This window comes from Leptidea sinapis, chromosome 32 (genome assembly GCF_905404315.1).
Source record: "Leptidea sinapis chromosome 32, ilLepSina1.1, whole genome shotgun sequence".
NCBI lineage: Eukaryota > Metazoa > Arthropoda > Insecta > Lepidoptera > Pieridae > Leptidea > Leptidea sinapis.
Genome location: NC_066296.1, coordinates 5340686 through 5471390, shown reverse-complemented (window position 1 = coordinate 5471390; position 130705 = coordinate 5340686). Strand labels below are relative to the sequence as shown.

The 130705-nt window shown below is 37.4% G+C and overlaps 5 protein-coding genes and 1 long non-coding RNA gene across 7 annotated transcripts; 2 read left to right on the top strand and 4 right to left on the bottom strand.

The window, feature by feature from the left end:
• Nucleotides 1-6853: 6853 nt before the first annotated feature.
• On the bottom strand, nt 6854-17500 carry LOC126974511 (uncharacterized). The gene is made up of 2 exons (XR_007731531.1): nt 11957-17500; nt 6854-11912 (listed from the first exon to the last, which is right to left on the bottom strand). It is a non-coding gene; the product is annotated as an uncharacterized LOC126974511 (long non-coding RNA).
• A 25-nt stretch (nt 17501-17525) lies between these two features.
• LOC126974485 (ubiquitin domain-containing protein 2) lies at nt 17526-28186 on the bottom strand. The gene is made up of 5 exons (XM_050821999.1): nt 28016-28186; nt 27668-27948; nt 23072-23269; nt 21866-22024; nt 17526-19006 (listed from the first exon to the last, which is right to left on the bottom strand). The coding sequence occupies exons 1-4, from the start codon at nt 28095-28097 to the stop codon at nt 21878-21880; spliced, it is 708 nt and encodes a 235-aa protein (XP_050677956.1). The 5' UTR covers nt 28098-28186; the 3' UTR covers nt 17526-19006; nt 21866-21877.
• Nucleotides 28187-35743: 7557 nt separating this feature from the next.
• Nucleotides 35744-36617, bottom strand: LOC126974505 (3-oxoacyl-[acyl-carrier-protein] reductase FabG-like). Its single transcript, XM_050822021.1, has one exon. The coding sequence runs from the start codon at nt 36609-36611 to the stop codon at nt 35850-35852; it is 762 nt and encodes a 253-aa protein (XP_050677978.1). The 5' UTR covers nt 36612-36617; the 3' UTR covers nt 35744-35849.
• Nucleotides 36618-39744: 3127 nt separating this feature from the next.
• Nucleotides 39745-42416, top strand: LOC126974488 (alpha-ketoglutarate-dependent dioxygenase alkB homolog 6). Its single transcript, XM_050822003.1, has 2 exons — nt 39745-39872; nt 40298-42416. The coding sequence occupies exons 1-2, from the start codon at nt 39831-39833 to the stop codon at nt 40931-40933; spliced, it is 678 nt and encodes a 225-aa protein (XP_050677960.1). The 5' UTR covers nt 39745-39830; the 3' UTR covers nt 40934-42416.
• Nucleotides 42417-42562: 146 nt separating this feature from the next.
• On the top strand, nt 42563-64088 carry LOC126974435 (cytosol aminopeptidase-like). Its single transcript, XM_050821926.1, has 13 exons — nt 42563-43312; nt 45540-45649; nt 46820-46952; nt 48086-48213; nt 49323-49497; nt 50307-50506; nt 51750-51855; nt 53731-53838; nt 54712-54817; nt 60182-60331; nt 61815-61888; nt 62437-62536; nt 63938-64088. Exons 1-13 carry the CDS (start codon nt 43166-43168, stop codon nt 64012-64014), a joined length of 1614 nt encoding a protein of 537 aa, XP_050677883.1. The 5' UTR covers nt 42563-43165; the 3' UTR covers nt 64015-64088.
• A 14415-nt stretch (nt 64089-78503) lies between these two features.
• LOC126974498 (calmodulin) lies at nt 78504-113812 on the bottom strand. Of its 2 annotated transcripts, none has more exons than XM_050822015.1 (4): nt 113523-113812; nt 107334-107508; nt 82792-83034; nt 78504-79248 (listed from the first exon to the last, which is right to left on the bottom strand). In XM_050822015.1, exons 1-4 carry the CDS (start codon nt 113523-113525, stop codon nt 79220-79222), a joined length of 450 nt encoding a protein of 149 aa, XP_050677972.1. In that variant the 5' UTR covers nt 113526-113812; the 3' UTR covers nt 78504-79219. The 2 variants fall into 2 exon arrangements, with proteins under 2 accessions (XP_050677972.1, XP_050677971.1); XM_050822014.1 differs by lacking the exon at nt 113523-113812 and adding an exon at nt 107895-107973.
• Between the last annotated feature and the right edge of the window lie 16893 nt (nt 113813-130705).

The following is a 130705-nucleotide window of genomic DNA, read 5'->3' as shown; positions in this document are numbered from 1 at the left end:
ATCTTTTTCTTTATCCTTTTCTTTATTAACATTAGTTGTTATGACACCAATACATTTCTTATGTGATAATTTATATATAGCATTATAACTCAACATCAATCTATTAATTGGAGAATAGCGTCTTTGACGTGAGCGTGTGCTTTTTTATACGAATGGCATAAAAGATGACGGCCTTATTGTCTTCAGTGAGGCACGAATATTTAATTGAGCTAATAAATAGGTACTATCAATGACGCCATTCACCAACTTATATAAGAAAGTAAGATCGAGGAGCTGTCTTCGATTCGAAAGTGACTGAAGCTTGAAGTACTTTAATTTATCCTCGTGACTCCTAAGAGTTTTAACTAGATTATGATCGTAAGATAGATGCAAAAGAAATCTCTTTTGTATCCTTTCGATTCTTTGTGAGTAAATATTAAAGTGTGGATTCCATACAACGCTGCAGTATTCCAAAATACTACGTACCAAAGCTGAGTAAATAATTGTTTTAGTGCGAGCATCCTTAAATTGCTTACAGTTACGAAAGAGGAAGCCAAGAGTCCTAAAACCCTTGCTAACAATATTATCTATGTGGATATTATAGCGGAGCTTCTTGTCTAGCGTAACTCCTAAATCGCGTATGTGAGGAACTTCAGACAAAAGACTACCATCAATGTAATATGTTGATGCAAGAGATGTTTTCATTCTAGAAAATTTCATAACATGACACTTGTTAGTATTTAAAATCATGCCATTGTTACGACACCACAATAACAAATTGTTTAAGTCTTCCTGTAAAAGCTCTGCATCTGCATTTGAAGAGACAGGTCTAAAGATCTTAAGATCGTCAGCGAATAAGTAAAACTTAGAATTCGTAAGGCAATCACTGATGTCGTTAATGAATATGTTAAACAATAAAGGCCCTAGATGAGACCCTTGAGGTACACCAGAATAGGCAAAAAATGGCTCAGAAGCATAACCATTAACAACAACAGTTGATGACCGATTGGCAAGATACGATTTAAACCAGTTCAGCAATGGGTCTGCTATACCTATGCCTTTGAGTTTCATTAGTAAAATGGAGCGATCAACCTTGTCGAAGGCCTTACTTGAAGTCTGTGTAGATTGCATCAACGAATTTGCCAGTATCAAGAGCCTCAGTAATGTCTTCCACAAAGGAAACAAGGTTGGTAACTGTTGATCGAGCTTTCACGAACCCATGCTGCTCAGATGTAACAAAGCTTTTAAAGTGCCATGAAACGATAGGACATATAAGTAGCTTAAACACTTTTGCAAAAACAGAAATTATGGAAATAGGCCTATAATTTTTTACCTCCTCTTTGTCATCGGCTTTAAATAAAGGCAACACCAGGGCTTTTTTCCATAAGGTTGGATATGTACTAGTCCTAAGAGATTTGTTGATAATCAGTGCACTTGCACTGGTAAAGCTAATGCACTAGCGCAATTATGTACAAATATCGATGGAATACCGTCTGCTCCAGCTCCTTTCCTAATATCAAGTCTTTTTAAAACATTATAAACTTGGTTCTCTGTATAAGATATATAATCAAGGTACACATTACAACAAGGGTTGATAAGATTTGAAATACTATTGAGTTTTGATTATTACTATTACTATTATTCGAACTGTACACTGACGAGAAATAATCAGCGAAAACATTACAAATGTCTGTCCCATTGGAAACAGAGTTATTATCGTTTTTAATTTTTGAAGGATACGAACTTTTGCCTCTCTTTTGTTTTAAGAATGACCAAATTAATTTAGGGTTTGATTGTAATGATAGTTCAAGTCGTTCAATATATTTAGCGTAGGAGCTTGCTAGCAATACCTCACATCTATTTTTCAATAAATCAAAGGATAGTTTATCGCGAGGATTGTTATATTTTCGAACTTATATTAATCATCCTATATTTATATTTTTCTTTAATGCACTTGATCAGACACGGAGTGAACCAAACTGGGTATTTATGACTGCGTGATTTTGCTTTAGGTACATATTTCAAAATTAATTTACGAATTTCACCATAAAATTGTACAACCATATCGTCAACACAAGAACATTCACTCAAAATTTCCCCCCAGTCTATTTCATTGAGACCTTTCCTTATGTTTTCATAATCAGCCTTATGAAAACAAAATTTTGTAACGGTATTATTAGGGTCTAGTGATGCCGGGTTTGTTAAATGAATTGTGAAAACCAATGGTGGATGAAGGGAATCAACACGTGTCAAAGGATCAGGACATGGTAGAATATCATCAATGTTAATATTGGACAATACGAGATCGAGTACCTTATTTTTAGAATTTGAGATATGATTAAATTGGTTCAATTCATGGCACGAGAGGAAGTCCGTTAAAAGATTCTGTAGATAACTATTGGAGTGATTTGCACAAAGATGCCCGTGTGGCTCCAGAGACCATGTTATACTACTTAGGTTGAAATCACCAGCAAAAATTATATTGTCACCGACTGACTCCAATACTCGACTTGCATTATTGATAAAATGCTCAAGAATGTGTTTTTGGACGGGTGGGGGGATATACACAGCACATATATAAAGTTTTTGAGGCTTACCTTGGTAATTTTCTACTTCTACGCAAACCCAAAGATCCTCGCACTCAGACTCGAAATTAAAGAGCCGCTCAGAATTTAATTGCTTAGAAATTGCTATAAGTACACCGCCGCCATTCTTTGAAGCGTGATAACCACTACTCTCCCGATCACGTCTATATACATGATAACGATCATCAAAAATTTCTGAATCGAAAACACTCACATTTAACCATGTTTCCGTCATAATAACAATATCATATCCATTACAAACTATGTTATTAAATACATCAATTGTTTTGGATCTTAGACCCCGAACATTTTGGTAATAAATAGAAATGTTATTCTGAAAAGTGCCCTTTTGTAAAAAATAAGAAAATAATACAAATTTAGCGCCACTCTATGACAAATTATTCACAGTATCATGATTACGTATATGGATGTAGTTAGATCCTTCCGATTTTCTGACAAATATTTTTCCATCACGAACCCAAAAAAACGGAAACCGAACTCTTTCGCCTTAAGGCGAGCTGCAGCATGTAGATTTTTTCCTTCTGGCGTGAGATTTTCCGCAACGTATATTGGAGTATTCTTGACGCTTGTGATTCCCAAATGGCTAGTGTTCAGCTTAGCGGTGCTATTTTTCTTATTAAATTTAATAGTAGCTGCTAAAAACTCATCGCGAAGTCTAGGACTACTGAACTTTACTAAAATCGATCTTGGTCGGGGACTTTTAGAATTCATCTTCGCTAGTCTTGCACAAAAATGTATATTTTCTGGGGTTATTGGGCATTTAATGATTTTGCCTAAATGTTGTACGGTGTTGACCAAATTTTCCTATCTGTTTTCTGGAACACATTGGGTTTCAATGTTGGAAGCTCGTGTCTGCTGTTCAAGCTGCGTAAGACGCGTTGTAATAGTCTGGTTTGCTGCTCGCAGAGTTTCGTTCTCTTTAATAACGTGTAGCATTTGTGTGGATTGATTTGCATGTTCAGATTTTATTTTATCTATGTCTTGATTTAATGACGACAAGGAAGTTTCAAATGAGGCAAGTGTATTTTTTATTTCTTGAATTTTGGGGTGTAAATCATTACTGAAAATGTTGCGTAATTCGTCTCTGATTATTTCTCGTACATTATTAGCCGATAAACAGGAGCAAGTGGAACGACTTTTTACGCGCTGAGTTACGAACTCCATATCTACCGGTGAGTTTCGAACTGGAGTCTTTGAATTATCTCCTCTTGGTTGTTTACATCTGCATACATCACATATCCATGAACTTTTCATTTCAGGGCTCATCACACTAAAATCTTGGATAGAAAATCGTGTGCACGCAACATGATAATTATCATTGCATTGGCGACATTGCAATGACATGGTGTTATCTAGTGCATTGGGGCACCCAGCACATTCAAAATTTGCCATGATTGAACGTTAAAAATTGTGCACAAAAAATTACTCAGCGCTCGGACGTCACTTCTCCAACAATAGTGTTTTTACAGCCTTGATGTGATTTTTCGGCAAATATATGGAATTGTAATATTGCCTTTAATTTTTCTGTAGGGGCAGAAGGGGAAGAAGATGAGGGTACGAGCAAAAAATTTAATGAAGCAGGGTTTCTTTATTTTGTGTGAAATTAAGAATCTTTTGTTCCAGTAATGTCGCGAAAGTGTTTATTTGAACTGCCTAGTGTGATGAATATTATGCAGGATGATCTAAACAATAATTATCTTTTTACTTTAATGTTGAGAGTTTTTACGATAGGGTCAAAATATGAAGATGTGAATTTTAATGAAGCAGAGTTTATTTGTATATGTGACGTTCAGAGTTATTTTAAGCATAAAATGGTGAAAATGTTAATTTAAACTGACTCGTGTGATGAATACTATGCGTGGTGATGTAAACAATAATTATCTTTTCACTTGCAAGTTGAAAGTTTCCACCACGGGGTCAAGATATGACGATGTGAGTATAATTTTAAAGTCACTCGGTTTCTTTACTTTTGTTTAGTACTTACACACATTTCCTTTCACATTTACACACAGATAACGTTTACACTTAAAATTATTAACTGTTGTAACAAATTGAATGAATTATTATTCCACAAAATTAACGAATTTAATTAAAAAATTATAAAATATACGGAGCTAGTTTGCACGACTTCAATGTTCAGTTATTTTATAACAAATGCGGTACATCTCAATCTAAATTCATGGTTAAATGTTGATGTGATTTCTTGCTCCACCGCATGCTTAATAGGTGTAGAAATTTTACCAACTCCAGTGACTTGTCCTTCCACTTCTCTCTTTCTCAATTGTAATCGTTGGGCTGTTGACTCTGATATAAACGATTCTTGAGAACATGGATCTATAAGAGCTCTGATTGTTTGTTCTCCTCTGCTTGTATGAATGTTAACTAAGGCTGTAGCTAACAATGTTACATTGCTCTGTGTAGATACATGGGATAAAATGTTCGGAGTACTAGTTGTGTTCTCTTTCGTTTCTCTTTTTTCAGTATCGGTTTGGTCTGTATTCTTTGGCTTTTTTGTGTGTAGCAATGTGTGGTGTTTCCTTCGACACTTATGGCAGGTAGTATTTCTTCTGCAGTAGCTAACGCTATGTCCTGGCCATAAGCAATTAAAGCATAATCTCTCTTTCCCCACAAACTCCGATCTCGTAGTTGGGTCTAATCGTATAAACTCATCGCATTTGTAAATAATATGATTCCCCTAGCAGTAAGCGCAAGAAGTTTCTGAAGAACTTGTTTCTGGTGCAGAGGTGTGAAAAGTTTTTGTTCTTATATTAGGCCTTTCCTTAGTCTGTGTTGGTTGTATCATCTCTAATACTCTGAATTTTCCTCCAAGGAAGTCTTGAAACTTCTTCCATGTTGGAAGTTTTTGTACGGGTAGGTTTTTCAACTCTTCTTCCCATTCCTTGTGTGATTCTGGATCTAATTTATTCACAATAATATGTATCATTATTGGATCCCAATTATCTATATTAACATCATTGTTTTTTAGGTTGTTGAGACATTGAGTTGTAGTATCCAACAAATCTTTAATTCCTTTGGCGCTTGCATTGATAAGTTTTCTTTATGATAGTAATCTATTGAATATGGTATTGACAATAACTCTTCTATTGTTGTATCTTTCCTTCAGAATGTCCCATGCGACTTCATAATTTTTATCTGTTATGGATATGTGCTTTAGAAGTTGTTCAGCTTCCCCGGATAAGCTCGTTTTTAAATAATGCATTTTCTGTATGTCACTAAGTGATGTGTTGGAATGTATAAGCGACATATACAAATCTTGGAATGTATTCCATTCATTATAATTTCCATTAAATTGTGGAATGCTTATCTTGGGCAACTTCACTTCTTGAGTTCTCTTTCCACTGTTTGGATTTTGGGACTTTAGTATAGCATGCTGTGGTTGCATTTTGTCTAATACGTCAGTTAACTCACATTTACACACCATAATATACTCTTCTTCGCCTTTAGAAAAAAAATCATCATCGAAATATTCATGCCTTCTCCGTTGTTCTAACGTTGCAACCTTTAGAATTTCATTATGTGTTCCTCGAAACGTTTCCCAATATTTTTCCAAGCTCTCAAGTCTAATTTTCACATAGTTGGCATACAATCTTGATTTTAGTGTCTTCTTAAAATTGATTAATGTTTTCGAAATAGTCGACAAGTTGTTCCCTTGCAGGACACGCAAAGTTTCCATTGTTATTTATAATATCAACACTTTAACCCTAAAATATATAAAGTCCAAAAGAAAGTTAAATTTTTATGAAATTGTACCCAGCACCAGGGAACCTTTACTTTCACGGAGACACTTCACTACTACAGTGTTAAAATAAAACCGAACTGATATTCACTGTATATTTATTTTTGAACTGACTACTACAAATGATTGACAAATAATACGATTATCTAAATAAACATTAATAGCGCAAGGTAAAATAATTGCTTCTATATTTATAGCGCCATCTATTGGAATCCAATCAAAACCACATATCAAATCAACTTGAACATATAGTGACTATTCAAATGCGCTTAGTTTAAGCCTAATCGAATAAATTTGACTTTGAAAGTAAATCTGTACCATTTTAAAGTTAGGTGAGTATTTAAATAGTAGACAGTCTCCTCAATTATCAAATCAAAATGAGCCAATTCGATTTATTCACAAGAAGTTAAACTAACATTTAAATGCAGTTAGTTAAACATTGTTGAAATGAGATTCCAGTGCTGGCTGATCACTGGCAAACTGGGGACATCAATCAAATAAAATATCAATATAGTTATTCACAGTGATTTAATTTTTAAATGGTAAGCGTTAATATAGCTTACATGCGCTCTGTACAAAGTCCTTATTTACAAACGTAAACGATACCCAATCCATTCTGAGTTACATCAATTCACATTACCAATACTTATTATAGATTTAGAATAGTTTGTGGTGTGTGTTGCTCACACAAAATATACAATTGTAAATAAAGAAATATATTATTAAACAACTGTGTTATTTTAGAAGATCTATATAAAATATAAAACCTATAGTTTATTAGCAGGCGAGTAAAATTCCGCATACTGTAACCGATTAACATAATATCAGGTAAGCTTGAGCAAAAACTATTAATACTTCATACCGATATTACTAAATAAATATATTGTTGCACAATTTGGTAACAGGTACGGTTAAAAGGTACCTATTATATGCATTATGTTATGGTATCTATAAATAATATTGTTAATTTTTAGTACATTTAATACAGTTAACGGAAGTTCGCTTTGGTCACAACCGGCATGCGTACAACAATATTTTTATCTTTAAAAAAGTGTATTAACATTAACGTAATTGATATAACATATTATATTGCAATAGTTTACTATTTAACCAATATATAGCACATACCGACATTTATTAGGTACAAGTGGTGTTAAAACATTGTCATATGTTATAAGTCTTTACATATCGTATCAATGTGTGCGGTACATTTGACTTGTATTTTATACGATTTTAGGGTGATTGGTATTTTTGTTATTGGTGTCATAGAATCGAACGCAATGCGAAAGTAGGTACTTATAATGGAACGTAATTTCAGAAAAACGTTCCAAACCACAAGCATGTCGAAATTGAGGAACACAAAACAGGTCACGTGATACATATTAACGGACTGACCAAAAATGGCAGCCCTACTGTCACTCTTTAAATGACATCATGACTTAGTAGCCCAACGCACATGTATGGAACTCACTAATATTAATTAAACTTTAAACACGAATCCCTTAAAATGTGATGTTTGTGGCTTGGAACGTTTTTCAGGAACTACGAGTTACTTCACAATAACAATGAATGCGAGGTAGTCATTTTATTAAATAAAAATAAGGGACGGCACGTACAGGGCGTTCAGCTGATGGTAATTGAAACACCCTGCCAATTACAATGCAGTGCCGCTCATGATTCTTGAAAAACGTAAAAAATTCGGCGCTACAATTGCGCTCGTCACCTTGAGACATAACGTAATAAGTCTCATTTGCCCAGTAATTTCACTAGCTACGGCGACCTTCAGACCGAAAACCAGTAATGCTTACACATAACTGCTTCATGACAGAAGCCGATGTGGTATCCATAATCCATCCTGTGCAAAGAAGCCTCCCACTTGTAAAATTATCTTATTTTATTGATCAATTAGGATTGTATAATCTGGGCACTCTTGCGCCTCGATTAGACGAATTGCCAGTATTGGTACTTAAGACTTCATTATTCCAACCTTTTTAAATTACATCATTTGCAAGTGCGCGTATTATTATTAATTAGTATAAGAACAGTTAATGGACATAATTTTGGAACTGTTAAATCTATTTAGCTTGATATTAAATGATATGAAAGTATAAGACAGTCTGCTCTTCATAAACACATCACGGGCGTTTCAAAACTCGAGATCCAAAACTCAAAACTTAGCTCATTAACATCACCCACGGACGAGTAAAAAAAGAAGGACTCCGCGCCGTGATATTAGCAAGTGAAGCACCGTTATGCTAGTGTGTGTGCGTTTACGGGGGATACTAGTTACACAATTTTTTCTCCCTTAAATAATCATATATGGCCACAAATACTTATATAGTATTGTTTTTACACTATTTCACAACGCACGACGGCATTTTTAAAATATTTTACCGAGACGCAAACTGATCTGTCACAGACGATGACAATTCTCATAATGGCCGCCCATCGGCCTGTAGTAGTGTGTGTGCGTGGGGCTATGTATTTACACGTTAATCGGCTTGTTTTGGTGCTACACTGTTATGAAAGGTGACATCACCATTCGATGTTCCTGTCTCAAACCTCTATTCTCTGGTATGATTGATACATACTGTAACTAATCCATCATTGACAATTCTTCCGATTCTGTGTTTATTTAGTTGTACGGTATAGCGCCAATAATTTCGGAAATACCATACAAAACAATACAACTTATACAATAGGAAGCAGTAGGTAAATATTTTTATTTTGTTATCTTTAGGTAAATTAAATACAAAATGCTGAATAAGTTCTTAAAATGTATGTCCGATCACAAATACAGTATGTAAAATACGTGTAAATAAATTTGCAAGAAGTGTAAAAAAAAGGTAAAATACTTTAATTTAATTATAATATATACAGTTACTTTATAATCACCAAAAAACTGGTTTATCAGTTACCCCACCAAAATAGAAAATAATTGACAAACATAACCTAATACCATTCGCAATTTTAAACATCGCTTGCAAAAATTATTAAAAAAAAGTCACGTATTTTTTTTTATTGTTAATGAGTATTATGTCTATATTTTTAGGCCGCCTTAAAAGTTACTGAAATAGTATTGACGATCTCTTAATTATTCTACATAGCCCGACCTTTTTAGGTAAAACTGGTGATGTATTAACGACAAACCTAAAACAAATAAAGAATAAGCAGAACAATTGACATGTTCACCACATATTTCATATCTATACCGTGAGATCCAAGTGGAAAAACCATTTTATTTCAGGGCACAGTAAAATCAAACTACCCTCAAAATAAATATGCTTCAAATAAGCGAAAAACGTATTAGACCATTTAAGGCTTCGATCGGTCGCGCACGCAGTTGTCAGACTATAACAACATTAATCAAATAGTTTGAGTTTGATTATTTTTCATTTAAATAACAAATAGAACAATTGTTGGTATGAAAACATTTTCAACAAAAATATAGCATGTGTTTTATAAATACTAATAATGGGCGAACTCCTTTGTGCTACTAAATACCGACAACGTTGTCTTGACCTTTACTCACTAAAAATATGCGATTGTGCCTTGCTTGAACATTTTAACGCACAGCCATTTATAGCACAATATAATAAAAATAATCACTTAGTAGCGAAAGTCTGTTTTCGCCTGTGAACACCAAACACGTGCAACTGATTTCATGTACGTTACAAGCTTACATGCGGCACGCAACTGACGTGCGGGCGGCAGAGGGACGACGCTCCCCTTCCTTCCGCACCCCCTCGCTGCTCCGTTTAGTGACAGAGTTGACGCGTTGTATTTGACACATATGGCTTTGTTAAGTTGCACAACACAAGCATCGTTAGGATATTATTATTAACAAATAAACGATTTATTAAGCTATTGCATAGCTTCTATCGCGGGCCTTGAGCGTGGAGACCGAATCCAGAAATTCCGTAACGAAAATAACTTAACACTTACTAGATCTATATAGATATTTCGCCACGGTCATTACAGTTGCCGTGAAACAGCGATTATCACGTATGCTTTTAGCGCAGAAGGTCCCAGGTTCGAGCCTGGGGTAAGTCGTGATTTTTTTTAATTTCTTTTTTTTATTACGTTTTTTTAATTTTTATTATTATGACAAGCATTTTTATTTAGTTTCACCTGTCAAATAAATAAATAATTATAATTGCATAAGTTGATAAAAAATGCTATGAAATAGCTTCACCGCGGCGGTCCTCGAGTGCCACACGTAGTATTATAAATAACTACCTGGACGACCGAGCTTTGCTCGGCTTTTTAAGAAAGTACAAAATTTTAACAAAAAACAAACTAATAGAATATCTTGATTCTCGAACCGGGGTCTTCTACTTTCCGGTTCGCCCATCTATTATAGTCTGGTATATAGTGGCGAAATTTACCATTGTATTCTAATATTATTGTAGCAGTTTCTCATTAAAACATTTTTTTTTAAATTGAAACCTTGCTAGATCGATTTCTCGCCCCCGAAACTTCCGGTATACTAAATTTCATTAAAATCGTTGGAGCCGTTTCCGAGATTCAAATTATATATATATGTATACAAGAATTGCTCGTTTAAAGATATAAGATTGATGTAAAGGTGTTGTTCTGATGCTGATTATTCATTATTATTATCATGAAAAAACAATGAACGAATCTGGGTTAAGTAAAAAAAGTATTTATTTTTCTGGCAGCCGAGCACGAGGGGGTGAAAGGGGAACAGGAGGGGGGTTAACGTTCCAGCGAGGTCTAGAGATAATGCGGCCATTAGTAATAGGTATGTATTATTTTGTTTGTATGTACTACATGTCTGCAGCGGATCATGACATACTTTGGCCACATTGCACGACGCGGTGCTATCTGATAACCTTGAACGTCTGATGGTCACCGGGAAAATTGAGGGGAAGAGACCAAGAGGCCGGAGCCCACGACGCTGGTCTGACCAAATATCCGAGCAGACTAACCAACCCATCAGCATCGCACTCCACCATGCGACAGACCGAAACGGAGGAAAGCTGTAGACGAACTTAAGCGGAGTCACGATCCTCAGCAATGAGGGAACAACTGTGAAGAAGATGTATTATTTTATCATAAATTGTACCCAGTGTGAACAATATCAAGCAATCAGTTATAATTATATAAGCGACGACATTTTGTTATATGATCACTTGAGTCAGTTCTATTAGTGTACATAACTATATTAATAGTGATACGTTTGAGACAAGATATTGGACAATTTGCTATTTACCAAAATTTATCAACGATGCGGAACTCAACCCGCGGCCTCTCGGGTTCCGTCTGAACTGAGCCACTCGTTCGCGTGACGCATAGTTCGTAAATCTTGGTATGTGTTTTTCAAGTCTCAGCTTGTTATAAAATGCATTCAAAAAGCGTATTACTTATACAATATTGGATACATACATTACCTCTGTGTGCTGAGATTATATTATTTCACTCATATAAGTGTGATCAAGCTCAAAACCTGCAAATATTATCAATCATCTTGGGATGTGTATTGCCGTACTTGAAACTGACATAATTTTATTTTACATTCATGTAACAATACTCATGCAGCAATGTACCTTGCAGCATGTAACAAGGTACATTGCAGCATGCAGCAAGGCACATTGCAGCATGCAGCAAGGCACATTGCAGCATGCAGCAAGGTACATTCTTATGTTACACTTGCGTTTGAAATATTTTAAACCAAATAATTCGAAATACTTAAATATATATATATATATGTCCTTGTTATATTTATAATACATATCTAACCTTTTTGAACAAATTTTTGGAGAGACCATCACTTTCATTATTTTTTGTCATCACTAAATTTATGTCTATATTTTTTGTCAGAGATTTTTGTTTCAGATTTTTTCTCTGTATGACATATAAGAGATATTACAATAGAGATGCAAATAATAAATATTTATGAAATAATTTTATTTAATCATAATTAAGGCCAGTAATATAAATCAATTTTATAAGATTATAGGTATAGTAGGATATTTTTCAGAATTGTAAATACATGCCTACTAAAAATATATATAGCATAAACAAAATATAGCGTCATTGAAAGAGGAAATTTTACAAAATAATGGTATTAAACAAATTATAAATATCTTTTATGAGCTGTCGTGTGAAAACAATAATACAATGGCACATACAATGAATAATAAGTTACATCACTAACCAGGGCGCCATTAGTGAAATGTTACTATGAAAAAAAATAGTTAAATTTATTGAAGTAGGCGTTACTTTGCGGAAATCCATAATTATACAAATGATTTAAGTTTTCTTTAGTGTTAATTCCGCCAATATTTGTCTTTAAACAATTCGACACGTGTTTCGCCTCTGCACGAGGCAGTGTTGTCTCTCCAAAATCTGGCACTTGACTGACGACTTTTGACTTTTGACGACGAAAATAAATAGGTAGACACATATACAAATATAATATAACCATTGTATAAAAATAAATTGCTTACTAAATATAAAGCATAATATATATATATATATATATATGCTAAACATGAGGCAAAGTATATAAGTATTGTATATTTTATTAAAAAGAGCGCAAAAAAAAATGCTGGGAGAGTTTCTTGCGCCGATTCTTCTCTCTCAGAGCGCCATTTGTTTCCAAAGCAAGTAGTATTAGAAATGACATCAAAAATAATGCTAAAAGAATCAATTTTGAGAAAATAAATGCCTTTTATGACTTTTTTATAAGCGTTTGTTAAAGATGGTAATTATAACTTTCTATTTCCTTTCATTGCCTGTAACCTTTGTTGCTGTATAAAAAAAAATGTAAAAAAAAATCGGCAGTGTTTGCGTAAAGTATACAACCCTTAGAATTTAATTAGAATATTATATACTTCATACAATAAGCGTAAATATTTGCACATTATGTACATTCAAGTATCATGGTAACGGAAATTTGTACAATATACTATCGTTTATACTGAATCACACCAAATATTCAAAAATCTTATAAACATACATTCATATAAGAACTCTACCTACTTACATACAGGTTTTCAAAATGCCGGCAAATTATTTCAACATGACAATCATAATAACATCAAAATAATACAGATTTCCCTTGATAATTTGGTTATCTCTGATTAAGGATTGGTCTCCGCTGCGCTCCAACTAGATACCGCACTACCTAAGAACAATAGCTTTTTTATTGCGACAACTATTAGATGCTTGTGTGCGTGGCATCTTGACACTAAATGGCATCTTTCGAATTTGTAGCATACGCTTCGTGTTATTTTACATTGAAATTAATAAAATACAAAATACTTACTGATGATATGTGATCCCAGGGTCTTTCTTATTTCTTTTACTACACATTATCATCAAAAGTTTAACAGAACATATTGTGGCGCGTCGACGTGACAAATTGATCGAGACTGGCTCGAGTACGCCCAATTGGGCGTAGTATTAGTTGCTGCACATTGCGACTACGCCTGCGGTGTCTAGTTGGAGCGCAGCGGAGACCAATCCTTAATCTAAGTTGGTTATTTATTACTCTGGGAACACGTTTACATAGATATTACCACCGTGTAGGTGGTAATATCTATGTATATTATGAAAGACATATTTTATATACAATCATTTTACAACAACACACAAACTTCTGCGGTTATTATTTCAATGTCAATTAATTGGTTTTCATTTTTATTTATTAACCTTGATCGTATTCTTATAACTTTACATTTAAATGAAATGCTGGGGATCCTAAAAAAATATCGTACAGATAATTAAGATTTTAAAGAAACCGTTAAAATTAGACTTCGCCCGTATGGGGAGATGACGAGAGGGATAGGAGAGGACTGATGCGGGCCGTAGCTTTTTTATGTAAATAAGGGAGGAGACGAGCAGGGCGTTCAGCTGATGTAAATTGATACGCCCTACCCATTACAATGCAGTGCCGCTCAGGATTCTTGAAAAGCCCAAAAATTCTGAGCGGCACTACAATTGCGCTCGTCACCTTGAGACATAAAATGATAAGTCTCATTTGCCCAGTAATTTTACTACGGCGCCCTTCATAGCGAAACAGTAATGCTTACAATCCTGCTTCACGGCAGAAATAGGCGCCGTTGTGGTACCCATAATCTAGCCGGCATCCTGTGCTAAGAAGCCACTCACTAGTAAATGCCCAAAATAGATAAAAAATTATCTGTGAAGATTTAATTGAAGATTTAATTCGTCCATATTAGCGGTAGTATAAACAAGGCAACGGTACGCAGACGTGGTCGCTAACTATGGGCCTTTTGAGAAAGCTCATGGTAGCTCGGTCGGCTCGGAGTTTCCTTGCGAGATCGAATCATGAAGGAGGAGATCCGTAGGAGAACCAAAGTAACCGACATAGGCCAAACGATTGCGAAACTGAAGTGCCAGTGGGCAGGACACATAGTTCGACGGACAGATGACTGTTGGGGCAGTAAAAGTCCTCGAATGGCGACCACGTACCGGAAGACGCAGTGTTGGTAGGACCCCCACAAGATGGACCGACGATCTGGTCAAGATCGCCGGAATACGTTGGACGAGGGCTTTCATTGGGGGAGGCCTTTGTCCAGTAGTGGACGTCTTCCGGCTGATGATGAAACAAAACAAACGGATTCAAAGTGTACTCGTATCGAATTGATACCAAGATACTCTTTTGAACGAAACAGTAGCAGTAGGTGTCTTAGGAATGGTCTGCGCCTCAAAATGTACAAGGGAAGTTATTAAAAGCCAACAAAAGATATCTTACATTAAATAAAATACCAGATTTTATTTTTTTAATACTGATTTCGTTGCTAATAACGCTTCTTATTACAGTTTCAAATGTGTGATACTTATATATATTTACCAGTGGAAGGCTCCTTTGCACAGGAAGCCGGCTACATTATGGATACCACATCGGCGCCTATTTCTGCCGTGATGCAGTAATGTGTAAGCATTACTGTTTCGGTCTGATGAGCTACGTAGCTAGTGAGATTACTGGGCAAATGAGACTTCACATCTTATGCCTCAAGGTGACAGAACTTTTGGGTTTTTATTTCCAATAATCCTGAGCGTCACTGCATTGTAACGGGCAGGGCGTATCAATTAACATCAGCTGAACGTCCTGCTCGTCTCGTCCCTTACTGTCACAAAAAAAAGGTATGTGTCGTGTTTTAGATAACTTGTTCCCATAAACAAGTGACAAAACACCCCGTTGTATAAGACCAGCACCTGTCCACATCACTCACATAATTAGTTTTTTTTAAATCATTGGTATCATTTATTTAGAGAATACAGATTAAAATAGAGAGATACTTGTAAATGTGATAATATTTAATTTATGTCGTCGCTTTTAGATCAATAATTTATTTTGTTTTCAATTCGTATAACATTGTTCAAATACTTTTTTATGACAATAAGGGACGAGACGAGCAGGACGTTCAGCTGATGGTAATTGATACGCCCTGCCCATTACAACACAGTGCCGCTCAGGATTCTTGAAAAACACAAAAATGGGGCACTTTTCCAACTTGAGACATAAGATGTTAAGTCTTATTATTTGCCCAGCAATTTCACTAGTTACGGCACCCTTCAGAGCGAAACACAATAATGTATACACATTGCTGCCTCACGGCAGAAATAGACGCCGTTGTGGTGCCCAAAATCCAGCCGGCATCCTGTGCAAAGGAGCCTCCCACTGGTTGTATTTAAAAAATATGTTTTTTATTTAAATATTAATTCAAATAGCTATTACTGCGTCTCGTTGTTAAACTGAATTGTCCTGGTTATTCCAACATCAAATCCTAGTTTATTTTAATTTCATGGTGGCAACTATATCTTAAGATAAATATGTCCGGTGAGTATTTCTCCTCTTGTGTACAGTAGACGAGGGAGCGAAGACTCATTCAAACGATTCAAATCTATTATGTTCAGTTATATTGTATTTCCTTAGATTAAGGATCTAGAAGGGTCTACGCTGCGCTCCAACTAGATACCGCGCTACCTAATAACAATAGCTTTTTTATTATAAGAACTATTAGATGCATGTGTGCGTGGGGCATCTTGACACTCGATGGCATCTTTTAAATTTTGTAACATACGCTTCGTGTTATTTTACATTGCAATTAATAAAATACAAAATGCTTACTGATGATATGTGATTATTTTTACAAAGTTTAACAGAACATGTTGCACGTCAACATCGCACATTTTTTTTTATGGAATAGGAGGACAAACGAGCGTACGAGTCACCTGGTGTTAAGTGATCACCGCCGCCCACATTATCTTGCAACACCAGAGGAATCACAAGAGCATTGCCGGCCTTTAAGGTGTACGCGCTTTTTTTGAAGGTACCCATGTCGTAGCGTCCCGGAAAGACCGCACAAGGAAGCTCATTCTACAGTTTTGTAGTACGTGGAAGAAAGTTCCTTGGAAACCCTACTGTGGAGGACCGCCACACATCCAGATGGTGGGGATGATACCCTAACTTGTGGCGTGTCGTGCGACAAACATTGTTCGAGATTGGCTCGAGTACGCCCACATTGCGACTACGCCTGCGGTATCTAGTTGGAGCGCATCGGAGACCAATCCTTAATCTAAGTCTGCATTATTACTAAGTTGTTTTGCTACGGCAATTTTGATAGTAGATCGTTTGAAAGTTTCGTCAACCCAATACATATATTTAGAAATAATATTATAAAATATAATTTATTTACTCAGATAAACTATATTTTTACAAATATAACTTAACAATTCAGATCTCTGAAACTAAAGTAATTTAAAAACCTAAATGTTATATTTTTAATTTAAGCTCAGAATGGTTATCCAAGATCTAGTACATAAATAATAAAAAAAAATAAGATATATATAGAATTTAAAAATAATTAGTATATATCTGTATACTTTACATAGTACATTTTAGTAACAGTCTTATACAGCGCGGCGATAAAATGGCGACATTAAATAAACAAACTGGTAGAACTACTTCACCGTAATCATAAAAAAAAAAAACAATTTTCCATAATATAATTTCGGAACATCCTGTAAGAAATCTAGTAGCCGGGCGCGGCAGCCATTTTGCGCGACTTCATAGGGTGATTAAACTTTTCTTTCCCAAGTATATAATTTGTTTGTTTGAAAATTTCAATTATTTCCTTTTAATTTTTGAAAAATTTTTCTCTTCCGAAATCGGCAAGTGCCCATTTCGGAAGCGTATTATTTTACGTGTATAGCTATAATTGCTTATAATTATGATGATTTGAGTGAATGTATAAGAAGATATTATATATGGTATATTGCTGTGGGGCAGCGCTGGCGATATTAATACAATATTTGTGCTGCAGAAGAGGGCTATTCGCGCTATTTATAACCTAGGTCCTAAAGAATCATTGAGAGCAAAATGCAAAGAAATTAACATCTTGACTGTTGCTTCTCAATATATTCTTGATAATGTACATTCATAGGCACATAAGTGTATTTGCCAGAAACTGTCATAACCATAATGTTAACACCAGGAACTGACATAAGCTTATAATGCCTACTACTCGACTAAGTCGAGTTAACAAATCTTTTGTGGGGCGATGTATATGCTTTTACAACAGGATCCCAGAGAATGTTCAAAACAAAAGTATTACGTTATTCAAAAGAATTGTTAAAAAACATTTGTGTGGTAAAGGTTACTATAACATAAATGACTTTCTTAATGGTACCACAGATTGGGAATGGAGCGACCGCCCTCAGGCTATTAAATAATAAGTTTAATTGGACAATGTTACTTTGTTACTTTGTAAATGTTACTTTAATTGTAAAATATATTTTTGATGATGAAAAAAGCCCGCTGAGTTTGTTGCGCCCATTCTTCTCAGGCCTGAGGCATTCATTTTGGAATGGGTGGTAGCTTTTTGACTTTCAATAAGTGATTTCACAACCTATTTTGAATAAAAATATTTGAATTTGAATTGAAACAAGCTGTAAGACCATGCAAATTAAACCATCTTATAAACAAAATGATAGTTCAGAACTTGGCCGAGGCGTAGTGTGCCGTACGGCACTTCCGATTTTGGTGAATCTAAAAAATCTAGTGACATGTGGCACTTCCCGATTTCGGAAGGTGGTTAGATAAACGTTTGTGGTAAAGGTTACTATTACATAAATGACTTTCTTAATTGGAACACAGATACTTTTGGAATGGGTGGTAGTTTTTGACTTTTAATAAGTGATGTCACATCCTATTTTCAATAAAAATATTTGAATTTGAGATAGCTCTACCCGCGTATTCATTTAATGTCACCATTAAAACGCTGTATACTTAAAATATTAACATGAGAAATTTTCACATAATATGAATAAATGAAATAAATACATCTTTAATTTCAATATTTCATAATATGCCTTTGTAACTATATTTGTTTCAATTGAGCATACATGAAATAGAACAACCGACACAGTGAGATTTACTTGTAAGCACCAAGATAACACGTGCCCAAAGATAACAATATTGACAAACAATTTGCAGCCTTATTTATATTTACAGAAGATTCAAATAGAATGAACCTAGTATGATAGTTACATCTAGAAATAAACAATGTTTTAGTACAATATATTAAAAGGTTTATGGTACATACAATGATTTATGATTAGTCCCATGTTGTGCAGAGCAGTGCCTTTCGTTTATTCCATCTAATCTCTGCAAACATAAATAACTCAACTGTAATGTTATAATTTTAAACACTTTTAGTTCTAAAACAAGATCAAATACAGATTTTTTTATGGAAGAGGTCAACTGTTGATAAGTGATCACCGCCTCCCACACGCTCTTGCAATTCCAGAGTTACTGGAGGAAGGTGTACGCGATTTTTTTGAAGGTACCCATGTCGTATCGTCCCGAAAACACCGCACAAGGAAGTTCATTCCACAGCTTTGTGGTACGTGGAAGAAAGCTCCTCGAAAACCGCACTGTGGAGGACCGCCACACATCCAGATGGTGGCTATGATATTGTAATTTATACTAAAACTGTTGGTCTGGTATTCTGTACGAAGTCTAGCCAAATGAGTTACGTCGCAGTAGTTATCAGAATACAAATATCTCGATACTATTTCAATGGCAGCTTCAATGATAATGATGTAAGTAATACCATATTATGATAATTATCTGTTCTCTCTGACATATTAAAATATTATGTAACAAATATGCCCATGTCGTGTCGTGTCGGAAACACTGCACAAGGAAGCCCATTCCACAGCTTGGTTGAACGTGGAAGAAAGCTCTTTGAAAACCGTACTGTGGCGAAACGAAACAGATCGAGATGGTGGGGATGATATTCTAGTTTGTGGTTAAGGTGGAATTCGGCGACAGGATTCAGGTCAAACAGGTTTTCGGAACACTCCCCGTGATAAATGCGGTAGAAGACACACAATGAAGCGACGTCTCTATGCAACGTCAGGTGATCGAGCCGTTCACAGGGTACTGGATCCCCGACATGCCATACACGATCAAAGGCCTTCGCTATATCCAGGCTAACTGCCAGGATATAGCGAATTCCCCCTTGCTTTCGATAGCCGCCGCCCATCTATGTGTTAGGTATATCAGAAGATCACCTGCCGACCGACCATGTCGAAAGCCGTACTGTCGGTCGTTAATCAACTGGTGACCCTCTAGGTATACCAAGATCTGGCGGTTAATTATGCTCTCCATGATTTTGGATAGCAGGGAGGTAATAGCTATAGGCCTGCAGTTAGCTGGATTGTTGTTATATCATTTAAAAGATGGGCTGGGAATAATCAGTTCTTCTCCCCATGTCAAAGGACCCTTTACGAACTGATGTAGTTCCAAGACGTGTTGTTACAATATGATATGTTATTATCACTCCCTACAGTAAATAAATATATTTCTATTTCTATCCGAACTGTCTCTTTTTTTGGATATAGATAATATAAATCTAAACAATATTAATTTAATCATAAGAATATGTCTGTTATTTTGGTGTGGCACACTTGTCAAAGACCAACTTCAACAAATTTCACTCTTGTCAGTGTCAGCGGTTTTGGAGCGGGAACAAGCAGACAGACAAAAGTATATATGTATATATAAATTTTTTTATTTCCATGTTTCCATATTTCAAAAACATTCGCGTAACAAGCTGTTAATTTCACATTACAAACAGACACTTCATTCTTCATTTTCATTACCAGTGGGATCCTTTGCACAGGAAGCCGGCTAGATTATGGGTACCACAACGGCGCCTATTTCTGCCGTGAAGCAGTAATGTGTAAGCATTACTGTGTTTCGGTCTGAAGGGCGCCGTAGCTAGTGAAATTACTGGGCAAATGAGGCTTAACATCTTATGTGTCAAGGTGACGAGCGCAATTGTAGTGCCGCTCAGAATTTTTAGGTTTTTTGAGAATCCTGAGCGGCACTGCATTGTAATGGGCATGGCGTATCAATTACCATCAGCTGAACGTCCTACTCGTCTCGTCCCTTATTATCATAAAAAGAAATCTATAAGTATAGTATAATTTAAAGGACACCACTACTATAGTTTGGGTATTATGTGCTGTTTTGGGAGCTTATTAGTGGTGACTGCCCCACTGTTCTAAGGAATAACAAGAGTGTTGAAAACCTTTCAGTTGATTCATACTTTATTGTTGTTAAAGAAATAGGGACTCTTACAGCCATACAATAAGACGCAATTCAGATCGAACAGCGCTATTAACCTTCATTTTTATTCAACTAGAGGTTGCCTCTCTTTCTATCGCGTGACTCTTGCCTCTTCTCACGACATTAGGGTTGTCTTCGTTATTTTAAACTGTACCTACCTAATATAAGATTCTATTGTATTTTGTATTGTATTCTTTCATTGTCAAACCTACATTATTTGCAGTAATGTATACGTTGGAAGACCCAGACATAGTTATTTGGATCGCAATGACCTTAAATATGCTTTGCTTTTTTATGTTTCTCCATTTATAAAACATCGGTGGGTTTGTGGGGTGGGTGGGTTGGTTTTTTAAGTAGTTGACAAACAACAACAAGTCCCTACCAGATAGCCACGCTGGCGTGGCCGCCGTGCATACTTGTGATTTCAATTCCTACACGGGGATTGAGACAGGCCAGTTGCTATTAAGCAATAACAGAATACCTTTATTTATTTATGGTGTATGTGGATGATGCAGCTACTGTACTCAATAACTTATGTATTAATTTACATTTCCTTTTTGACTTACTCGTGTAAAACATTGACTATTTGACGTTTGAGTGTGTTTGTACGCAACAAACACACTCAAACGTCATATTACATATTAATATATTGTAATTGAAATGATTTGTAAATCGATGTAAATGTAAATCTTGATATAAAAGAGTGGCAATGAGTTTCTTGCCCCTTCTACTCATTAGCTCAACCCTTTACGAAGTAGCGGTAGATTCCATAAGGAAAATATTTTTTTTTAACATTCATAAGTGTCATTTCCGTGACCTACTTGAATAAACTGATTTTGATTTGATTTGAATGAGTTGAAATTCAATAGTATAACACAATATCCTCACCTGAGATATAAACTAGCTTGGAGGATTGTCCTCTGTGGAGACAATGACTTGCACAACATAGCCTGGAGTTATCTTAGCATCTTCAACAACCAGCTTGTCTCCAAGTAACTTGCCACCATAGAACCAGCGTTGTCTCCAAGTCTCTACTCCTTCTTGTGCCTGCAAAAAAAAAACAAATAAAACGTATGTCACTTAAAGTCTATCCCCCTTATTCATAATGGTCTGCTAACTTTAAACAGCCGCTAAGGAGTGTTTTTTTTCATTCTGACTTAGGTCAATAGAAGAAGACAGAGTGAGAACTAGTAATGCTTTATGTTAGCAGACTAATATGAATAAGGGGGTATCTATTTACACTTGATTTGTAATTTAGTCTCATCATCATGTCCACTGCTGGACAAATGCCTCCCCCAAAGATCTCCACAATGATCGGTCGATCGATAACACTGCGTCTTCCTATATGTGGTCGCCATTCCAGGACTTTACTGATATTTAGTCTAAGTAGAAGGAATCACTAAGGAATATATTAATTTATTTAATTTTTAATGGATAATTATTTTCAACGTCCATCATATGCTGAGCATATGAAGCGCAATCTCAGGCACTCGGTTTTAGTTTACATTGTCGGTGGCAGGTCACCGACAGGCAAACCCTTGCCTCGACGAGGAGGATGGAATGAAGAGTTTCATACCATGCCGTACCACATCAGCAACAGTGTCAACAGCGGCATCTGGATTCCCCAGCGAAAAACCACTCTGAGGGTAGGATGAAAAAAGTACTGCATCTCCTCCCACTTCGTTGAACTATAGTGCCACGCGGCAACATAAAAAGCGGGCCGTTTTAGGCTTATGATCGGAGGAGGAGGATCTAGAGAATTCTGCCTCAACACTAAATTTGAGCCGTTTGGAGGTGCTTAAAGAGCCGGTCATTCTCTGCGTTCATTCGCGGATGGTTCGTCGCAGTCTACACGCAACCACATTATGGATCAGTGTCGAGAACAGACATTCTCCCTGACGTAAGTGCACTCATAAGAATTTGGTCAAAAAAAATATTTAAGGGCAGGTCACTCTTATCATTTGAGGGTACGAAAAATAGATGTTCGCCAATTCTCAGACCTACCCAATATGCACACAAGCCGTTTTGGAGGAGTTTGGCAACAAACATAGTAACATGAGAATTTTATATTTTAAGATGACATTTCATACTTACATGTAACTTAGCTTTACAATGTGCAATTGTGTGTTTAGAGCCAACTGGCAACATAAGATCTCTACATGTTGTAGAGAGCCGTAATCTCAATCCCATCTCTGAGCCTGCTTCCACCGGTTCTGAGCAGTCTGCGGGTGAATCGCGGCCACTTGCCTCTTTCACCATATTTATTGGTGCTGACAAACAATATATAGGCACCTGAAATAATAATATTATGTTTAGACACACCAAAATAAATTATGATAATCTTGGGTCACATTAAATTCAAATCAAGGCTATTGGAATGGATAAACTTTGAATAATTTGAAAGTTGAATAGCTTCATCAACATTGGTTTATAACTGCATGAAATTTATTCAATTTGGCTTAAACTAAGCTCTTTTGAATAGTCACTATAAATATATTTTCTAAATTACTGAATTTGCCATAATCTGTTTGGAAAAAGTTGAGAAGAACATACAAGTTGCGACCGCTAGATTAGTGTACTTCAGTTATTTTCAAAGCATCATGATTTACGGTATTTTACTATGGGGTCATGCTGCTGACATTTATATAGTGTTTGCTCTGCAAAAGAGAGCTGTTCGTGCTATATATCAGCTTGGTTATAGACAGTCTCTAAAAGAAAAATTAAAAGAAATAAATATTATGACTGTTCATTCTCAGTACATTTATGAAAATTTAATATATGTTCACAAAAATCGTCACCTTTTTGCTCTTAATAGTGATTTTCATTATTATAACACTAGAAATAAGGGATTGCTTGTAACTAATTCTAGTAGGCTTCATAAGATACATAATAGATTTCAGGGTAAATGTATACACTTCTATAATAAAGTCCCAGCCACTGTTCAGGCATTATCTATAAATAAATTTAAATGTTTTATAAAAAAATGGCTCTGTCTTCAATCCTATTACTCCACTGCTGAATATCTAAATTATCGGACAGCCTGGGACTAGATTGTTTTTATTTTATAGCAATAGAAATGATTGTACAATATTGTATATTTTTAATTGAAAAGAGCGCAAAAAAAGAATGCTGGGAGAGTTTCTTGCGCCGCTTCTTCTCTCTCAGAGCGCCATTTGTTTCCGAAGCGATAGTAGTATCTAGTAGTTATTAGAAATGACTTCAAAAAGAATTCTAAAGGAATAAAGTTTGAGAAAATAAATGCCTTTTATGCCAAGAACCTCAACAGCCACTCTTTTCAATCAAATAGAGTATTCTGCAATGGCTCTAATATACATATCAAATTATTTCTATGTGTGCTGCATCCAATATTTGAGTCATATTTAAATAATAAAAATTATTTCATGAAAGGTACTAAAGTATTAAATGTATAAATATAAATTATCATCGATCAACTCATTGTTTGTGTAAGGATGCTTCGTGAACATGATTGTCGCGATTACTGTCATAATTAGTAATTGCATCCAACAAATAAAATGATTCATTAACTATAACAGGTCCACCTAGCGCCACAAGCAGCACCTATTCACCAGGTGATGCATGGACCAGCCATAGTTACCTTCACACATATTTGAGGGAAGTAGACCACCCGGTACACATCGCTGTCGCAAGCAAGAACAGAATTACCAATACCTATTTTATATATTTATATTTCACTCTTACAGTTGTGTTCCAATTTTAAGTGTGTGGGTGTTGAAGTTACTACAGACACAAGAACTGTCCCATCATAAATTGCAATGTAACAGGTACAGAGTGATGTGTATCTGTACCATCAATAATATTATTATTATCTTGTGTCTGTAATAACTGTATCTTATGAAGCCTATTAAGAGCAAAAAGGTGACGATTTTTGTGAAAATATATTAAATTTTCATAAATGTACTGAGAATGAACAGTCATAATATTTATTTCTTTAAATTTTTCTTTTAGAGACTGTCTATAACCAAGCTGATATATAGCACGAACAGCTCTCTTTTGCAGAGCAAACACTATATCAATGTCAGCAGCATGACCCCATAGTAAAATACCGTAAATCATGATGCTGTGAAAATAACTGAAGTACACTAATCTAGCGGTCGCAACTTGTATGTTCTTCTCAACTTTTTCCAAACAGATTATGGCAAATTCAGTAATTTAGAAGATATATTTATAGTGACTATTCAAAAGAGCTTAGTTTAAGCCAAATTGAATAAATTTCATGCAGTTATAAACCAATGTTGATGAAGCTATTCAACTTTCAAATTATTATATATATATGCATATCATAGGCACATTAGCAATTTTTTTGAACCTGTGACAATTTCAATGTTAGCACTAGAAACAAACATAATCTTGCTACGCCTACTACTCAGTTAAGTAGATTTAGTGGTAGTTTTTGGCTTTCAATTCAAAAGTGATATCAGATTACAAAAAAAAAAATTTATAACGGAAGCACTTTCTTACTCTCCGACATAAGTTTTGGAAGTTTTGCTTGATTTGAACCATTTCACATAATATTATAATACCACATGATTTAGGTCCAATTCACATATTGTAATACCATAATGTAGACTTGGAAAGCAAATACTCAGAGGTAATAAATAAATAAATAACTCCTGTACCACAAAGGTAGGCCTACAGTTGTGGTACCTCCAATTTCTACACAAATCCATGAACACTGAGCATGGGCTAGTTCAAGCTGTTGTCTTTGCAAGACAATGCACAATCCTGTCATACAGCCAGTCTGCCTTAAAATTCCGAAATCAGCAGTTCCCCAGGGCACTAGATTTTTCAGATACACCAAAACCGAGAGTGCCATATAGCACACTTATCCCTCAAAAAGCTCTGATCCTTTTTTTATCAGATGTTTTATTTTGCATGGTCTTATAGCTTGTTTCAATACCTTTCAAATACATTCACTCAAATCATCCTAATTATGAGCATTCTATTTATACACGTAAAATAATACACATTGACAGAACACTGCACGCGCGCCATAATCAGAGGCATAGCCCGTGCGATCAGGGTTTCCTGGAATGGAAAGGTTAAATACAGAAATAATTCCTGTACAACGAAGGTAGGCCTGCAGCTGTGGTTCCCCCAATTTCTACACAAAATCATGAACAGTGTGCAATAGGCTAGTTCAAGTTGTAGTCTTTGCAAGACAATTCACAATCCTGCTATACAGTCAATCTGCCTTAAATACCATAATATTAAACATAAGTAATGTAATGCTGACTCACTACTGATGACAGCTAGGAAAGGTGCAGAGTGAGAACAAACAGCACAGCAACAAACTAAAGACCAAAGATAATCAAAGATGATTCTCAAGGATCATGACAATATTTAAGGCCTGGTATCCACCAAAGAGGAGAGGAGATGTTTTTTCATAACCAATCCGATTTTGTTATTTTCACATCTCCTCTCCGTTTAGCTTCAGTGAAAATAGATCAAGCGGAGAGGAGTCTCATTTATCTATTGCGGCCCTTTTACCCGATCATCAAACACCCGAAAGCATTGTTATGAGCACTGCTCACATCTCCACTCTGGTTTGGTGGAAATAACCTGACAGCTTCATGGTTTATCTCCTCTACGCGTTGGTGGATACCGGACTAACTGACAAGGAGATCTCTTCAAACAGAAATCAGACACTAAGCAGGATAATGGCTAACCTCTGCTGACTAAACAAATATCTTAGATACCATAGGGCTGAATGAGATTCACAGATCTAGTCAAGTGCTAAATGGAGTGCATCAGAGATCATCTGGGGTGAAATGTATTCATTTTTCCTCTCCTAAGGAGAATATTAGTTACATAGAAGCAGTTAGACTTAGGATGATGTGGGTAATCTTAATATATATAAATTACATGACACATTGTTTGTCCGCAATGGCAGATAAACTAATGAACGGATTTAAATGGGGATTACTTCATCGAGTGTAGTTTAGTTCAACTTGAGAGATAGGATAGATTTTATATCGATTTGAGACCCATAATTAATTTTAATTCCAATATTTGTTTTGTATGGACATATTTTCTATGAGAGAATTTATTGACACACGGTTTGACAGTTCTGCTGTGATTCAATTTCATTATAACAACAGGAAGTATATTTTACGATATAATTCTTGATATTATGAAATATTATTGACAAATTCATAAAAATCACTATTTTATTTATTATGACGTACAGAACAACGTCTGTCGGGTCAGCTAGTTATAGTATGATTTATAACATTTATATTTTTTTAATAAGTTAAAATTTAAATTTTAACATTTATTTTATGTTACTGCTTCTGGGTAACTTATATTAACTGTTAAAGCAGACTTTATCATAATACAAGTATTTCCATAAAGTAATGATATGGAGAGTGAATAGTATGATATAGTAAATATGACACCTTAGGTTATGTTTTAAAATTGGGAAAAAATAAACATATTTCAACTATTCTTTTTTTATTCATATTAGGGGTGGTCATGTACATTATGTAAAAAGGGTTATCATGTGGAAACCAGTTTAACTCCCAATAGCAGATTTGAAGAATTTTCAAACAGTAAATTATTGGTTAAAGATGATATCAGATCCCAAGCTTACCCACAACATAATCTACACATTTGAATGTCTTGTATTAAAATAAATAATATGGAGTTTACCTGATATCTAGTACCCCATTCATCATAGCATTCAGTGAGGTAGCCATTGGGTACAGAAACACTAGCTCCATCCAGTATTGCCTGAGCCAAGGGAAAGTCCATTGCCTCGGCGGCTACCGCTGCCGCGCGCAGAGCGTCCCAAATCTCTTTCCGACCATCAAAAGCCGGCGCTGTATCCCAAAATTCATCCCTTTTGCTTCTTAGTTGACCTTCAGTCAATGGTACATCGGACTTCCACCTAATCGTCTCATGGCACAAAGACTGATTCTTTCGTAGGCCACCTAGAACATACCAGATTTTCAGACACCATCTCGTATTCATTCCACGGATACAAATTTGGTCACATACCGGAATTGGGTCTAGATACTGTTCCAGATGACTCTTCCATCGGTCCACTTCTGCTTCTAGTTATTCCAATGCATCCACCCATTTTAATTACATTATTTTGGTACACATTAGGTAAACTAATATTTAACAACACTTTAATTCATTTTTTTGCCTGTGGTGTCTCGGCCCTCAATTTCCATCTGTCAAAACTAATATCTAAAAGGATCAATGTCAAACAAATTCTATGTTTCCACAGGCTCGTTAGGAAAATATATTCTTTGTCCACAGGTTACTTAAGATATTATTACAATAATTCCGCCAACCCCACACTCGCTATTCGGCACTTCAGCAGGCCAATTCTGGTAACTGCAATTGCCAATTTGTCATAAATGAGTCGTGCAAGTGCAGAATAGGGCTAGTTGACGTATTCCACTAATCTTCACTGCATTTGCATTTTGCGCTGCTAGTGTACTGCTAGTGCAATAAAACTGCTAAAAGTCAAAATAAATTTCTACCAATCTATGAATGCTCGAAAAGAGATATGATTAACATTAATTGGTTACTAAATGCTGAAAATACTTGAAGAGGGTTAATTAAAGTAAATGCGGATATACAAAAGTAATGTTTTTAAATATTCAAGTCTGGAAATATCTTTTGGATTTAGCTGATGGCCTCACCGCCAATGAAAAAATAAAAAAAATTGACATGTAAAGCTAAACAAAGAGAATTTAAACACTACGTTTAATGCTAACCATTAAAATATATTATACAATATGAAACATGGTTTATGCTAATGGTCTTGAATCTTGAGTATATAAGCTTACTATATTAACACACTCCAATATGCAGATGATTTACTCCTCTATGTGTCTGGTGATTCTGTAGACAACATGTCTGATACTATGACACATTCCCTTAAGTTATTAAAAGTCTGGCTTGACAATAACACTTTAAGCCTTTCGGTTCCTAAAAGTATTATAGTCTTATTCTCACGTATGAGACTTCCTCCAGCAGTATCTGTATTTTATAATAACATTAGAATTCCCACTAAAAGTGAAGCAACATTTCTTGGGGTAATTTTAGACTCAAGACTTACAGGAAGCCCTCATTGCTACTATATAAGTGCCAAATGTGAGAAGATTATAAACATACTGCGTTGTCTCTCTGGAGTTTGGTGGGGAGCCCATCCTTTCTCTCTAAAGCTTCTATATAATGCTCTAATAAGAAGCATTTTAGACTATGGAACATTTATACTTGAACCCTGTAATGCAGTAGCTCTCCATAAGTTAGACATTATCCAGTCTAAGGCTCTGAGAATAATTGCGGGAGCTATGCGGTCGAGCCCTATTAACGCTTTGCAGGTGGAATGTTCTGAAGCCCCCCTGCACCTCAGACGTCAATTTCTTTGTGACAGGTTCCTGTTTAGAGCATTTCAAGTTTATACTCATCCTCTTTACTATAAGTTACGGTCTCTGTTGGAATGTATGGATTATTCGTACTGGGCTCATAAATCGCCGCCATGCCTTATTGTTAGTCTCCAAAAATACTTAGCTCTTCAAGCTCCAACACATAGATCACAATTTCTTCCGATATTTTGTGTTAACTATGATGCATTAATTTTAAATCCATCTATTTTGTTTGACTTTGGTGTTTGTAAACAAGATCCTTCTGCCAATGCCAAATTTATGGATATTATTGACAGTGACAGCCGATGGAAACATTGCCATTTAGTTTTTAGTGATTCTTCCAAACCCGGTCCTGAGAAGTGTGTGGGAGTTGGCATTTTTCATCAACAGTTTGGCATTGTACAGAAAATAAAATTGCCTCCAGAGACTTCAGTATTTACTGGAGAATGTTTTGGTCTGCTGAAGTCTCTGGAATACATTTTAATCATGAAATTAAAAAACACAATAATTTTTACCGACGCTAAAAGTGCCCTACAAGCCTTGGACAGATTTCCTTTTAGCAGTAACAATCATCCAGTCATTATTGCATGTCGTGATTTATTGTATCAATGTTGTAGCAAAAATTACACAGTTTCCTTTGCTTGGATTCCGGGGCACTCAGGAATCTTTGGCAATACCAAGGCTGATAGCCTTGCCAAAGCTGCGGTCAATGACGGAGATCTGGTTCCGTACCAAAACTTTTGTTGTGATTTGGCCCTCCTTCCTAAATCCCACTTATTCAACTCTTGGACACATATGTGGCTTTCTTCAAGTCAGACTAAAGGTCGATATTACAGCACGATCCAGGTGGATATACCTCCTAAACCGTGGTTTTCAAATCTGACGTTTGGTAAAGCTACCACTTCGACTCTTATTCGTATGAGGCTGGGCCATGCATGCATTCCCTTGCATCTGGCAAGGCTTAACCTTTTGCCTAGTGATATATGTGAGTGTGGCAATGACGTTGGGGATTTTAATCATATATTCTTTGCCTGTCCTCGACATGACCGTTCCGCTTTTATTTCCTCGCTTTTGTACATTAAAATTCCTTTTCCTACTTCAATTTCTGTCCTTTTATCTAATATAAATATTGATGTATATAGAATTTTAGCTAGTTTTATTTTTCTTAACGATATAAAATTATAACCATTTATGTACTTATATACTAAATTTACCTGATCCTTTTCGAAATTCCGTTCCAATTCTCAATCCAATGACACACTTCCTCACCTTTTTGTATGGCTGACGCACAAACCGTGCAGGCCAATAAATGGCGCAAAAAAAAAAAAAAAGCTTACTATAATTAAATTAAATGAAAAAAGTTAGCTAATAAACTTATTAACGCTGTTTAAATCTTGAATTGTAAATAATAATGTGGTAATTTCATTGTGAAAATGTTTTGCTGATAATATTTAAGATTTAATATTAGTTTTATATTTCATTGTTTACTGTTAAAAAACCATAAAAGTGATTCAAATTAATTATTTGTAACATAGCTATAATTAGTGTATTATCTGTCGGCATACCAATAATCCAAACATTTATATGATTTACTTGAAACTTCCCAAAATTACAGTGCAACAGTTGCTTATTATCTACTTTCATAAACCTGCAAAATAACCACAAGAAAACTGCTGTCATTACAGTTCAAATATCAAAATAATTTAACTGTATGCGTCTAGTTGCAGTGCAGTTTTATTAGTGGAATAGCTATTCCTGCACCGTAGTGTTCCTGCAAAATAACTACAAGAAGCCTGCTTGCAGTGGAGGTGCAGTGCATTTACAGTTCTTTAGTTCTTTTTTAAGCGGCAAATCGCCCGTGCAAAGTCAAAACACGTCGTCAAAATCGGCGAGCAGCTTTCCAGTTACCCGACCGGAACACGCAAGTTCTGGTCGTTGTCGAAAGCTGCTCTTTGCACGTTGCACATGAGGAATGACACCCTTGCCCATACGGCAAAAGAGAAAGCCGATCTCTTGTGCACTCTTTTCGCCTCCAACTCGACTCTTGACGACAACGGAAAAACACCGCCGACCATCCCGCGGTGTCAGAGCTCTATGCCTGAAGTACAGTTTAGACAGAAAACTGTTGGGTGAGCTCTGTTTTCGTTGGACGTCAGGAAGTCGAGTGGGCCGGATAGCATTTCTCCAATCGTGCTTAGAACGTGTGCCCCTGAGTTGACGCCGGTGCTAACGCGTTTATTCCGGCACTCTTATTCTAAAGGCGTAGTCCCTGACTCATGGAAGTCTGCCCTTGTCCATCCGATCCAAAAAAAAGGAGACAGTTCGGATCCGGCAAACTACAGGCCTATTGCTATTACCTCCCTGCTCTCCAAAATCATGGAGAGCATAATAAGCCGTCAGCTCTTGGTATACCTAGAGGGTCACCAGTTGATCAACGTCCGACAATACGGGTTTCGCCGTGGTCGGTCGGCAGGTGATCTTCTGGTATACCTGACACATAGATGGGCGGCGGCTATTGAAAGCAAGGGGGAAGGCCTGGCAGTTAGCCTGGATATAGCGAAGGCCTTTGATCGCGTATGGCACAAGGCGCTCCTCTCCAAACTTCCATCATTTGGGCTTCCCGAGAGCTTGTGCAAGTGGACCTCCAGCTTCCTCACTGGGCGTAGCATACAGGTCGTTGTCGACGGATATTGCTCGAACCCGAAGCCCGTGAATGCTGGAGTGCCCCAAGGCTGTGTGCTGTCTCCCACGCTGTTTCTTCTGCATATCAATGATATGTTGGACACCTCCAACATTCATTGCTATGCAGACGACAGCACTGGTGATGCCATATACACGGGCCATGCAGGTCTTTCTCGGGAAATCGTCGACCAGTGCCGGGAGAAACTTGTGTCTTCTATCGAGTCCTCTCTTGAGAAGGTCGCGGAATGGGGAATTTTGAACCTTGTCCAATTTAACGCCCAGAAGACTCAAGTTTGCGCGTTTACCACTAAAAAAAACCCCATTTGTCGTATCACCGCTCTTCGACAACACTTCCCTCAAAGCCTCGCCTAGTATCGGAATACTGGGTCTCGAAATCTCGAGCGATTGCCAATTTCGTGGTCATCTGGAAGGCAAAGCCAAATTGGCTATAAAGAAACTGGGCGTCATTAATAGAGCACGGCATTACTTCAAGCCGGCCCACATACTAGCGCTCTACAAAGCGCAGGTCCGGCCACACATGGAGTATTGCTGTCATCTCTGGTCTGGCGCACCCCAGTATCAGCTCGATCCATTAGACCGCGTGCAACGCAGAGCAGCTCGAATTGTCGGGGACCCAGTGCTCTGTGAACGGCTGGATCACTTGGCGTTGCGTAGAGACGTCGCTTCATTGTGTGTCTTCTACCTTCGGAACACTCCCAGTGATTTATCACGGGGAGTGTTCCGAAGAGCTGTTTAACCTGATTCCTGCCGCCGAATTCCACCTTCGCACGACACGCCACAAGTTAGGATATGGATGTGTGGCGGTCCTCCACAGTGCGGTTTTCAAGGAGCTTTCTTCCACGTACTACAAAGTTGTGGAATGAGCTTCCTTGTGCGGTGTTTCAGGGACGATACGACATGGGTACCTTCAAAAAAAGCACGTACACTTTCCTTAAAGGCCGGCAACGCTCCTGTGATTCCTCTGGTGTTGCAAGAGATTGTGGGCGGCGGTGATCACTTAACAACAGGTGACCCGTACGCTCTTTTGTCCTCCTATTCCATAAAAAAAAAAGTGGAATAGCTCTGCTGTCTGCAAAGTTGTAAGTTCATAACGCCGCCGCGCCGTTTGATTTACACATAGACATAGATTTTAAATTAGCGTATAGGTATAGACGATCTGACAGTCCAATAAAGCATGACCAGTTTTGATTTGTCAATATGCACATTAGATAGCGGTTTAATATTAAAAGTACTAATGGACCTTCTTGAGCGCTTGCATTTGTCAATCAAACACCTTTCAAAAAAATATTTTACCAAATCGGTTCAGTTGTATTCGAGAAATCGGAAAACCTCCTACTACCTTCCTACTTCTTTGAAGTTAATTAAAAAATAGAAAATGGACGATGTCCTATTGCACCGTGTTGACTTCATAACCTCTTGGAGATAATCTTGGACATGACGCAGGGTTGGTTTTTTAACTATATAGAAAATATTTACATATTGAATATTATGCTTTTAAAAACAAGCCTAATTAATAAATCATATAATAACATTAGTATTCGCATATTATGTAGATGTGAGGTCAACAGGCAGTGAAGGTGTATAAACTTCTACTTCTGGGATTTGCAGCGGTGTAATAACCAGTTGCGTCAGACCATATGCTAAAGCGAAGTCGTGAACACAACGTGTACTCATCAGGCGCAGTCCCAAATTTATGGAAGGTGGCTTTAGTGCACCCGATCCCTAAGAAAGGTTTCATCAGTCCAACTACCGCCCTATTACGTCCATTCCTCCTTCAAATTATCGATTCCATAACTTTGTTTCCTCAAAGATAGGAAGAATATTTCGCACTACAAGTCAGCAGATTGTAGTAAAATGCGTGCTTCCAGATTTTTAAGTGGCAAATCGCCCGTGCATAATCGAAGCACATCGCCAAAATCGGCGAACAGCTTTCCAGTTACCCGACTGAAACACGCAAGTTCTGGTCGTTGTCGAAAGCTGCTCTTGGTAACTTCTACCAGCCGTCCCTGCCGCCGTTGCGCATGATGAATGACACCTTGGCCGTACGGAAAAAAGAGAAAGCCAATCTTCTGTGCACTCTTTTTGCCTCCAACACGACTCTTGACGACAACGGAAAAACACCGCTGGCCATCCCGCGGTGTCAGAGCTCAATGCCTGAAGTACAGTTCAGGCATAAAACTGTTCGGCGAGCTCTGTTTTTGTTGGACGCCAGGAAGTCGAGCGGGCCGGATGGCATTTTTCCAATCATGCTCAGAACGTGTGCCCCTGAGTTGACGCCCGTGCTAACGCATTTATTCCGGCACTATACATTGCTATGCAGACAAGAGCACTGGTGATACGGCATACACGGGCCATGCAAGTCTCTCTCGGGAAATCACCGACCAGTGCCGGGAGAAACTTGTGTCGTCTATCGAGTCCTCTCTTGCGAAGTTCGCGTTATTGGGTAAATTGAACCTTGTTCAATTTAACTCCCAAAAGGCACAAGTTTGCTCGTTTACCACTAAAAAATTTTGATCCCATTTGTCGTATCACCGCTCTTCGGCAACAATATCCTTACAGCCTCGCCTAGTCGATAAATACGCGGTCATCTACAGGGCAAAGACAAATTATTCGAAGAAACTGGGCGTCTTAAAAAGATCGTGGCAGTACTTCAAGCCGGCCCACATTCTAGCAGTCTACAAAGCGCAGGTCCGGCCACATATGGAGTATTGGTGTCATCTCTGGTCTGGCGCTCCCCATTGTCAGCTCGATCCATTTGTCCGAATGCAACGCAGAGTAGCGCGAATAGTCTGGGACCCAATGCTCTGTGAATAGCTGGATAACTTGGCGTTGCGTAGAGGTGTCGCTTCATTGTGTGTCTTCTACCGCATTTATTACGGGGAATGTTCCGAAGAACTGTTTCACCTGATTTCTTCTCTGAACTGAATTTCATCTTCGTACTACACGCCACAAATTAGGATATTATCCACCATCTGGATGTGTGGCGGTCCTCCACAGTGCGGTTTTCAAAGAGCTTTCTTCCACGTACTATAAAGCTGTAAAATGAGCTTCCTTGTACAGTGTTTCCGGGACTATACGACATGGGTACTTTCAAAAAAAGCGCATACCCCTTCCTTAAAGACCAGCAACGCTCCTGCGATTCCTTTGGTGTTGCAAGAGTGGGAGGTGTACGCTTATTTGTCCTCCTTTTCCATAAAAAAAAGAAATGAATATAGAATACTTAGTCTGGCCATAAATACAGTTACAATTAAAATTAAACAAAATATTACTGTAGGGACACTCGTATGCAAAAGAAGGGTACAGGGAAAGAAGGATCATAGTCAGTATTTTTCCAAAAAAGAGTTGACAATGCCATCTAGTAGTAAATTAAGAAAGCTATCGAATGGTGAAAATAAAAAATGTTGAAAGAAATCACAGTCAACATGAGGCTCATAAAAGTTTACTATGGCTGTAGGAAAAAAGATCACAGTCACCTCTCTTGTTTAAAAAAAGATCATTGTCTATGGACATTTTTTTTATATATATTTATTAATAAAAAACAAATTTTACATGGCGGTTACAAAGCAATAAAAACCACTGAGGTTTGTACAATTGCTAAATTAAGTCTACACCAACAGAGTTAAATTAATAAAAGAAAAAATAGTTCACAATCGTTAGAAACTTTAATAATGTGAATAATTAATAAAAAATAAATAAACTACTCTAATAATCTACTAATCTACTGCATTATAATCATATTAACAAAATTACTGCCCCTTAATCAGATGACCATTATCAACAACAAAATCAGAGCCAGTTATACCGATTGCCTTATCGCTTGCTAAATACATAATTATGTCCGATACTTCACTTGGCTGTGATATTCTTTGAAGTGGAAAAGAGTTCGCCGTCTCCTCAAATTTTAAGTGATACACTCCGGCGTTCTCTAATAAATCTGTTTGCACAATTCCTGGGCTCACGCTATTGACACGAACTCCAACGGTTGATAATTCCAATGCAGCACAACGCGTAAAATGATCCATTGCAGCTTTAGACACATAATACATTGACATTGATGCTACTGGAGATAGGCATTTTCCTGCAACACTTGATACGTTTATTATATTTCCTTTCGTTACCTTTAAGTGTTGAGCTGCCAAAGATGTCATATTTATGTGAGCCCGCACATTTACACTCATGATACCATCATAGGCTGCTAAAATATTTCCATCCAAAAGAGTACCAAATTTTGTTAACCCAGCATTGTTCACTAATATGTCCAGTTTCCCGAATTTCTCAATAGTTTTATCAATAATAAGTTTTGCGTCTTCATCTTTGCTGATGTCAGCGATAATCATTAATGGTTTGTTTCCTAGTTTCGCGCAAGAATCTGATACGTTATTGAGTTTACTTTCATTTCTTCCAACTATCACAACGTTTGCTCCATCTCGAGCGAAGCCTATGGCTGTAGCTGCCCCAATGCCGGAACTAGCTCCTGTAATTAAGACAACTTTACCAGTGAAACTCATTATTAATATTAATGAAAAAGTACCTAACTACTTATAACAAATAGATTTTCTAATCAATTTAATGATTACTGATAAAGTTTACTGTAATCAAGATAACTAAACTGATAATATAACCAAGATAATGAAATGGTTGTGTTATTCAAGTGGTTTGAATGATGTCTGCTACCAATACCTCGCCGTACCAAATGAATTATTCTCTGAGCAGCCATAAAACTGAACCAGATGCTGTGACACGTCATGTAAATCAGAAACAATTTTGATAATAGTATAGTAAAGTATATTGATAATAGTATGATAAATTTGGATTAATCCTAAAAAATACAAATAAATCATAATAATATTATTAAGTGGTAAATAATCCTTGTATTATATAAGAGAGGGCAAATGGGCAAGAGGTTCACATGATGGGGAGTGGTGAGGCAGGTATCTGCAAAACCAGGGGTCAAGAGATGCGTTAATGTGGGATTATGCTTTATTCTTGAAGGTCCCTAAGTCCTATTGGTTCGAGAAAACAGCAGCCGGTAATTGATTCCACAACGTGGCTGTACGAGGCAAGAATTTTCTTGAAAAACGCTGTTGTGGAATGCAAGATATCAACGTGATGCGGGTGTTATTCAGCGATTTGACGTAATGTACATTGGTGAAATTCGGCCGGTGGTATCAACTCGAACAACCCCGCTGAGAACTCCCCGTGATAAATACGATCAAAGATGCAGAGAAAACCCAGATCCCTACGCAACGCCTAAGAATCAACCCAAACAGAGATGACTTGATATTTTTTTAAATAAATTAAAAAATTAATAAGGGACGAGAGGAGCAGGAAGTTCAGCTGATGGTAATTGGAATGCCCTATCCATTACGATACAGTGCCGCTCAGGATTCTTAAAAAACCCACAATATTCTGAGCTGGACTACGATTGCACTTGTCACCTTGAGGCGACGATGTTAAGTCTCATTTGCTCAGTAATTTCACTAGCTACGGCGCTCTTCAGACCGAAACACAATAATGCTTCCACATTACTGCTTCATGGCAGAAATAGGCGCCGTTGTGGTACCCATAATCATGCCGGCATCCTCTGCAAAGGAGCCTCCCACTGGTGTAAATTGATCGTCGATGATTCGAGCCGCTCTTCGTTGTTTGCAGTCAAATGGAAGAAGCTGGTACTGGGGAGGATTTGCCGAATTTGCGCCTTATATAGTTGCAGGTGGTGGCTAGTAGTGAAGTTCTGTCTCGCCTTACTGAGTACATCACCTTTTTTAGAGGCCACTTTGGTCTCCCTTTCAAGTAACCACGGCACTGAACGTCACTCGATATATCGACGCCGAGTATGGCGATACTGGCTATGGCAGTCAGGACTATGAGAATGGCTTAACCGAATTTGATAAAACATGTCTATGAACAACTGTTAAAAATACGACATTCAAATAAAAAAACCGCATCGAAATCGGTTCAGTTGTTTCTGAGTTACGGCACTACAGATTGACACACACACACAGATATCAGACACAATTAACGGTCAAACTTATAACACCCCTCTTTTTCCGTCGGGCGTTAATAAATGACCATTAAAAATTGTGAGATAGAAATTATAACTAGTTTTAATCTTTGGCACCGACCATTAAAATAAAAAAATAAAAACTCTAAGCTTGATGGTCCACTTTAACGTGACATGGGCTAACTTGTGGTAACTGTAATTGAGTAATCCGGAAAGCAGAAGACCCCGGTTCATATATGAAGTCAATCGAAACTAAACCTTAAAGTTCAGCAAATAAGATTGATAATTAGAATAAAATTAAGATTAATTTACAACATTCATTACGTTATAATAAAATTAGTTATTACAATTATTATGGAATAAGTTCAAATCTTAGAATAATAACGCTTAGAACGTGAGAGAGGCCCATGCCAAATGAAGTAGTTTCAATGTGGTCGTTTATGACCACCAACGTTTCCCGCTGCGTCAGTGTCAGTCAACTTCCAGGACCATCAGTGCGCGAAATTTTATTGAAAAATGACTTACTGTGCAGTGAAAGGGTATCACAAAGCGTCTTATAATAAAAATTATGATAAGAAAATCACATTTGACATCTAAATACTATTTCACAACTTTTAATTTAAGCTAATACATTCGTCAAAACAGCAAAATATTTTGTAAACAAAACAGACGCCAATTAAAAAAATATGCTGCCAGCTATGAATGTACTATATACCCCGAGTTCCACCGCTGGGACAGTTTTTTGTGTTTATTGGTAGATATTGAAAGGAGGCTGTAATGTACGACGACATGATGATGTTATAAGTATTCAAAGTCAAAGTCAAATAATCTTAATTAAATTAGGCTTAAACGAAGCGCCTTAAATAGTCACTATAAATATTTCTTATAAATTACTGAATTTACCATATGTTCGGAAAAAGTTGAGCTCGTGAGAACATTAACGGCCAATCCTTTTTAACCAACTTCAAAAAAGGAGGAGGTTCTTACTACGTCGGTATGTTTTTGAAGGGAAACTTCTTTATCGATTTTCGGTTACGCACCATTTTATTTTTTTAAATCCAAGTTTTCCGCGCGCAAAATTATGATTTCAACAATATGGATATCGTATCCGAGGTTCTCGAAGGTGCAGACTCTGCATCCTCTGCACTGCAGAGAACGAATTTGGGATCATTTTTGAAATCCAAGATGGCCGCAGCGTAAATTTGTTATTTCAACAATATTGTTATCGAATCCGAGGCTGACGAGGTTCACATTTTTTAAACAACCAGCCTTGCTATACCGCTGTTACTAATGTGCGGTTTATTGGCCTCAGACGATTTTTAAAAGACTATGTTGCAGCCAATGGAGACAACTCCCAATAAGTTTTTTATATTTTAAATTGTTTTAAATTTATGTATTAAAGTAACACACTCTAAAAGTAATAAATGTTATTTGCAATAGAAAATTCTGTTTTTTCTTTGTTTCAGTATTTATGGCAAGACTAGGTATACAGTTTGTATCACCCACCTCTATAATATTTAGGCAACAATATGTTTAAGGTTTGGGCTAGTGGCGTAGACTGTGTAAGCTGAGTAGACAGTTGTTTACTACGGCTGTCTACGGCTGAGGGCTTCATTGCCAATGCTCTAAGTAAATTAAAAAAACGACTTTGGCAGTTGGCGCTTTATTTGTTTTTTGTTGTAAACAAAAATCAAACTACAAATCACAAAAATAAATTGAAAAGATGGAAAATGGATTAAAATTAAAAGAATTTCAAGTGCAATCGGTATGATTTTCAATATTTAATTAATTTATTTGTTGATGAACAATGAAATTTAAATAAAATATTTTTTAAAGTGTGTATTCATATAAAAACTATTTTGTTTAAATAAGTAGGTATGGATTTTACATTATTATTATATGAGTTATTAATTTATTACGCGCTTTTCAAGGAAATTAATACCAATGAAATTATTTCTACTATACTTTTTTAAAATAGAGGCATTTATCTACAAAAAACCTGAGATAAATAACTATTATTTGGTTTAAAAAATATAACAGTGACTACGTGATACCTACACTATTATATTATGTCATACCTACACTATTATATTATGAAATACCTACATTATCATGTAAACAAATTAAGAAATACTAGAATGATCTAGGTGCTCTAGAAAGACTCGCATTTGACCAGCTTTCTTATTATAGGTAGAACCAACAGCATATTATATACCTGATTTTGTAACAGTCGATGAAGAAAAGAACTTGTTATCAAAGCTATATGAAGTTCCAAAACCAAAATGGACCCAACTATCCAACAGAAGGTTGCAAAATTGGGGTGGTATACCCCACAAAAATGGAATGATAGCTGAGCAAATACCAGATTGGTTGGAATGTTACCTGCAGAGAGTACACAGCCTTGATGTGATGGGCAGCAATAAACCAAACCATGTTTTAGTAAATGAGTACAAGCCACAACAAGGGATACTGCCCCACTTGGATGGATCACTGTTCTATCCAACCATTGTCACTATCTCTCTTGCATCACATATTGTTTTGAACTTTTTTGAACCTGATAATGATGATTCAAGATTAAAACTGGTATTTTCTTTTTTATTAGAACCAAGAAGTCTGCTTGTGTTGCAAGATAAATTGTTTGAGCATTACCTGCATGGTATTGCTGAAGTTGGTTCTGACTTAATTGATGATAATTTAATGAATCTGAGTTTATGTTCCGATAAATATGTGAAAGGTTTGACTGTAAGCCGTGATACAAGAGTATCATTAACAATAAGACATGTGCCAAAAACTACTGCATTTAAAATAAATATTGGTAAAAGATAGCACTTAATAGAAATATATTACTTAATTAAATTGGTTATTTATTGTAAACAATAATGTTCTATACATATAGACATATCACATTCTATAAAAACAAAGCCAAAGTATGAAACATGCTGTAAATTACACCATTATAAGCTTCAAATGCTATCTATACATTGCAACATTTACTCCAGCTGTTTAAATGTTCTTGGTCATTAAGCAGCAATGTAAAATATATATATTTATTCAGTTGAGGTTACATAATGTGTAGAACCCGATTCACACAGTGACAGTTGACACAGGACTATGGAGAAAAGTTTGCTTACATTGTCTTTAAGCACACATATACAAATGATTTAAGTTTTCTTTAGTGTTAATTCCGCCAATATTTGTTTTTAAAACAATTCAACATGTGTTTTGCCTCTATACAAGGCATCCTCAGGACGTGTTGTCTTGCCAAAATCTGGCACGAGACTCAAAAGTTGAGTCTAGTGGACTAAAGGAAACTTAAATCATTTGTATAATTATGGATTTCCGCAAAGTAACACCTAATTCAATAATTTTTTTTTAAGCACACATTTGCTGTTCCATAAACAGACTTGTGTATTTTGTTGCATCATTTTGCATATATTGTAATTGAAATGATTTGTAAATTTAATTGAAAATACAAACCTGTAATACCGTTCTGTTTTGAAAAGAGAAACCTTAGAGTTTCTTGCTTGTTCTTCTCTAAGGAAATCTGCCTTCCAAACGAGCCATATGAAAAATTGACATATTTCAAGTGTCAAAATATTTTTATTTGACTGTCAATGATAATATGTCCTTATATGTGTATAGAATGTCATTGATTTTTGCTTTATTGTTTAGATAGTAGGAAGAATAGAATAGAATCTAAACTGAGAGACAAACAATATTTGGCATCCAAATCAAAAGTCCAGTTATTGACATCATTGGAACAATTATCTCATGGCTATTGCAGGGCCATTGAGTCTTGTTTACCACTATATATATACACAAATAAAATTTGGAAAACAAAATTTTATGAACAATGCGGGATTCTAATCCACAACCTCGGGCATTCCGTGCCGGTGCTCTAACCAACTTAGCCAACCGTACGAGTCCCGCGTCGTTCATAAAATTTTTGTTTTTCAAATTTTATTTGTGTGTTAATCCTAGAAGTGAGGGTTTTCACGTTAAAAACATATTGTTTACCACTATATATGTTCTATCTGTGTTATGGAGTTCATCCAATAATATTTCTTTCTGGATGCCAATGTTTAAGTGGTTTGGTTGTGAATATCCCAATTTATTGATGCATCATTGACTATTACTGTTAACGGACTACAGCCAAGTTCTAAGTTATATGTACTGGCAATCATTATGGGCTATCGTGCCACATCATAAGATGAGTTATTTAAAAAAAAAATGAGTAGCATGTTTAAGTGATAGTTACATTACATTATTTTATACAGATATAGCTAATATTATTATACTATTTTAAAAATATATGGCTTTTATTATTATTAACAGATTTTTAGGGTTCCGTAACCAAATGGCAAAAAACGGAACGATTATAGATTCGTCATGTCTGTCTGTCCGTCCGTATGTCACAGCCACTTTTTTCCAAAACTATAAGAACTATACTGTTAAAACTTAGTAAGTGTATTTCTGTGAACCACATTAACATTTTCATACAAAACTAGAAAGAAACAATAAATTTTGGGGTTTCTCCTGAATTAGAACTGAAACTGAAATTTTTTTTTCATCAAACATGTGGGGGTATCTTTGGGTAGGTCAAAACTGATATTGAAGTTTTTAATATACATTTTTCTAAACTGAATAGTTCAGCGCGAGACACACTTTCAAAGTGGTAAAATATGTTAACCGTAACATCTAAAATAAGAGAATAATTAACTAAAAAAAATATATGTACATTACCATGCAAACTTCCACTGAAAATTGAGATCTAGTCTGTATATTTTTTAATACGTCATAAATCGTATTATCAATAACTTAATTGAAAGAAAAATACACTATTATTAAAACATCGAACAAAGGTACAACTGCACTTCTTCTTATACTTGATTGGCAAACAGCTGGCTCAAACACAATACTTAAAAACTCCAAACAGTAGAACTCAACAACTATAAAACCTCAAGTGCATTCATGTTTGAATTGGCATAAAAACTTAATAAAAATATTTCAAATCTAGTTGGTTGCCTCATTTTTTAGCAATGTTTAACTTTTTTTATCATGGCATTTACAAAATTATTTTCTAGTGCAAGATTATTGTCTTTAGAAACATATTTACAAAGAACTATTAGAGGATGCTGCCATACAGCCAAGGAAACAGCCACTAATGCCAAGAGTGAAGATGTTACCAGCTCTGGAGGACAAAAGGTAGTATCATATTATACACGACTAGCTATGCCACGCGATTTCATCCGCGTTTAATTTAAATTTATCGAATATTACTCTAATTACGCTACCACAAACGAAGACGTGGTCGCTAACTATGGGCCATGGTCTATAACTTTCGCTAGCTATTTATGAGAAAGCTCATGGTCGCTCAGAGGGCAATGGAGAGGGCTATGATCAGTTTCCCTGCTAGATCGAATCAGAAGTGAGGAGATCCGTAGGAGAACCAAAGTCACCGACATAGCTCAAATGATTGCGAAACTGAAGTGACAGTGGGACACATAGTTCGACGGACGATGCCGTTGGGGCAGTAAAGTCCTTGAATAGCGACCACGTACCGGAATAAGCAGTGTTGGTAGGCCCCCACAAAATAGACCGACGATCTGGTCAAGATTGCCGGAATACGTTGGATCAGGGCAGCGTAGGATTGATCGTCGTGGAAATCTTTGGGGGAGGCCTTTGTCCAGCAGTGGACGTCTTCCGGCTGATGATGATGAATATGACTGCATTAATCGGTAAGCACCCCATTAGCTTTCGTCAAAGACACCTTCCATCGCGTCGCTTCGGATATGCATAGTTTTAATTATTTCCTCATTTTATATCGTGTGGCCATTCACGTACAATAAACAATTAGAAACACGATCATGTTCAAAACTTGTGTGAAGCAAAACTCTGCCTAAGCGTCTGCTAGGCAGAGTTTTCGTTCAGTTGTGTTTCGACCGCGCTTAGGATACAACGCCGCTCAGACATTTTTTGACGACCATTAATAGGCGATTGGTTGGAAGTTGTCGTGGCACATTGCGATCCGATCCGATCCGATGGGTCATTGCGTGTAACCTCAAACTTGGGCCGTCTATAAGAAAAATGTAGTTAAGTAACGATCGGCTTCAAAAAATTCTTTGTGATAATGTTTGTAAAACCTTTTAAATCTGGTTATCTGCCTTCTTACAATTAGTGTGGTGTTGAGAGAGGTGGACATTCGAGGAGAAATATGTTAAATAGTTACATATACATATAGGCAAGGTTATAGGTACATATACATATAGGCAAGGAAAGCAATGATAAAAATTCGCCCGAATTTATGTAGTTACCTACACCGAGGATGTGCAAAATGCATTATACTTACCTATGTGTAGTAAATAGCACATAAAAAGCGATTTTTCCGTTCTTGAGAGTTGGATAGTAAATATTTTATTATATTGAATATTCAAGGCCTTATGAGGAAGCTCACTGTTACTCAGCGGGCAATGGAGAAGGCTATGCTCGGAGTTTCCCTGCGAGATCGAATCAGAAATGAGAAGAACCAAGTCACCGACATAACTCAAATGATTGCGAAACTGAAGTGGCAGTGGGCAGTGCCTATAGCTCGGGGGACAGATGGCCGTTGGGGCAGTAAGGTTCTCGAATGGCGATCACGTACCGGTGATGGTAGGTCCCCACAAGATGGACCGACGATCTGGTCAAGATCGCCGGAGTAGGTTGGAGATCTTTGGGGGAGGCCTTTGTCCAGCAGTGGACGTCTTCCGTGTTTCTGAAATGATGATGATGATTAAATATTCATAGGTATGAATGTGCAATGTCAATATAATAAAATGGGTAGGTACCCACCGCTCAAGTTCACGCATTCGAATTGGTCAAAACATCACTATTTGACAAAATTCTCCTTGCCTCACCCTGCATCAGGATACAGGGTCTTAAAATCTCGAGGGATTGCCAATTCCGAAGTCATTTGGAAGCCAAAGCCAAATCGGCTTCGAAGAAATTGGGGGTCATAAATAAAGCCCGATATTACTTCAAGCCGACCCATATTCTAGCACTCTACTAGGTGGAAGTCCGATTACTTTTGGGGTATTGTCTGGTTTCGACCCGTATAGACGGCTCGATTTTTCGCCTACGTCGTAGAGACGTCGCTTCGTTAAGTGGCTTCTATCATGGGTAGTGTTCCGAAGAGCTGTTGACTTGAACCCTGGCGCCCAATTCCACCTTCCCATCAGATGCCACAAACTTAAGTACCATTCTCATCGTCTGGATGGCCGATGGTGTCTTAAGTGATCACCGCTGCCCAATCTTGCCACACCGTAGGATGGGTGTATGACCTGTCACGAAATTGGTGCCACAGAACTAATATGTCATTTGGGCGATATGTTGGGAAGCCAACTTACCTGTCTCTACTTGGTGAACAATACTGACTGGTGCCTCCGTAATTCAGAAAGGCTTGGTGCTGGGCGTGTATGAGGACAACAAACGGCTGACTCTCACAGCAGCGGCAGAAGAACTGAACCAGAAGAGTGGTGGGAAACTGGACAAGCACCTCAATGAGTGAGTTCCGTCATTATACATTTTTAGGTTTCGTAGAACCAATGATTATATTATGATACAAACTGATATTTGGGGGAACTTGCCACAATATAACAGTGTTAATCGGATTCTAATTGGCGACTACGTTTCTGCGATTAGCATTCGACAAACAAGCAAATAGTATTTTTTGTCATAATTAATGTATTACCTTTTTATATCAGCTGATTGACTTTAATGATAGTATTCGCTTGAAGCCAAACGTGTCAAAAAACTGATGATGCACCCTCCCTCTACATCTACGCAGTTGTATCGGTAGCAGTAGAAGTGAGTCACTCCGCTGAATGCTAAACGCTATAATATTTCGGTTCTTGTAACTTGAGATGTTGCTCTTGCAAATCTAAAAAAATTGTTATGTTTCAAAGCTGAGAGTTGAACAAACCATACAAAATTTAATGACGATACGTTACTCGAACGGTTGGCTGAGTTGGAAAGAGGGCTTCTGCCACTTCTGCCACTGCCCTTCAGCCAAATGCGCTCATGGATACGCTCTCTCACCAACGACCTACACAACACCCGATGGATGAATGTCTCAAGCTGTAGACAGTCGAAGGAGGTGATACCTGCACTGTCGCCCAAACTGACACGTAGACTTATCAGCCTCAACAGACATGACATCCGTATAATGGTGGGCACCCTAACGGGTGACCCGTCATCACACATCACTAAACAAACACCTTTTCACAATCGGCGTAACGGACAGTCCTAATTGTAGAGGCTGTCTGGCCGAAGAACAGAAACGGTCGCTCACGTAATCCTGGAATGTGCGGGGGTGGCCAACCAACACAAAAACCTTAACCAATACGAGGTCGCTCCAGGAAGTCTGCGAACACTCCAGGAATGTTCTGAACTTGTGGAAGGAGCTGGGCTGGTTGGAGTAACTGGCCATTACTGCACGCAAAATGGACCCATGCTAGTGGTTTAATTGCGGAAACAGGAGCCCCTATACCATACCATACGATACCATACCAGAGGGCTCGTACGGAACGCTAGAGGTCGCGGGTTCGAGTCCCGCATCGTTCATAAAATTTTGTTTTCAGTTTTATATTCGTGTAATTAATCCCAGAAGTGAGTTATTACTTTGAATCATAAGTTGTATAAAATTCTTTTTGTAAATCGCGAGTAATATGACAGGTTATCTGGCGAGCTGAAGCTGGGCAAGGCGTTTGTGGTGACCGACGTGCCGGAGTACAGTGCCGTCGCGCTGGCTGGCATAGGTCGCTGTGACGCCGCCTACAACAAACTGGAGGAGCTGGACGAGGCTCAGGTGATCCTCTTGCACTTATCACCTCACCTGATTCCAGACTTAACCTGATTCCTGCAGCCGATTTCCACCCTCGCAGGACACGCCACAAGTTAGGATATCATCCCCACCATCTGAATCTGTGGCGGTCCTCCACAGTGCGGTTTTCAAGGAGCTTTCTACCGCGTACTACAAAGCTGTGGAATGAGCTTCCTTGTGCGGTGATTCCGGGACGATACGACATGACCTTCAAAAAAAGCGCGTACACCTTAAAGGCCGGCATAGCTCCTGTGATTCCTCTGGTGTTGCAAGAGAATGTGGGCGGCGGTGATCACTTAACACCAGGTGACCCGTACGCTCGTTTGTATTCTCCTATTCCATAAAAAAAAACTTGTTTTAATACAGCACACACGACACTGCGGTGCGCACGTGATTATAACTGTTACCTACTCCTGGAAAAAGTGTGTAATGAGATCAATCTAAGTCTATCTAGTAGTATGATTTGTATTAATTACAGCGATATTTAAACGTAAATTGACATTATTTTGGAAAAGATATAATAAAACTAAAAAGTTGCTACCTAGTTCAATTGTTGCTAGAAAAAAAAATCTAACATTATTTATTTATTTACAGTTTATGTTGATGACTACTGTACTTAATAGCTCTTGTGGTTTTTTTTTTTCATTAATTTACATTTATTTTATAACATTCTCGCAATATTGAACCTTTAAGAATTATTGTCCGTAACATTTTCCGGACTTCTATTTACATTGTATTTTGTATAGTGTATCTATTGCTATCAATTGTATTTTTTTTAAAGTTCTAGAAGTTTCTAGCACTGTTTTTTCTCTTAGAGCGTCATCAGTAGTAGGTACTGATTTGATATTTAATCTTTAAATAAAAAATATTAGTAGGTATCAGGTAAAGAGTTGTAAAAATGAGATGAATTGAAAATTTTATGACATGACAAGAAATCGCATTTAAAAGATTATTGTAGTATTTTGTGCAACTCATCATTTGACTTTGTTATTTTACTGATAAGCTTTGGCCTATGGACTAAGCATTACTCTCCATTAAATAAAATATTGTATAACGACAGTGAAGGTAATACTGAATGATTGGTTGGCAACAAATTTAACTCGAGCACATGGTCGCAGGAGAACGTCCGGCAGGGGGTAGGCGCGGCCGTGCTAGCGCTGCGTGACCGCGGGTCTCTCGACATTGCCGTGGATGGGGGTGCACACCCGCGCGCCGCCGCAGAAGCTGCGCATCTCGCTGCTTGGAAGTATGTCCTCATTTACACACACACCTGACTGTTTTTATTGAATTCCCATGTCCCTGCATCCTTCAAGAGCTATCATCATCATATTTTCGCCATTGATGTTGTAAAGAAGGGGGGGGATAGAATACATACCTGTGTCCCTCTGTTTTTTATTTCAAAGGTATTGACAACACGTCAGTCAGCATAACCTTTCACTCCCCATTTTCATATACGGTTGTGTTTATTTCAACAAGAGAACTTTAATAAAACAAATATAGGAAGTTCATAATATCAGTGTTAGGAAAATACGTCCTAACGTTTGCTGAGAACTTTCCTTTTTGCGAATCGCGCTGCTGCCTCGTTTGTTATCATTCTAGTTATTTGATAATCCTTCCATGTTTTAAAGCATTAATATCTATTTCTTTAATGTTTTTTAACATTTGTATTGTTTATTTTTATTTTCTTTATATAATGTTAATTGTTCATATCTATTGTACTTGTAAAAAATTTGGTGGCAGTTTTTCGCAAATAAAACATTATTATTATTATAATATTTGACAAGATATTGCTATATATTGTAAATGTTACAACAACTAGGTCCACTAAGGTTGTTAATGTTAACACGAGGAACAAACATAAACTTGTTATGCCTACTACTCGGTTGGGTCGAGTTAGTAAGTCTTTTGTTGGGCGATGTATATGCTTCTACAATATGATCCCAGCATATGTACAAAACAAATGTGTTACGAAATTTAAAAGAATTGTTAAACAACTTTGTGTGGGAAAGTTTAATATAGCATTAACGATTTTCTTAATGACACCACGGACTGGGAATAAAGCGGACACCCTCAGGCTCTTTAATTATAAATGTTTTTTGTACGATATCACATTGTAATACCATATTTTTATATAAAAAAAAAAGCTCGCTGAGTTTCTTGCGCCCATTCTTCTCAGGCTGAGGCAGACTCTTTTGAATGGGTGGTAGTTTTTCTTTTGTTCTTATCAGTCCTAGAGGCGTAGGCCAGGCTTAGACCTTCCCAAGGGTGCTAGATTCTGAGTTTCAATCACCCAGACTGCAATTTAAAACAAATACTTAATTTAAAAAAAAAATGTCTGATTTATTACTTAAATAGTTTCCAGGAGTTCAAATCATCTGAAAATCGGAAAGAAGACGCCAAGTTATCACTGCACGGTACGGCGGGCAGCGAGCAGTGGGAGTTGGGCTCGATTCTGGGACGGGCGCAGAACTGGGCTCGCTACCTGTCCGACATGCCCGCAAACAAGATGACGCCTACGGATGTAGCGCAGGTTCGTTTCTTACATAAAGATACTATTGTGTCACACATGCCTAGACTTGCCATCAATACTGAAACAAAAAAAATCTATTGCAAATTACATTTACGTTACAAACCGGGGGCTTAATAGATGCCCCTGATATTCGTAATTGCAAAGCTGATTCGAATGTATACAACTAACAATTATATTCGTAGTATAAATCACCGTCTGCGAGTATTGAAATTGTTTAATCACCTCGTAGAAGCCCGCCCTGATTGTGATCTATTTACTAATACACTTGAGATGTTGGTGCAGTTGCTGCTCTAACTTTGTGAGTCCTCGCATTATAGCGTCTAGCAATAATATAATGTATATGATTGAGTGAGAAAAATCACTATTAACTATAAAGTTATTTTATTTTTTTAATATCTATATTTTTTTTTCATTAATACGCTTTTATTAGCTTCTGCTGTATGTCTGTTTGTAACCGACTCCATTGGACTTTTTGTTTAGTACCTGTTCAAAGACAATCGTTCTTGAGGAGTAAACTCCAGTCGTGCGTCGGAGCTGACACACACGCTTTTTTTTTGTTTCTTCGTCCATTATTAGGACAGGCAAATGGTGCAGCCCATACAGCCGTGTTCATTATTTAATAATTAATTGGCAAAGCCATCTTTGCAAGATTTTTACAAAATTGTTCTTTCTAAATACGTAGACTAGCACGAGGAATAAATCATTTTAATGATTTTTGCTTCGTTTGACCAAAGAAGTATAACTTCTTGCGTGCAAACATAAGGATGCACACACACTTTTTAATTTTATACATTTAATTTTATTTTCAGGCCGCATTAGACGTGTTGTGTCCTTTAGGCGTACGCGTCTCAGTCCGCGACAGGCACTGGATAGAGGCCCAGAAGATGGAGGCCTTCCTGGCAGTTGCCCGGGGCTCGTGTGAAGCCCCCGTGTTCATAGAATGCCAGTATAATGCCGGCTCATCGACGGCTCCGGTTCTCTTAGCTGCAAAGGGAATTGCATTCGACTGGTAAGTACAAGTCATGGGCTCTGATTCAATATAGTCTCTTCTCAGTGCTTTCAACCGGCAGCTCTTGGGTGCGCCCAAAACTGCCATTTAATGGGCTTCTCGCGATGATATTATGCAAATAGGCAACTCCAACCGCATACAACAAAGACCAGCGAATCATCAAATGAGCAAATCACCTCCGATAGGCTTGATTCTTTGAAATCGTGAGTTGAAGAAACTGTTTTGTATTTCTCTGTGTTTCGAAAAAAAATTCCAAACTATATACATTTATTGATACAAATGATTGGCTATAAAATAAATAGATAATCTTTATACATTAGATCTGAACTTAGCAGTACTACTTTTTGGCTGGTCCCATGATTAAGAACGCTGTATTGATTATTTTTTTTTATTCAAAGTAAGCAACCGACCGAGCGCTCTATGGCTCTGTGTTTGTAAGTCACTATTCGTATAATTTTGGTGGCATTTAGTGCTGTAGGAGCCATGAAGGTGATTTCTTCATAATTATTAATGCAATGGGAAAAAATAAAAGATGCGATTAATCTACAAGGGAAGTAATAATTAAACTTTGCGACAATTTCATAGAATGTCGTAAGGAGAGCCCACCATCTGCAATGATGTATTCCCGAACCGATAAGGCTTACGGCCGTTCCCAATAAACTATCTACAGATAGAGATAAATTACTACTGTCAGTATTTAGCTGTCAATAATCTGAAGCTGTCCCAATATAGCCGATAAGTCATATCGCCTTATATTGGGACGCGTGAATTGCAATTTCCATACAAACTTCTATCGCTGGTAAGCTATACGTCCTTCCATTGACAGACAGCTTATACGATTTGTATCTCAAGTAGGCCACAACGAGAGATAGACTGAATATTGGGAATGTCCGTTAGGGATCTTAAAGCTTAGAGTATACTCCCACTTTAAAGGCCGGCAACCCATCTCTTATCCTCCTCTAGTGTTGCAGATGTCCTTGCCTCTTTGCCCCTCTTAGGCTAGGGTTACTATGGATGCGAGTTCTGACGAAAAATTGTTCTGACGAGTTCTGACGGATTCGTCAGAAGAAACAAATGCCTGGTATCCAATGACAGTGTTTACACTGGCAACGACGAACGCGTCAGAACATGCACGACGTCGTACGTCGGACGTACTCGTCAGGACTCGCATCCATAGTAACCCTTGTCTTATATAGACACAGTCATCACGTCTATTATATTTATAAACCGGAATATCTTCCAGTGGTGGGCTGTGTCTCAAGGCTGCGAGCGAGATGTCAGAGAACCGCGGCAGCATGGCAGGAGCCGCCGCAGTACTGGGAGCTATGTACGCTGTCGCGCTCGCCAAGGTATCATCAGATCAGATCACGGCTTCATTTTTATTACATTTTTTTAAATACCCAAAGTGAACGCGCTTCAGGCTTCACATCAATTAAACAATCTTCAATTAAAAATTTTAAAAAATACATTATCTGCAAATATGTTTCGAAAATTAAAAGAAAACGAAAATTAAATATTTAAACATTGCAATATCTTGCCCATTTATCATAAAGTGAAGCAATGTGTTAATGAAAAAATAAGATTGCAAAAGATAGAACATCCTATACAAACAAGAGCTATAACTCAGAACCGGTTGTCGATTCTCCGGGCCTGCAACGTGTACGGCGAACGAACTGCCGATTACCTAATACCTCGCTTGCTAAATGAACTGCCCTTCATTGAGCGGCAAAATTTAAATACTAAAAACATTAATTATAGAATAAAAGATTAACTATTACATAAATTATAGCAGCTAAGATAATTTTGAACCTGCTAAGTCATATTTATAAGTTATATTTATTAGTTTTTAAGTCTTATAAAATATTTTTACTGTGTTCATTTACTTTATAGCATAAGTTGTGAGTTGTGACGTATTATTAAGTGTTATTAGCATTAGTTGTTAACCTTTGTGGTTTTTTTTGGATGCTAATTTGACCTAGTTTTATATCGGTATATGTAATATAATAAATAAATAAAAAAAAAACATAAGAAATCGAATCTCAGTTACTAGTTACAACAGAAACAGAAATATATATTTGAATAATACGAAAGAAAAAGGCACCTCGGCGGTATGGGTACCAGCTGGCACGAGCCACTGGTATGCTCTATAACAAGGAAAATAAATCATATATTATCTTATATATAAAATTATCGTGTCCCGGTGTTTATTACCAAACTCCTCCGAAACGGCTAAACCAATTTGTTTGAAAAATTGAGAATCGGCCACCCACCCTTAAATATTTTTTTTGACATCTTTTTTTATTTTCATTTTGTTATAATTCAGCATTAAAAAATACACACACTTCAAAATTTGACCCGTTTACGATCAACACCTATGTTTGTATCGCAATTTTTATATTATTCTTTTCCAACCACAAATCCGCTATAGAGTTGCTAGATGGCAATCGAATACGAATGTAGTACCTACGATGTATTTGGTAGGTCTGAGAATCGGTTTCATCTGCAATTTTTAATTACTTTATATGGCAATACAACGTTTGCTGGGTCAACTAGTCTATCTAATATATAAAATTCTCGTGTCATGGTGTTAAACTTTGAACTCCTCCGAAACGGCTTAACCGATTCTCATGAAATTTTGCGTGCATATTGGGTAGGTCTGAGAATCGGACAACATCTATTTTTCATCCCCCTAAATGTTAAGGGTGGTCCACACGATTTTTTTTTAATTTCATTGACATTTTTTTCAATTGTTTGATTATGAGTCAGCATTAAAAAATACATACAACTTAAAATTTTCACCCATCTACGATCAACAGTTACTTTTGTATCGCGATTTTAATATCGGCAATACAACGTTTCCTGGGTCAGCTAGTATTAGTATAAAAATCGTTCATTACAAACTGCCCTACATGGAGAAATGGGGGGTCATGTATTAGACACATTGTTCCCTAGCAGTTTGTGCAGTGGTATAGTAATTTGTCGAATTGGCGGTAAGATATTGTGCGGAGGGGGGAGAGCGCCGTTTGTCTGTGGGCCATTGGTCGAGACGTAGTCATTGCTTCAATAGTAATATCTTCGCGTACAAAAATGTTGCGGTAATTTTACTATAGAGGGTGTTAGTGGATTATTTTTATGGGTGACTGTACTGAATCGCAAACATACCCCCGGGCTTTAATCTCAGCGCACTTTAAACGTGGCGCGAACTATAGTTACCGGTCCTCCAGGCGCCGCTGAACGTGAACGCGGTGATCCCCGTGTGCGAGAACATGGTGAGCGGACAGTGCATGAAGGTGGGCGACGTGGTAACTGCGCTCAACGGACTCACAATACAGGTTACCATTCCTCTTAATACTTCAAAACATTTTAACATGTTTATTTTTGAAATATTTTTGGTTTGCAATTTTTTGTCGGAAAAGGAGATCAAACCAGCATACGGGTCATTCGGTGTTAAGTGATCATCGCCGTCCACATTTTCTTCACGGCCCTTAAGGAATGTGTACGCGGCTTTTTTAGTCTGAACGAAAATACAATACAACAGAGGTTTTATCGTTAGATTATCTTACAGGTTATTAGGTATGTTACAAATTTTAAGCTTTATCTGAGAATAGGAATTAAATGAATAATATTCTTTTATATTTTTAGCGCCGAAAGCTATTAACCACTACAAATATGTTTCAGGATGGCTATTAAGTACTACTTGTAGTTCTTTAGTTCCTGCACAATAACTATGTAGGTCGAAGTTATTGTGTTTTGTACTCAATGGCCGCCTAAATGAACTTATCGTCATATAAAAATGACAAATTTAACAATTTTAGAAGTTGTCATTGAACGCAGAATGTGGTCGCTTCCTATCAACCTTATGAGGAAGCTCATTATCTCTCAGACTCACCGGTATAGCCCAGATGGTTGCGGAACAGAAGTGGCAGTGGGCAGGGCACGTAGCTCGACGGACAGATGGCCGTTGGGGCAGTAAAGTCCTCGAATGGCGACTACGTACCGGGAGACGTAGTGTTGGTAGACCCCCCACAAGATGGACCGACGATCTCTTCAAGATCGCCGGAGTAGGTTGGATGAGGACAGCGCAGGACCATCATCGTGTCTTCGACATGGCGATCTTTGAGAGAGGCCTTTGTCCAGCAGTGGACGTCTTCCAGCTGAAATGATGAATAATGACGATTTATAATAAACCATTGCTATGTCATTAGATAGAAGACACAGACATGGAGGGTCGGCTGATTCTGGCAGACGCGTTGGTCTACGGCCAGGTCATGTACAAACCCTCGCTGGTTATCGACGTGGCCACTCTTACGCGTGAGTTCCCACCTAATTCTTAGCATTAGCAAAGATCACACATCAAGCCAGGTTTCTTTAGTATGTTTTGGTATTGCTTAGTCTTCACAGTTTTATTGAAGTGAAATCTTCTTATAAATTATAAATATGATTTATGGGGTTCGTGTCACCGACATGCTCATGACTGGCACACACGATAAATCATTAAACGAAATATAGTTAGACACTTTTTGAATGGGTGAATTCTCGTGAGTTCGCGTCACCGAAATTCTTATAGCAGTATATCTGTAGCTATACAGCTGACTTATTGTGCAACATTAGTGCTGTGTATATTATCTTATAAGTGAAATTAAATGGATTTAGTAAAAAGTTCAATGTGTATATACTGTGCATTGTTGAAATGGTGTTTTTGTCTGGATATGGATAGTTAATATATTATTGGAAATAAGTCTTAAAAGTACAATTGAATATTTTTTTTTTCATATTTTGAAATTTCAAATTTTAATACCAAAAATTCTAAGTTTTCACTTCTAAGTCTCTACAACTGCTAGTTTTTTAATTTTTAATTTATTACATAAATTTCCTGTGACTTATTTCGAGTTAGGTGTCCAAAAAATCTCCGAGTCTTTAATATCTTCGACTTATTTCGTATTGCTGTATCTCCCGTTCAGGCTTATATCACAGTATCCACTCTCCATACGAATGCTTTTGAAAAGTCCTGTGTGTATACCTAAGTTACGCTTGTATTAAAATGCAAAGAATATTGTTAACAAAGCAATGGTAAACAAAATGTACTTACTTACAACTTTAAGAGTTCAGTATATGGAACGATCTCACTGTTATAGCATTTCCTTTACAACGTATTCGAATAACTGTTTTGTAACAAATAAAGAATTTTATTTTATAAGACACGTTTGTCCTTTCTGTAGTTGTTGTCGTTCTTTCTGTAGCTATCGCTCTAGTTACTTTAGTTGTTCTTTTACTTACTATAGTTTTAGTTCACCTTGCAATAGTTGTTACTATAGTGGTCGTTGTAATTTCTTTAGTGTTCCTTGTCTTTTAGTTGTTGTTGTCTTTGCTATAGTTTTAGTTATCTTTGCTATTGTGGTGGTTGTAATTTCTTTAGTGTTCCTTGTCTTTGTTTTAGTTGTCGTTATCTTTGCTATAGTTTAAGTTGTCTTTGCTATAGTGGTCTTTGTTATTTCTTTAGTGTTCCTTGTCTTTGTTTTAGTTGTTGTTGTCTTTGCTATATTTTTAGTTGTCCTTGCTATAGTGGTCGTTGTAATTTCTTTAGTGTTCCTTGTCCTTGTTGTAGTTGTTGTTGTCTTTGCTATAGTTTTAGTTATCTTTGCTATTGTGGTGGTTGTAATTTCTTTAGTGTTCCTTGTCTTTGTTTTAGTTGTCGTTATCTTTGCTATAGTTTAAGTTGTCTTTGCTATAGTGGTCTTTGTTATTTCTTTAGTGTTCCTTGTCTTTGTTTTAGTTGTTGTTGTCTTTGCTATATTTTTAGTTGTCCTTGCTATAGTGGTCGTTATAATTTCTTTAGTGTTCCTTGTCCTTGTTGTAGTTGTTGTTGTCTTTGCTATAGTTTTAGTTATCTTTGCTATAGTGGTCGTTGTAATTTCCTTAGTGTTCCTTGTCCTTGTTTTAGTTGTTGTTGTCTTTGCTATAGTTTAAGTTGTCTTTGCTATTGTGGTGGTTGTAATTTCTTTAGTGTTCCTTGTCTTTGTTTTAGTTGTCGTTATCTTTGCTATAGTTTAAGTTGTCTTTGCTATAGTGGTCTTTGTTATTTCTTTAGTGTTCCTTGTCTTTGTTTTAGTTGTTGTTGTCTTTGCTATATTTTTAGTTGTCCTTGCTATAGTGGTCGTTGTAATTTCTTTAGTGTTTCTTGTCTTTGCTATAGTTTTAGTTGTCCTTGCTATAGTGGTCGTTGTAATTTCTTTAGTGTTCCTTGTCTTTGCTATAGTTTAAGTTGTCTTTGCTATTGTGGTGGTTGTAATTTCTTTAGTGTTCCTTGTCTTTGCTATAGTTTAAGTTGTCTTTGCTATTGTGGTGGTTGTAATTTCTTTAGTGTTCCTTGTCTTTGTTTTAGTTGTCGTTATCTTTGCTATAGTTTAAGTTGTCTTTGCTATAGTGGTCTTTGTTATTTCTTTAGTGTTCCTTGTCTTTGTTTTAGTTGTTGTTGTCTTTGCTATATTTTTAGTTGTCCTTGCTATAGTGGTCGTTGTAATTTCTTTAGTGTTCCTTGTCCTTGTTGTAGTTGTTGTTGTCTTTGCTATAGTTTTAGTTATCTTTGCTATTGTGGTGGTTGTAATTTCTTTAGTGTTCCTTGTCTTTGTTTTAGTTGTCGTTATCTTTGCTATAGTTTAAGTTGTCTTTGCTATAGTGGTCTTTGTTATTTCTTTAGTGTTCCTTGTCTTTGTTTTAGTTGTTGTTGTCTTTGCTATAGTTTTAGTTATCTTTGCTATAGTGGTCTTTGTTATTTCTTTAGTGTTCCTTGTCTTTGTTTTAGTTGTTGTTGTCTTTGCTATATTTTTAGTTGTCCTTGCTATAGTGGTCGTTGTAATTTCTTTAGTGTTTCTTGTCTTTGCTATAGTTTTAGTTGTCCTTGCTATAGTGGTCGTTGTAATTTCTTTAGTGTTCCTTGTCTTTGCTATAGTTTAAGTTGTCTTTGCTATTGTGGTGGTTGTAATTTCTTTAGTGTTCCTTGTCTTTGCTATAGTTTAAGTTGTCTTTGCTATTGTGGTGGTTGTAATTTCTTTAGTGTTCCTTGTCTTTGTTTTAGTTGTCGTTATCTTTGCTATAGTTTAAGTTGTCTTTGCTATAGTGGTCTTTGTTATTTCTTTAGTGTTCCTTGTCTTTGTTTTAGTTGTTGTTGTCTTTGCTATAGTTTTAGTTGTCCTTGCTATAGTGGTCGTTGTAATTTCTTTAGTGTTCCTTGTCTTTGCTATAGTTTAAGTTGTCTTTGCTATTGTGGTGGTTGTAATTTCTTTAGTGTTCCTTGTCTTTGCTATAGTTTAAGTTGTCTTTGCTATTGTGGTGGTTGTAATTTCTTTAGTGTTCCTTGTCTTTGTTTTAGTTGTCGTTATCTTTGCTATAGTTTAAGTTGTCTTTGCTATAGTGGTCTTTGTTATTTCTTTAGTGTTCCTTGTCTTTGTTTTAGTTGTTGTTGTCTTTGCTATATTTTTAGTTGTCCTTGCTATAGTGGTCGTTGTAATTTCTTTAGTGTTCCTTGTCTTTGCTATAGTTTAAGTTGTCTTTGCTATTGTGGTGGTTGTAATTTCTTTAGTGTTCCTTGTCTTTGCTATAGTTTAAGTTGTCTTTGCTATTGTGGTGGTTGTAATTTCTTTAGTGTTCCTTGTCTTTGTTTTAGTTGTCGTTATCTTTGCTATAGTTTAAGTTGTCTTTGCTATAGTGGTCTTTGTTATTTCTTTAGTGTTCCTTGTCTTTGTTTTAGTTGTTGTTGTCTTTGCTATATTTTTAGTTGTCCTTGCTATAGTGGTCGTTGTAATTTCTTTAGTGTTCCTTGTCCTTGTTGTAGTTGTTGTTGTCTTTGCTATAGTTTTAGTTATCTTTGCTATTGTGGTGGTTGTAATTTCTTTAGTGTTCCTTGTCTTTGTTTTAGTTGTCGTTATCTTTGCTATAGTTTAAGTTGTCTTTGCTATAGTGGTCTTTGTTATTTCTTTAGTGTTCCTTGTCTTTGTTTTAGTTGTTGTTGTCTTTGCTATAGTTTTAGTTATCTTTGCTATTGTGGTGGTTGTAATTTCCTTAGTGTTCCTTGTCCTTGTTTTAGTTGTTGTTGTCATTGCTATAGTTTAAGTTGTCTTTGCTATTGTGGTGGTTGTAATTTCTTTAGTGTTCCTTGTCTTTGTTTTAGTTGTCGTTATCTTTGCTATAGTTTAAGTTGTCTTTGCTATAGTGGTCTTTGTTATTTCTTTAGTGTTCCTTGTCTTTGTTTTAGTTGTTGTTGTCTTTGCTATAGTTTTAGTTATCTTTGCTATAGTGGTCTTTGTTATTTCTTTAGTGTTCCTTGTCTTTGTTTTAGTTGTCGTTATCTTTGCTATAGTTTAAGTTGTCTTTGCTATAGTGGTCTTTGTTATTTCTTTAGTGTTCCTTGTCTTTGTTTTAGTTGTTGTTGTCTTTGCTATATTTTTAGTTGTCCTTGCTATAGTGGTCGTTGTAATTTCTTTAGTGTTTCTTGTCTTTGCTATAGTTTTAGTTGTCCTTGCTATAGTGGTCGTTGTAATTTCTTTAGTGTTCCTTGTCTTTGCTATAGTTTAAGTTGTCTTTGCTATTGTGGTGGTTGTAATTTCTTTAGTGTTCCTTGTCTTTGCTATAGTTTAAGTTGTCTTTGCTATTGTGGTGGTTGTAATTTCTTTAGTGTTCCTTGTCTTTGTTTTAGTTGTCGTTATCTTTGCTATAGTTTAAGTTGTCTTTGCTATAGTGGTCTTTGTTATTTCTTTAGTGTTCCTTGTCTTTGTTTTAGTTGTTGTTGTCTTTGCTATATTTTTAGTTGTCCTTGCTATAGTGGTCGTTGTAATTTCTTTAGTGTTCCTTGTCCTTGTTGTAGTTGTTGTTGTCTTTGCTATAGTTTTAGTTATCTTTGCTATTGTGGTGGTTGTAATTTCTTTAGTGTTCCTTGTCTTTGTTTTAGTTGTCGTTATCTTTGCTATAGTTTAAGTTGTCTTTGCTATAGTGGTCTTTGTTATTTCTTTAGTGTTCCTTGTCTTTGTTTTAGTTGTTGTTGTCTTTGCTATAGTTTTAGTTATCTTTGCTATTGTGGTGGTTGTAATTTCCTTAGTGTTCCTTGTCCTTGTTTTAGTTGTTGTTGTCATTGCTATAGTTTAAGTTGTCTTTGCTATTGTGGTGGTTGTAATTTCTTTAGTGTTCCTTGTCTTTGTTTTAGTTGTCGTTATCTTTGCTATAGTTTAAGTTGTCTTTGCTATAGTGGTCTTTGTTATTTCTTTAGTGTTCCTTGTCTTTGTTTTAGTTGTTGTTGTCTTTGCTATATTTTTAGTTGTCCTTGCTATAGTGGTCGTTGTAATTTCTTTAGTGTTCCTTGTCTTTGCTATAGTTTTAGTTGTCCTTGCTATAGTGGTCGTTGTAATTTCTTTAGTGTTCCTTGTCCTTGTTTTATTTGTCGTTGTCTTTGCTACAATTGACGTTACCGTTCCTATATCTATCGTTGTCCTTGCTTTAATCGTTGCTGTACTTCCTTTAAAGTCGTTGTCTTTGCTATAGTTTTAGTTGTACTTGCTATAGCTGTCGCTGTACTTGCTTTAGTTATCGTTATACTTGTTATAGTTGTCACTGTTTTTGATATAGGTGTCGTTAGTTGTCTTTATCCGTGTTAATCGAAAATTTTATGTTTCCGGTTGGTTGCAGATGGCATCCTGCTGGCAACGGGTGGAGGCGCGTTCGGTTGCTTCAGCAACAGCGAGGCATTGTGGCGAGCACTGCAGCATGCAGGCTCGCTCACGGGCGACCGCGGCTGGCGGTTCCCGTTGTGGCACTACTACCGCCAACACATACACAGTCAGTATCACAACGCTACCTAGCGCCAAAATCACCACGCTTTAAAGTATAAAGCTATATGAGCACTCTTATGTCTAGTCTGGTGATGTTCGGACTGTTCGAATTATTGCTGATCTATTTCTTTATGAATGGCTCAATTAATTAAATGAATGCTTACGAATTTGGGTGTCTGACCACACAACAGAAACTTGAATGTCATCCTCATCGTCTGTGTATTGAAAGATTAGTAGACTTAGTTCTGCAGCATACACGTTACGTGTGGTGTTGCACTAGAATAGCACCACGCCGTCTCTTCTCGTGGGTTGTCGAAAGAGGCGACTAAGGGATACATCGAACGGAGAATGGGCACCAGAATCTTTCCGAGAAGCCTCAACATTTGCTGCAATCGCAACCCCAACTGCCAAGTGTGGCGATTATGGCAAAACCCCTCCACCAACCTGACAACAGACACCCGGTCGTGGTGGCCATGGTAGCAGCCACATAAGCGACGGGGCAGGTGGTGCTAAGAATCCCCGGTTTCGGCAACGTTAACACAAAAGAATTGCTGGGGGTGGCCAATGTCCAGCTGCAGTGGACGTCTTCTGGCTGAATTTATGATATTGGGATAAAAAGATTAGACGATTAAATGACATAGATACGACGCGAATAGCTTACTTTAGTTAGTTTTAGTTACTGCAGCGAAACTAAGGAATTTCGGAACGCTCGCCGCGCGGATGTCTACCCGTGCTAAGCGTCAGATTTCAGCGTAATGTGAGAGCGTCAGATTTAGAACCGTTATACGATATATTCAAAGTGATAGCTTCCGCGCGCTCCTAAAAACCAAAACGGAAACAGCTTCCGTTACAGAAAAACGGTTTCGAAAAATATCTATTTTAAAAACTATCTATTTTTGAAAACCCAGAGAATTTAATACATTAGTGTAATTATTATTTCTTCACGTACCAGTTTTTACCTTTTTGCGTTGTAGTGTTAGCTATGAAAGTAATTTATTATTATTAAATAAAAATTGGTACTCATGAAAATTATATTTTGTTGCCTCGTCAAAATTTATTATTTAAACATTCCTACTGAGATTGGTTCGTTGCCGCGGCGGAATTTATTATTGAAACTTTTCTATCACCCGAAATAATATAGGTAAGTTATTTTTATGGCAATAAATTTGTACGAGAAGATGATCCAAATAATCTAAAATAATGTTAAGCGTCATAGCCTACCCATAACAATGTCGTAATACAATACGTTGTACAGCAGGGGTCGCCAAATGTCAGACCGAGAACACAACAACTGGCACAACATAATTCATCTTATATATAAATCCAGTGTCCTGATGTTTATTTCCCGTGAACTCTTAAACTAATGAACGGATTTTAATGGGGATTCATGGAGTGAGTTAGTAGTTCAATGTACCGGAAATACTCGAGCCTCCGTTTATTTAATCTAACACCATACAATTACAATCATTAATGTTTTTTCCGGTTTCCAGGTGACCCAGCGGTTGACATCTTGAACAGAGGATCTGGCAACTCCACGCCCTGCATCGGAGCTGCGTTCTTACAGGTGGGTTGCTTCTGCAGATATAGATGACCCGTCTTATCGATACTGCTATGTAAATCTGAGGCTCGACCGATCTTTATGAAAAGTTATGGGTACTAAAGTGGTAAGAATAGTGTGGAGTACCTTCCTAGTAAGGAATACGTTATTGTACAATTGATAGGCTATACATATGATGATGAAAATGAAACGATTGCGAAACTGAAGTGACAGTGGGCAGGGTACATTGTTCGAAGGAGAGATGGCCGTTGGGGCAGTAAAGTCCTCGAATGGCGACCACGTACTGGAAGACGCAGTCCACGAGATGTACCGACGATCTGGTCAAGATCGCTTGAATACGTTGGATGAGGGCAGCGCAGGACCGATCGTCGTGGAAATCTTTGTCCAGCAGTGGACATCTTCCGGCTGATATGTTGATGATGATATATGATGACGGAATTTATTTTTACGATTGTTCTACAGCTCCATATTGTACATAATTTTGATACTTCAAAGTGAAATGTGCGCTCCCTTCGTTGTTTGAAGTGTGGTGACCTACCTTTTGATGATTACAGAACTTCATATGCGGTGACTGGCTGCATCTGGATATCACAGGCGTGGGAAAACTGTCGCACTCCCCGGCGCCCACCTACCTGCACCCTCACCGCATGACCGGTATGTATATTGGTATACACATATCAATTTATATGTAAACATAATCTTAACAATTTGTTATCCGCTATCCCATTAGTCACAGAACTAAGGGATATCACTTTTAAATAACAAATTGTTTAAATTGGAAAGAGCGACATCTCAAGTCAATTTCCTAATATGCAATTGTTGGGGTTGAGCGGGTTCTTGATAACCCAGTTGACAGTTCGAGTGGCGCATGGTTTGTAAATTTTGGTATGTCTTGTTCAACTCTCAGGTTGTGGCTCCATCTACAGGATCTACTTTACAGTTATTGATTAAATTGACTTGAGATGTCGCTCTTTCAAATCTAAACAGTTTGTTATTTTTAAAGTGATATTAATTTCTTCTGGTATTAATTAATTAAATAAAAATGTGACAAATATTTTAATAAGAAATTGTTTATCATTATTTATGTTAATTGGAAACCTTTACTACTTTACTAAATAAGACTACTTAACTGATTTTAAGATGTTTTCCATAGTAGAATCAGTTTATTGTGACTGACAAAGTAAAATAAGTTGATTTTACTTCTTTCGTTTCACCACCGCGCACTATTATTAATATTCCACCAAAGAGTGTACTGTAATCTTAACACGCGCTATGTTATAACCTGACATATAAAATATCTGATTCTGTAATACTTCGATGGAGATCTATAGAGCGTGCTTAGTCTTTACTGACTTGGCTGAGTGTAAGCGTAGCATACTGTTTGATATCGTTTTTATTATAGTCATTTGACAGCTGAAATTATGCCTATAAAATAAGCTTAAGCTGCGTACGGATTGCGCGTACTTGGGAAACACTGTCCACGCGTACAGTTTCTGTACCGCCGCGTACTTGTACGCGAGGTCAATCGATCCAGAGCGCTCCGCGAGCCCCAGTCATGCGCCATGACTCCTACAAACTTAGCGGTTGCCTGCACCACCACTGCTGCGTCCTTAATCATTCGTATACACATTTTAAATAATACATCTTGGCGTAAATCTTTGTTTCGATAATCAGTTAGTAGGCCACAAGATCCGGTGAAATTCATAAATTTGAATCAATCTGATAATATTTTTATAATTGAAACTCGAAGAACACGCGTGTCTATTCATTTTGCGTGTGCGTCCTCTTTGACGGCGGCTCGCACTGCAAGTTAGCTCGCGCGGTACGCGTTCCTCAAGAGTGTACGCGTAGCTGCAAGTATGGACATAACGTTCAGACACGCATAAACTGACTACGCGTAACAGTGTACGCGCTATCCGTACGCACCTTTAGACAGCCCAATGCAAAAGTCAAGTTCGCGTTGTATTACACTCAGCTAATTTTAACGTGAGTAAAGTCTGAGAAAAGTAGATACGCTCTATAAATCCCCACCTTAAAGCTATCAAATGTGTACAGGTCGACCTACCCGCACTTTGGCTACATTCTTGATGAACTCTACGACGGATGAACAACAACCGCCAGTCAACGCTTGACCACGGCGCCGTTCACAGGTCAACTGCGTCCATCAAATAAACACTGTGCTAATAAATGAATCATTCTGTTCTTATTTGAGTTTTAATATTACTGAGTAGGAAATTAATAGTAATGCAGTAACATAATATACCCAATAAAATTAGAATTGAGAGAGAAGATAAATATTTTAATGTTCCTACTTCTACAGCAGGATTAATGTCCTAAAAGATGAGAAATATGCGCATATTTTTTTTATGAAAATAAGGTACGAGACGAGTAGGACGTTCAGCTGATGGTAATTGATACGCCCTGCCAATTACAATGTAGTGCCGCTCAGGATTCTTGAAAAAAACAAAAACTCTGAGCGGCAATACAATTGCGCTCGTCACCCTCAGACATAAGATGTTAAGTCTCATTTGCCCAGTAATTTCAATAGCAACAGCGCCTTTTAGACCGAAACAGAAATGTTACCACATTACTGTCTCACGACAGAAATAGGCGCCGTTGTGGTACCCATAATCTTGCCGGCGTCCTGTGAAACAGAAATAACCTAGCACAATGTATCTATGTATGTATGGCTGTACCGATCTTGATGATTTTTTTAGTGTTCCAGTGAATTTGAGATTGGTTTAGATTCTCAATATAATTCTCCTACTTATGTTAGTGATCTCCTCCTAACGCCTGGACCGATTTTTCAAATTTAACACGTGTGTACAGGACAACGTCTTTTGGGTCCGCTAGTATTATCTAATATTCAAATCGGTTCAGTATTTTTCGCAGTATAACTGAAGAAAGAATACGGTTCTGTATTTATTAGTAGAATAAATTATCTACCTACTTGATAATACTATTGACATTTTTTAAAAAAGTGAATGAAAGTAAAGCCCTCGTTACAAAATTGCTTTAAGGCGCTATAGTCCTCAAAAATAACATTTTTGAAAATCTACTTAAAATACTTCTACAAATATTACGGTTCCATTTTTTTGACATGTTTATCCTCATTTCTTTATCTAAATTATCTCGATAGATTTTTTTTTGAAAAATAGTCTTTTTTATATTAATTGTATTATATTATCATAAAACTATGATAGCGGTACACACAAAACTTATTTTATTCGATAGTTTATTAGTAAGTATAAATTGTCCTCGTGGGTTTTATCAATACGCTTTGTGAATTATTTTATATAAATTTTATTTGTAATAAACCTAACGCGACGCCTTGGTTGCATGCGCGCTCATGCCAGTAGTACGCCCGTGACAACTGCCAAGGACGGTACTGCGTTCGTGTCTCTCGGGCTCACATTACGTAAGATTTTAGCAAACAAGTACAAATCGGGAATCATAGTAAAAAAATTATGATGATGCGACAGCGTATTTGTTTTTAAAATGTACGTAATATTATTTTGAATATTATGCCACGCGAGATTTTTGTATTTTTTGAGGATTTTGTATGTACTTTAGGGAAGCTAGAAATCCAAGATGGCCGCCGCACAAAATTATGATTTCAACAATATGCATATCGTATCCAAGGTTTTCGAGGGTGTCGGGAACGAATTTGGGATCATCTTTGAAATCCAAGATGGCCGCCGCGCAAAATTATGATTTCTGTACGTTACTCGTACACTGGAGTACTTATTTAAAATGATAATACCGAATAAATTGTAGAAACGGTTTAATGTAAGTACTCGTTAATAACAATCGAAGCTTGATATAAAGAATGATGCGAGCAACCACCATTACGTGTCTATAAAATCAATGTGACAGATCCAACTACAACATTGTGGGTAATGTTAGAAAAATATTGACGCGTTGTGAAGTACCGCCGTGCATGTTTTAGACGCCTAAACATCCTCCGGCCGTTAAAAGTCTCCGAATTTTAACTCTCGACGAGTTCCTCCGCGGCTAGTAAGGGGCAGAGTCGTGTGAAGGGCCTCCGGTAACATCCATGGGTAGTTTGAACGTCAGCTACACGGCTTACACCACCAGGGCCAGGAAAGAGTTTGATGATGCGGCCCATACGCCAGCATAGTGGTGGCAGGTTGTCATCCTTTAGCAGTACTAGATTACCAACGTTCAGGGAAGAGTCATTAGTCCTCCATTTTGATCTTTGTTGGAGTTCGGACAAATACTCCTTCTGCCAACTACGCCAAAAATGCTGCTGGATTTGTTCTATCCGCTGGTATCGCTTCAATTGAGAGGCCTTGCAATCTTCTAAGCTCGGTGAAGGTAAAGCAGTCAGCGGCCGTCCAAGCAGGAAGTGCCCTGGGGTAAGGAAAAGAAGGTCATTTGGGTCGGTGGACATAGGATAAAGTGGGCGACTATTTAAAACGGCCTCCACTTGTGCAAACAATGTGGATAATTCCTCGAAAGTTAAATGTGTGTTGCCCATCACACGTCTTATGTGAAATTTTGCCGACTTGACCCCGGCCTCTCAAATGCCACCAAAGTGGGGAGCGTACGAAGGAGTGAAGACAAACTTAATTTCTTCTTCATTGGAAAAATCTGGAATTGACTTGCGATTAAGTTTTAAGAAGTTACTTATTTCCTTAGCTGCTCCTACGAAGTTGCGACCATTATCGCTAAATATTTCTGCAGGTCTACCCCGGCGAGATATGAATCTACGTAAAGTAAGGATGAAGGAGTCCTTCGAGAGATCACTGACAGCCTCCAAATGGACACATTTGTATCTTAAGCAAATAAAATTACACAAATAGCATTTAGTAGTCTTACCTACGCGCCCTTTCTTATTTAAGACAAGCAAAGGTCCAGCAAAATCTATTCCTACATTACGAAATGGAAAATCCACCGTAACGCGCTGTGATGGTAAATTCCCCATTAAGGGTGATAAGGTCTTACCCTGTGTCTTTTTACACAAAATGCAGTTTTCCTGGCGAGGTGCCGACCATTAATAGGCCAAACATACTGTCTAACGCAAGCAAGAAGGAGCTGTGGTCCAGCATGTAATTGGTGAATGTGTTCCCTTTCAAATATTAATTTAGTGAGATGATGAGAGGATTGTAGCAAAATAGGATGTTTACTTTGATAAGGTACATCTGAAGCGTTCAGACGACCCCCCCACGCGAATTAAATTATCTGCATCCATGAAAGGTGTGAGTAAAATAATGTTAGACCTTGTACTAATGGACTTCCCTTTAGAAAGTAGGACATATTCAAGCGGAAAATATTGCTGTTGTGCCTTACGGCATAAAAGATGAAATGAAGATTGCAGTTCCTGGAGGCTAAGAGCTCCAGAACGTCTAAGTGATTTAGGGTTCTGTAAATTATAAAAATATCTTAATATATATGCGTAATCACGTTTAATTTTATATAAACTACTATATTTATAAAATGGAATTATATTGTCAGATGAATTGTTTTCGATTTTAGCTATATTTAATTTTATTTCAGGAATTTCACAATCATCAATTTCAGAATGAGGTAATGTGGGCCAATAGATTTCTTCCTTATATAAAAAATCAGGCCCTGACCACCATATTTTATGGTTCTTTAACTCTTCTGGGTAGACACCGCGTGAAACCAGATCAGCTGGGTTGTCATAGGTAGGTACATAGCGCCAACTAGAAAGATTTGTATGTTCTAGTATTTCTGCTACTCTATTAGCTACGAAAGTTTTTAATTTTCTAAAGGTTGTACGTAACCAAGTAAGGACGACGCTGGAATCACACCAAAACAACTGACGGGTAATCGGGAACCGAAGAGGGTCGACGACTGCCTTGTAGAGACGAGCGGCCAGCAATGCCGCACATAGTTCTAGGCGGGGTATGGTGCAAGCTTTGATAGGGGCCACCTTTGATTTTGAACATAAAAGTGTTACAAGTTTTCTACCTGCGCCATCAATGGACCTAACATAGACACAGGCACCATATGCCTTTTGAGAGGCATCGCAGAAAGTATGCAACTCCGTCACAACAGGTGAGTGGCAAAGAACCAGTCTTGGTATCTTAATAAGAGATAGATTAAATAAGTCACTAGAAAATTTACGCCAAGACTTTTCTATTCCTTTAGAAACATATTCATCCCATCCGACCTTATCAAGCCTAAGTTGCTGCATTATTAATTTAGGTATTATAATACAGGGGCTCACCAAACCAAGCGGGTCGAAGTCTTTAAATGATGACGATAAAATATAGCGTTAAGTAATTTTGCCATTGGCTGGAGGAACTTCAAACGAATAATGTAAACAATCAAGAGCATTTGAAGATTCACTAATGATCAGATCAGAATCTGTAGAGTTTTCACAGCAAGCTTTAAGAACAGAAAGTGAATTTGATTTGTATTTTCGCAAATTAAAGCAGCCTGTTTTTAATGCATCTGACACAGCTCGTTGTATATATTTGAGTTCATTTTTGGAATTGCTGCCTGTAATTAAGTAGTCTACATAAAAATCGCGCTGTATTATTGTTTTAATAAGCGGATCCTCGCAGTCCTCTCCAAGCTGCCAGAGGCATCTCGTGCTCAAAAAGCTGGCACTTGCGAAACCGTAAGTAACAGTATTTAAGCGTAGAATTCTAAGGGGTTGATGCTCTTCTTCTCTAGAATTCTAAGGGGTTGATGCTCTTCTTCTCTCCATACTATTTGGTGAAGATTTTGATCGGAATTTTCCAATTCCACTTGACGGAATAACTTCTCAACGTCGCCCGCCAGGATATTCTTGTAAAACCGAGCTCGAATTAATATGGAGAAAAGTGAGTCCTGAATTTGAGGCCCCGTCATTTGTATGTCGTTGACAATGAGACCAGAGGTAGTGCGAGCCGATGCATCAAAAACCACTCAAATTTTTGTGGTCTCGCTGTCTTCCTTCAAAACTGGATGATGAGGTAAGAAGTAGCATAAGCTTAGTTTTAAATTATTAAATGAAATTTCTGAGAGATGACCTAACTCCTCATATTGTCTAATGAACTGCACATATTGCGATTTAATATCGGGCTGCCTTCTGAACCTGCGTTCTAAATTATAAAACCTTTTTTTAGCTTGATTGAAGGAGTCGCCCAGACAATCAGGTGAGTCAATAAGAGGTAATTTAACTGAAAATCTGCCATTCTCTAGGCGGCAAGTGTGCTTCAAAGAATGATCTTCACATGCTTGCTCGCCTTCGCTTAAGTGTGATTTTGATGGGATTTCTTCCAATTCCCAGAATCTACTTATGTGTTCCATGTTGTCAATGTGACAAGCATTTGCAAGTAGATTTAATATTACCTATGTCTTGTTTATGCCGCAGGGGACCCCCAATCAACAATCCCAACTTTGAATTATGTAATTTAGGAAGGTTGGGTCCTAATGACCGCTGCTCACAACCTATTAAATCCCAAAACAAATCTGAGCCTATGAGTACATCTATAGAAGAAGGCCGATAGAAACTGGGATCAGCTAAGGTAATATTATCAGGAAAATTAAATAACTTAATATTTATGAACATTTGTGGTACTGCACTCGTTAGTTCATTCATTATTAAAAAGTTTGAAGTGATGAAACTAAATGATGAAATTTTCGATTTTAATTGGGCAATTCAATATTCAGATACTGTGCCTGAGTCATTGTTGCCAAAACCGATTATTTTTGTAGCGTTAATAGGATTAGGCTTTAAAGACAACCTTTGTTTCAGGTTCAAGCTTATAAAAGAAGATTGGCTCTCACTGTCAAGTAGAGCCCGAACTGTTTCAGATTGATTAGTGTTAGGATTTACAACTTTGATCAAGGCGGTAGATAAAAGAGCTTGGTTAGTACCTTGATTGCTACAATTTGCTAGCGTCTCAGTGGAACTATTGGGGTTTGTTAAAGGAACGGCTTCGTTAGTAGGAAGATGCAATATCGTATTGTGTCTCTTGTTACATTCACGACAACGTCCTAAGCGACATTTGAACGCAGTGTGACCAGACCTTAAGCAATTAAGACACAATTTTAATTTAGTTGCTTCAGTAATACGCTCGTTTATGCTCTTTGCCTTAAAAGAAGGGCAGTCGTATATCCTATGGTTTGCAGAATTACAACACGGGCAGAGATATGATAAGGACGCTGGAGGTTGTGTATGATTGTTGCTGTTACTAATGTACGCGTATGATTTAGAAAGGTTATGTTTCTGTTTGTTAGAAGTAATCTCCTGACGCTGCTTAATATGAGTATGCTTGGAGGTGTCTTCTGTCTTATTACGATTTAAAGACTCTAGTACAGAAGCGCGATCATTTAAAAATTTAAAGAAGTCCTTTAGACTAGGTGTGTCAGTAGTCAACGCGTTACGATGTTCTTCCCATTTCCCAAAAGTATTATTATCCAATTTGGAAGCTACTAAATGGATTATTATTACGTCCCAGTGTTCTGTAGTTTGTCCTAAGTTGGAAAGAGCACGCAGATTTTTTGTTATATGGTCGACCAGGAAGCGTAGTGATTTCTCAGACTCCTTGGGTATAGAATTAATATTATACAGTGCACTTAAATGGTGACTAATCAATAACCGTTTATTGTCGTAACGCTCAAGTAACAGGTTCCAAGCTTCCTTGTAATTATCAGAAGATACCTCTAGGTTTGATACAATTCGAGCTGCTTCACCATCTAAATACGAAAGTAAGTAGTGGAATTTATTTATTGAACTAATTCTATTATTCTCATGAATTAATGATCTAAATGTATCGCGAAATTCCATCCAGCAAAAGTATGATCCGTTGAACTTAGCTACTTGTATTAAAGGTAGCTTGAAACCCATCTCGTTGTGATCAAAAGCGCACTGACTTGCATTTTGACAACTACTTGAATCCTGAATTCCCTCATCCCGACTATGCAACTGTAATAATTCCTGGGCTGTTACAATATTGCTAATAAATTCTCCTTCAATGTTCTCACGCTCTTCAAGTTCGTTCTCTAACTGACCAGAATTAAAAATTTCTATTTGACTTTGAAGGTCGTCAAATTTCGTAGATAAAGTTTCGAATTTGCTTAGTTTAAGCGTAAGTTCTGCTCTTTGTGCAGCAGTGAATATTTCCAACGTAGATAATCTTTCTAAATAATTCTTAAATTTAGTAACTTGACCCTTAACTGAACTACGTCTAACATTGAATTCGGTCAAGGTCTCATTTCCTAAACCCATTTTAATAGTACTTAAATTAGATTTTGGACGTCACGTAATAGAAACAAAATGTTGTTTGTATAAATCTCCACGAACAAGAAATTAAGTTATGTTTTAAATTCAAAATTATTAAATTACAAAATAAACCAAACAAAAGTTACGCTCACTCCCCTCGTTAGTGGTATTTGCTGCAGAGGAGACCGAAGCTGTTGGCTGCGATGCACCTGCCACCTGCTACCACCTCACTCCACGATGTCGAGGTAGTACCGGAAAGCTAGCGACGCACGGGCAAGCCTGGAATGTTCGGCGAGATAATCACTAAACGGAATCAACGAATAAGGATACGGCAGTCTTACTTTAATAATACACTTAGCGAAGGAGATATTTTATTATAACTAATATATTTATTTAATTAACTACCTACGCAACATGAAGTTTATTGAACGAAAATTAGTTCAAGATTCAATTAAACTGCGCGAATTCGTAAATTATTGTAATTTACTATTGGGAGCTTTAAAAATCTAGACGTACTCGGCAGTTGTTATTCTTTAGCGAGTTCACAACGAATATTAGACACATAATAGGGGAAGATAACATAGTTGCTGACACGTTGTCGAGAGTTGAAACAATATCATGTTCGACTAACTTACAATACGTGGAAATCGCTAGAGCGCAAGCCACGGATGTCGAGTTAGCAAATTTTTAGAGCTACTAGGTTACTGATAACTAAAAAAGTATTTTGGCCGGGGATGAACAAAGATATTGGTAAATGGGTTAAAACGTGTATTAATTGTCAAAAAAGTAAAATTAATCGTCATACGGTATCCCAATTTAGTACTTTTGAAGAAAGTGATAGGTTTTCACATTTGCACGTGGACTTAATAGGACCATTGCCCGTCACGGAACAAGGCTATAGTCATTGCGTCACCATGATAGATCGTCGCACGCGTTGGCCCGAGATATGCGCGATAGCGGATATGACGGCGGAGATAGTTGCTAAAGCTATTTATGAGGTTTGGATATGTCGTTTCGGTTCACCTACCAAGATCACTACTGATCAAGGTAGACAGTTTGAAAGCGAATTGTTTAAGGATCTCATGATATTGTTGCGAACTTACATAAGTTGCGAACTACCCCATAATCATCCCCAATGCAATGCGAAAATTGAAAGATTTCATAGGTATAAAAATGATTTAAGTTTTCTTTAGTGTTAATTCCGCCAATATTTGTTTTTAAAAAAAAAACAATTCGACACGTGTTTCGCCTCTACACGAGGCATCCTCAGGAGATTTGATAGGACTTTAAAGAGTGCATTAGTAGCTAAATTAAAGAATAATAGTTCATGGTTTACGGAGATACATACTGTCATGTTAGGTTTAAGAGCTTCCTGTCAACCCGAAAATGATGGTATGAGTGCAGCTGAATTTACGTTAGGTCATTGCTGACGTTTACCAGGAGAATTTTGTAATGACGACAAGTTAACTAAAATAGACGATTCACAATCGTATATAATTAGACTAAGAGATATGTTAAGTAATTTTAGACCTAAGAGTAGAAATATAAATCAGAAAAACATATTCGTGCACAAAGATTTAAGTACTTGTACTCATGTATTTATGAGAATTGATGCGGTTAGAAAACCGCTAACTCCTCCGGCTAAGCAACAATGTTTCGATAGATAGATTGAAACCTGCATATGTTTTAGATGACTCATTAAATTCTTCAATAGCAAATACTTGTAACAGTGCAGAACAAAGTAATTCATGCACAGATAAATATGTAACAAGAAGTGGCCGAATTATAAAAAACCCAGTACGATTTCAAGATATTTAGATGTATAAGCTAGAATTAAGTATGTCATATTGAGAGCAGAATGTACAATAATCATTAGTGTAATAAATGTGTGTCAAACTTAGCTTAAAAATTACTCTGTCGCTCCCTGTATTGGGGATAAGCAAGTTTAGTACATAGTTTTTAACTCATTTTGATTTGCAAATTTAAAGTAGCTGCACAATGGGCAAAACGTACTCTGTTGAAAAGAAAGAAGAAGAAGTTATTATAGCGCAAAATGGAGCTAATAATGCATCCAATAGTCACACGGAATATAAGTTGGAAGTAATGACCATCATGGTCACAGTGTTAACTGTAATTTTTGTTATAGTTGGTATATTCATGGTGTATCAGTTTTGCTTGAAGAAGTGCAGATATGTTATGCGTAAGGAGCTAAGCGCGACACAGAGTAGTGCAGTGTTAAGTGCAGTGGCGCAACAGGCCGCGCGGAATGAGTACAGTGCATAGTATAAGTAATTAGTTAGTAAGGAAAATGTAACTTAGACTTAAGATTTTTTTTAGAAAAACTTCCTTTTAAGAAGGGGGTGTATGTAGTGAATATGTAGCGTGTATGATGTATCGATGACGTAATCAACATACTTACTTGTAACATCGTGGGTTAGGTAGCACGTAGGTGCTCTAACCAGTCTGTTGCATACTGTGTACCGTGTAGGGTGTTTGTGGTAAATAAATAACCTGTTCTCGATTGGCATCACACTTTTACTTGCATTCCTAAATAGCCTTCTGATCTCTAAAGAACAATAGTGATAGTGCAGATAAAGAGAGGACTCAAGCTCAAGCAGAAGGCTTTGTTACGCATCTTGCACTCTTTGTTTACTTGTTTGGCACGAAGGGGATTGCCTTGAGCTGCTTTTATATTGGAATAACAGGCAGAGCACCGCTTCTGAACTAGTTTTTCGTCATTCCTATGGATTTCTGTTAGTTGGTGAGTTGTGATGAACGTATTTCCTTGCGTTGGAGGCCTTGGCCGGTGCTTTTTGGCCGCTGCTTCTCCGAGCCTAGACCGAATAATTATTTCTTGAACTTGCAGTTCAGTCATTTTTTTTCCTGTAAATTCGTTGTATATGACACGCGTGTTTACTATGGCGGCTTGAAAAATGAGATCATATGCGATTTTCTTATACCAAGTTAGGCTTTTTCTAAGAGGGGAATAATAGGAACCAAGCTGATCTGAAACGTCAATTCCTTTTTAGCGGTATTGTAATCAACCGTCATTCTAGGCTTCAATGTATCATCTCTTCTCCAGTTATATTTAGCTACCATTTCATCGTCATCACACGTAGAAATCATGAGAACGTCTCTTGTCGTGCCATTTGAGGACTGTAACATAGTTATGTAACTGCCTAGCTATAACTCCACCCCTTCTGAGTTTTTTCTGCAAAACTTGTTGTGGCAAACCTTTTTTGTTTTTATGGAGTGTGCCACACAAATCAGTGTTACGGTCTTTTAGGTATTTCGCTAACCCGAGGCTTGTATAGTAATTATCAGCCACTGTTAAAATAATACACCTTTTTAGTATAACAATATCTATATTAATTTGGAAATACAGATCTTTTTTTTATTTTAATTAACCAAGGAAGCCATTCTTATCGATAATAATAATACGTCGACTACTGTACATTACGTATATACATATGTCAAGATAAATGATAGTGACAATGACGCATAAAGCCACAGAATAATAACAACATATAAAATGCATTTCTAACAGCCACAATAAGTCTTCCTTCATTTAGAAGCGGTAGACATAGCTTTATAACAACTGTACCTGGTTTGACAAGGCCCTCAAAGGCCGTTGTTGATCCAGCGTATACGATGTAGGACCAAACGTAGCTGTTCACGGAGCACATTTTGTATATTTTCATCCCGTATTTGCTAGCTTTAGGGGGGTTATAAGTTTTTATACGCAATGATCCTTGATGATTTATTTGAGTTTCATCGACGACGAGGGTATCACCTGGGACATATAATGCACAAAATTGATCAATAAGATCACATGATTACGAAATACGGGGCTGTATTTTGTACAAAACATTGTCATTATCGGGCTGGGGGTTCTCAAAATGCCAACATCGTAAGATGTTTGAAAATCTGTTAAAGGACATGGATATTTCATGAAACAATTGATTATAGTAAAGAGGATCCATTTTCCAATAATGCTCGATTGAAGGCTTTTTGTCAATACCCATCAGTAGAATAACCGCAAACATTTTTTTAGTTCTACATTATTGACGTCATTCCAGCGCTTCATCCTACGTCTCGTTGTCTGTCCGTCCTTCAACAATTGAGCATAGTCATTTGTTTTGTTTACCATAAGTTCGATAACCTACGTCACCGGAAACAAAAATTTAAATATTATTGACTGAATATCCTGCACGCCCAAATTACCTATAAATGTTCCAATGGGAAGAATATTCTCCGAGCATTGTCGTTCCTCATGCCCATCTTCCTCTATTGGTTCTGACAAATTTTCTGCTAATAACCCTTCCAAATTTTCCTCTAATCCTCTCACGTTTTCTTCGACCGGTATTCTCAAACTTACCGCCGAAGGTTCTCGAAAAGACTGCATTCTATTGTTGATCGAATTTATATCTTCTGATTGGTTTCCCGAAGTATCCGAATCGTCAGCATCAGTTCGATTTGGTAAGTATTCTTCTCCACTACCACTACTAAAATGTTGTCCATTATCACTACTATCTTCCAACATTCTTCTAACTTCGTCTATTTGAATCATAATATGTGATCATATCATATTTGATTTGATTCAAAAAGCGTCGTATATTAGTAATCGTAGATCCTTTGCCGTACGTGCATGAATCACATGTGATCATTTTGTTTTATTTATTTTTTAACAAAAATCTTAGAAAAGTGTTTTATACAACTTTTGTTTTGACACAAAAGAGAATATTGAAATGAATAAGTGAGCGTAGAACCTTTCAATGACACCTTTGTATGGGGACAGGGAACATGATAGAGTATTTCAACATGCTCATGTGCCTTGGGCGTCGTAACGATTGTTACTACGCCGCTTGCAGCAAATGCGAAGAACGTTTTTTTAATGACAATAAGGGAAGAGACGAGCAAATCTTGACAGACTTGTCCTATGGTGTGAAGCTAATCGTATGCTGCTTAATCCGGGTAAATGCAGTTTTATAAAATTCAATAGAAAAAAATGTCCAATAATGAGTTCATACAAAATCTTGGGAAATAGATTGAAGGAAACAGATTCCATTCGGGACCTAGGCGTAATATTTGATAAATAAAAACAAACTCGATTACTTTAGGATGAAACCACTGACAGTTCGTAGATCTCTTCAAGATATGAAACTTCTCTATAAAGTTTTCAATGGAAAAATAGATGACAATGAACTGTGGAGTAGATTCAATATAATCGTACCTTGGAGACCTCCTCGCAACCCATGTCCTTTCTTTAAAACTAATAATGCTCGAACGAATCTTGGACAGGACGCTCAATGCAGTGCCACTCGGGATTCTTGAAAAACCCCACAATTCTGAAGGGTAACTGCGCTCGTTACCTTGACACATAAGATGTTAAGTCTCATTTGCCCTGTAATTTCACTAGCTACGGCGCCCTTCAGACCGAAACACAGTAATGCTTATACATTACTGCTTTACGGCAGAAATAGGCGCCGTTGTGGTACCCATAATCTAGCCGGCATCCTGTGCAAAGGAGCCTCCCACTGGTGTTACGTGTTGCATTTCTGCTCGGTCTTAAGTTGCCGTCGCGTACTGCTCTCCCGCGCAAACCAGCCGCGGTTGCCTGACAGCTTGGAGAAGGAAGGAAGGCAGAATAATTTACGATTTCTGAGCAAGCAATTGGACGAGCTTAGTCTCGTTTTTGTGTAATGTGCCGCCCGTGCGCATTTCGCATGACTGAAGGTGTGGGTTGAGAAAAATCAAAATGCCGCAGGCAGGGCAATCATGTTTGGTTATGCTATTGTTTATTTTTAACGTACTTTATTCCTAAAGGAAAGGACGCCTGAAGATAATATAGTTCGAGATTATTTTAACAGTCTGTATATAAATATAACGTTTTAATTTGGAAATACTCGAGTTGGCGTGGTGCTGGAGAGGCTATACTGGTTCCCAACTAACGCAATTTAAGGGCACTTCCATTTTTTTCAATGAAAATAAGGGACGAGACGAGCAGGACGTTCAGCTGATGGTATTTGATACGACCTGCCCATTGCAATGCAGAGCCGCTCATGATTACAGAAAAACCCAAAAATTCTGAGCGGCACTACAATTGCGCTCGTCACCTTGAGACATATGATGGTCTCATTTACCCATTAATTTCACTAGCTACGGCACTTTTCAGATCGAAAAACAATAATGCTTACACATTACTGCTTCACGGCAGAAATAGGCGACGTTGTGGTACCCAAAATCTAGCCGGCATCCTGTGCAAAGGAGCCTCCCACTGGAAATTGAAAATTCCACTTGTTTTAACTATCTCATTTTCAAGTCGACCTCTTCAGGTAGCGCAGGTGTGTTGTAATGCATCGGTTATACTCATAGATGTATTATACTATCCCAATGGTCATACTATTCTCTGGCCATTAGTTATTTTTTTTAACAGTTCCGGAAAGGTAGTTTGCGAGACCTAGATTACTTTGAGAAGGAATTTCGTAATGGTGCACCGCTACTACCATGTAGCAGGTTCTAAGCCCCGTTGCTGCCGCCTTACGGCCGTTCCCAATATTCAGTCTATCTCTTACTTGAAAATCGCAACTATCGATGACTTTTGTCCCAATAAACTTATCGACGGTAACTCACCTTCGATAAGTTTGCGTCCGTACACGCTGTCTGTTAATGGGACGACGTATAGCCTACCAGTGATAGAAGTTTGTATGGAAATTGCAATTCACGCGTCTCAATATAAGGCGATAAGAATGACTTATCGAGTATATTGGGACAGCTTCAGATTATTGACAGCTAATAACTGACAGTTGTCAGTTATTATCTCTATCTGTAGATAGTATATTGGGAACGGCCGTTAGGAATCAACAAGTTACGAAAATTGCCGAAAATGCTTCTTTTATATATTGACGATTTTGATGCAACTTGTCGTCATATTTGCTCATAACTCTTAATTTAGACTTGACCACGCGTTTCAAAGTTAAATTTCACTAACGCGTGCATAGTTAAATTTTAAGGCGGCCGTCAAAAAATGAATGAACGTTATTGTTCTTTACACTTGGGGTCATAGATACTATTTATTTATTAATTTACAGAAACAATACATACATGAAGTAAATTTTTATCATATGACCACTATCGTATTTTAAAAACTGTTTATTATCTATGGTTGTTTGTTATGCACAAGGCACTTCACAAGTGGGCGTTACCCGATTATTATTCTGAAAATAAGTTAATTTACCGGCGAGATCTGTCAAAAAGAAAATAAACAATTGCACAGACTATAATCATTAGTCATTGATTTAATTAGCTTAATTAATATATTTAATATTCAAGTTATGGCCAAGGTCGATTGACAGGGTATAATTATTATTTATGTGAGGGTAGACATAAAAATAGGGGACAAATGAAACACTGATGCTTATTGACCTAAAAATGAAGAAACATTTATTTTCAGTATGTCTTTTGTAAATTTTAATAAATGAAAGAATCTATGTGTTAAGACAATTATAACATAGCGGACTTCAGTTCACCGACAATAGAAATATAATATTTATCAAGTCATATATACTCGTATTATAGTTACAGATAGATACATTCAAAACAATATTATCAATAAATCTTATTTATTCGTTACAGAGTCACATTATAATTATTTAATATTTATTTATTTAAACATTTCTGATGGGCGTACTCATCCGCCATCTTTAAGTTACATATTTTTTTGGGATTTTTTTAAATTTTATCTCACGTACTTTATAAATATCTCATACTTGAAAAAAATTACATTTAAAAGGTATCGGAAAGGTGCGGAGGCTAGCACCGCATACACTAGGGCGTGACGCAACACAGAGGCACGCACGCACGCACTCACGCACACTCACACACACACACACATACACAGACCGAGCGACGCGACGTCCTTACCATAAAACAACGGAATACTTTAAGTCTAGGCGCGCGGGCGTCGGCCGCCGCTGTATCCAACCTTATACCATAAACAGAAACGATGACAATATTTAATTTATCGCAAACACTAGAGAAATGCAGGTCCAATACGATGCTAAATATTGTGTGTCATGAAACAAAACGTATATTTAAATTCTCCGCTTTATACACACACACTAGCCGCTGCCTCACTTCGACGTCATCATAGTGACGAATTCTGGAACAGAAAGAGAAAACACAGTGAGTTATGGCGGACACGTACGCGGCTCCCTACGATATCGAGTAACAGAGATACAACGGATATTAACACAACAGTAACCGACAGAGAGAGAACGGTTAGAAGAGGAGAACACTAGACATTGCCGCAGCAGCGGACGCAGCCCTGGGGCGCGAAGTGCAGGGCTGCGTCCGACGACGGCCATGACACTACACGGTCGCGGGAAATACCACCGGCACTGCCATGTTTGCTGCTCGTTTGACGATGCCTCTCGTTAAAGCAAAGCGGGAACGGTCGCGAGGTGGTATTTCGCGATAAGAGATAGGCACATGCAGGAGGATGGCGACCGGCCGCGCGGAACTATGAGCACACAGTTCCGCTCGACCGGGGCGCCTCACACGACAGCGGTGACATCCCAGAGAAGAGAAGGATCAACTAACAGAATGAGTGTTGCCAACATTTACTGTGTCCAAATTAGAAATAAAAGGGATGAAACATTCAAAAGGGGTGTGATAGAAAACAACTGACGGAAGTACCGAGAGTTCTACAAGTTGGTTGGCGGCGGGAGGAAGCGGGGGAGGGAACAGTAAGTAACGAGCAGCAAACCAGTGAGTACTGTGAGTACCTAGATCGATCGATCTCATCTATAATTTGAGTCCATCGCGACCGTTAGTTAACTATATATACAAGGCACCCCGCGTACGACGCGGCGCCCGTTAACGGCTGCCGTCTCCGCGCGCGAATATCAAACGCGCGAGTGCGTGGAAGTCTGCAAGCAAACGGACAAACAAACAAACACAATATCTCTGTCGGTTGGGGGTGTATAAAACTGACAGCGTCTTATCTTAACAATATTATAATAGCAACACGATGCAATTGTATAATGTGTAGATTAACAGCCAATATAAATCTTTTGAATTAGCATATCGCGTAGTTTTATTTCACATTACAAAGTTCTGATTTTATGAACGGCGTGTTATCAGCAAAGGAGCAGGTATGTAGAGTTTGTATATTCCAGTTCCAGTGTGCTACAACTAGAGCCTCGTGTGACTGGCGGCTGTCAAAGTGCTTTTGTGCCTGTTTGATATACGCCATTTTGGCGCTGTTGGCTATGAAGCGAGAGTCTGCGGTACTAAAACTAGTAAACACAACCTCAGCAAACATCGATAGATTCTGGGAAACTATTTACAAAAAAACAATTGCGTACTTTATTACGTTGATTCTTAAAGTATTAATAACACAGAATCCGACCGAAATTGTACGTTCCTTTGCAGCCATTTGTATTATACGTCAAAATTAGTTCTCTCGACGCTCGCGAGTGGCGCTTCAAATAGGCACAATAAAATCTGTCAAACATATTTTGGAACAGCCTGTCCAGTGGTATTTATACATTTTAGTGAATTTTAGAATGTTTGCGGTTATTTTTCTTCCTTTTCGCACAGAGCCGTACAATAGCTTGCTTGATTGATTGCTCTGTGATGATATAGTGTCAGAAGGCAGTGTGTTGTCGTGTACATACTACAGTGTAGGGCGTGTGATGAGCTCATTTCACGGAACTATAAACATTTAATTGCTCACGTGCCGTGACGTGTATTGTTCGCCTACGTCTACTTCGAGTAAACCTAGCATCATATCTGCGATATTTGACATAGACGTGTCGACCACGAACACGCTATACAGAGTATAATAAAACTATTCATTAAGAGGTTTTGTAAAGCAAAAAATGATACGACCAAGACAGAACATTTTTCATCTTTTGTACTTAGTCAGGTCATAAATGTTAATAGTAAAAAAAATATTGCAAAGTGACATTCTTTTGTTTTTGCGCTAAACTATGTGAAGTATTCTTTTAATCGTTAAGATGGAGTGGGATGATAAAGACAAACCTAGTTGATAGAATCAGATAAAAATACGTATGTGTCTAATTGACATCATTGGTACTCTTTATCCATTTGGTTATAACTATTAGTCGAGGCATGGATGGTAAGTAAAAACAAGCAGCATTCAAAGAAATCCAGTCAGAGATTTATATAGAGAGATTAATGCACGTAGAACGTCGTGTATTTCAAACCGATGACTTGAGGATTTGGGAGGCTATAACAGCATTGCTCATTATTAAAGCGATAATATAAATAGTTTTAATAGCGTGGTAGTTTTTTTTACTATAGAGAACACAGTTTATTACGCTCAAAGCATAGAACCTTGTCAACCAGTCAAAAGAGTACAACGTGAGCATTATCCGTCTTCACCGATGGATTAACGGGGGATTAGCTAGTTGGAGTGACTGAGCCAACATTTGTGAAAAGAAGATGGGCAAAACAAGGGCAAAATTGTGCAGACACAAGGTTTATTAAGCCTTTTAACGATACCATGTGCCATAACCAAAGAAAGGTCCTTTCAGCAAGACCGATTCTTGTTTGGTCATATTTATTGATCAACAAAAGAATAGAAATTAATGTTTCTTCTGATTTCATGAGGGCTGAAGACTGACCGTCTTCAGGTGCCGATACTGGTCCGCTGTATTATGATTAATGGGTAGTTTAAAGGATAACCTCCAAAAACGTCATGACAAAAATAATAATTGGAGTCCCTAAGACAACTAAATTTTTGAATGAAATGTTTATTACAAGGGTAAATACCTATATTAATACAATGTATTTTGAATTTAAATAAATGATTGTAATTGAATGGGCTGTATCGCATAGAAACCGTTGCCCTGCCGTGTTTTGTAAAAAAAAAGAAATCTACTTCCGCGAAATTGAAAAAGTAAGATAAATTTTCCACTTCCTATTTATAGTACTATCTTCTTGTAACAAATATTAGTGTTACATACTGTAAGTGATCAATTTATGACGCGGACGGCCTCTCATGCAACACAAAAGCTAGCTCTGCTGTGTACACAACTACGCGATAACAGAAACAGTTCTAGTCGGCCATGTTTATGGCTAAAAATTCCGCCATGAGTCATTGTTGCTAGTCAAAACGTTCGCGTCAACGCTCCGGGTCCTCCGTGTGTCATCTATGCAAACTGGTAGTACATGGACACTGTGCAGAATTCTTTGCTTTTTATTGGCTGTAGGCCTGTTTTATTGCCTACTATGAAATTTGTATAATATGGTAAATGACGAACACAGAACCTTTCATTATAACAATAAGCGACGAGACGAGCAGGAGTTTCAGCTGATGGTAATTGATACTCCATGCCCATTACAATGCAGTGCCGTTCAGGATAATAATTGTAAAACCCAAAAGTTCTGAGCGGCTCTACGATTGCACTCGTCAACTTAAAGACATAAAATGTTACGTCTCATTCAGTAATTTCACTAGCTACGGCGCCCTTCAGACCAAAACACAATAATGCATACACATTACTGCCTCACGGCAAAAAAAAAACTTCGGTGGTACCCACAATCTTGCCGGCATCCTGTGCAAAGAAGCCTCCCACTGGTAAATGCTCTTACGACACCCTTGGGCCAGGGACTTCCCTAGTCTTTTAATGCACTGACTTAATTTGTTTCACGATTAATGGACCCCGCCCCTTACCTTCATAATTGACCTGGCCGTCGCCGTCGATGTCGGCTTCGCGGATCATCTCGTCCACCTCCTCATCGGTCAGCTTCTCGCCCAGGTTGGTCATCACGTGGCGCAGCTCGGCCGCCGAGATGAACCCGTTGCCGTCCTTGTCGAACACGCGGAACGCTTCGCGGATCTCCTCCTCGCTGTCCGTGTCCTTCATCTTGCGCGCCATCATCGTCAGGAACTCGGGGAAGTCTATCGTGCCGTTGCCTGCAATCGTACAAACACACGTCGTCAGTGTTGTAGACAATATCAGCGCTGCTTGAGACCGAATGTCAGTGGCATATAACTTGATATAACCTATTATTTTAGCTTCTAAACTTCCAAAAACAATGTGCCATAATGTCACTAGATTTTTCAGATACACCGAAATCGGAAGTGCCGTACGGCACACTACGCCCTGACCAAGTTCTGACATCCTCAGAGTCCTCATTTGGTTTATAATAAGATAGTTTATTTTGAATGGTCTTACAGCTTGTTTCAATAGCTTTCTTATACATTCACTCAAATCATCATAATTGTAAGCAATCTATTAATACAAGTATACAGCATACACGGTATTCAGAGACGCGAGGGCAATTGCCAATTTCGGAAGGCTAGTACCTATATTGCATACGGCCCACGAACTGGCTTCCCGAGCCGGATTCTTCCCAATACTATTGTAAGTGTTCGGACAGTGTTAGAACGTGCGGCGAGCAGGTGCAGCATTATTTATATCACTACAATGAAGCTGATCAGTCGCGCCGTCTCCGCGGACACTATCACGCCGCTATTCCTGGCATCCACCACTCTGCATCGACCAGATCGTTCTAGATATCAATATACGGCCCGCAATATAATTCACATTGCTCACACTAATATGTAATTACTACTCGAGTATTATTTTAGTTTAAATAACATCGTATAATAGAGATCTGACAACGCCTGCAATAAAATCCTGAGGCGAGCAAATACTTTTAGGGAGTCAATGATTTAGAATACAATTAAAATCATGCAAAGAAAAATAAACAAGTTCTTTCCAACCATCGCAGTCGTCGGTTTATGAAAATGGTTAGAAACTTTGGCAGTTTCACAAACTCGGTTAGAAGGTAGTCCTTTTGAACGATTCCTGGGATAGAAGATGTGGTACGTTAGCTGATCGAGCAAAAGATCTCCCGCAATTCAAACAAACCTGCGTTGTACTCGAATTCAAGAGATCGTTTTATTACTTACATTTCGATTTCACTTTAAATAAGTTTAACGATAGCGTCAACATGTAAAACTTTCCATAATAGTTATTGTGAACTTCAAATTGATCATGAATATTATACAACGTCTTCTATTTATTATTGCGAATGTTCACCTTAGGTTTGGCGAAGGTGCGACTTGACTTACATACACAATAAGTATTCGAATGTGGGTGCGGCGCCGACCAATGCATGCCAATTGTCGACACCGTGTCAACATTTTGTGACGGTGCACGAAGCCACTGCGCAATAATACGAAACAAACCTTTCCTCCTCACTTTGAATGACGATATGAGCGTAAAATTCAGAAATGTTAACAAGTTTTGTATTTTTTATAATACCCATCCTAAGAAAAGTGCTCAACGCCGCTAAAGAAGTTTTAACTTTAACAATATATACAATGGCAGACAGTCAATAAATATCACATTTGAATGTGTAATAAGTACGTCTTGTTCGTCATATAAGAATCTACGCTATATTAAAGTACAGATAGACTGTCTTATTTATGTAGATCATAGTTTCTCAACCTTATTTTGCTCACCGCCCACTTTGAGAATATGTTTCTTTCTAGAGTATTTTCGTGTATTTTTTGCCTTTTTAGACTATATTTTTTAATCTACCCACGCCCCATCTGCGCCATCTCAATGCCCCCTAATTTTCTCTGGGTCTTTTACTGCCCCCCCGAAAGTCTCAAACGTCCACAAGGGGTCGTTATCGCCCACGTTGAGAACCTATGATGTAGATCAATACTTATAGGTACAATGACTGTGTGTTATAATAAACTTCAACATTTTGGATATGGTTATGCGCTCTTTATGATTAAAATGTTTGTGTCGGCGATGACCTTCACGTGGGAGGCTGTACCACGTGGCACAGTACTGCGCCCACTGGCTTAGTCCAGCTCGAAGCTCACGCCACTCACCGGATCGCATTGTGTACAATACCCATATAGGTTCGCAAGTAGGTAGCTTATAAAAGTAACTGAAGGGGTCCCTCTCATTACCGAGAATAAAGTTGGTATAGTGTCCTATTACGGTTGACGCAGTCGATTTGTAGTCCATAACATAGTAAATTGGCTAAATAATGAAAAGAATAAAATAATGTTTTGAATGTAAATGAAGCTGTGTGTTCAATTTGGGGTTATTTTATCACATCATGGAATTGATACATGGATTCCCATATAAAAGTTTGTAGCATTGTTTTAAAATACAACACCTGCATTTAAATAAGAGAAATTAAGCGCGACAGAGCGTTGCTACAACATTTAAATATACACACACCGCAAAAGAGACTGCTTTCAAAGTTAAAAAAATACATTTATTTTAATAAATTTTTTAATAACATTATATTTTAAACAAAGGTTATTTATGAATAGTTCTATTAATTGTGAATATTTATGTCTTTGTCAATTATGCTGTTCTATTAATTTTAGTCAGAAACCCCCTGGGAACTTATGAGCGTCGTGATGCAACTATTCTTTCTGCAAGCCAAAAGTATTTTACTGTAAATTTCACTTTCGTTTCGGACCAAAACTTCGGCTTTCGATTTTGGCAATAGACCTTCTGAAGTTTTGAAGCTAGCTTAGCTTGCTGTCAATGAGTTTTGCGAGGCCGCGCACACTTAATGATATAACGACAACGCCTATTCACCAAGCTAGTCTTGTTCGTTAGCGGAATTGACCAATCAAATTGCTCCACCAACTAAGAACGACATCGCACCAACCACCGAATCAATGATCTCAATCATACTATTTTATTATTACCGCGTGCGCACTGCGATCGTAAAGTGAGCTTCATTGGGGAAGTGCTGCGGTTACAACTTAAAATATAAGGATAGCAAGGGATTTGAGTGTAAAACATGAGCCATGTATACCAACACGAATACGTCGTAATACGACTTGTACGCCCGGCCACTTGGCCCGGCGCCAGATACATATTATGCAAATTCATTTGCAATTCGCGGCCGGTGTCCCCTGCCGATACGTCGCAACTCGCAACACAAATACTGACGCGCTATCACATGTTCTCAATACGACAAGAGACGCCCGTCTGCAGCTAACCGACTCGCCATTGGCCGGCACACAACGAAAACGCAATCTATGCTGAGATGGTTTGGCCATGTCGAGAGAATAAATGAAGAACGATTGACGAAAAATTGTTTAAGGCATGCAAGTGAATGAAAGTGTTGGATAACCTAGACGGACGTTTCGAGACCAAATCAGGGACGTCTTGATTTTTATCAAGGCCAAGAGTACCCTAAGCATGTATGAAAGGAATAATGAAAGTGGACGAAGCGAAACTAGTATGTAAGGATAGCAGCAAGTGGAAAGAAGTGGTCTCTGCCTACCCCTACGGGAAAGAGGCGTGATTATATATATGTATGTATGTTCTTTACACCCCACAACACATATACAACTATATTTGTATTTGCCACACTTCTATTTGCGCTATGTGTAAAGACCATGAACCGGGCCACCTAATAAAGAGGTATTAATAGGTCGCGGATATAAGAATCCAAAAATAGAGTCGCGACATCGTACAAATAGAAAGGCGCCCTGCCAGTGATTCACTATCCGCAGCAGGCAATTAGGACAACAATGGGTCAGCTATTTGAGCGATGGCCGTACCTCCACCGGGGACCACGATCGACTGGCGACGAGCCAGCTCGCGCCTATCACTTCCAACGATTACCCACTTGTAAAATAAACTTGCAACATCCAAAAAGCGGACAAGTAACGGCAAGACTATGGAGTACAATATTATTATATTCTCAGATCCAAACCACTCGCATTAAATTAATTTTCCTGAAGATATTTATAAATATTACTTTCTTGCTAAGATATGCGGTGCTCCACCACTGCGAATAAACATGTTTAACAAGCACCGGGTGAACTTCACTTTTCACTTCTGGCATGTGTACTTCGTACGCACGCAATTTTTTTTCTGAACAAGTGTATCTGATGTGATAACGAAGCCCCTAATGGTGCGTATATATTGGTGAGACGTAACATGAAAGATAACACACTTTGTAACAATTTCGCATAGTTTAGACGTCTTGTGCGCGCGAAACGAGCTTTTCACTTGCACACTTAGCATTACAAGCCGCAGGCGGAGCGACTCGTGATTTGTCGGTTTTTCGAAAGATGTACCCGGGAGGTTCCTAGTGAATGCGCGGTGTGCGTTCACGACGGTTGCAGCGAACATGCAATAAAAGGAAGAATGATACATTTCAAGTTACGTTTCACTAGTCTGAACGCATCTTAAGATTGAAAATGTGATGTGGCGTGAAGTCGTAATTGTGGTATCAAACCGATCACAAACTAAAACAAATTTGCATGCACGACCATCCAGACAAAAACAACCCTACAAACATTATTTGAAAGGCCAGCAATGATGTGATTCCTCTGGCATCAAAGTGAAAGTGAAACTACGTACTCTGGTATGAGAAAGAAAAGATCAAAATAAAAACCAACCAGCCTCCTGCACCCATAGGAAAACCTACAAGTTGGCCCGCTATTTAGAGGCAAAAATATTACTGCGCGTAATGAACACTCCACAACAACATATTTATCGTCATTTGTTATCGTCGACAGCTATGCTATTTTAACTTTAACCGTAGCTATCAAGTAATTTTGTCAACATGTAAGGTGTGATAAATGGAAGCGCGCGACGGTAAGCAGGTGAATGACAGAATGTAAATAAATAATTCTGTCAAGTACAAGGCGACACTCGGTAATAATGATTGCCAAGTCTCGCCTCGATTTCAAAGGATGAACGGTGACAGGAAGTAAATAGTGAACCGAGACTGGTGACATGTTGATTATCAACAACATACTCGTCAATTTCTCGTCGAATCTGAATTATGAGTCTGGGTTTGAGATTTATGACCATTTAATGTTCTTTACGCACATCATTATCATCGTCATCAGCCGGAAGACGTCCACTGCTGGACAAAGGCCTCCCCCAAACATTTCCACCACGATCGGTCCTGCGCTGCCCTCATCCATCGTATTGCGGCGATCTTGACCAAATTGTCGGTCCATCTTGTGGCGGGCCTACTAACACTGCGTCTTCCGGTACGTAGTCGCCATTGGTGGACTTTACTGTCCCAACGGCCATCTGTCCGTGGAACTATGCGCCCTGCCCACTGCCACTTCAGTTACGCAATCATTTTGGCTATGTCGGTAACTTTGGTTCTCCTACAGATCTCCTTATTTCTGATTCGATCGCGCAGGTAAACTCCGAGCATAGCCCTCTCCGTTGCCTTCTGAGCGACAATGAGCTTTCTCATAAGGCTCTTTTTACGCACGCTGCTATTTCAGGAAGTTGAAATATTAACTGAAATGCCGGCGCTTGTTAGCATTAATTACATCGGCCTTGCTGTGATGATGATACAAGCATTTGTTATCTATTTTTAAATATAATTATATTTCAATTATTACTTTGACGTAAGAGAGCATAATTAGTATTATTATTGAAATGCATAACGTAGTTGCCCTACTTTACATTAAAAAAGGCTTTTGTGACAATAATAGTTAATAAATTAGTTGTCGTAGTAATAGTTTATTCGCCAAAAGAGATTGTCTGCGATACGGAACGAGATGAGGTCGAGGGGTTCAATACATCTCACTTTCCCGAGCGCACGAATGATAACATAAAAGCGCTTTCATACTACACGAACAAGGAAAATAAAATAAATTGTAATCATATTAGCAATAAATACATTATATAAATTGAATTTATTTTTTTAGAATGTTATACAAAATATACAGGTGTCCCAGAATTCAACGTCCAGCAAAACTAAAACCAGTAAACATCATCAGATATGTTATATACGGGGTTGTGATTACAGGTTTGAAATTGATAAAAATAACAAACATTAACCACAATAACCACCATATAATTGTTAAAAAATTGAGAAAATCCAAAGTTAAAACCCATAATTTTTAAAGAACATGGGGTGGATTTCTGGTTTTTCTGATGATGTTTACCATCTAGCCTTGATAGGCTAGTATCCCGTTACGATTTGACATTGAATTTTTGGACAACCTGTATAGCTGAGAATATTTTAACAGCCTTTTAAATTAGATTAAAGATGACACATAGCTTGTATGTATATTGTAACTGGCCCGTATCGGATACGATCAAAATCCAAATCATAAACATAATATTATGAAGAACACGTTTGCAATGGATTTTCATTCAGATCTTTGATAGATCTTTTCCGCCCGCATTTTACCGCATACTTATTCGCATCCGCTTATTAGCTATAGTCCGTCCATAACAAATACAAATCGTTTTATTTGTACAAGTTTGTCTATAGCCTTATTTTTTCTGCCCTTTTCCACAACACATTGACCGCACACTAACCGCTCCGAACATAATGTTATTTCACAATATAATAAATAATTTTCACTCTCTACGGTGCCAGATTGTGGTGCATATGCAGATATAATGTTGAAACATGGTTGTTTCTCTAGGGCTATCTTTACAGCCATAAGTCTGTCGCTTACCCTTTCAGTCTTTATTAGTCTGAGATGATTTTCAGACAGAATTATTCCGACGCCATTTTTACCGCTGATGGTTCTTTTTAATGAACACTGAATTATTGCGAGGCAAAGTTACAATTGGTAAAGATAATTCATTTGCAAGATCAATAACATTTGTCTACGGATTAATATATTAAACTAAAATCAACATCCCTCTGGTTTCCTTCTATGCTTTTACAAACGTACGATAAATCGCCGAAGAGGTTAAAATAGACAAAGAATTCAATAATCCTTTTGAGCAATAGAATTGCACGCTCAGTATTTAATCGATTCCATAAATCATACGCAACTCGATAATGTCGCGCGCAATTACTTTTACACCCAACCGGTCCTGCAAACAGCAGCGCAATTACGACAATCAAGTGGACGTCTGGCACTTGACCTGATGGCCTCAAACACAATGCTTTATTGGCAGATTTGTGGTGGGTAACGTGGCCCGCCGTAACGAGATAGCGCCCGCGACAGGATCGATAGTGCGGAGGTCAGGCGGTCAGCGGCCTGACACCCACTGACTAATTAATCCCATCATCGGCAATCAGCCGTCGTATTGAACGCCTTAATCCGGCTTTAATAAATGTAATCAAAACCTAAACATAATTTTGAGTCAAAAATAGTACGAAAAACGGTAACAATTTTCCAGGCTGTCCTTTGCAGAGGAAGCCGGCTAGATTATGAGTATACAACGGTGCCTATTTCTGGGTTCAAACAATTGTGTAAGTATTATTGCCTTTCGGTCTGAAGGGCGCCGTAGCTAGTGAAATTACTGAGTAAATGAGATTTAACATCTTATGTCTCAAGGTGACGAGCCGCTCAGAATTTTTGGGTATTTCAAGAATCCTGAGCGGTATTGCATTGTTATGGGCAGGACGTTTTGAATTACCAACAGCTGAACGTCCTGCCCGTCTCATCCCTTATTGTCATAAAAAAACGAAAACAATGTCAGAAATAGTCAATGATAATAAAAGACACGGAAGAATACTAATTGCGTAAATGTTCGCCATCTCGCAGGTTTTTCTAGGGAATTCATGGTAATCTTCACAGATGGCTCACATCTTATTTATCAAATCGTACGCAACTAGTTGCGTTGAGTGGCTTCGAGTCAGTCCCATTTCTTGCTAGCTCTGGTGTGCCTCAAGGCTCAAATCTAGGTCCTTTGCTTTTTTTGGCATTTATAAATGACTTATTATCCAAAATTCGATGTGAGTGTCTGGCGTACGCCGATGATATAAAAATTTTTCGTAAAATAAACGGTCCAGAAGACTGCTCATTGCTGCAAAGGGACATCGAGACTATTTGGCAGTGGTGTAAAAGTAACCGCATGATGCTGAATATAAAAAAGTGTCAACTCATTACATTTACTCGCAAGAAAAATCCATTTGTTCATGATTATTTTATCGATGGTAATGTTCTAGATCGTGTGAATGTGATAAGGGACTTGGGCGTCATCTTTGACTCGGATTTATCCTTCAAAAGCCATTACGATGATATTTGTTCAAAGGCAAATAGGATGTTAAGCTTTGTTATTAGAATCGCCAGACCATTTAAACAGGAAAACTCCTGGATATTATTATTATTATATTATTATTATACAAAGGTTTAGTGAGAAGTATCCTGGAGTATTGCTCAGTGATTTGGTCTCCAATTTATAATGTTCACCGTGATAGAATAGAGTCAATTCAGCGGCGGTTTGTAAGAGTTCTTTGTAGCAGGTTGGGTGTTAGACGTAAAATTCCCGAATACTCTGAACGCTTACGTAAATTTAACTTGCATAGTCTTGATAAACGGAGATGGGTATCTGATATGTGCGTCTTACATAACATTGCGAATGGTTTTATGGATAGTCATCTATTAAGTTTGATAAACTTTAAAGTTCCAACACGATCTGTGCGTATTCCATGTTTATTTTCGATCAATTCCTCAAATAATAATGTATCGCATAACAACCCGATTATGAGAATTTGTAGAGAATTTAACGAAGTGTGTGCTGATTTTGATATATTCTTTACAAATGTAGACATTTTTAAAAATACTCTTTATAAAACTTTCTAGTTTATCTAAAATAATTTAATGTTTAACTAAATTTCGTTATACTGTAATTACTATTGTGTCCACTTATTATTTTTTTTTTTTTTTACTGTATTTGGTGAATGATGTGTACAATTTTAATTGGATCACAGGATCATAAAAATATGCTGTACTTGTTATTAGATGATAGTTTTATCTTGTTATCTGTTATTGTACCTACTTGTAAATAAATAAATAAATAAGATTATAGATATATCGAGATGCTTTAAACCAGTGTTTTTTTCCTGTGGATCGCAACCGGAGTGTTAGGGCCGCCGGCAGAAGGAAATATGCAAGGTAGACTACAATAAAAACACAATGCTAAAAATCATAGCTTTTTCTAATTGAAGTATATTTCTCTTTATAGTTTTAATGTCCACCAGTGAAGAGAATGTCAGTTCGCACAGATATGAAGTGGCGAATGGTACTAGAAACTTTACAGCTTCCCTTTCCAGCCAACCATTCATGTTTACTTATCATCCAAAACATGTAGCATTATCTGTGGGACAGTAAAGTCCTCGTATGGCATCGTCAAGATCTTCGGAATACGCTGTCCGAGGGCAGCGCAGGACCGATCGCCGTGGAGATCTTTGGGAGTGGCCTTAGTCCAGCAGCGGACGTCTTCCGGCCGATGATATGATATCTGACTGACAGAATTTCAGGTCGCCAGTATTTTTTCAAATTGAGGTTGCGAAGTATATAAGATTAAAAATCACTGCTCTAAAGTGTACATCATACTGGATAGACCTGCGTGTTTGTATCACGGAAGCCCGGTACAGCGACGCCACGTGACTCCGAGACACGTATTGATCGCGACCCCCCCCCCCCCCCATGCCGCGTTCGCCCCGCAGCCTTCATCCGTCGTTGCGTAATCAATAACGACTTACATATTTAAACGGTTTATAAGCAAATTGAGGCCTCGCTTGATGTAATATTATGTATGGCTGCACTGGCGTTTTACAAACCTACTCTATTTAGGTTATAGGTATCATAAAAAACACAGTCTAATTTTAAGATGGAGCTGATAATAGCACAAATGTCACGCTTTATACATTTCTATGAGCTTCTTTGAACCGAACTTTTGGTGGCAAAATCAAGGCGAAATATGGAACATACGACTGCTTTGTCTATACATTGCCGCATTTACTCCAGTTGTTTAAAATATTCTTGGTCAATAACCAGCAATGTAAAACATTTGTTCTGTTCAGATACGATTCGGACAGTGACAGTTTGACACACGACTAAAATAAAAGTGTGCTTATATTGTTTTTAAGCACACTTTAGCCGTTCCGCTATCAGACTGACTTATATTATGTGTACCCAACGACATTGCGCAAAATAGATGATTCAAGTGCATATCCCATTTTTAATGAATTTGCGCTAGAAAAGATTGCTTGAATAAACTCGAATACATTAAATTTCGGAAGGATTCAAATGTATTTTATTTTTGAGCTCGGTTCGGCAGATTCAAACGAGATAACGCCGAGTATTGAACGGGCGCGGCGAGCTAGCCAGTATGCCTGCACCATTGTTCCGCAAATAGCGCTAGAGGAGTGCAGAGGAGGCCGTCTCCCTCCCCGAGTGAACGACTCTTTATCGCTGTGACATCACCAGCTCTAAAAAGTTGGAATGTGTGTAGCTGACGAGATTAGAGAAACCTAGAAGATCAAACGCATTCGGTAATTACATCTTTGGTCTGTATTATTTGTTAAGGACTCACCTGGCTATTGTCAGTTATTAAAGATACCGATCTGTATTAAAACATTCGCGGATAGGGAGTAGTACCTACATCTATTTTTTTATTATTATAATAAGGGACGATACTAGCAGGACGTTCAGCTGATGGTAATTGATGTGTGCAGTGCCGCTCAGGATTCTTGAAAAATCCAAAATATTTGAACGGCAAAACAATTGCGCTCGTCACATTGAGACATAAGATGTTAAGTCTTATTTGCCCAGTAATTTCACTAGGTACGGCGCCCTTCTGACCAAAACAGAATAATGCTTACACATTACTGATTGCGTTGGTACCCATAATCTAGCCAGCATTCTATGCAAGACCAAGTTCATTGCTTTGTAAGAACAATGTCTACAATTAAATAAAACGGATATGCAACAACGACTTTGTTACCCTTTCACGCATAAACTCCATGAATCGATGTAGATAAATAAAATTTGGTTTGAATATAGACAGACCCCTTGAGGAAGTGGAAGTTCGTATGGAATAACAAACATTTTCAATTAAGAGATCTTAAACTCGAAACCATTTTATGACACAATATTAATTATGATCGGTAAATGTTTACTCCTAACGACAGAGACATTTTGTTTTATTTCTAGACTGAATTTCTGTATCCGGTGACCAACTTGCACAGTATTTTCCTATTTACAGGATTGCTTAGTAAAGAAAAGATACTTTTAAACCCCCGAAGTGATTATTTTTCTTGTTTATTGCACAATTCATATTATAACCATCACTATTTCGGTAACTACGTTCTGTTAGTCTCAAAATATACAAGATGATCAAAATATTCGAAATGATCTTGCCCCAAACTAGGCATAGCCTGTACTATGGGTACAAGACAATGATAATATATTTAATATACTTACTCAAACATACATATCCACGACGACAGGGTCCAACCACTGGGCTATAGGGGTCGTCGAATGGTATTATAAAATGCCCTGAATGGTTTAATATATGCTACAATCTAAACTCAGCTCAGCAGATCACAGTAATCGGACTAATCTTCAGAAATTTGGAAGCAAGAATAACATTCGATTGGTCACCAATAACATTTCAGACATTACAAAAAAGAGGCTGGGAAGAATTGCTTCTTCTGATAAATATATGCGGGCTTTCATCTTTGAAAGCTGCTCGTAAAACGCAGTGCAGTATCGGCGAGTGCCAGAGGTCGAGTGTTGGCCCATCGTTTCGCAATATTCGGGAGCAACACACCAAGTGCACGGATAGCGGGCGCAGTAAACATCAATTGGAATGCTATAAAATATGGTGCAGAAATGAAGAGGGGGTCAATGGACTTCGGACGTAGCCACAACATTTGGCAGAGTACAATGAACTTCATAATGTTTTCATACAAATACTATTTAGTTCTTCGCCCTGTCATCCTAAACATACTACATATCATATTAAAAGTTATTAGTTATGTGTTGTGAGTCTTCTTGAGCGTAAATTGAAAGAAGTGATTGTTATAACTTTAAAAGAAATAACAAAATGCTAACATTTGTTTTTAAACCATTCGAAACGTTTTTCGCCTGTACACGAGACATCAAATTCAAATATTTTTATTCCAAGTCACTCAAATTCAATATAGACCGCCTGAGAGACCTGAATAGAGCGGGCACAAGAAACTCTTATTTTTTTATATACAAATATGGATAACAAAGTAATATCGTACAATAAACATTTATAATTAAAGAGCCTGAAGTTTTCCGCTTTGTTCGCAGTCTTTGGTATCATTAAGAAATTCATTTATGCTTTAATAACCTTTCCCACACAAACGTTTTTAACAATTCTCTTAAATTTCGTAACACATTTGTTTTGTACATTTTCTGGGATCACATTGTAAAAACATATACATCGCCCAATAAGACTTACTAACTCGACTCAACCGAGTAGTAGGCTTAACAAGTTTATGTTTGTCCTCAGGAGATGTTGACTCGCCGAATTCTAGCACGAGACAGTTCCGTCGAATTGCACACACTTTTGAGTGTTAAAAAACCTGACGACCCGGGGAAGAGAGTACTGCTTTAGGGCACATTCGAATTCTATTCTAACTTGTTCACCTGTTTACAACAAAGTGAACGGTGGACATAAAACCTATAAATAGCCGTATTGATAACCGTTTCCAGATATTGTTTCATTAGACAGTACGCTCGTGAAACTGCTCAAGGCCGCTCCGAAGATAAATAACAATGATTCCGTGAGCTCAGCGAACAATTATCTATTTTCTACGGCTAAATGTGAGAATTTTAGTCTGGTAATGATTATTAGAAACCTACTCAAATATAAAAAAATATATAGTTTTTCGCATGTGCTAATTGCATTATTTCTACAACTACAATTTGTTACGCATTTAAAAGTATGAAGAAGTTCAAGAATCACTATTCAGTACTAACAAAATCAAAATAGGTTACACAAATAAAATATGAAAACAAAACTTTATGAATGATGCGGGACTCGAACCCACGACCTCTCGCGTTTTTATTTGTGTATTAAACCTAGAAGTGAGCAGTGAGGGTTATCACTTTAAAGACATAACAATTTGTTTAGATTTTAGTTTAGATAGAGCGACATCTCAACTCAAGTTCCTAATATGCAGATACTGGGGTTGAGCAGGTTATCAACTTTAAAGTAGATCCTGAAGATGGTGCCGCAACCTGAGAGTTGAACAAAGCATACGAGGTTTTATGACGATACGTCAATTGAACGGTTACCTCAGTTGGTTAGAGCACTGGCATGGAACGCCAGAGGTCGTGGGTTCGAGTCCCGCATCGTTCATAAAATTTTATTTGTGTATCAATCCTAGAAGTGAGGGTTATCACTTTAAAAACATAACAAATTGTTCAAAATAGGTTAGTTTAGGCGCAGTTAAAGGCGACCAAAACTAGGAAAAGCACAGTATAAACTGGCGATAACGAGTTATATTTAAACACAGGAAAAGGCATGTTCCTGCGGTCGCTTCGTGAGGATAATAATTGTATTATCCGGTAGCACTGTGTCGCCGATCGTGCAAATACAATTCTCTAATCATCGAGATGTTTCTTGGCAAATCAATTAATGGTTGCGCGGGGTCGGACTATAATTACTCTCATCCTACGGCGCCATCTTCACTGACGAGATAATAAAAGCGATAATCTCGCTGCACCAAATTCAATCTTCTATTGTAATTGCAATAAGGCGATATTTGGGCTAGTTTTTTTAATGAAATTATGGGACGAGAGGAGCGGGACGTTCAGCTGCTGGTTAATGATACGCCCTACCCATTACAATGCAGTGCCGCTCAGGACTCTTGAAAAACCCAAAAATTCAGAGCGGCACTACAATTGCGCTCGTCACCTTGAGACATAAGATTTTAAGTCTCATTTGCCTAGTAATTTCAGTAGCTACGGCGCCCTTCAGACTGAAACACAGTAGAGTTTACACATTACTGCTTCACGGCAGAAATAGGCGCCGTTGTGGTACCCATAATCTAGCCGGCTTGCTGTGCAAGGTTCGGTAGGTGTTCTTTTTTTTATGGAAAAGGAGAACAGACGAGCGTTCGAACATCTGGTGTTAAGTGATCACCGCCGCCCACATTCTTATGCAACACCAGCGCCATCACAGGAGCGTTGCCTGCCTTTAAGGTGTACGCGCTTTTTTTTTTTGAAGGTACCCCTGTCGTATCGTCCCGAAAACACCGCACAAGGAAGTTCATTCCGCAGCTTTGTAGTACGTGGAAGAAAGCTCCTTGAAAACCGCACTGTGGTGGTGGGGATGATATCCTAACTTGTGGCGTGTCGTGCGAAGGTGGAATTCGGCGGCAGAAATAAGGTGAATCAGATTCGATTTCCTTGTCGGTAAAGAAGGTTACAGAGATTTTCTAGACATCAATACAAAAAATAAAAAAAATCCAGCTCCATTGTGGTGTGACTAATGAAAAATGGCGCCGCTAAATTGAAGACCAATTGGTCTTCGATTGCTGTGCAATATCCGCGGACAACAAAGAGGATGTAAATACTACGTAATTAGCACCTTGGGACTGCCTGACTAAAAATTGAAATTTAGTATGAAACGTGCAGTCATTTGTCATAAGTTTTAAATAGTAGTAATTTACAATAACGCGATTGGCCACAAAGTATAATCCGGCTAAGTTTGAAAGTGAACAGTTGCTTAAAACGTATTGGATTTCGGCTTTCTCCTTTTTATTCGCTTTTTATTAGCTTCACCTTTATGTATGTTTGTTTGTTTGTAACCGACACATTTGGGCGCGATTTTGACCCACTTTAAACGGCCAGATTTCGTTCAAACTTCGTACATTTATCGAGGACTGATGACACTACATTAATTCGATAAAATTATTACATCTTTCAATTTGCCAAATAAGATTTTTGTTAATTTATGAAATTTTTTCACCTATCGTAGATAAGGCAGGAATTGATATTCATTTAAAATTTCAACCATTATCTTTTCAAACAAAGCGGGTTTTAAGTTTTTTTAAACTATTTTCATTATTTTACACGATTAAATCCGTCATTTGTCAATCTATCAATGACTGCACGTTTCATACATTCGAGTGAATCGCTTTTGCTTAGAGTTTCGCTAGCCTGGGGGACAATACCATGAACTCATCAACAGCACTAGCATAGCGTCTAGGTAATGTGATGACGTCATACACTTCTAAACACCCATAATGAAGTATTACCCCGCGCTATAATTATTCATGAATGACTACGATACTTAGTCATTCATTATAATGTATGAAGTGTTTCTGATGCTAATTTTTTGTATGAATCACAATAGAAGTACACAAATAAAATTGGAAAACAAAATTTTATGAACGATGCGGGACTAGAACCCACCTCCTATTCCGTGCGAGCGCTCTTTCCAAATTGAACCAACCGTTCGAGTGACGTATCGTCATAAAATCTTGTATTCTGTGTTCAACTCTCAGGTTGTGGCTTCATCTACAGGATCTACTTTACAGTTGAAAATTGACTTGAGATGTCGCTCTTGCAAATCTAAACAATTCGTTATATTTTTAAAGTGATAACCCTCACTTCTAGGATTAATACACAAAGAAAAGTTGAAAACAAAATTTTATGAAGGACACACAATACAAGTATCAACTTATTTTTTTTAAAAATTGTCCTGATTTTTCCATCACAAGCTCTTTGTTGGCGTGTGTTTAAATAGGCCCGGTCTCGCAGCTTACTTCGTTAAAGGGACTCAATTTTATAAGGCTACTTCAGTCAGGAGTTTCTTAGTAGCCGATATTGTAAATGAAATTTTTAATATTATATATTTCCGAAAAGTAATCAGTTCCTGTCGGACGCTCCTTTACATAGGAAGCATGCTAGATTATGGGTACCACACGGTGCCTATTTCTGTCGTGAAGCAGTAATGTGTAAGCATTATTGTGTTTCGGCTTGAAGGGCGCCATAGCTAGTGAAATTACTGGGCAAATGAGACTCAACATCTTATATCTCAAGTTGACGAGCGCAATTAGCAGCGGCACTAACCGCTCAGAATTTTTTGGTTTTTCAAGTATCCTGAGCGGCATTGCAGTGGGCAAGGCGCATCAATTACCATCAGCTAAACGTCCTGCTCGTCTCGTCCCTCATTATCATAAAAAAAATATCATACAAATAAATAGTCATCATAATTCACCTATTAGGTACCACAGTAATCTTTCAACTATTGGCGTACACGTACTTACAAGTAGGTTAATAGGTTAGGCACCTATTGTCTTAATAGGTATATATATATAAACATACCCATGTAAGTAATGAAGAGTGGCAGGTATCAACCAGATGCAACAGCTAGAGATAGAGTTTCAACAACGTACTGAGCGTCACAATTATATCAATAGGAATATATTACGTTCATTGCGAGGCTGGCTCCGGGCTCTCACGGTCGACGGGTGCAGACAGATACACAAACAAACAAACACGCAGATACGTGCTCCCGTTCTCACGGTACTCACCACCGATGCCTAGTGACGCGCGACCCACGTTATTCAATTTTTTAAACTTTTTGAAGTGAGTACTTATTTAGCCGCATTGGGCAGTTTTTGGTAGGGGAAAATCGCGCCACCGACATGCTCATTACTGGCGCACGCAATAAATAAACAATTATAAATACATATGCCCCAAACTAGGCATAGCCTGTACTACGTATGCAAGACAACTATATATTAAATATCTTATATCTTTAAACGAGCAATTCTTGTATATATATAATCTGAATCTCGGAAACGGCTCCAACGATTTTAATGAAATTTAATAAACAGGTAGTTTCGGGGGCGAGTAATCGATCTAGCTAGGTTTCAATTTAAAAAATGTAGATTTATCCGTGTTTTAATGCGAAACTGCTACAATAACATTAGAATACAAAGGTAAATTTCGCCGCTATATACAAGTCTGTAATACCTCGGATGGGCTATGGGTGATTCACAAAGCAGAAGATACGGGTTCAAATCCAGAGTTTTTTTTTTGTTCAAGTTTTTTACATTCTTAAAAATCCGAGCAAGGCTCCGAGAATTAAACATACATAAATACATATAAAAAACCATTGACTCGGAAACAAACATTCATATTCATCATATAGTTGATTGCACCTATCGGGATTCGAGCCCGGGGGACCTTTACCTCAGTAGGCAGGGTCACTTACCCCTGAGCTATAGGAGGTCGTATATATATGAATGGGTGAAATATCGTGAGTTTGCGTCCCCAAAATGCTTATTGAGTATACCTGTAGCTATACAGTTGACGTATTGTGCAACATTAGTGCTGTGTATATCTTATAAGTGAAATTTGGAATGGATATAGTGAAAAGTTCAATGTGAAATAGTGTTTTTGTTTGATTAACATAATATTTTGTACATAAGTTTTAAAAAAGAAATTGTAATAATTTAATTACTTTTAAACATCGTGAAGTATTAAATTTCTTAATTGTCACTTTATTGGCAGTCTCTACTCTCTACAACTGCCAATTTTTTTAGATGAAGAGCATAAACGAGTGTTCGGCGTGGTTGACCTGGAAGTAAGTGATCACAGAAGAGTTGCCGGACTTTTTAGTGAATGCGCTTTTTATTATAATAATTTTTAAATTAACAGCTTTTTAGCACAACAGTGGGACTATTTAGTTACTAAATTTATCGAGCACAGAAGCCCCATTAGTACACTGGAATCAGATGATTGTTCTAGATGCGTAATTTTGTAAGTCAGGCGTGACAGGCGCGAATAGGGCTTCACTTGAAAGGTTATACAAACCCCAGTGACGTGTCGCTTTCGTCCAATACTCGGTTACTACGTAACATCGTACTTATATATCGCAACTGTTCAAAGGGGACTGGATTGCTAAGTTTTTTTTTATGGAATAGGAGGACAAACGGGCGTACGGCTCACCTGGTGTTAAGTGATCACCGCCGCCCACATTCTCTTGCAACGACAGAGGAATCACAAGAGCGTTGCCGGCCTCTAAGGGAGGTGTACGCCCTTTTTTCGAAGGTACCCATCTCGTATCGTTCCGGAAACACCGCACAAGGAAGCTCATTCCACAGCTTTATAGTACGTGGCAGAAAGCTCCTTGAAAACCGCACTGTGGAGGACCGCCACACATCTAGATGGTGGGGATGATATCTTAACTTGTGGCGTGTCGTGCGAAGGTGGAAGTTATTGATAGAATTATCACCAAAATATGGTGACGAGCTTTTTACGAACACGAACAGTTGCCGAATTCCAAACACCAGCGTAGGTTTTGTTTTCCAAAATAATTTTAAGGTCTTTCCATTTGTAATATTGTAGGTTGATCAAGTACGGACTGTACAAATGATTTGAGTTTTCTTCAGTGTTAATTCCTTCAATATTTGTCGTTAAACAATTCGACACGTGTTTCGCCGTCAGACATGTCTCGAGCCAGATTTTGGCGAGACAACACGTCCTGAAGATGCCTCGTGTAGAGGCACACGTGTCGAATTGTTTAAAGACAAATATTGGCGAAATTAACACTAAAGAAAACTCAAATCATTTGTATAATTATGGATTTCCGCAAAGTAACGCCTTACTTCAATAAAAGTATGGACTGAATAAACCATTCCGGATATTACAGTATTACGAATTCCACAATAGGAGTATAATGTTATAGTCCGACAACTTAAGAGTATAGTCCGATAACTTCGTGCGCGACCGTCCCACGGGGTTAGACGGTGGCGGGGAGGGGTTAATAAGATGCCGGCACTTGCCCTTCCCCGCAACACCAACCGCTTTAATACCCTGTCCTCGCCACCGTCTGTCGCCCCGTGGGAATTTCAGGCACGTTGTTGTCAGACTGTAGTAGCATTTTAGCTAATTTTTAACACCAAAATTCAGTCACACAATGACACTTTGAAAATGATAGGCGACTTTAAGACGACATCCTGCTACAGAGCCCAAAGTCAAATAGGCTTAAACTAAGCGCTTGGGATTCGACATTATAAATATATAACTTAAATTACTGAACCCACTGAGTATATGATTTTCTATTACAAAACAGTGTTTAGCTTGTGTTCAACTAAAATCGTTAAGCACAACATAAACTGAAGTGTGAAGGAACAAAAGAACGGAACGCAATTTTTATCAGCTGTCTTATATCTGTCATCATATAATTTAAATCTTTCATATGAATGTGATCTATCCGTTAGACACACCTTAAACAAGCTTCGACTCGTGTTTAAGTATAAGCAATGTCTAAATATTGTTGGACGCTAAACTATAGAACGACACAGATTTGTAATAGAACTTTTTTTAAACAAGTGTTTCACCAGTGGGAGGCTCCGTTGCACAGGATGCCGGCTAGATTATGGGTACCACAACGCCGCCTATTACTGTTTCGGTCTGAAGGGCGCCGTAGCTACTGAAACTACTAGGCAAATGAGACTTAAAATCTTATGTCTCAAGGTGACGAGCGCAATTGTAGTTCCATTCAGAATTTTTGATTCTTTCAAGATTCCTGAGCGTCACTGCATCAGTATATTAACGTATCAGTTACTTATAAGCTGAACGTCCTGCTCGTCTCGTCCCTTATAATCATAAAACACATGTTTAACTTTTTTGTAATAACGCAGCAATTCTTTAAATTGGCAGGGAATTTGGGAACGTCATAATAATTATAAGCATATGTTTAATTTAGCTTAGACCTTGGCAATCAATCACCTTGAAGCCACACCTAACCTAAAGCCTGTAAACGTGGCATTACGACAGTATCACAAAAACTAAATTTGAGAAAAACTCTGCGGCATTAATTCGTGCGCGGTTTGATTGGCCTTAACATCGGATCTTACAACTTGCAATGACTTTAATTACAAGAATACAATTTAAAACAAATTGATTTTCACTAACTTAACATTAATTGAATTAAATTAATGAACTTGAAATCCTGCACATGTCTAGTAGTTGCAACAGAAACCACGATGTATTGTATGTGGTCTTTCATCATTATAGGTATACCAAGAGCTGGCGGTTAATTATGCTCTCCATGATTTTGGAGAGCAGGGAGGTAATAGCAATAGGTCTGTAGTTTGCCGGATCCGAACCGTCTCCTTTTTTTTGGATCAGATGGACAAGGGCTGACTTCCATGAGTCAGGCAGACAGCGCCTTTTGAATATGAGTGCTGGAAGGAAAGCTTTAGCATCGGCGTCAACTCAGGGGACACGTTCAAAGCACGATTAAGTATAAGAGAGCCGCCACGTGTTGCCTTTTCTCTGCTAAACACTTTTGCCACCCGATGACCACTGGAGTTAAAAATGAGCTCATATTTTCTAAGCCAGTGTTCAGTAAGACATAAGATATTAATTAACTCCAGTTCCAGTTCTTTACCTAACAATCCTTGCATATTTTGGTGCATCAGGTTTATAACTTTACAATTATTATGTTTAATAGTACTTGTACATTGTGTGTTTATATTGGCTAGAGGAGTCCCCTATTGTCTTATTGACAAATTTAAATAATTTGGAACATATTCCAAACCAGAAACTAAACTATAAGACTGCTCAATAGAAGCAGTGTTACTCAAATAATTATTACTTTGCTCAATAGGAGCCGAGTCCAACAAGCTATTAGACTGATTGGAGGAATGAAACTGACGGGCAGTGGGCACTCACCAATAAGTAAGCTCATATTTACAATCCGCGTAAAGTATCAGTCCCAAGTACAGAGACTGTCAGAGCGATGCGGTTACAGTCAGTCTTACTGGAATGTTCAGGGGTTGGCCAACAGGTAATTAATATCCTCTAAAATAATCATGAGCTTGCTAGGAGAAGTCTAAATAGACTATGACAGCTGGGAAAACGTCCAAAATTTTGAGCGGCCCCACAATTGCGTTCACTTTGAAACATAATATGATGTTAAGTCTTATTTGTCCAGTAATTTCACTAGCTACGCCGCCATTCAGACCGAAACACAGTAATGCTTACACATTACTGCTTCACGGCAGAAATACGCGCCGTTGTGGTACCCATAATCTAGCCGGCATCCTAAGCTAAGGAAATATCCCACTGGAAATATTTAGATAATATTTTATACGTCTAGAATCTAGGAGTACCTGTGTTAGACAACCGATGAAAACAGGCCAGGTTTATAACTTAAGCGTGCGGGGCAACTGACAACAAGCTACGTCTTACACTCGCGATTTGTCACTGTACTCAATATAGAGGTCAACTGTCAACTTCAATTCTTTTCGACGTTTTCACAGCTCTCACAGTCTGTCTATAAATGATCTAGGATCTATAATTAATATATACATATGTTCCCATAAACTTGACCATTGATGGTGTAGTTTGAATGACGGATTGATCATAACACTATTATTGATCTACCCACATCCACAACAAGGGTAGCGTGAGTTGACTGGTAATATACAGCGTGTCCACTATAATAGCTTAAACACATAGTCGGATTTGGTACGGCCAAACTATCGGACAAGTCGGTGGGTGTGTGTGGGCGCCTCGTACCAATTGGTCCGCCTTCATACTCGGTACGCTCTGGACGGTAATTATAATAATTTTGTGCAATAGACAATGCGACATTTCCTCAAATATGGTCCGCTACCAGACCGCGCCCGATAGTTCGGCCTAGCCAAATCCGACCATGTGTTTTAGGCTTACGGCAAAGGGTAAGCATAAAACACGCAAACAAGGTGTTTTTAGACAGTTTGATAGTGAATATAGCATGTGGAGCTATGACCACTACTTAATCCTGTTATATATACCCTTAAGTCTTATTTGTAGGTTGCTGTTGGTTATAGTTAGCACTCGAGAGCCTTTTTGAACTACTACTTTTCTTTGCAGTTAAACAAGTTTTTTGGCACGCCATGACGCATTTGTTTAGTACCTACTACTCTCAGAAAAGTTATCCATATAGCTTGTACTTTCTTCTGTAGGTAAATTTATTCAGATAAGTCATGAATAACGAGGACTGTAGGCCATATAAACTGTTTGCACCTGTTAAAATGTTACGTTTTTGCCGTGTACTTATATCGCTCCAGGTCGCTGGCATTTAGTGTCACCTTAAGTTCGCGCAGACATTGCGTCATCAATGTAACTGAGATACACACAATACGAATAAGGAAAAAACGGGACGAGACTGCATAGCGACATGTTAAATCATATCCGAGAGGCCGCTCGCATGTCACACAAACTATACCACGCTATGAAATCATTGCTAAACCAGCCTAGAAAAACTAAAGCGACGACCTGTATAGCCGAGTGGTTAGCGATCCTACCTACTAAGCTAGAGGTCCCGGGTTCGAATCCCGGTAGGTGCAAGCATTTATATGATGAATATGGATGTTTGTTTCAAAGTCATGGATGTTTAAATGTATTTATGTATGTTTAAGTAAGTATATTGTATTAAAATCCCAATATTATTTTGAAGGTGATAGCCGACAGACAGGACAGCGCATTCAAAGCGCACTGGATGTCTGCTTTAGTTTGTAAGTTTATTAATTATATCAACTAATATAGATTAAGTTTGTTACTAACATATATGTAATTTATTATTGTATTTCCTAATATAGGTTAAGACTATTTCACTAACATTTATATATGGACCTTTTGTTGTCTTAAATAAATAAATAAATAAATAGTAAAATAGTAAATATATCATTATCTTGTAACCCATAACACAGGCTATATATGCTTAACTTGGGGCAAGATAATTTGTGTGAATAGTGTGTCAATACTCAAAAAAAAGCGCACTGCATTCACTTGATTGTATGAAACGAAGAGTCATTGATAGATTGGCAGATGACCTACTTCACCGGTCCGACCGATCTTTTAAAAATGGAAAAAAAAAGCAAAGCATGTCAAGGGTCATTGCGATCCATATTTAAATTATTTAAGCCTCCTAAAGACGCTGCAACAATCTAATTTATAGTGATTATTATTATAATGAAACTAGCTGACCCAGCAAACGTTGTATTGCCGATATTAAAATCGCGATACAAAAGTAACTGTTGATCGTAGATGGGTGAAAATTTGAAGTTGTATGTATTTTTAAATCATTATAACTTATAACTCATAATCAAACAAATTTAAAAAAAAATAAAAAAAAATTGGCGTTGGACTGTTGGGGTTGGACCACCCTTAACATTTAGGGGGATGAAAAATAGATGTTGTCCGATTCTCAGACCTTTTTTTTTTATGGTATAGGAGGACAAACGAGCGTACGGGTCACCTGTTGTTAAGTGATCACTGCCGCCCACAATCTCTTGCAACACCAGAGGAATCACAGGAGCGTTGCCGGCTTATTTATATTATAGAAAAATCTAAGCGATTTTTAAAAGATGACCTAATACTAGATAGGTAGTTTTGGGTAAAGAAGACAATCCTATTGTCGACAGAATAGGTAATAGTCACGCGATAGAAAGAGAGGCAATTTCTAAGTAAATAAAAACGTAGGTTAATAGCGCTGTGCGATCTGAATTACACCTTATTGTGTGGCCGCGAGAGTTCCTATTTCTTTGATTCTACAGAGTCAGACATCTGTACTTGTCTAATATATAAAATTCTCGTGTCACGGTGTGCGGGACCGAACTCCTCCGAAACGGCTTGACCGATTCTCATGAAATTTTGAGTGCATATTGAGAGAATCGGACAACATCTATTTTTCATCCCCCTAAATGTTAAGGGTGGTCCACACGAAATTTTATTTTTTTGACATTTTTTTAAATTAGTTTGAGTCAGCATTAAAAACAAAAAAATACGTACAACTTTAAATTTTCACCCATCCACGATCAACAGTTACTTTTGTATCGCGATTTTAATATCGGCAATACAACGTTTGCTGGGTCAGCTAGTACTATTATATATTCTTTGGTGCCAGCGAGGTCCATGAGACATAATGTAGCCGGGTACTATGTGTGTGTATTAATCCACTTTTTAGCACCTGAGGTACCTCACACTGTACACATTGGTATCTTATCGCCCAGAAATAATAAGCTATGATAAATGCGGCACGCTTAACCGCTTCAACTAAAGGAGTGAGTACATGTGATGACCAAATAATATGGCGGTGCTAGTGACGACGTGTGTGATATTGCCATATTAATATTTAATACTCAACGAACAGACAGCTGACTTGTACTCATAGATAATTTATACATCTAGATGGAGCTTGCTGCTAGACAATCGATCAAAACAAGCCATTTAACCTTAAGTATGCGTGATAAGCTACGTCTTTCACTCGCGATTTGTATGCCACTTTGTGTTTGTAAGCGTGCATTGCTCGAAATAGAGGCTAACAGTCAACCTCAATTTTTTTTCAGATATTTTCACAGCTGTCACAGTATCTATACGTATAAATATCCTAAGCCTATATTGTTATGTTTATATCATCGGTAAATGTTAATTTTTGGTTGCTTTCGGACAATCCTTCACAGCACCAATCAAAGTCTATGAATGAGGGCACTCACCGTCGGCGTCCACTTCGTTGATCATGTCCTGCAGCTCAGCCTCGGTGGGGTTCTGTCCCAGCGAGCGCATCACGGTGCCCAGCTCCTTGGTGGTGATGGTGCCGTCGCCATCCTTGTCGAACAATGAGAACGCCTCTTTGAATTCGGCGATTTGTTCCTCTGTTAGTTGATCCGCCTGGAATACACAATACGTATAACAATACCTCTAGTGTACGACCGCCCTATTAATTTTCTTAACGTCGTTAGAAATTCATATACCCTTCTCTGTCCCATATTGTAAATGTAATATAGAACCTTAAAACGTCACGTGTCAGTATAGAATTAAGTCTTAAAAAATTTACTTTAGAACTACCCTCTATTTTGAGCAATTCACGCACACTAGCACCAAGTGTCAAACAAATCGCGAGTGTAAGACGTAGCTTGCCACGCACACTAAACTAGTATTCCTGGCCTGTTTTTATCGTTTGTCTAACAGCCAGAGCCTATCTAGACGTCAAAATTATCTAAGAGTTAAGTCAAACGGTATATTTTATGCCCAATACAGTCCACATAAATACATACCACAGTGACAACCATTGTGTGCAGTGCTTAGAATGGCAAATGACTAAGTACAGAATGGATAAGATAATAGTTTCATTTGATAAGAAGCGCTACGTCACACTGCGGTATATCGCGGTATCTAATGCTGCATTACAATAAATACTTATCATTTAATTACACCCTAGCACACACAGACAGACTGCCCCACTTCCTCATACATTCAAAATATTATATTAGTCAGCAACATGTTTCATACATTTGGATATCTGCATCTCATTGCCTATTTTGCTAAACAATGCAGTCTGACATTACAACTGTAGTCTTCTTGTTATCTAATCTAACAGTAATTTAATTATTTTTTTGTATAAGAGGGGGTCAACAGGCAAGTACCTCATGTAATGGGCATTGTTAAGGTCGCCGCCCATGGACATCCGCAAATTCTATGCAGAAGAGATGCATTGCCGGCCTTTAAGGTGAGAGTATGCTCTTTTCTTGAAGGTCCCTAAGTCATATTGGTTCTGGAAAACAGCAGAAGGTAATTGATTCCACAAAGTGGCTGTAAGAGGCAAGAAATTTCAAAAGAAACATGCGGTTGTGGAAAACCAAACGTCAATGTAATGGTAATTTAATGAGATTTTTTTTTTAAATAAATAAAAATAAACTACCTTCTCCCTTGTGCAATTGGAACTAATTTTTCGTAACAAAATAATATAATATGACTTGAGTCGAGCTTCTTATGTGGTTTGGAATTTTATTTGTACCACTATATGAATTTATTATTCAGTATTTTAATCAATAATTATGTTTATAAAGGAATCTCAATATGTGTTATTACATTACTTGAGTACCATCATAAAAATGGTTATCAATTATCATAATTACTTCGTAGAATTTATATTGTAATCTAAATTATTTCTTGATAGCGTTATCATATCAATCACAATATAATAATTTAACATAGTCATATACATGTAATATTGGTATGACTTTACTGTTACTGGCCAATGCAAGGCCTTGCATCAATTTCAGAATATTTAATATCAACTATAACAGCAATTGTTCCTAAAACGCGATACCTCTATAAAACATTTTCATATTACGCGTTTTAAATATGCCCTATAACACGGACAAGTCCCATATAACGCGGGCATTTCCCGCATATATTTTTCTGTACTGTGAAATTTATAATGATTTGAATAGTTCATAATGAGCTTCCCGCATATATTTTTCTGTACTGTGAAATTTATAATGATTTGAATAGTTCATAATGAGCTTCGCGTACCTTTGCACGTGTGTTATTACAAAATTAAATGTATGTATTAAAAACCTTAACTAGGCAAACAATTGCAATACTTGCTACAAATTGAGATTATTTATTATTAGGAATTAAGAGGTCGTAAAAACGCGTTATAGGAAGGACTACCTGTAAATCTATTTGATTTGATTAATCATTGTAAATAACATAATTCCAAGAGCTAATTTAACCAAACTAACTTTATCACAAACTGCTCAACAAATATTGCAACTGTAATGATTTACTTTGCTTTGTTTTGATAAAAAACCCTATCAGTTCTTCACTAATTCTCGAGACAAATATGCAAATACTGCTGATTTTTATCATACATAAATTAACAACACAATGAAAATAATCTTATAAAGCAAACTTATTCCATCTTAAAGTTTTAAATATAAATAATTTTGAGGAAAACACACCACATCAATCTATTGTTGCAAACTGAAATGTTTTAAATTTATGTATATAAATCGAGGGATGACCAATGATTAACAAGTATTCTGTATTAGTCATATATTTGAATTATTTCTGTGTAACCAATCAATGAGACTTATACAGTCATTACTAGTTCAAATCCATATTCTCTTTGGTATTGCCGAATCTAAAACAAATAATGCACTCATACTCAGTTAAAATGATAAAACATGGTTTTACTGTTCACAGTTTGCTCCATTTTGAAAGAAAGACCAAATTTGTTGTGTCCACAGCAAATGATACAAAATAATAATGTGGATTGTGTTTTGTTACTGCACAGAATATGTTGTTTGTTAAAGTCTTATGAGTTGTCGTTGAAGAGATGATGAGTTTCCTAGCTATTTTTCAGCTAGCCACGATTTTTCAACATCATAAAGGGAGTTGAAGGCAGACACACTCGCGCAAGCAGGAAGCATAATAGATACTAAGACTTAAGTGTAATTTAATCCCCAAATCATAATATTATAAAAAAATGAGTTGTTGTTACTTCAATTTACAACTTTTCTGTGAAACTGGATCCTGGCTTTGCCAAAGATAAGAGATTTTGAATGCAAACATTTCAAAGTTGAGTTATATGAAAATATTGTTTTTTATCATTATTAACAAACATTACATAAACGAAGAGTTGAAAACTCAAGTTGTGTAATTTTGTTTGCCAACATTTGATCTCCATTGCTTCACTACCATAGATCAATATATATTTTCTAAAGAGGATATATTATATTATACATCAAGATAACAGAATTGATGAATATAGGACTCATTTATCAAAACTGTCCAGGCAGTCATAACATTCACAAACTTGTAGTTCTGATAATGTTAGCAGTGACATTACTCAACTAGCCTCATTAATACTAAGTGCCCCCACATTATCAATACAGTCCATCTTTTGTCATTGTTTAAGACATCAGCAAATTCTCAAGGAATGGAACTCAACAATTAAATTCAAAGAACACTTAACAATAATTATCCCTACCACCTTTTGAAAAATTGCTTGTACTGCTTGAGACCAATATAATCCATATTAGTATAACATTAAATATTACTCTATTATACACTCCTATTTTGTAAAAATGTACTACTATAGAAGTGTGGTGCATCTCTATTCTATCTCTCTTCTATGCTCTCAGCACTGTATTATATTTTGATATACAATGAACCAGAAACAATATTGTTTTTCTACTTCAGCTTACTATATTATGTACATTAAATGTTTTATTAATAATAAAAATTGATGTATGACATAATGTCACACATTTTATATTTACCGCTACTAATCTTATTAGCTTCAAGTAACAAAGGTAACGGAGCCAGAGGAGACCTCAAACAAGATGGGAGGATGAACTTGCAGCAGGCCCAAACTGGAGAAGAGTGACCCACGACAGACTCCAATGGAAAGAGCTACAGTAGGCCTTTGCCAAGCGGCACACTGAGGTAAGAGACATACTCTAACTCAGAATAGAATAGAAACAAAGGCAATCCAATAGATTTTTTTTAAATATGAGTTAAAGAAAAAATATGTTGCTTAATGGCACAGCAATCAGGCCGTAAACACAGATGGGCAAGAAATATGAAATACATTTAACTAGGACTCACATTCAAGGGCCAAAGTTAACTAATGTGTGTTCAAAGCATATCAAAAGCAGCTTTAAATAGTGCAAATACAATTTTTATAGATTTTTTTATAATGGTTTTTCTCAGCATGAGCATTCTGTGAGCTGTAAAGTTACAGATTTAAGTCTTATAACAGAGCAAGCGAGGAAAATCGGGCATTACAGTGTGCATCCTGTGATTAACAGTACAAGTTGTTTTAAATGTTACATTACAAGCAAATGCTTCTTTAATCATAGAATTCATTGACACACAATGTAAATCTTGTTTCATTACAGGTGATTGCTAACAATGAATCCTGAAAGTACATCATTAGTTTTGAAACCTTTATATACAATATAGCTTCCTTATGCGGTGTTTCCGCAACTATATGACATGGGTACCTTCAAAAAAATTACATACTCCTTCCTTAAAGGCCGGCATCGCAACGAATGACAGGCTTGATACATTACTAAGCAGTGTTATTGTGACACTTGTATACTAGTACTGGAACTGCGTCCACCAATACTAACACTGCCATAACTAATCACTAACCAGAAAAATTAGTTATGTTCACACATTTCTGCCTTAAACTTAGATACTAACAAGGTAGTTAATATTATGAGTGTTTATTACTAACCGTACTAACTCTTGTTGCCTATTCTTCAGTTCACAAAAAAAAACCACAGCTATATCAACCGATCATTTCCTTTTAAATCAGCTCTTTATATACTTCAATCAGCTAAATTAAAATAAAAAATCTCTCCACCTTGACTTTGGCCGAATCATCGACATTCAGTCGATGGAGCCAGTTAATATAAAAAAAAAGGAAAAATTATATCTTGATAACTTCTGCTATGTCAAATATTGCATATTTGTAATAATTAATGAATTTAAATCATTGCTTTTTATTGCTAGAGAATAAACATTTACTTAATTCTTGACATGACTGTACAAGCTACCAGTGTGGGTTACATTTTAAGGTCAACCAGCTATATTCTAAGCTTTTTAATGATAACTCAAAATTGTATATTACTTTTCTGAAAACTATTTAATGATAAACATTTTGAAAAGTATTCCACTGCAATAATATAGTGGGTTGAGTTTTTCAATGAATAAAATACTTGACTCAATGAATGCCTTTGTAGATAAGACATTTAAAAGATGAATATTTTATTAATTGTCGTTAATATAGTACATTAACCCTGTAGAAATAGTGCAATAGAATATTAACTTTACACCATAGTGTAAAAAATAATGTTATTATATTGAACCTCTGATATCTGTCTGATGATAGGGTGTGTCTGTCCTCCAAAAGTGACAATGAGTATGAAGATATTTACTCAGACATTTGATGACAAGCTGTTACACCTTATTGACCATATCCAAGTTTTGTTTAACATTCAAGGCTATTAACATCCTTTCACAAAAAAGGACTGATTAACACTGACATAATTAAAATGAATTTCGAGTCAATGAAAATGATGTCATTTTTAAACTACATTATCCCAAGCTAATTTACTGGTGATAAGATGTGTTACAGCTACACTTAGCCATTACATCATTGTTTTCTAATAGTGATAAGAAGTAGGTAAAATACCATTATTACGTGGTATCATTCAATTCAATTCCAACAGAACTATTGCAATAAAATCAAGTCACCATTACTTATGAGGATATAGACTTATGGTTTAAAAGTTAACAGTGACAGATAGCTCTAGAATCTAGATAGTTGGCTTGAAGCTCAATTGGGTACGAAAGAAAGCTAACGGACCAAGTACATCAAATTGCGTATAAAAACTTTATAGTGATGAGTCAACGGGCGCTTGACAGGTGCGGCCGGCTATCGATCCATAAAATAATTGTTCTCTAGCGGGTCGCGCTATGGATTCGGAAACCCTAAATGACTTACATCAAGCCAAGCAAGTTAAAATGCAACGGAAACCTTACAAAAGACATATCGAACCACCGGCACTTTTCGCACAAACGTCATTTGAAGTCGGCAAACCTTGCAAAATAGGGCGACAAACGTTTCTCGAGCATTCGTAACGGTCAACGGCTTTATTTATAAGAGAAATTAACATTGTATTTATTTCTAAGCGGGATCGTTTGGTATCTTTTACAAATTTATCGTCCGCAATGCAGTAAGAAACAGCCATCACAATAATAATGGAGGCCGTCATCACTATTTAAAACACCGATTCACCGTAGCTTCAAAATATACCCTGGAACTTATCCTTCACATTCCCTGTAAATCACTTTTGTGCTTTTTTTGAAGTAAAAACACTCACCATAGTCGATTAACTTGGATTAACAGGAGCTACACTAAAAATCACAGACAGCGCCGCTTAAGCGACCACACAGAGCGACGGTTGAAACGATACTGCCGCCCTCAATCGCGCGAGCGGTCGCAACGGGAAACTCAACACCGAGATACGCTCTGTGCGCCTTGCGAATCGTTCGTAATCGTTCAATCGAATCGTCGCACTATCATGACCGATCTCGATTTTGACGCGTACACAACAATGTTTCGAATTGCAATGTTTTGTCATCCAAGTCCATGTCTCGGGACGCACGGGAAGGGATTAGAGCGGATCCGAGAAGGATAGTCGTTTTTATATCGGGCGGTTACGACGGCGTAGAGCGGTTAGCGGCGCGCGCCGATTGGACGTCCTACACCTGCAATGCGTCACTGCGGCGCGCGCGCGAACAGGCTGCTGCTACTACAGGATGGCCAAGCTCGTTGCGCCACGCCGCACCGAGCGCTAGGCCCGCTGCCCCAGTTCATGCCGCCTCGCCCGACGCCCGCCGCCCGGCGCGCCGCAGTGCCACCCGTCTAACAAGATAGCAGCTGTTCCAACTGCGCAGGCCTCCCGCCCTCCATGTCGCCATACGCCATGCTCTCACCTTGTCAATGCTTTGTATGCACTTAAGCTAACTTAATCATGCTGTTGAATACAACATATTTGTCAACATTGATTATATTATACCTGCAATATTATTAACTTAGTTATTAGCACAACGTGCAAAGAACAGTACAGTTTTATGGTAAAATATTTACAGATTGTTCTAATATAAAGAAACTAGAATAATTTGCGGTTTCTAAGGTACCTTTTACGTTTGTCTTCGTTAAGGTTTATCTTGTTCGATAACTCACAAAAGTGTGTAAGTATCTGAACCACGCAACATAGGTATTAAGTAAAGCTCCGTTTGGAGTTAACGTTAAAGAACTAAACTGAACAATGTGAGCCGTTTAACTGTTCTTTTAATTTATTTGACGTTTCATTTCACTTTTATGTTTAAATATAAAGTAGGTAAGTACTAAGTATTTCAAATATATTATGTGACTATTGTTATTCGTGTAAGATAAGTATTTTAAATATTAAGCTTACATTACATCGCCTGAAATTTTTTCGCACTTGTATCGCATGTCGCCTTTCAATCTGCCTTTTTAAATTAAGTATTCGGTTTACGGCGTAATGGATTTTCCGAGCAGTTTTGCAGAAACTGACTTGGAATTACTCGAGTTTATTTCTAATATTACAAAGTAAGTACAAAGAAACGTAAGAAGTAGGAGAAATTCTTTAGAAATGTATACGGAACAACATTTAAATTGAGATATCGCTTTGATAAGAATACTGTGCTTCACCCTAGTAATGTGATTAGTCCTTTTCTAGCTCCCGTTATGTACCGCAAAAAGGTACACATTATCCGCGTTTTAAGAAATTTTCATAGCACTGCGATTTTACGTTATATTTTACAGTTACTCTCCAAGTAGTGATCAGTGATGATATTAATGTTCACAAAACTAAAACTTATTTGTGTGGACAGTTGATATATCTTATCGGAAAAGATGACGATAATATTACCTTGGTGTCGTAGGTACCTACACAAAATTTATATTATTGTATCTTAGTGATCTCATTATGTTTTTAAGATCATTAAATTAATTAATTCATGCCAAAAAGTAAGTAAATATTATTTGAATTCATTATAAATTTAAAATTAATCGAATATTCAATATTCGACTTGATCTTAATCGAAATTCTTTAGAGTAGGTACTAGTAATAGAGTTTTATTCTCTGTAACTTCCGATCACCAATAGACGTCAATAGAATATGTTGTCAAAAATGACAGCACTCACTAGATGGCTCTGTTACTAAGAATCACAAATTAGATGGTAGGTACTTAATAAGTTAGTACCTACCAGCTACCTAGCAGCCTAGCAAAACTAAGAAACAACCGATTCACTCGATTGTATGAAACGTTAGTCATTGATAGATTGACAGATGACGGCTTTAATCTTATAAAAAAACGGAGATAGCCGAAATCCACTACGTTTTAAGCAACTGTTCGCTTTCAAACTTAGCCAGATAATACTTCGTGGCAAATCGCCATACTGTAATTACTACTATTTTAAAATTCAAACTTATGTCAAATGACTGCACGTTTTTTTACTAAACGTGTTTTCAATCTTTACTAAGGCAGTCCCGCCTCTTACTACGTAGTATTTACATCCGCTTTGGTATATAGTACCTACTTATTTGTAAAAACAATGAAAAATTATTGTGATCCTCAAGTAGGAAACTTGCTTTTTGTGAGGAACCAAGGAATGAACCACTTATTGTTTATCTACGTATCAAGCACGATTGCCGTTCTTACATGCGTATTACGTATGTCCACGTAAAAGTTCAATTTAGACACCTTAGGTTCCTTTGCAATTCCTTACTCGTAATAATTGTAATGTACTATGAATAAGACTGACCAAAGACTATAGAAAGCGTCCACATAAAAAAACAAGTTCGAGTTAGATAAGCGAATAAACGGATACTTAGTTCCTTACTACAACAATAACTAATGTCGCAGACTTGCACGCTTGCTATCGATTTATTTCAGGCGTTAGAGGTTCCCTTTAACAATCCAACAAACTTGCAATTTCAAAATTAGGGGCGAGAAATTTAAGGTCCGCTGGTGGGATTTAACTGCTAGTATTAACCCGAACAACTCCTGCAAGCACTTTCCGTGATAAATGCAGTATATGATACAGAGAGTATCTCCATCTCTTTACGGAGTGATTTTTTTTTCTTATGAAAAAGGAGGAAATACGAGCGTTAAGTGATCACCGCCACCTACATTCTCTTGCAACACCAGAGGAATCACAGGAGTGTTGCCGGCCTTTACGGTAGTAGGTGTACGAGCTTTTTTGAAGTAGCTTTGTAGTACGTGAAAGAACAAGACAGCCACACATCCAGATGGTGGGGATGATAGCCTTATTTGTGGCGTGTCAAGAGAAGGTGGAAATCGGCGGCAGGAATCAGGTGATGGATAGAGACTGCTCGGAGATAATTGATCATCGATCACCGCTCTTCGTTGTATGCGTTCAAATGGAAGAAGGTACTGTGGAGCACCTGCCAAAAGGTGAGAACAGTATTTACTCCATGTGAGGTCGAATTTGCGCCTTATATATTTGCAGGCGGTGGCTTGTAATTTAGTACTGTCGTCTGTCTTGCCTTAATAAGTACACCAAACTGTTTAAAGGCCCGGTCCTGAACGTCGCTCGATATAACGAGTATGCCGATACAGGCTGAGGCAGAGGAGTAATAAATTAAGTAGGTACATAATCTAAAACTTGTATGACCATAAAGTCAGCGAGATATTTTTGTATTTTAATACCAACCTATTTCATTATCTTGTTTATTAAGTTTATATTGTTTTATATCTAAATATTTTAGAAAGACGTAATTAGTCTATGTAAATAATTATCTTAAAGTGATTATGTACAGTATCCATTGTATTAAATTTTAAGCTTATGGTAAATGACCTTTAAAAAAAACTATTAAAATTAGTTAGAGGAGTGATGTGAAATCGAAGGGATATGACAAAGTATATGTTTACAAAGTAGTATCGTACAATTAATTACTTATTATTTAATAGCCTGAGGGCGGTCGCTCCATTCCCAATCTGTGGTATCATTAAGAAAGTCATTTATGTTATAGCAACCTTTACCACACAAACGCTTTTAACAATTCTTATGAATAACATAATACTTTTATTTTGAACATTTTCTGGGATCTTATTGTAAAAGCATATACATCGCCCCACAAAAGACAGTAGGCATAATAAGTTTATGTTTGTTCCTGGTGTTAACATTATGGTGTTAACATAAGATTGCCCATTTGTCCAGTAATCTCACTAGCTATGGCGCCCTTCAGAACGAAACACAATAATGCTTACATATTACTGCTTCACGGCAGAAATAGGCGCCGTTGTGGTACCCATAATTTAGCCGTCATCTATGCAAAGGAGTCTCCCACTGGTATACCATTGGTGTCTGATTATGTCCGGGGATAACTAATACCAATGTTACACATAACATCGTGATTTTAAATAATTAATCAAACAACAACTTGCATTAAAACGCATACTATTTAGTTTAGTATAATTATAAAATCGCGTGAAATTGTATATTGTAAATAAATAATGGCACAGCAACACGCACACTGTATGGCGTTGTAGTTATGGCGTGCATGGTGCTATTGTTGAAGGCATCACCTGGAAATTACTGGTGATTCATTTACATTGCTTTGTTTCCAAGTGCATGCAACATGTAAAAGTTATACTGAGACTTATTCTTGTGAGTCATAATATAATATACTACATTTTACCCGCGACTTCGTCCGCATGGAATCGTTACTTTGGGCAGCATTTTTGGCAGTGTGGGTCAGTCTTCTTTATCATGTCCCTGCGAAAATTAATTCAACTGAAAATATTTTTATTCAAAATACGATTCAAAATCATTTGTTGAACGTCAAAAACTACCACCCATTCTGCCTCAGACCTGAGAAGAACGGACGCAAGAAACTCAGCGGGCTTTTCCTTTTTTTTATATATAATAACATGGATTACAATGTAATATCGTACTATTAACAATTATAATTAAAGTGCCTGAGTGTTTTCGTTTCATTCTCAGTTTGTGGTATCATATATGTTGTATATCGTAAAATCGTTTATGCTATAGTAACCTTTCCCACACAAACATTTTTTAACAATCCTTTTAAATTTCGTAACACGTTTAGTTTGTACATTTTCTGGGATCATATTGTAGAAACATATACATGGCCAAATAAGACTTACTAACTCGACTTAACCCAGTAGTAGGCATAGCAAGTTTATGTTTGTTCCTTGTGTTAACATTATCTCCTATTTCATCCCCATGTCGGTCTAAGTTCCAAAAATGCTCGAACAAATGTTTATAAATTGATGACGAATTCCCATGAAAACTTTCATCTTTTATTTCAGTTTATGAATCTTTTTACAAAAAATGGTAGCGTATGTCCTTTCTCAAGGTCTAATCTATTTTTGTACCAAATATAATCAAATCGTATTCGGAGTTAGGTATGAAAGCGTAAAAGGCATACATATGAATTTTCATTATCATAAATACAAAGTTTCATGGTGTCATCTTCTTTAATGACGAACTTCCATACCCTACTTCAACCCCTCCATCTATTATAATATCTAAATTTATTAAACTACTAGTGGACCCGACAGACGTTATCCTGTACACACGTCTTAAATTTGAAAAATCGGTCCAGCCGTTAGGAGGAGTTCACCAACATACACATGAGCAGGAGAATTATATAATATGGACGGAATTGAGAATCTTAACCAATCTCAAATTCACTGAAACAAACAAAAAAATCATCAAAATCGGTCCAGCCGTTTAGGAGGAGGCAGTTTAATTGTGAATCTAAACCATTCTCGAATCCACCTGAAGACACACGCGAATCTCAAATTCACTGGAAAACACAAAAATATCATCAAAATCGGTCCAGCCGTTTAGGAGGTAGTTCAATTGTGAATCTAAACCATCCTCGAATCCACTTGAAGACACTTCTGAAAGTTTCATCAAAATCGGTCCAGCCGTCTAGGAGGAGTTCAGTGACATACACACGCACACAAGAAATATATATATTAAGATGTATAAAATAACAATATCTTTCGAATATATGCATTATGCAATTAAGTTTAAGGAAGGAAGGTTTTAAAAGGAAGCAGGAAGTATCAATTACGATCAGCTGAACGTCCTGCTCGTCTCGTCCCTTATTGTCATAAAAAAAACTGATCAGTTCAGTAGTTTTCGCTGTATAACCAAAGGAAAAAGTCTTCATTATTAGTATAGATACATAGAGTAGCTATGCAAATTCTGAGCAGGTAACAAAGAGTAGAACTAACTGAAACTACAAGTAACAGTAACTAGTCATTAGCAGTGCCGGATTACACGCGTAGCAAGTGTAGCAATTGCTACGGGCCCCGAGTGAAAGAGGGGCCCCGCAAATTTAAACCCACTAATCTCTGACTGAGCGTAATTTTTGAGTGGAACTGATTAAGATATGGTACTTATATTCAACTAGCTGATGCCCGCGACTTCGTCCGCGTCCGCGGTTTTTGAAAAAAAAAAGAAATTTGGAATTGAGGATTATCCCATGTCCTATACCAGCCCCGGTTCCCGTTTTTACTCCCGTTCCCAACATATAATATTAGGTCCTTACATATGAAATTGGCGTTTTGTATGGGAGGAACAAAAAGTCGAATATTTTAATAAAAGAAGCCTATGTCCTTTCCCAAGCTCTAGTCTATCGCTGTACCACATTTCATCTAAATCGGTTCGTTAGCTCCGTCGTAAAAGCGTAACAAACAAACATTCACTTTTATAATATTAGTAGGGATTTACTTGATGTCACCCAAAAACGTTAAATGATTCAACTTTTTCCTACTAAGACAATCCATGCCAGACACTCGGTAACCGACTATTTCCAAGATAGAGCAAGTGCTTAAGAATTTGCTACGAGCCTCATGGTTCATAGTGTGTAAGTATTCCTGTGTTTCGGTCTGAAGGGCGCCGTAGCTAGTGCAATTACTGGACAAATGAGACTTGACATCTTATGTCTCAAGGTGACGAGCGCAATAGTAGTGCCGCTCAGAGGTTTTGGGTTTATCGAGAATCCTGAGCGGCACTGCATTGTAATGGGCAGGGCGTATCAATTACCATCAGCCGAACATCCTGCTCGTCTCGTCCCTTATTATCAGTAAAAAAAAAGTGTGTGTGTATTTATGTATGCACGCAAGAAGTTATACTTCTTTGGCCTAACAAAGCAAAAGTCCTTAAAATTATTTATCCCTCGTGCTATTCTACGTTTGTAGAAAGAAAAATATTGTCAAAATCTTGCAACGTTGACTTTGACAATTAATTATTAAATAATGAATACGGCTGTACGGGCTGGAACTCTTTGCCTATCTTAATAATGGACGAAATTAAAATAACGATTGTCGCAAACGTCAGACAATTTTAGGAACCAACTTCACCCGTGTTACAGTGGTGCGCGCGCAGCTTAATATTTCATTCTCATAATTTTTTCACAACACGCCATAAGAAGTATAACTTGAAAAAATTCCGGCACTGGTCATTTGCGTGCAGCGGGCTCGGACCGAAGCGGCAGGTCGACACGACACACTCAGCCATTATCAAATTACCCCATATTGTTGGATTAAAACACTCGTTGTCTTGTTTGTTAATTTTCCCGATAATTATTCAACAACCCTCGCGGGGAACCTTTAGTACTCCACACTAGCTGGAAGCATGCTATACTTTTAATACGCTCTGTATTCTATCTTTTGCTGTAATCTGGTTCTATCTATCTTTAATTAACAACTCTCACTAAATGTTGTTCAATGTTATTCAACAATGCTATATGCTAATTTAGTATAAAGATTTGGTAAATCTTTTCTTTTGTCTAATATTAATAATTGTAATAATGTTTAGTTGTAAGTCCTACGAGTTTAGTTTAAAGTAAGTAGTAGTTAAGTATGTACACATAATTAAATGTTTTTTAAGCGCATTAACTTTCCAACAAACTGTTAAAGTTTGGCAAGATATATCAATAAGTTAAAAGTGTAGATACTTATTTAATTTAAAATAAAACATAAAAAAAAATATATGTAGGTATGTTTATAAAGGAAACTTTGAACGTGATTTACACCCATATCAAAACGTCACATCTCTAATTATTAAAGATTGATGATTTTACGCCTATCTAATTCAAATATTTATATTCAAAATAGGATTCAAAATCACTTATTGAACGTCAAAAAACTACCACCAATTCAAAATAGACTGCCTCAGACCTGAGAAGAACGGGCGCAAGAAACTCATTGCGGGCTTTTTTTTAATAAAAAATATGGATTACAATGTAATATCGTACAATAAACATTTATAATTAAAGAGCCTGAGGGTGTACGCTTCATTCCCAGTCTGTGGTATCATCAAGAAAATCGTTTATGTTATAGTAACCTTTCCCACGGTTTTTAACAATTCTTTTAAACACACAAATAAAATTTGAAAGCAAAATTTTATGCGATGCGGGACTCAAGTAAGTCTTTTGTGTGGCGATGTATATGCTTTTACAACAAGATCCCAGAAAATGTTCGAAACAAAAGTATTACCTTTCAAAAGAATTGTTAAAGCGTTTGTAAAGTAAAGGTTACTATAACATAAATGACGACCGCCCTCCGGCCATTAAATAATAAGTTTAATTGTACAATATTAGGTACTTTGTAAGCATATTTTTTGATGAAAAAAAAAGCCCGCTGAGTTTGTTGGGCCCATTCTTCTCAAGTCAGAGGCTTTCTCTTTGGAATGGGTGGTAGTTTTTGACTTTCAATAAGTGATGTCATATCCTATTTTGAATAAAAATATTTAAATTTTAATACAAAAATAACCAATTAATCATTGGTCGCGCCACCACTGATTCCGTGAATTAGCTCGCAGCCAGTGGATGTCACCGGTGACGTGAAATAACGCATGTTAAAATGTTTTCATAGCTTCGGTTTATTATATTAGTCAGGATCACCAGGAAAGCATAAAATATGTATGTATGTGTGACGAGATCCAATCGAGTGATTTATATTCTTCAATGACGTTCTACACATCTGAGGTCATACCATTCGCAGTCTGATAACGAAACAGCAAAAGTCTGCTTAAAGCACTGACCTGTATAAATACCACTGGACAGGCTCTTCCATATGTTTGACAGCAACTTTCAATGCCTATTTGAAGCGCCACTTGCGAGCGTCCAGAGAACTAATTTTGACGTATAATACAAATGGCTTCGAAGGAACGTACAATACTCTAAAGTATTTTTACATAATGAATTAATTTCGTTTGTTTTTTTTTGTTATTTATACTTAAAGAATCAACGTAATAAAGTACACAATTTGTTTTGTAAATAATTTCCCACCATGTATCGTTGTTTGCTGAGGTTGTCTTCAATAGTTTTAGTACCGCAGACTCTCGCTACACGGCCAACAGCGCCAAAATGGCGAATATCAAACAGCCATATAGCAGTCGAATTTGTGACATGTTCCATATTTTGGATTGGTTTTTATGCGATTTGATATATTTGTATGTATGGACACACATCATGTTAGGTTCCGTAAGCAACACGGAAAACTGGCGTGTTCTTGAAGTGCACCGAGTAAAAAATTTGTAAGACTGATACGAATTTTGTAAGACTGATTCGAACTGAACGAAAAATTACGAACGTCGGGTTGTTTTTGTAGATGACACTGTAGGAAAACCTGTTACAGTTCTATCCATAGAACGGGTATGCTACCTGAGAGATGCATTAACAATTATGATTTGCCTACTAAGAAGCTAATGCTTTTTTGACTTTTGACAACTTGTCAATCAAAATTTGTTTTATCTCCGTTAGAGATATACTATTTTCTTGCATGCGTCGTTTGTGTATAAGCTAGTATTTATTTATTTATTAATTATTCATCTGTATGCGAAATGTTTTCCAGTTTCATCATAATTTATAAGTGGACATTTACCAATATTTGAGTTATATTCACTATCTGCTAATAGTGTTGAAATATGATGGAGGATAGCGATGGCTGGTCCGTGCGTCATTCTGTGAGCGAAAACCCGGCTTTTGTTATAAATATAATATATTAAAGATATAAATAATTCAAATCTGTATAAAATGTTCCTATAATATCATATAAATTGTAAGCCTAATGCACAATATAAAATGAATAACATAAATATTAGGTGACAATTGTTTGTTGATATAATGTGGCTCTAGAAGTCCTGTAATTATTTTAACAGTTGACAGTGTATAGGTGACAGTTGATTGACGCTTGAGGGCGCTTGAGTACCACAGAGCAAGCAACCATGGGTTCGATACTGGTTACACCAAGAAAGTCGCAAATCAAAACGTATAATTCACTAAAAATTATAAAAATCATAGCGTACATACGTATTGGGACAGCTTCAAGGTCACAGAATGGCTCAAGCGGAAGATCGGCGCTGGACATACATGATGGTTGTCAGCATATGCCGAGCTTGTGCCTATTTGCAGCTGATGTTTGAGCTTCTTTTATTTTTATTATGTTTAAGTTTCATTTTAATTTTAAGCTGTAATATATTTTGTTTTAATAAGTTTACTTTTGTTAATTACACATTTCTTAGCTGCAAATAAAATATTTTATTATTATTATCTATTTACAGTATCTATATGTGAACTGATGTATCCACTGTTTCTTTTTGCATCTTTTGAGTATCTTCTTGCATCACTTTTCAAATATGAAAACGACGAAGTTGCAAACAAGCTGCAAATGGTAACGTTCATAATAATTATGAATATCATTTTCTCGACCTATAAAAGGTACAAAACTATTGTGTTCAAGTTTGAAAACCATGACACAATTTTAATTATTTACGGCAGTGTGTTCCCCCCTATTCTAAATTATTCGCGTATTTTACAATAAGCACACACACCTAGTTGAGTCACAATATAGGTACTTAGCTGATGACGTCACAGCTAAAGGGCGGTACCTGCGAGTTAGCTGCCTGATCGGTTCGCGGTCGTCGCCTCGCCAGAGATCCTGTGAGGCTTCCTAACATTCTTCGTATTCTTATGTAACATACATCATTATTTTTGAAGTTATACTACTTTTGGCGAGGGAAAAATTCGACACCCTATCGTATCATACTTCAGCTACCAAGCCTCTTGTAACTCATATTATATCTACTGAACCACAACCAATGGACGAGAATTGAATAGATGTTAATATATATTTTCAATTTATTTATACATGTTTTAAAATAATAATGATATTTAATTACACGTTTTTGTGCCGATGAACCCCAAGGACCCATCGTCTCCACCCCGAAGGGAAGAAATGTATCCATCACCGAGTGATGCATATATCCTCCGCGTTAGGTTATCGGCAGTTTCCGCCGCTGCCCCTCTAGATGAATGTTCAATATGAGAGGGGGCTAGCGTGTCCACACAAGTCGCATCCCACACCAGTGGAGTTCCACGACTCCAAGGAATCAACGTCATGCCCTCAGGCCTCTTACCATCATCACGTGAATCGTCAAAACTTGACAAAAGTATCTCATGATTCCAAAGAGGGCAACAGCGGAGAACATAGCTTAGCTTGGGGACAAAAAGATAAAACCGGATTATATGATAGGCCATGTGGGATGTATGTATTGTAAGCGGCGATTGTTCAAATTTTGAATTTTGTTCATTTATATATGCTGAGAAAGACTCTTTCAAAATTGGTGCATCTAAAAGTCGAAGAGATTGCTATTCTATTTTTTCCTGCCAGCATGACTTTTATTAAAGCGGTGACTTCTTTATTGCAATATTGTTTTCTCGACAAACGTAAAATAGCAGGAGCAATAAATTTAAGGATTATTGCTTTATTACGCCAAATAAAGACGTTATATATACATATTAGAACGTTATTGACGACAAAGAAGACGGGTAATTGTTTCACCTCATAGTAAGTTAAAACTGCAGCCCATGGACATATAAAATGCCAGAGGTCAAGAAATACATTGCCGACTATAAAAGTGAGAGAATGCTCTGAGATTCAAAGTATTTTTGAATGCCATATATTGATTTTTCACATTGTGACGTTATGTCCTGTGTACAAATTCGGCTGCTGGTGCAACCTGAAAATCCATTTGACACGGAAGGCTAAGTTCATCGGAGTTGCCTTGATTTACGATAATTCGAGGGTTTTTTCAATGTATGTCGATTGGATGTGTCATCTACACAACATTGGTACAGTGGATCAAGCCCACGCCCAGAGGTCAGAAGATTACTTATTGTGATGCTGAATTTGAATTTTATACTATTTTAAGGTTAACATAATATTAATATCTATGGCCATTACAGGATTTAACGTCAGTATAACAAATTCATTGGTTATGACATAATATAATCTTTTTCATAATAAGTTAATAAAAATTACTAAAAAATAACTATTGACGTGCACTATTTAATTCGGGCTTGTATGGTGTGCTAGGAGTTTTAATTCTAATAGAGATCTAAACTACGCCAGTATAATATCCACTAATTAATATGAACCCTACAGCTGCTATTGATTCTAGTGTTCTAAAAACAGGTTTTCGATAACGGAAGTTCAAAAAGAATATATAACGTTAAATCGGGTTCCTCTAGAGTCTAGTTTAACTCCCAATTGTTCAAAACATCTTTAAAATATATATTTTATTTAGGCAACTACGAATTAGAGTTTTGTATGGCCACAGACAGGGTGGGAAAACACTTAGCACCAAGTAACCCCATGCATATACCTTAACAAGTGTGTTCTCTGTAGCAATTATCAGGGGTGATGTACGCACCTACGCAGACCACTAAACTACGCAGCTTGTTTATTCATCCCCCAAGCTTCCAAGGCTCTACGTCGCTGCAAAAATTTGAGCAACCAGCATTAAGTAGAATTTTAGTCGGTAGGAGGTGTCTGTGTTTATGGACGCCCAGGCCTGACATATCGCCCCAAGGCTCTACGTCGCTGCAAAAATTTGAGCAACCAGCATTAAGTAGAATTTTAGTCGGTAGGGGTGTCTGTGTTTATGGACGCCCAGGCCTGACATGTGGCTCCAAGGCTCTACATCGCTGCAAAAGTTTTTGAGCAACAGCATTAAGTAGAATTTTAGTCCGTTGGGGTGTCTGTGTTTATGGACGCCCAGGCCTGACATATAGCTCCAAGGCTCTACATCGCTGCAAAAGTTTTTGAGCAACAGCATTAAGTAGAATTTTAGTCCGTTGGGGTGTCTGTGTTTATGGACGCCCAGGCCTGACATATAGCTCCAAGGCTCTACATCGCTGCAAAAGTTTTTGAGCAACAGCATTAAGTAGAATTTTAGTCCGTTGGGGTGTCTGTGTTTATGGACGCCCAGGCCTGACATATAGCTCCAAGGCTCTACATCGCTGCAAAAGTTTTTGAGCAACAGCATTAAGTAGAATTTTAGTCCGTTGGGGTGTCTGTGTTTATGGACGCCCAGGCCTGACATATGGACCTTACCATTACGGGCTAAATATGTAGAGAATATTTTCCTTCTCTAAAATAAAAATTGACAGTAGAAGAGAAAACTTAGAACTTTTACTATTAAAATTAGAAATTTAAGTTTAAGAGTTTAAAAACGATTAAATTGTTAATCTTAACTTATTTTTAAGACTTATTTTCAGTAATATATTAATCAAACAAAAAGATTATTTAAACAATGCACATTATATATACACTGAATTTTTCACAAAATCTATTCAATTTAAGGTATACACAGCATTTGCCACGGAGATGTTCCGAAGAGCTGTTTCACCTGATTCCTGCCGCCGAATTCCACTTTCGCACGACACGCCACAAATTAGGATATCATCCTCCACAGTGCGGTTTTCAAGGAGCTTTCTTCCACGTACTTCCACAAAGCTGTGGAATGAACTTGTGCGGTGTTTCCGGGACGATACAACATGGGAACCTTAAAAGAAGCGCCTTTAAAAAAGCTCCTTTAAAGGCCGGCAACGCTCTTGTGATTGAGTGCACGTTTGTTTCTCAGTGGTCTATGCTTACCACAATTCTACTTCGTTAAACATATTATATTTATCGACGGATTGAGTTATAATTGCTATCGTAAAATTAGTATGTAAGTCGTCCTAATTTGTTTCGAGTGCGTTATTGTGTGGACATAAAGCATTCAAAGAGCTTGGATTCTGGCAAGTTGTTCGATCCACCGAGACAACGGGGTACTGCTGGCAATTAGACGACTTTGGCAAGCGTCCGTGACCTCTTTGGCGTCTGGCTTGTGTCGTGGCAGTCGAGAGTGGCGACGTGGTGTCCCCTCGATTAGACAGACATCACACTATACAAATGATTTAAGTTTTCTTTAGTGTTAATTCCGCCAATATTTGTTTTTCGACACGTGTTTCGCCTCTACACGAGGCATCCTCAGGACGTGTTGTCTCGCCAAAATCTGGCACGAGACTAAGACAAATATTGGCGGAATTAAAGAAACTTAAATCATTTGTATAATTATGGATTTCCGCAAAGTAGCGCCTAATTCAATAAATTTTCAGACATCAGACAGACTATTGCAGTATATCATTACGGTATTGTATAATATTGATACACTTTTACACAATTTATCTTGCCCCAAACTAGGCATAGCCTGTACTATAAGTACAAGACAACGATTTAAAACAATATACTTTCTTAAACATACATAAATACAAATAAACATCCATGACTCAGAAACAAACATCCATATTCACCATATAAATGTTTGCACCTAACGGGATTCGAACCCGGGACCCCTAGCTCAGTAGGCAGGGTCAGTAACCACTGGGTCGTCAATATTGTATGGAAAGGTTTTTCTTCAGCAAGCAACATGTTCTCGCATCAGTTCACTCGCATGAAAGTTTCCATCCCTTAGATCATTTATGCATCTCGATAAACTGTGACGTCTGTGAAAACGTAGAAAAAAATGGAGGTAGACAGTTAACCTCTATTTTATGCAATGTACGCACACGAACACAATATGACATACAAATCGCGAGTGTAAGACGTAGCTTGTCACGCACACTAAAGTAATAAACCTTGCTGTTTTCATCGGTTTTCTAACAGCAAGAGGCTCTATCTAGACGTGTCAATTATCTAAGGTCGTGGCGTCAAAACCACATTAAATCACAGGGCAAGAAATTTCGAAAGGTTCATTCAACCCAACGACAACCAACTAGTTCTTCTTAACATGGCGATCTTGTGCCAGAGAGGTAACATAGCTCCGTTCGTTTCCTCAAGGCCATTGGCTGGGTTTCCAGCCTTAAGGCGACACTAAATGCCAGCGACCTTGAGCGATATGAGTTCACGGCTTCCGGCCCACCATGTATGTAACAACGCCAATATTTTCAAAATTCTTGCGTGGAAAACAGTTTATATGCTTACAATCCTCGTTATTCACTACTAATCTGAATAAATGATAATAACCTACACAAAAAAGTACAAGCTATACGAATAACTTTTCTGAGAGAAGTACCAAAAAAATGCGTCACGCCATGCCAAACAACTTGTTTCACTTCAAAGAAAAGTGGTAGTTCAAAAAAGCTCGACAGTGTTAACTATAACCAACAGCAAGCATTAGCATCCTACAAATAAGACTTTAGGATATGTGTAACAGGATTAAATAGTGTTCATAGCTCAAAATGCTATACTTTCACTACAAAACTTGTCTAAAAACATCATGTTTGCGTGTTTTCTGCTTACTCTTCGCCTTAACTACATCGCCTACCGCGCTAACGGCGTGAATTATATGTAGCGGCGATATGTAGCAATGCAGGCGAATGTTTTCGCGACAAAAAGCTGTGATGCGCGCCCGTTTACTGACATTGACAGTGCCGCGACTTGATAGACTCTGACGTCACAGCCCCGTGCAAAATGGCGCGTTTGAATAACGGAAAATAATAGTTATTACATATAATATACAATAAACTTTGCCGTATTTTAAATCTGACATAACTTACCACCCGCGATTTAAAACGAAAAATTGAAATATACTTAATGAGACTAGATTATCAAGAAACTGAAAATATCATTCAGACAATTTGAAACTCTCGCACCCAATCACTGACACATACACACACACACGGATATTATTGTTTATTAAGATTTTTTTATTTATATTTCATTTATTTTACTCATTTACTATTCTTTTTCTACTATCTCCATGCTATGTTCCGCTAGTCAAATAGTAGTAACTAATTTATTAATAAGCACCTTGCTTAGTGCAGAGCCATCACTCAGTCCAAATAACCTACAATGTACTCAAATATTCACAATTAAGATTAAGTGTATTGTGTTAACTTTAATTACTTTCCCCCTTATTCATAATAGTCTGCAAACTTAAAGCATTCCTAATTCTTACTCTGGCTTCTTCTATTGATCTAAGTCAGAATGAGAAAAAAATAAATACCTTATAATCTAACATACATATTTTTAAAACCTAAATCTACGTCACATTTTCATGGCGATGTGAGGCGCGGGTTCGGTAACTTCCGGCGGTCCGCGACGTCCACGATACTTGCGGAACACGACCCTCTTCGGCCACAGCTTCACGTCCAGGAAGGTCGATATATGTTCTGTCGGGACGCGAACAACAAAAGAGTTAAAGTCTACTGCGTGACGCGTCACCAGCTTTTCGACTCCCAACCGGAACCTTGTCTTCTCCACCAAGTACTAAACAATGTCGGAGGCCTTGGTGGTGGTGGTGGTGAAAGCGAGAGACGTAGATATACGTCGCTGGGACTACGCGACTATAGTTCTTTGCTAGTATGTGTTTTAATATTTTAGTTTTATTTTCATATATTCTTTGTAAGCCTACTTCAATAATAAACAATAGTTTTATCTGTGCAGACTTATGTTAGCTTAACAATAGATATAATAATGATTAGATAGCTACAATAAATGGCGACGGCGAGAGATAATAGTATATTTGTTACATAATATATTAATATGTCAGACAAAACAGATCATTATCATAATCTGGTATTACTTACATCATTATCAACTGGGAGCCCTCACGGGGTTCCTATCCGGCCATTGCGAGCTGATTGGGCACCTAGTCAGAATGGGTCTCAGTGAATCAAACCTGTGCAGATTCTGCTGGGAAGCCGTTGAAGACCCCACTCACATCCTTCTGGAATGCGAAGCCATTGCCAGAATCAGGCTGGGGTGTCTTAAAATACTTTAACTTAGAGAGGACGTGCCCTGCCTGGACCCTCTGAGGATCCTACGCCTTTTAAAAGGTCTCGAGGATATAAATTAAATCTCGGCACAGTAACATGTTTCTTAATTAGTAGCCTGGATTCTCCACCTTAACTTTTGAGTTGAAGGCAGGCGCGCTAGCGCAAGAAGGGGGCACAATAGATGCTAGTATTTAAGTGCATTAAAATCCCCAAATCTTATCCCCAATCGTTAATAATAATATATAATCAACTTGAATGAAAACTCCAAGAAAAAAGCCGTACACAGAAAACAATTATGTCATCCAGGTAGACGAAAGTTTTCATATAAATGTTCATAAAATGAAAACTACTGGGCCAAACTA

Excerpts from the sequence above, each read along its gene's own strand:
- LOC126974505 (XM_050822021.1), bottom strand. The coding sequence starts at position 36,611 with ATGAGTTTCACTGGTAAAGTTGTCTTAATTACAGGAGCTAGTTCCGGC.
- LOC126974485 (XM_050821999.1), bottom strand. The coding sequence starts at position 28,097 with ATGGGTGGATGCATTGGAATAACTAGAAGCAGAAGTGGACCGATGGAA. Across the intron at positions 27,949-28,015 it reads AGTATCTAGACCCAATTCCG|GTGGCCTACGAAAGAATCAG; the intron begins GTATGTGACCAA and ends GGTATGTTCTAG. Across the intron at positions 23,270-27,667 it reads AATGGGGTACTAGATATCAG|GTGCCTATATATTGTTTGTC; the intron begins GTAAACTCCATA and ends TTATTATTTCAG.
- LOC126974435 (XM_050821926.1), top strand. The coding sequence starts at position 43,166 with ATGGCATTTACAAAATTATTTTCTAGTGCAAGATTATTGTCTTTAGAA. Across the intron at positions 45,650-46,819 it reads CTGGACAAGCACCTCAATGA|GTTATCTGGCGAGCTGAAGC; the intron begins GTGAGTTCCGTC and ends GTAATATGACAG. Across the intron at positions 61,889-62,436 it reads TCGGAGCTGCGTTCTTACAG|AACTTCATATGCGGTGACTG; the intron begins GTGGGTTGCTTC and ends TGATGATTACAG.
- LOC126974488 (XM_050822003.1), top strand. The coding sequence starts at position 39,831 with ATGGAAAATGGATTAAAATTAAAAGAATTTCAAGTGCAATCG. Across the intron at positions 39,873-40,297 it reads AAGAATTTCAAGTGCAATCG|GTAGAACCAACAGCATATTA; the intron begins GTATGATTTTCA and ends TTCTTATTATAG.
- LOC126974498 (XM_050822014.1), bottom strand. Across the intron at positions 83,035-107,333 it reads CAACGAAGTGGACGCCGACG|GCAACGGCACGATAGACTTC; the intron begins GTGAGTGCCCTC and ends GTACGATTGCAG. Across the intron at positions 79,249-82,791 it reads CGGCCAGGTCAATTATGAAG|AATTCGTCACTATGATGACG; the intron begins GTAAGGGGCGGG and ends TTTCTGTTCCAG.